The sequence below is a fragment of the Acanthochromis polyacanthus genome, chromosome 5 (assembly GCF_021347895.1).
Source record: "Acanthochromis polyacanthus isolate Apoly-LR-REF ecotype Palm Island chromosome 5, KAUST_Apoly_ChrSc, whole genome shotgun sequence".
Taxonomy (NCBI): domain Eukaryota; kingdom Metazoa; phylum Chordata; class Actinopteri; family Pomacentridae; genus Acanthochromis; species Acanthochromis polyacanthus.
In genome coordinates, this window is record NC_067117.1 from 24,349,589 (window position 1) to 24,491,084 (window position 141,496).

The 141,496-nt window shown below is 41.2% G+C and overlaps 1 protein-coding gene across 1 annotated transcript; it reads right to left on the minus strand.

Moving 5' to 3' along the window:
* Positions 1 to 6,813: 6,813 nt before the first annotated feature.
* On the minus strand, positions 6,814 to 73,311 carry sema3fb (sema domain, immunoglobulin domain (Ig), short basic domain, secreted, (semaphorin) 3Fb). The gene is given in 21 exon segments (XM_022188864.2): positions 6,814 to 9,599; positions 11,876 to 12,009; positions 12,238 to 12,305; positions 12,666 to 12,823; positions 13,855 to 13,896; positions 14,043 to 14,131; positions 15,205 to 15,427; positions 15,652 to 15,796; positions 15,902 to 15,971; positions 21,752 to 21,866; positions 22,981 to 23,120; positions 23,366 to 23,485; positions 27,100 to 27,193; positions 29,103 to 29,192; positions 30,496 to 30,615; positions 31,130 to 31,192; positions 31,557 to 31,610; positions 31,612 to 31,685; positions 31,688 to 31,717; positions 70,944 to 71,107; positions 72,872 to 73,311. Coding segments are annotated over 20 exon segments (2,394 nt in total). The 5' UTR covers positions 71,056 to 71,107; positions 72,872 to 73,311; the 3' UTR covers positions 6,814 to 9,146.
* Between the last annotated feature and the right edge of the window lie 68,185 nt (positions 73,312 to 141,496).

Here is a 141,496-nt window from a genome sequence, read left to right on the forward strand (position 1 = left end):
GGTCTGATCAGATTTGGATGGCTCACCTTCTGTTGGAGGTAGTTTTGAATTTTCAAAATGCAGATCAGCTTCTTGGTTTCAGGCCAGATTGTGATTCAGAGGCAGAGGTGGTTGGATCTGAGGTTCTTAGAGTGATGATCACACTGAATTATCTAAACTGCCACTTGTGCAAAAGTTCTTTAGAGCACCATTCAAGCCTAAAGAAAGTATTTTTTAAAATGTTTTCTGAGGCATAAATGGAGGTTCTTTGAAGAACCATTTGCAAAAATAATAAATAGAAAATGAGAATGCAATTACCAGTGCTGCACTCGTATAAGAGAACTCATCCAAGAAGAGAAGGTTGGAGAGTGAGGCCTACCAGTCAGAGACAACATGGGAAAAGAAACTTAAAACTGCAGGATTGTCTCAGCTCTGAGCTGGCAGCTACAGACAACATGTTCAAGCAAACAGAGGAGTATGATTCAATTTGAGTTTGGAGCCAGTTTTATAAAATGTGATGAGGTAAACTAGCTAAACAAGTTTTGCTTTCGATAATACGTTTCCACAATTTATTGAGCAACAGACTGGCCTGTTAGCCGATTGGAAGTTATTTGATTAAATTTACGTCACCCAAACCCTAATGAATTCTGACATACTTGTGAACATTCTAAGTATGATGATTCATATCCACACAGCCGTGTTTGGTGAGCATAATTCCATACAATATACAAACTACAGTCTGTGTGATACATGGAAAATTTGTACCAGTAGTGCGTAGTGGTACATATACAGGGTGTCCATAAAGTGTCTTTAAAATTTTGAGAATTTATTGCAAAGGCAGTTGATAAGATATCTTAACCAGATTTGTTTTATTTACGGGGGCGACCCCACAACCCTAATGAGGATAATGCAGCGTATAGATAATGGATGTATCTGGATCTACATCAAAATACTAAATGAATATCTTGTTTTGATTTTTTCTTGCTGTTATTATTTTACAACATAGAATCTCCATAGAGGTTTAACATTAATCAAGTGAAAGGACCTAAATATTAGTTCCACCACTGTGTCACTCTATGAAAGCAGGCAGTCTAAATACTTTAGGTGTATTTATAGGATTAGGGTTAGGGACAGAAATGAACAAAAATGTTGCATATCATTTTGGAAACTTCTAACAACTTCACTGTAATGACAAAATGCGAAAACTTGTGGGTCTCCTCCTCTGACTCTCCCCATGTTGTTGACTGTTCCCAGCCACTGATCAGATAAGTGGAAGAAACAGAGCTCTGTTTATGGGGCGAAATGAAAAGAGAGACAACAGACTTCTCAGAAGCCCAGACATCATCTAATGTGCTGAATGCTCTGTGAGGACTTTCCAAACCATCAGATATGTCGCCTCTTATGTCTCAGAACAAATAAATGCTGCAATGAAAAGGTGTCTGCAGACATGTTCTCATCAGCGCGTTTCGCATTATGTGTCACTGTGGCTGAACTGAACAGATGAAATTCTCTTTGTAGAATGACCCAGACTGCATTTGTGCATCAAGCATAAGAAACACAAAAATACGTGTTAGTAGATGCATATGTTGTTGGTTTTGGTCTTTTCTTGAGATTTGTTGAAAATAACAAGAATACACAAGCTTTCACTCCCTTCCTTCTTTAAACAGGCTGTAAGACAGAGAACCACAGCACAAATAGGCTGTATTGGCTGAACGAGATTGTGTTGGTTCGTTCCACTCACGTGGATCTACATGAACTCTGCTTTATAAGATATATCTATTGCTAATTAGTACCTAAAAAAGTTTCTACTCACCGTTTCCAGTCATTTTTTAATAATTATAATTAAAAATTATCAAATAGGTTTTTGGAACTATAGTTAAACAAACTAAAGACTATGTTGTTTGTCAATGCCTCATTCTGAAATGTACAATGTGTAATAAAATGTTAATGCATTGTAATAACTCACGCTTCATCTGGGGTTGCAGTACTTGTTTCCATCGGCCTTGACAAAAACTTTGTGTACTATGCGTAACAGGTCCTGTGGTACTGCACCTCCAGGGCCACACAGTCTTTTTCGTTATAAACACCAGAAGCCGAACATAATGGTACACTACAGTACCTCCTATATCGACCTTCAACACGCTGAAATATGATTTTTTGTTTTGCCGAGAAAACAGTGTTTTTCTTTTTTGATTCCATGTTATCCATGCTGCGAAATAGCCTCCAGAAGGACCTGTAAGCCCTCCCGGTCAGAACCCGGAAGTTAGCATTTTGACGTGCACAGGGTCTATTCCCTTTGTGCCGCGAGGGCCGGTGTTTAGTCATGGCACTGGGTTGATCATTATGCTGCTACCGCTGTTCGTGAGCAGCCTCCACTGGCAGCTTTTTTTTCTTTTTTCTTTTTTCCGTGCGAACAGGCAGAGGTGTTTGAAACATAAATATGAAGAACCCCTTGTGAGAGTGGGGGCGAAGCCTTAGTGTAAGGCCACACGGCAGTGTAAGGCTTCGCCCCCACCCTCACCGGGGACACCTCACTCGCCCGGACTCTGGACGGCGGGGGCCGTGGCGTGCCGGCCGGAGGATGTCGCCTCCGTGGGGGGCCGCGACCACCACACGCCATTGCCGTGCGGGCGTGGCCGGCCGGGCGGATCCGGCCACGCTGGTGCCCCAGCTGCCCGCAATCTGCCCGCTGACATGTCACGGGCTGCCGGCGAGAGGCTTCTGAGGAAGGCAACGGCGCTCGCAGTAGCCGACACTGTCAAGCAAGGTAAGCAACATGTGTCTACTGGGGGCACTGGCATAGCTGAATGGTTTAAGCAAGGGCGAACCATGTAATCTTTGTTTGTCTGAACAAAAGAACTCAAACCTGGTGTATTATTATTGTAGCGTTCCTCTAAGTGATGCTATGAGATGTTTCCCAACTTTTCATGGACTTTATTAACAGCTTAACACAAGCTACTGTAGGCCGTAGCCAACGCCAGCGACACAACAACAGGGTCTAACCTCAGCTCTCGTCCTGTTGTTTTTACGCCAAAAAACTCCTCCACACATGCAAGAATACAGCCAGAACATGTCTACAATAATGATAATCTCACTCCTTCTCAGACGGTGCCTTCACTGACCTTACGTAAACTCCGTAATTTCTCAACTGTCTTTAACTTAACTACAACACATTTCTAACATGAAATTCAGTCCGTTACACTACCCCCCCTCTTCAAAGTCCCTCGCCCCCGAGGGGGCAAACAAAGTCTCTCAGCCGTGGGGGAAGCCTGCGGGCCCTCCTGGGCCGCGGTGTCCTCGGCATTTGGGCAGAGGAGGCTGGCTCAGGAGCCGGGGCCAGAGAGGGGTATCGATAAGGGGAGGAGGGAGATGACCCAACCTGCTGTGTGGGGAGCGTGCCGTGTCCAAGTTGCTGCCGGGGCTCAAGGTGATATCCCCTGGTCTCCGTCTTCTGTCCCTCGGTGTTTGTGGAGTTGCACAGCCCCGGTATGGAGCCAGTCGGTCACGATGAAGAGCGACGTTCCTTCCATTTGGAGGCACCTGGATTCTATAGACCACCTGCCCCAGCCTCTCTAGTCACTACAGCCAAGATAAAGACACAACTCAGCTGCACCAAATCCACTAATCACTGCACACATTAGCACCATGTGCTAACTGTGGCTAAAGAACCACATTTACCAAGACAACTATCCAGTACAAAGTCCTAAAACACACCAAGAAACACATTAAAGAGGATTTTACTGCTGGAAGCTGCAAGCCAACGCCTAAAGAACAAACTAAAGCAACAGAGCCAAACCCAGTTCAGTGAAGAGAAGCAGAGGAAACGTTTGACTGCAAACATAAAGCAGGAAGACACTGAGCTGCTCAGGTGTTCCTGATAACACCAAGCAGCCACCTGGACAGCCAATAGGAATACAGCTTACTGGAAGTCCAGAGGGTTGGTTTAATGAAGTAAATTTAGCTTGAAGTTAAAGCACAAAGTTCACAAAGTTGAAAACCATCTTCTGATACCTGAAACCTCTGCGTTTTCACACAAAGAACACCTGAACATGTCAAACTGGTTTCATAGTAAAACTTTCGCTGTAAAAACATAGTATGGTGTGTTGCTCAAAGAACATTACAACTGGCTGTGTAGGGTCACTGAGGAGCGACAAAAACAGGACAAATGCTGGTTTCCAGGGGGTTAGGCAGCTATTTATTTGAAAGAGCAAGTTTACAACAACACAACATGTGAGCAGAAAAATCACAAAGTCTGTCTTTAGTTCACAATGATTTTGTTCATTTCAATGTTTTAAACTCTGTAATTATTGCCCGACCCCATTTTTACATCTTCACAACCCCATTGCTGCTATAAAGTTTTCTCCTTACATTACTGTTACATGAACTTCTCTGATCTGCTCCTCCTCTTTGATTTTTTCTACACACTTTTCTTTGCTGCTTTCCTCTTGACCTAGATTGTTGTGGGAGCATGTGAGTCACTCTTGAGCTGATCAGTGATCAGAGGTCAAACCTGCCATTGAAGGATTTTATGAGGCGCAGAGACTCTGATGGGTTCGCCTGACGCTATTCTGACCTGACAACAGCTGATTCCCCCTCAGGTGCTGCGAGACAGAGTTTGCCGTCATTAACTTAAATTGCATCTGAGTCATTTCAAGACAGAAATAATACTGCTTGCTAAGGGGTCCTATGAATATGGAGATTCGTGAAAAACTGTGTGCAGCAGACAACTACAGAATAACAACGGTGGCTAATAACACCGTCACGTAGGCAGAAAATGACTCAAAGAGAAACATGTCAAAATCTAAATAACACCATTCTCAGACACATCAGACACTGGTGAACAAAGACTTCCATCAGCATTATGTCTCATGATGTTGGGTCACTTCCTTCAAAAGCTCAGAATGAGTGAAAGTTCGATGTTTACGTTAAATGATTAGCTCACTGTATATGATGTTAATTGCCAGAGCAGTTCCCATGCAAGTTAGTTACAAAAGCTTAGGGCTGGGCGATAAATCAAATTAATTCGATTAATTCCCCTTTTTAAAACCTGACGATTTGAAAATTTGGCAAATCGTAAAATCGAGGCAAGCTTAAATATATAACAATACAGATTCTTCTTCTGCCTTTCACGACTTGTGCACTGGCGTTTGCTTCCGCCTCTCATCTCCTTCCGTCAAAAACACTCACACCCCCGTCATGGCAGACACAACAGCAGACCAAGAGTTGGTCGCGAGAAAAGGGCCTCATGTTACATCGATTATATGGTTCGGCTTTGACAAGACAGACACAGAGTAAACTACAGTCATGTGCAAGGTTTGCGAAAGTACTGTGAAAACGAAGAGTAGCAGCACAACTAACCTCCTTCAGCACCTCCGGCAGAGGCATCCTAAAGAATGGGAAAAGTGCTCGCAGCTACGGAAGTGCGGCATGGCTAGCACTAGCCATAGCAAACAGACTGCAAAGAAACAACAAAAATCGATTAAAATCTTAATCGTCAAAGATGACTAAAAAAATCGAGATTTTATTTTTTGGCCATATCGCCCAGCCCTCCAAAAGCTATATATCTATGCTGTCTTAAATGATTTTTCAGATGACAAATGGTGGAATTATGGGCATTCAAGTTTCTGATTACATCCCTAAATGATGTTCCATCTTTCTCCTATTATCTGGATTTTAATATCATCTTTTATAGTCAAAGGTCAAAGGAGTGTCTGTGTTCTGGTCAAACCATTTGATCATTGACCTTTACACACATCTGATTAGGGTGAGGATTCACTAAGGGATCAAAAATTTGTTACTAGGTGAAAAACTCAGACTTTTACAGCATCAGTTACATTTAAACTTGAGATTTTTAAACTTTTTCTGTGATCACAGAAGAACTCTATTTATATGCTGCGTTTTGTGAAAGTAAAATCAACCATGAGCTCTTAGGTTAGCATTTATTATCTACTTTTATCTGTTCATTTTATATACATTTATCTTTGTTGTTGGGGAACAGTTTCATGTTAGTTGAGTAACTTTCATGTAGCTCAGCATAATTATGGAAGACTTACCTAAAGGGCCAAAAAGGTTAAGGCGACCGGGTTTAAACTCGCAACCTATGTACAACAAATCAATAGGAAAAGAGTTTGTGTTCGTTATAAAAGCTGTTACATTTGTGCTTCTTCTTTTGTTGAGAGAGAAGTGAGGCTTCTTCCAAAATTGCAATGATGTACTTTCATTTACTTTTCTCTATGTTGTAACAATATTAAATCTATGGACAACACAGCAGTAGGACCCAGCATAAAATTTAATGTGTTCATTAATTAATTAATTTGTGATCATTAAGCCGTCTTTAATTATTTTTTAAGTGGTCACACTTATGCTTCTCTGACTGTAAAATCTAACATAAGCCTGTTGACTGCCATTGATTTTGTCTCATCGCGTGGTAGCCTATGAAGGAATGAAATAAATGAGATTTTGTTCACTGAGAAGAAGAGAACACGATAGTGTGTTTTGCAATTTTCAAGGCAGAATGTCTGCCTTTGTTGAGAAGTTAGCATTGATTAACAACCCTCTAAAGCACCTGCAGGGTTGTTGATTATCTATCACTGCTGAGCACTAAAAACTGTGAAGTAATGAACCTTTAAGTAGTGATCAAGCCCAACCATATTAACTGAAGGGGATTAGGAACGTGCATAATCCATACCTATTAGGCCCAGAGGTAAAGACACTCTGATATTAACAAAGAACAGATCTCCTCCAGCATCATTTCAATGGAGGTGTTTAACCTTTCTCTAGTTTTGTTGCAAAGTCAAATACAGTAAATGTATTTTATACAAATGTACATACATATCTCTTTAACAGGTACAACTTTATTCCAAGGATCCAGAAGGTTCTGGGCAGAACATGGAAAACATCCAGCATCAAGTGAATCACAATGAAGGGGGGGAGCATTCCATTCTTATAAAATATAGAGCTTTAATTTATTAGTCAGCAACAACAATGGAAAGGGAAGATAGAGTAATTTACACAAGTCATTACAATAACATCACCTCTGTGCATTTTGTTTTTTTCTTTTTTCATAAAGTCTGATGATGCAAAAGAAAAAAAAAACAAAACAAACAAAACACTCAAAAACTAAAGACACATATTTTAAAAAATACCAACAAATTGTACAACCTTTCTTTGAATTTTTTTTTTTCTTCAAATTTTGCTGTAGGACCCCAGTCTCATTTGGATGAGACAATCAGAAGCATTGACTGATTCTTTGAATGGAAACAAAGCCCACATTGAAGGAGTGGACACACCCCTGTATGAATTATGGAAGCACCTTCCAGGGAGGCGTCCATGCTGACTCTCATACAGCCTGAATACAAGCTAGACAAGCTGTAGGAAAAGCTCCTCAATGTCAAAATGATATGAAATAAATTTTCACCTTGTTACAATTTCCCCTCTATTAATTTTCTTGGTGGAGACCTGCTGAAATACCATTTTAATAGCATGAAGTACTAGAGGGTGAGAATTCCAATATTTTTAATAACCATCCTCTTTGTCTATTCAATTACAATGTGACTGGTTTTCCAAACGTAAAAGCTTGGTTATTTCACTTCATATCTAAAGTTAAAATCTATATTTGTCAATAAAAAGATTTGTCATGCTTTACACAGGGGATATTTGAATAACGGCATCTTTAAAGCATTTGTTTTCCCCGTTTCGTTGTACTGAGAAAGTCCCTCAGGCAGTACTGTACACCTACAGAGATGAAAAACAGAAGAAAAATAAAACAACCACGCACTATCTTATCAGAATTACAGTACAAATACAGGTTCATGCACACAATGAAAGCCAGCTTCCCAATAATCAATATTTTGGTTAGTGTCACAACACTGTTACAATGCTCTGTTGTGTAAGTGGGCAGTTTTTTTTTCCACACATGAATGTCAAAGAGGGAATAAGAAAAGATGTCTTCTGTGCTCAGGACTGCTAACTGCTAACAACTGCTGCCTGATCCGGGCACCTCTTTCATCGTAAACTTGTGTCTTCACAGAATACCTGCCCGAGTGTGCTTTGTCGTATTTGGCCCCAGCCAATGTCCCTTGAAAATTAAAGAATAATGCCCTTTGTGCAAAACATTGACCCTTATTGCACCTCAGTCTCAGTTCAAAGAATGTTTGCATTTGAAAAGAACCCACCTTTATATTTCCTAATGGATTTTATAGTAATTGACCTGATGCCTGCTTCATTCGTCTGTGTCTCACTTTTTAACTTGAGTTCATGGCCAGAAGAAGCTGCAGGCTGCTCACAATAGGGTACAACTGAAAACCTAGTCATTCTTCTGGTACGTACTTGTACATCTCTAGTGTACGAGTGCGTTTGTGTGTAGCAATGGTGCTGCTGGATTTTACAATCAGTCCTCCAATCAAGAAAGAAATAGAAAAAAAACAACAACAAAGGGCAAGCACCAGTTTTCTGTTAAGGGGCCCAATTACAACAGTGAGAATATTCGAACAGTCTTCTGTACGTCTGGGTTCCCATGGAGAAAGGACTGTTTCTCCATAATAACCGGGGCCTGGTGTCAATGGTCCCCTCGCAATATGAAGTCTCTGTCCGCATGCAGCCACCAGGAGGTTGCATTGCAGGTGTTCCTGGACTGTCCAAAAGTAAAAGCATCGAGTCAAAGCAAGCAAGAAACAACAGAGATCCCGTCACCTCTTATCAACAACTCATTTCCCCGTCACACAGAGCTTCTCGCGGCTCGCTCCCAACAGCTTACACACCTGATAACACATTCCAATCAGTTGCCAAAGTCATATGATGCTGACAGATGTGTTTTGTAATGACAGTAACAGCAACAATAAAATTAACATCAATAATAACAATATTTGCCCCAAAGGTACCTATACACAAAGAGCATGTTTTTTTTTCTGTAAGTACAAAGAAATCCACAGAATGATACTATATACAACCTACAATAAATACTGTGTATCATATATCTTACTGGTTGAGTGGATGTATGTGGGGGTTGTGTTTGTAAGCCTCTTTTTTTCTCAGTTCGCTTTTTTCCGGTTTGTGGATTTTTTTTTTCACGTTGCTACTCTCATCGAGTCTCTCCCAGTTTTGACAGGGGGGCGGGGGAGGGTTGGGTGGGTTGTGTTGAGGGTGTTTCAGACACAAACTCGAGCGCCTCATGTCTCTACTTCCTCCTGCTCCTCTTCCTCCTCCCCGTCCCCGTGATGCCGGCGGTTGCGAGGCTTCTTCTGCTCCTTGAGCTCCTTCAGGTCTTTGGCCTTGAGGGTCCCCAGCAGCGGGTCTCCAAACTGCCAGTAGTCTTGGCAGTACTGATTGATCAGGCTCATCTCCGGCTGGCTCAGGATGGTCAGCAGGTCCTTGTACTGGCCTGCGCTCGGGGTCCACTGGGTGCTGCTGGAGTGGAGAGAAGACGGCACCAAGCCTCCGCCGCCCTCCACCAACGCGTTGTTGACGGCCCGACTCGACAGCACCACCAGCTGCAGCTTCACCAGCGTGTGCTTGAAGTTCTTTTCTGTGGCCGTGCACTGATACATGCCAGAGTCTGAGGGCTGCAGAGACCGCAGGAGCAGACCTTGTTCTGTCTTCAAAATCCGACCATCAGAACGCATCTGCGGAGACAAAAAAAACAGCCTTTGGAACCAACTCAAAAGGATAATAATAATTCCTTTCTTTCTTTTTTTAGTTTCTGTAGGAATGCACTGAAATGGATTCATACTTGGAGATGTTTCTTTGGCATCAGGTTTCTCAGGGTTCAGAAAACAATTAAGCAAATGGAGAAACAAATAATTAAAATAAAAAAGGGAAACAATTCTATCAGGGGTAAAATGCACGTTTAAACCAACATTTAAATCCAACATCATATGGGTGCAGCTAGCTTTAAAGTCCAAACAGTTAACTAGGTAGGGTAAATATGTTGTGGTGTGACAAATTGTATGTTTATCTTATAAATGCTTGTTTTAATATCTATATGTTATGAAGCTGCCTTAAAAACAGTTGATCCTGGTTTGATTCCAGACCAATGCAGAGCGCATTCTTGAATTTTCCCAAAGGGACGAATAAATTGTCTATTGTATCTATATGTGTAGTGACTTTGGAAGTGCATGTAGCATACACTAAAATCACCACTAAAACCACCATGCTTTTGCTTGGTGGGAGTATAAATATGGGCATATTTAGCAATATTTTAACAATCTTAAGGGTAATTTACGCATAAACCACTTGTAAATCAAAGTCAAAATGAACGCAAACCAGGCAGGAATAGTCAGAACTACGCTGCAAGATACTGTAAAAACTTTTCAGGAAGCTGTGTATAAGAGCCTGAGGCGCAGATAAACTCAAAGATGATCTGAAGTGTCTCTAGTAAAAAATCATAAACTTTTAAACAAATATCTGAAAAGCTCTTTTGGCACATTTTGCACTTTGGAGAGACAACGTGGCTTCTTAGGGTCCCAGTACCAACACCTGCAGCTTCGAGGACTTAAGTGCATGTTCAGGTAGTTGACAAATAGGTCTCATATTGGACTAAAAATCCCAGCACACATTACACTTAACTCCCACTTGATGCACACTTTTCCTAACATCACTTCAAAGTGTTCGTCCCACAGTTCACCTTGGTCCAATGTCCCACACCAGCCTGGAAGTTGTTGGTAGTGGAACTGGTTTTAGTGTCGACAGTAACCAGCAGTCACGGAGAAGTTCATGACACATTACATCTATTAGCTTTAAGTATGAAATATATGCTTATATCAAAATTTTAAGAAATATATTTTTTTTGTAGACAAGAAAGAAACCACTGGTAGAAACCATGAAACAGAACAATGTTCCATCTGGATGAACAGTAGACTTTTGAATTTACCTCCAAATCTTCTTAAATGAATTGCTTCATGCATTTCTAAGCCCATCACTGTTAATGTAAGTGGTAGCGTAAATGTGCCATGTGCTACATTTTTATTAGTAACAGGATGTCCTTATTGGTCAAGTGTTCTTGATTTGAAAATACTTTACACACTTAGATGCCTGCTAGTACCTGCTAAATAAATGTGGATATTAAGACAGAGCCTTGGTTTACTGGATACTGCTAAATCTGATCATGAGGTAAAAATCTGAATTAACCTAAACCAACACGCAAGATCATTCAACAACAGGACAGCACCACCAAAATTTGAAAAAAGTTATTACAAGTAAACTTCACTAAGTGAACATGCAACCCAATATGTAATCAGCTATAAGTGATGTAATTCTATCATTTCATCTTTCCCTGGCTATCTACACTCAGAAATCTGATGAGGTGTTGACAGCTATTTTTTTTGGGTTCAGAATCAGAAGTGCCAGGCAGCAGCAAAGTCAGCTCTGCCCATGGGAGCAGAGACCATCCAACAGAATAGTCAATAAAAGAGAGGCAGCAACATTGAATAGCTTCACAATAAAAGTTTAACTAGTGCCTCAGGGTTATATATCCTAGCCGAGGACTTTTTCACAGCTCTCCTTTATGTGTCCTTCCCGTGGGCCCGAGGACAGTCGGAGGTCTGTGTGAGAAATCAGGCCTCATTCAATCAGAGCCTGAATCACTTAATCATGTTAACAGATAATCAAGAAGAAATTACACTGGAGCTATTTTTCAAATGTGTCATACTGCACAGAAAAAAAACTCAGTCTCCATGACAACAAAGTAACAAAATTAAATACTGTGCAGGGTATGTCCAAAAGAAATACTTCATGATCATTTGAAACGCTCATCTATCACTAATTTATGTCAGAAAATCCAAGCAAACTTAATACTTTAGGAAGTTTTTACATTTCACTGTAGATAATTATGCATTTGAGCTATAAATGAATGTCTTTATGTAGCCAGAAACTTTGAGAAAAACACTACTGGGCAGCTCACCTCTTTCCTGCGGTCACTGTTATCTCTTTGCAGATGCCATTTGATGACAGCATGTGGAGATCGGGCCTGACACTCCAAGAAGGTACTGCTTCCCTCCACCCCATACTGCACCATCTCCAGAGTGTTCTTATTGGCTGCAGGGCAGAGAACGAGAGATATTTCCATGGCAACCAAAACACTTGATACCCTGAGCTCCTGAGAACCAAAATCTCAGTTGTGGCAAATCAAAGTCCTTACGGCTTTCGTGGATTACCGCAAAACTGCCAGAGTACAGTCATTACAGCTGGTAAAAAATGAGCACCTTGAAGTGTTTGTAGCAGCAACAATGAATCATGTCAACTTTCTGAGTGTATTAATCTTACCGTTGGAGTTAAAGCCGCGGCACTGGCGGATGGGGTTCCCGTACTTGACGTCCTGCCTCCGGCTACGTCTAAAGGGGTCAGACCAGTATTGCCGAATAAGGAGAGAAAAAAATCATAAAGCAACCGCAAGCCATTCAAAGCCATTCAACAATACATAAAGCCATCGACAAACTCAATATAAATGGATTCAACCACAAACAAAGACATTGCTATGCTACTATCTCATTGCATTATGGGCTTTTAAAAGTATAGAATTTATTAGTGTCATAAACCACAGTTTACTAAAAAGACCACAATGAATCTAACCGATAAAGCTGCCATTCAGCCATCCAGGCAGTTTGATCCGAGCATCATTAAAACACACCAGCGAGGTCAGTCGGTTAGTTATGAAGTCAGCTCATGCTAACAATACTGCTGTTGGTGCTCACCTCTTCTGCGAGGCCGAGTAACGGGAGCAGGATTTGCCATCCCAGGCGCAGTAGGGATCTCTGGCCAGACAGCAGTCAGCGCAGGCTTCACCGTACACGTCGCACCGGTGAAGAGCCAACTGGGTCAGCCCGACCGCAGACGACACGTACAGCTGTTGCTGTTGAGAGAAAAGAGGACAGAAAGTGGTGATAAACACACTTTTAGACACTGATGCAGAATCTGAAGTAAAGAAAACAGTGCTTTTTCATTATCTGGGGGCAAATACTGGTCATTATTTGTCATTCTTATTTTTCAAAAATTAGAAACTTTTAACATTCAAATAAAAAAATATTGTTGTGTGATATTCAACAATCACGCTGAAATTGCTTAATTTCATTGTGTGGATCTGAAATTTCTTCAAACTGCATTGGAACAAAATCAGACACTAAAATTGAAGGTACAGCATTCAGACCTGAGCAACTGAGTATTAAAAATTTCTATCTGAATTTGTGAAAGACCCCAAAACTAAACAAATTTTTCAAAAAGACAAATTTGAAATTCTGAAACTGATTGTAAAACAAAATCAGACAGAAATTCTGATCATGTACATTTACATCTATGGTTTTCCAAGTTAGTTGTTCAGTGGTTCAATGTTAAGTATTCAGTACTGATAAAATTTCACATTTAAATAACCAGTAGCTTGCAAAAATCCATTTCTACAGCCATTATTTGCTTCCACACAAAGACTCCCCAAACCCAGATACATGTAATATACAAATACAAAACCTAGTCCTGCACTGGAACAGCAGCAGGCTCTGAATCATGTGGGACAATTCTGAGCTCATCTCTATCAGGTTGCCATCACAATTTTATGATCAGCTGTTTAAAATTCATCAAAATGGGAGGCTGTGTGTAATCCTAACTCTCTGTCTGCAGAATGATGTCATGACATGCAGAAGAAGCCAAGTATTTGAATCACTTTGAAAGACAACACTGAACTTTTAATGCCTTTCCCATATTTCTTTCTTCATTGTCTCCCAGACTTATGGCTTTTCTATGAATTATGAGAAAGGAAGCAACGGGGACGTACAGCTGTACAGATGTAGCTTGTGACCTTTCCAGATTATATCATTAATTTCTTTGAAGGAAGGCTTATTTTCTCTTTATGTGAGTCAAGGTTAAGAAAATCTGTTGCCCAGACACGCTTACCCTTTTGGAGGAGATCTTCATTGTTGTTATGGGAGTAGGGACCTTGATGGAGGAAATAATAATAGTGAGCACAGTGTGTTATCTTTACAGTTGATGAAACACTAGCAAAGCAGAAAAACAAGGAGGACAAGAAATGTATTATAGCGGGGGGAGGTGCAGGAAAGGCAGAGAGTGTAATCAAAGCTGACCTTGAAAACCTCCACCTCCTCCAGCACCAGCTCCTCGGTCTGCAGGTCATCTCTGGGCAGCACAATGACTTTCTGAACCGTCCCCTTGTCTGCGGACCACAAAACACACACCTATCAGCTACACACCTGCAACCTCACACCCCCTCCGCCTGTCAACAGCCCCTTGGATTCCCATTTTATTCTCTCAGCAGCCTCCAACGAGGGATAATCCTCATATCAACAGGCTGCACTGTACTCCTCATCACACGGTTCCCTTCAGGTTAACCTTTCCTCAATGACGTGAGGCTCTGTTCCACTCAGTGAGCTAGATACCGCCACCGTGACAAACCTTTCCTGTCATTCTCGTCTTGACCTATTCATTTGGATGCCGTACGACATTCTTTGGCGTTTCCCCGCTACGTGTGATTTCTGCAAAAAAAAGTTCCTGAGAGCGGGATACCTGAGATTTATTATGACTGCGGCTGAATGGCTGCCTCTGACAGCGACTGAAAGGACACACATTCCTCCACAGTGGCCGCCATTGCACACAAACCCATTTGTCTCCTCCTCGTAATGCACATATGAACAAAGAAGCCAGTTTAGAGGCGTCATATGCAACATGTGAGGGCAGCATACTGTGTGGTGGCGGCTGTCACGCAGGGGCCTTATTAAAGGTTCTAGACATGCAGACAAACAGATAATCTCTCTTACACCAGTGGGCAAGATTAGGGTGATGGATATGCTAGCTATACCCCTCCTTCCTCCTCCTCTGTTCTTCGTCTCTCCCCCCTGCTGCTGATCCACCCCTGCCCTCCAGGTACAGCTCTCCTGTTGTTTACTCCATGTGAACAGAGCGAGGTACCAACCCTTTGATTGGTTAAATTTCCACTCGAGCACAAAAGGCAAGAATGCTTTTCTCTTAATGATAAATGATTGCAGTGGAGACAAGCCCTCCACTTACGCAGGATTTATTTCCAGGGGGGGATTCTGCTCTTCATTATTCAACTTCCCACTGACACTGTCATTCAGCATTCTGGCTCTGATCAAAGGGTTCATGTGCACAAGTTAGTCAGTTAAAAATAACCCCTCACAACGCTACGATTTCAGATGCAGACAGAAAAAGAACTAAATTGGCGTCATTTAAATCAAATGAAATCAAATTTAAAGTTAACACACCACTCACCAGTTCCTAAGAAGAGCACTTCATAGTTGCCATCTGCAGCTGTCACCTGGTCCACTGTGATAGTGGTGAACTCATAGTCCACGTTAGTCCGAACCACCAGGGGGCGCTTGTGTATTGGGTACACCGCATTGTGCATGGCAGGGTGATTCCTCATAAAGTTAATCACTTCATCTGGATAGTCCTTAGTGGATTTCATGTTGGGAGTGAACGTTCCTCCGGGGCACTGGGAGAGAAACATTAACAGGCTTGGTACCAAAACCAAACAAAACTAAATGGACATAATCACATAAAAAAGGCCTGTCTTGCTGTAATATTTGGAGTTGGGTTATGCTGATGCCGGCATCTTGTTCAGGTGGTTTCTATTTGAGGTCTAAATCTGAGAGAAGTCGCTGTTATGCCAGCTTGCTGTGGGACTCATGTGTGGGGTCAGCGTGGGGTGAAGCTCACCGTGCCGGGCCGAGGGTAGGGGATCTTCCTTGTGTAGGCCACCCACTGGTAATTGGGACCCTCCTTGTGGGCGAAAGGTCCATTGAAAACCATGCGAATGTCGGCCATGGAGTACACACAAACTGCAGAGCCTTTGAACACAGAGCTGTGGAGCAAAAGTGAAAGAAAAAGGGAAAGAAAATAAAAGGTAAATCTATCCCACTAAGTAACAGAGATGGAGCAGATACAGTATCTGTTAAAGTGCACTAACCCAGAGACAGAGAAGACTCCATATATCACGGGATTTTTTATATCCTGTGTTGGCTGTATGTAAACATCCCCTGTGAGAGAAACAGAAAGAAGTCGGGTCAGTGTAAAGAAAAAATGGCAGAAAGAAACATCACGCTCCACCGCATAAGCACTCTTCTTCACTAATATTTACACAGGTTTCACTCAATCCAGCCACTCTGGGCCAGAAAGGCTGCACCTTCCTGGAAGAAGTGATGCAAAAAAAGATAAACTTCCATCTTTGTTGAAAGCACATGGCGCTTTCTGGATTTCATAATGAGCACAGCGAGATGTTGTGCTATGTTGGAGAAATCTTCAAAATATCTCTAAAATAAAGGTTGGGGTTCATGTGACAATTTCTGGGTGATTATTCAATGTTTATGTGAATTAGAGTAACTTCAGTTTGGCCACAATAGTTTGTAACAGAACTAAAGCTGTGTCCACATTACTCCATTCTTCACTCATTCACCACTCCTTATATAACAGACACTTAAGAGTTTACTCAAATGATTATGTGATACATTTGTAGACTCATACAACTGTAATAAAATGTGACACTGCATGTTAGCAGTGTTCATACTATGCTACCCTTTTTATTCTATAATGGTAGGTTTTTTTAAGTGAGTATAGTCAGAAAAGAAGACAAGTTTACTAAATACAGAAAAAAAAAACAAGTTGGCTCCTTATTTATGAGCTGCAACCTCAAAGTTATTAATAATAAATCACTTTATATGTGCAGAGCATAAATTGAAGTACGAACTCATCACCTAACCATCTTTAAATGAAGCAATCCAAGCACCAAATACCAACACTGAGAAAAAGTGGAGCTACAAAAGCAAATAGCCTGATTCTCTGCAGTCCAGACTAGGGAAAGATGCCTTTCAAACCACCTGAGATTCATCAGAAAATTCAAACATAATGCGCTGGGATTCTCCTCTTCCTGCATCCATAGTTCATGTCTTCTACTTCCAGGGAAAGGAAATATCTCTTCTCTCCCAATGGAGAACTGCATCACACACCTTTATGCCAATTCTGTAGGTCTTTAAATCACAAACATTAGTTGTCCTGTAGGGCTCTGACATCGGACGCTGCCTGATTTAGATTATCCTTTTGTTGATACGCAGTAAAGGTCCACAGCAACAAATAAAGAGGGGCTAAACACATGATGGGCGATAAGTCTTTCTGCTGTTCAGTACCTGACCTAAATACTAGTCCCAGGAGGCGTGCCTACAGTAGGACAAGGGCCTTCAGCATGTAACAGGGAATGTGTTCCCAACCTTGCTGTACAGGGAAATGACCTGGAGTAAAAATGCAAATGGTGAAAAAGTGGAAGACGAAGGTAGAAAAGCTAAAAATATGACTATTAGAGTCTGGAAAGTGTGAAAACAGAAGGTGAACTGAGTAGATGCTAGAAAAGATTAAGTATACCAAGATTTATGTGCTCACAGTCCCATATAGACCAGCATGAGAAATTAGCTGTCAGGCAGCCATGTAGATAGAATGATACATGGATGGGCTGAACATTGTCTTTGAATCTACACTGCTGGGTTCTGTCCACATTAGTGAGGCTATACAGTCAACCCTTTCTCTGGGGACTGACTGCATCCCTGAGCTTATTCCTGGAGAAAACGACGCAGCTCAAAGTTCGACCTTATTCTTGACTGGCTACCAGATTCACACCCATCAACACTCACGCACCACCAGCCATCTTCCACAGCTGCCAAAGCCAGAGCGGTGGAACGGTCACGGGTTAGCATGGCAGCGGCACGATAGCTTGCAATGAGTGTCACACAACACACGATCCTTGTCATGACATACAGCTGCTGTGCTTCAGAAATGGCTGATTTGCACACGAGAAAAACACAATGGCGTGCATAAGCAGACGAGATACCTCTATTGCCAAGATAGAGCGATCACAGCTCAACAGGTTAGAGTCAGTAAAAACGGGATCTCGGCTTCAGGATAGAAAATGTTACGTGATGTGCAATAAAAGCTATCCTGACAGGGCAGTGATGACTTCGCTGCGGGGGATCTTGCGTGTTAATAACAGCTAGGAAAGAATCCAGATTCCACAACCGTTTTTCCTATGTTTGTATGGCAATAAAATCTCGGCCACCATACATCCCATTTCCTCAAAAAAAGATTTCATTTTCTGCTTGATCAGCCTTTGGGTTTTGGATTAGTCTCTTACTATTGCCCCCTCTTACTCCGTTGAACTTTTCCTTATGTTCTCTGCCTTTTCAATCCCCCCTGGCTTTTGATCAGATCTGTGTATGAAAGCATCCATCATATAAAATATAGGAGCTACTTGAATGAGGAAGTATTTTAACAGTTTTAAATCACTGTGGGTCATTTAGGTACAAGTTGTCAGGTAGAGCCAATAATGTCACATATTCCAACTGTAAAAACTCTCCAGGTCTCAGGCGTGCTTTGTCAAAATGTTTTTCTATACAAGACTTCCACACAAGACAACAGCTGGTCTGGAGATTTCAACAAACCTCTCAGTAATGACTTTTATAGTCATTTTTAATAACTTCTACAGAATAGGGGAAAGTTCAAGAGTTTTTTCAGTCAAGTGTGGCTCTGAAAACATGTCCGGGCTTGAAACAATCCTCAGCTTTGCAGTGTAGAGCATTTCCAGTGCTTCTCAAATGTATGGCAAAGTACTAATGTATGTATGTACATTTTAGAAAATTTGCTATTGGATTTCTCGCCAAGAAAAAGATTGAAAGACTGCCACCATCTTCAAAAGTGTACAGTAATTATGAGGCTTCAGCCAGCAGTCAGTAAGCTTAGCTAAACACAGGATTCTCACATCTTTATGGCAAATAGAAAGTGAACTGAGCCGGGTAGCTATAATTGCTTAGTCTTCAACTGTGTAATGTAATCATAGACTGTGAATAAAAGATGCCTCCAGGTCTGAAAAGTGAAGTCATTAATTTGGTACCTTAGTGAGCAATTTTTGGAAAGAGTTTGTGTCTTCTGTGGCTAGTTTCCGTGGCTGTATTTTTTGCAATGGTCAGCAGGGGGTGCCTCCTCTGGCTGCAAAAAGAGGCAAGATTGTACAGACATCTAAAGAAAAAGGACCTTGCTTTTACCTGATTTGTTATCTGAGTAAACTTCTTGCTAATGCATTCATGAGCTCAAACATGAGTTTCAAGTGTCTTTTAAAACAGCATACCACTTAGAGGAAAAATAAACAATAAAACAGGGTATGTTTTAGGACGGCACCACACTAGTAGCACGCATACTGTCCTTATTCAGATCCACCCCTTGCTCAAAATGTCAGGTTTCAAAAAAGCACAATGGTGACCGCCAAATTACGAATCCAAAGCTTCAAATTGGTAGTCTACTGTCTGATGGGTGCCGTCATGGTATCTATGTCCATTTCTCATGTGCAGTCTGTTAGCGTAATGCATCTAAGGTGCCACCTTACTGTGTATATTTCGACTCCTAAAGAAGTCATTTGACATTTTGGGGAATATGAACATTGATTTTCTTGATTTTTATGAGAAAAATTCGTACCACCTTTGAAACTGTATAATAAATATGAAGCTGTCATTCTGCAGCTAGTTAGCTTAGTTTGGCATAAATACTGCAAAACACAAAAAGGCTTGTCTATATCTGTACAAATGTTGGCAAATGCCTCCCAGCACATTTAAAATTTACACATAATTTGATAATTACCAGGCAAAACCACAGCCATGTTTGCACATTGTTTTTGTTTGTTTTATTGGGTTTGACAGTGAGTTTTAGTAGGTACATTTTGTTATCTTTGGATAGTTGCCAGGCTAGCGGTTTTCTCCTTTGTATCAGTATTTAAGCTAACCAGCTGCTGGCTATAACTTTATATTTGATGGACAGACACAAGAGTGGTATCAAGTTTTTCATCCAACTCTCAGCAAGAGATTAGAGTATTTCCCAATTTACCTACATTCAGTGAGTGTGCAGTAGTTTAAGAGGCATTCGCCCTTGTGAAATCCTAAAATTTCCACTTCCCTGCGTAAAGACAAACTCTCCAGCAGGCGAGTTTTATAAACATTCAAACTAGACAGTAAATGTGAGGCCATTAGCATGAAACCCAATCATATCCAATTTACTGTCCCCTCCAGGAGTCCTTGGCAGGTATGGCTGCATGTGTAGTCTTTCCCTCTCTCTGGGCATGTCTACCCTGGCATGCCTGCCCTTGTTCATTCACCAACTTGTTCCGCTACACATTTATGGCCTTATTCAAGCAATATCCTATCATCATTGCCAAACACTGACTCTCCAACACAGAACCGTTCTGCACGCTGTGTCTGTGTCAACAGTGACCTAAGCAGTAAAGACAGAACCCTCGTTTGTAAAGGCAAAGCCAGCCCATTCCCGCTCCGAACCGCTCTCTTGTCGTTTGTGTGAAGTGGTTTTCAAGTGTATGTCACTTTTGCTGTTGTAGGAATTAAATAAATGTCCCCTACAAAAGCAAAGTAGTGCTTTTACAATTTAGGGCAGGTGGAGATAAAAGTAGGGAGAGATAAAAAAGACAAAAAATAATAATAATAAAATGATAGTGGCACTTTTCATTCTTGAGATTAGCTCAAGAGCAACAGTAGCCTCTCGCATCAGTCCCCTATCACTCTTTGGCTCTATTTTAAACCAGTGGAGACAGACCGACAGAGAAAGAGCTTCCCCCGGAGAGCCTAATAGTCTCACAGACACAGACATTCCTGCTTGGTGATCTGATCTGCTCCCCATTGGGCTGCCTCCTTCCACACACACAGAGAAAAAAAAACCTAGACACTTTTGTTTAAGACATCTTGAAATAAAATGACAACTATAGTGGTGGGATTATACATGTTATTCACATTACAGCATGGTGAATGGGCCATATGATGGGAGTGGGCTGCCATATGTGTTCAGGACTAAGCTTTGGTATGTGTGTGTGTGTCAGTGTGTTTACAATCTTGGCAGGTGATGCAGTAGAAACAAACCCTGCAGTCGACCGTTCTCCATTTAATATTTCAGATGTGATCATACATGACAGATACTTGAAAATGAATACATCTAAAATAAATCCAGACGTGTAATTTTTATTTGTTGTGCCATTCGACACACACTGTCAAAATGATTAACTACATGAAAAAGAGCTAACGTGTCAGTCAAAAAATGGGATGTAACAAAAGTTCTTGTCTGAGGATGTAATTTCTTTCGGAAACAGTGGTATTTTTATGTGAAAAACATAGATTTTACAACTCTGTGTCACTGATTGACACTATAATGTTTCATATATACACATTATAAACATAAGCTTTTACCTACGTTGTCTTCAACATTCTCAAAAAATATCATTTAGAGCTGAAACTATCAGTCAGAAAACTGATTAATTATTGGAGAATGCCTATTTTGATGATTGTTTCACTGTTTTACCAGCGAAAATACTAAAGATTGATGTGAGGGTTTGATGATTTTCTTTGTCACTGATGACAAAAAGTAAATGTCTTTGCTTTGTCAGATAAAACAGTCAATTTGAAGACGTCACCTGGTGTATTTTATTGAAATTTTATTGACAAAATGATAATATTTTCTAATCTGCAGATTAATCATTAATAAAAAAGAACTGTAAACTGCATCCCCTAAATGTGTAGGATGATATCTGGCAAAAAAAAAAAAGCAGTGATGCACCACCTACAGAAAAGGCATCACAGTGCTGGCATCATCTGTGATTGACACGAAAGTCTATACAGCATCACCCCACCCCCGCCAAGTAAGCTACACATCACCACGTCAACAGAAAACAGCGGAAGGAACCTCAGCATGATCTTAGTTCGCAGGTGTAAAAGGCCTTTGTACTCACGGAGCTCGTCGAAGTGCGTCTCCATGCCATCGGCGCCGGGCACCGAGCAGATGAGTCTGGCCTTCAGGAAGGTGCTCCACTTGTTGACCAGGCAGCAGTGACCCCCGTCATCGTTCTGTTTTGGACAGGGTGGGGGTGGGGGGTGGGTGGGGTGGGGGGACACGAAACAGTTTCTCCATGAATTGCATCCTCCCTTCTGAAAACAAACCCAGGTGGAGCCACCCACACAAACACTATACAGTACATGTTGGTTTGCAAAGCCAGGAAGCTACAAGGGGGGGTGGGGATGGGGTTGGTAAACACTGTTTCCTCCTCTTCCATCTGTGGTGGAGCGAGGCCAGAATCCATCCCAGTGAGGAAGAGCTGAGACCAGTATGTGCTTGAGAGAAGCGCTGAGAAATAATGTGTGTTCATTTATTATTTCTCCATGCAATCCCAGTTTGGTGAGTTAAAATGTTTTCATAATTCCCAGTGTAATTACATTAAGAGTGTATTCTTGGTGGTTTAAGGGCTGCAAAGAATGGCAGTAAGAGTACCCATATGTGTGGTAAGAAGTAAGAATGACAGGGAGGCCGAGGCAGAGCCCACTGAGAGGGGGATGAGTGTTTGTGTGCCAGGTCAGCGCCTGACCCCTTAAAAAATAAATACAACGGCGAACAGCTGAGGCGACGAGCACACGCACGCCACATTTTCTCACTTATGCCCATTCTCATATCCCCGCTGTTATGCTCGCACATGCACGCAAACCTGGAAGGGAAACGCTCAAAGTATAAACACGGCCGGCTCAGAAAGACGCACAGCAAGCTTTCTGGAGACATTTGTCATTATTTGTTGTTCTGGCTCAGCTCACTTTGTGTTTCTAGGGCATGCAGGCGCTTGTGCAAGAGGTCCAGTTTAACTCAGAAGACTTTAAAAACAAAAAAAAAGTTACTTTTTGCTACACCAAAAGTGTTTTAGGACTACCAGGCAGAAGAGACCAGGAGGTTGCGGGGTCAGAGGTCAGAGGGCAATCCCACAGACAGAAGGATGCATTGTAGACAGGAAGGTTAAAGACACATGTGGATTCCAGCACGTTAGCGTTAGCCAAATACTGGTCCTGAGCCCGTAAACATTCAAACACAGTGGGTGACTCGCCTCGGGAGACTCCAGCCTTTTCATATCAATGCTGCGGGTTTTCTTTTCATTATAATCACACCCCAAACCAAACACGCTGCTCAATGTTTACACACCAGGCAGATGCGTCCAATGCGGGACTGGGTCACAGGACTCTGGCCCATCTCTGAGGACTTCTCCCGGAAGAAGAAATACAGCTTGTCGTCATTTCTCTCCGCGCTGTCAGGGATGAGGTGGACATGGATGAAAGTGGGGTCTGTAGGGAGAAGAGATGTTTAGGTGATGGGAAAGCATCTGGCTGAAATTTTTCATAACCTTTAAGTGCTTTCTTGTCAGTTGCTAACTGATTCTAAACATATGCAAACCCTGGATTCTTTACATTTCACCCACATCATACATTAGTAACTCTGTTTGGACTGTATATTGAGAACCCATGCATGAAAGCTGTATAAGCTGGATGAAAGCCTTAAGTATCATTTATAGGCTAAATAGGGCTGTTACCGTTCAACCATCTGGAGTTGTACTGATCTGTTCGCATGGCAGTCTTTGTCCCCAAAGTACGGAAAATGGCAGAGTCTGTTCCCATAAAGTCAACATAGACCCCAGCATACAGTTCACCATCTGAGAAAGAGAGAAAACAGTTCAGTTTAGCAAAATTCCTTGACTCTGACATTATTCCAGCACCACCCTTGGCACAAAACACAGGCTTTTATTTCAAGAAGTATATTTATAACCATCTCAGGGTTCTTCGTTTCACAACATAGCAGCAAGTCATCAGCCGCACATTTGTCTTCATTTATTCAGAGGTAGTCAGAACAAGATTGCAACTTAAGGTGCCAGTAATTGACATTTGAATGGCTTGAAAACAAGGTAATACTGTAATTTACTGGGCCCTTATTTTCCTAACAGTAATTTACTGTCAATTTGAAATACAATAGCACTGTTTTATAATACTTTTATGTTGTTCTGTTGCACCTGCACATGCAGGTTTTTTTTTTTTTGAAAGGGTAGAGTAAAGAAATAAAGATATGATCACAAAAGGCTGCTGTAGTTCTCCCTTATTTCTCTCAGTGACAACAAAACTGATCAACAGCCTGAACCAACACTGCATTCAGTTTGTCTGCATGTGGTACTCAAAAGGCTAATTTATTTACTAAAACAGCTGTTGTGACTTTTTGCAAATATTATTTAAACAAGGGTTATCGGTGTGTTGTAGGTGGCTATTTTCAGCTGTTACAACATTTGGCGATCTAGTGGGAAAAGAAGGGCATGCATGTGGGATTTGGCCAAATTAACGACAGCGTTAATGTTCATCATAATGGAAAACATATCACTCAGAGCAACAATGTAGTCCACTAGTGTGTTTTGCATTTTCAGGCATATTTGGTGATAGGGATTCATTGGCTGTAGACTTGTGTCTTTTTGCAGGATTTCTGGACAGTAATGTAAACTGACTATTGCATAATGTTTGCAAATGTATGCTATCACGTTACATTATGAGCAAGTAGGTCAAGTGCAATTGGCGACCCAAATATAGTCAAAGTCATGGGCCTGGTGGTTGTTGAAAAGAACAATAGAGGATTAGGAAGACTCCAACATACAAGTGAAACCAGTCACTTATGATCAATCTGAAAGATGAGATCGATTAAAACATATAAAATGACATGCAAAATATGCTAAATTAGTATTTAAATATGTGCAACTAGCTAAGGACTGGGTGATTTTTGAATGTAAAAAGTTTTATCTACTTTTTTAATTTTTCTGATTCCCTCATTATTTTTATTTTATGACGTATAATTTCCTGGTTTCTTGAACAATATTGATAGAGTATCATCCTCTCATGCAACTCATTAGTGTAACACAACATGGACAAATAAGATACAGCTGACAAAGACCACGATGAAGAGCTCTATTGGTTGCAATGTGTTGGACAAAATGTACAGTGTGCCCTGGATTGTTTTTGTGTGAAAGTTGTACTTAACCCTCATGTTGTCCTTACCAAAAAATGTTGTTGCCTAGTCTGAAAAAAGTCCAAAAATTCAGAAAAAAATTCCCCAAATTTATTATAATTTGCAAAATCTTCAGGGAGAAAATTCCTGAAAAGTTTCCCTCAAAATTTTATTTTTTTTAAATAAAAAATCCCCAAATTTGACAGTGAAATTCACTGGATTTTGGTTGATTTTTTTCTGAATGTTCTTAAATATGTTTTTTTTAATTTGCTTTTTTCCACTAAAAAATGTTCAAAAATTTCCTAAAAAAATTGAAAATGCGGAAGTTTTCACTGTGAAAATAATTTTTTTTGTCCGTATTTTTAAAACTTTAAAACGGGTCAATTTGACCTGCAGGATGACAGGAGGGTTAAATTTTTGATACTAAGAGCATGTTTTATCCATGCAAAGAGATCTCTGACATCAAATATTGCTATTCTTATGTTTTAAGAGAAGACAACTACATAATTATGTGTATATGATAATAAACTAGACATGTTAAATATGCATGCCAACAAACTCGTAGCATATCCTTCTATAATAATATCCTTCTGTAATTTCGTTGTATACTAAAGTGTGCAATGACAATAAATTTCTCTGACTCTGACTGAAAATTTCTCTGACTCTATCACCAAATTTATTCCAGTCAGTTTTTTCTTTTAGTCAAATGATAAAGTATGTTTTTTTTCTATGTAGCTAGGAAGCGTAAATTTAAACAAGTATGGAGAATTACGTTTTCAGTAATAAATCAGTATTTAAATCAGTATTGTACGTTTTAATGCATCAAGACGTCAGAAGTCCAAATAAATTCTTCTCTGTGTCAGGAGCTGCAAAACCACTACCCATGTATAAAAACCATTAAATTGCTTTCTAATTATTTTTAAAAATCTCACATAAATCTGTATTGTCTATTGTTTCTGAACATTGATCTCACTTTCATGTAATTAATACCAAATTACGGTCTGTCCAAGAAACGTCTTGTGAAATCATTGAGTAGTGCAGACCACGTAAAATGTCAACAACAGCAATAAAATTCCTGAAACTGCCTTCTCACGTACTTCATAAAGACATAAAATATGAGCACATCCATGTGTGCAGACTGACAAATGTACACAACAGGCTTGTTAAACCACAGGAAGGCAAGGTGTTGGTCTTCCAGCTGCTGCATGGGCCCCACTGGAGAGCAGGTGTGACACTCAGAGCTCTCAGGAGATGGAATATGGTGGCAGCAGGAACAAGAAACATTGTTCTACCACCATTATAGTCAATGTCATGGTACCCAGAAACGCTACAGGGAGATTGATGATATATCATTAAAAAGTTCACGGATGAAAAGACGTCTAATGTGGTGGAGAGCCGAGCAGTCAGTGGTAAATCTATTGTTGTGGTACAGGGTTCTTAATCCTTATCAACACTAACAACAGTGTCCCTTGTACGATGCTAACTGGTGAAGGTGGGAGGTAAATCCATCTTGGATGACAGCACTGGTTCCATACTGGTCAGCTGGCACTGCGCTAATGTGGGAAAGCAGTGGCAGTGATTTACACCCGCTGTCTTGCCCCACAGAGAGAAGATCGCCTTTCACTGGTGGCAACTGTGTAGTCTGGATCTGGCTAAGTGACCTTGGGCAAAGGGACAGGGGACGCTGCTTTCATGAGAGCTACAACATAAGAGATCCAGAATGAACCATGTCACAAAATGACTATAACCTGATGACTACATACTGAATTAAGCAAAAAGCAAATAATCAGGTTATTGATATTTTGGTCCACTAATGTTCTTTGAGCCATCCTTCATGATTAAACATTGTTTTTCACATGTTTACCACGTTGTCATGTTTGTATGGTGATACAAGCACTAAAACATTTTCCAACATGTCGTAAGCCTTTGGATAAGAAGCCACTAATTCCCCAGAGGAGGATTCTCATATTAATAGGCCCTATTATTGTGCCCATCTCCCCCCAAACAAGGAGAAATTCCTTAGGTCATAATGATTAGGAACATTAGGCTAAGCTGCTCACTGTGGGAAACAAGCACAGAATGGAAAGGACTTGACCTGACCCTTGAGCACCACTGGCTGACAATAAATAATTTTAACAAAAATATGAATTGTGAGGAAAAAGAAGGCCATATAAAGAAAGAGGAAACAAAAGATGAAGAACCTATACGGTATGAGACCGCTGTAGAGCTGGACTGGACTGTACCTGGGTCAGTGCCCTTATGTGACCGAACCCACGCGGTACTTACTGATCAAAGCTGACACACTGTTGAGCTTCGGGTCGTAGGAGCACTTTCCCTTCCCAGATTCCACTTTCCCCGGCTCCAAATGGAAGATTTCTTCCTGAAATGGAAAAATAATATGGGAATGGCAATAAATTCAGCACTCTTCATCTTGTCACTGTGATTCCCTCGAGTAGGGAAAATGAGGCAGCGTATGTGCTGCTTCTGACTCCTGTGGGACCTGTAGGGCTGGATGGGGGATGAAGTATTATACTAATGAGTGTATGTTCATACAGAAAAATACATGCAGGGAAAGCGAGGAATTTCGAATCCATCTCCATGCCACTCTACTGCGGAAAACAATGTGTCGTGGGCTGCTTCTTTCGGCATAATAAGCTGCATGCCAAATATCTCTCAGCTTCTTGGTGCCTTTGGGTGGGCAGGTCGACTGCTGACACCTGTAATCCAGCACAGTGAAAACAAGCCTGGGATGGAGGCTGGATGACTGATGCTCACTACTCATGGTATCGTAGCACGCAAGCACTGAAAGGTGATTGGCAGGAATTTGCGTATGAGCGTGGGGAAAATGAAACAGTGGCATGTGATGACATGTCCTGTAGCTCCGCCTCACAGACCGGAGCATGCCCAATCCCCATTTTTCACTCTGAGCGAGGACAGAGATGGAGACATCTCTGTCACTGTCCATCAGCACTGAAGTAGGACAGAGATGGTGGCAATGTGCCAAAATCACTTCATTGTAACCTACACACAACCCTTTGCAATTCCCTACTCATCTTTGATTAAAATCACCACTTGTGCAAATAAGAAGGTGCTGGCAGCTCGCTCAACGCAATGCCAAACAGTGACGTGTAAAAAAAGGTCACAAATATTCATGTGTACCGGAGGGAAACTGTGCCCTGAATGTGTTTTCACAACCCTGCCATAAAATATGACCCTTCAGAGAAAATGCAACACACTGTATGTAGAAAAAAAAATCACACTAGAAAAAAAGTTGAAACATTTTCAAAGTGTCCCACTTCACCTAAAGCCCCAACATCCTTCAGAAGTCCCTCTCTGAGGTTTAAAGTGCTTGGAGAGCTCAAACAGTGAAGACATGTTCAAGTATGTGGCTCTTTTATTTCCTTTGCTGCATAGCTAGTTGGCTACAGATGGCTGGTGTTTGCTCTGGGCTAACAGAGCCTGCTGTGGGAGTGGGTCAGACGCTGACTAGTCCTGCCACCTCTGTGGGAGAGCCTGTACCACATTCCTACAGAAGGTGCAGGGCGGGCAATCCAAAAGCCAAGTGGTTATGGCACGTACCACATGGGCGCAAATGCTGTTAAGCAATGAGTCCCTGGTTAGATTCCTGACCAGTCGGGCTTTTCATGTCACTTTCCTGCTCTCTCTTCCAAATGTTCTGTCTAATAAAGCCAATGAAAATGTGCAAAAAAGAAATCTTTAAAGAAAAATGGTGGGGGCTCTGTGGGGTGAAGGACTGATGGGTGACACATGCTGCACTGCGTCAGATAAGCAACATGAAGGATCTGTATCTGCCCTTTGCAGGCACATCTAAATAAAAATGAGCATGCCATGCATTGAACAGCAGCAAAAGCCTGTTTAATTAAATTTGAGCCTACTGTGTTTTTTAAGCAGCCTGATAAGCCATTTTCACTTGATAACCCAGGTCACATGCAAAACGTGGCATTTAGCGCAGATGCAAAGCATCAAAAGGACAATGACGAAAAGAAAAAGATGCTCAGGCAATGAGGCTACGCAAAGAAAAGATGAATGAAACATGAGGGAAACAGAATGACACGAAATAAAATGCATTCCAAATTACACAAAATGTTAAGATTGTGCATGGGCTAAAAAAGATGCATGCCAAATGCTACAGAGATAAACAAACGATGACCGAGTTAAAGATGGTGTTAACGAAATGTGCTCAGACACAAAGACAAGGAGCATGCTGCTGGTGACCGCAAGCCCAGGCAGTATGCAGGGCTGCGGTGCAGACAGGGCCCACATCGCACCTTTAGTCCAAGTGTCTCGTGCACCGCGCTGGGTTCAGCTGCGCGGCTAGCCCTTCCTCTGGCCTGGGCCATCTGCAGATACATGGATGTCTAAAACAGGAAACAGCAATACAGTCTGGATGTTACGCCACTGATGAAGAAGGATCAAGGCCCTTCCTGACCCTGCTGCAGATTGCTTGAGCCTGCCCTGACTTCCAGACAGGATGAGAAACTCCTCAAACCAAAACTACTGCAAGTCAATAAAATGCAAGAGCATGAGGGAAATACATAGATGTACTGTATGTGTGCAAGACTGTGCAGGGAATGTGCGTAGCTATATTTGACCAGATGGTGGAAAGGCAACAATAATAGTTCTCTGTCCTGTGGTTGAGTCAATAAAGGCTGTCACAGTATGCTACATACATATCGCTAAAAGCTGCTGCCAAAGCAAAACATTTAGCTATTGCAGTTTACAAAACCTACAAGGCTCATATTTTCAGCACCAGGCATCCTAGGAATAGATCCTGCAGTAGTGTAATTAAACGACAGCAATCTGTCTGAATTAATAATGAGAAAAAATTACTTTTCGTGTGTTTTGTGTGCATGGCATGTGTCATTTCATGTTTTTGCAATCATGGTCAACTACCCCAGTGCGGCTGAGTAACGTGCTCACAGGGGGACGACTCGAAGCTGTCTGTTCAGTTTGACGGGGAAAATAACAGCCGTCTCATTAACGGACGAGAACTGGAACATTCCACTTGCACCCCATAATGGGAGCTCCCACTTCCAATTACCCAACGTCTCACATGGTAGAGGCTGGCGGGTGGCCTGGGTGGATGCATGACGGGGTGGATGGATAGGAGAGTGACTGGATGGAGGCCCTTTGTTAGTATAAAGGGTCACGTAGGAACCGTATGCAATAAGGGACTTGCAAGTTCTCTGTGATCTCGAGGGAGAGTCCAATGGGAAATTTACTTTTTATTTATTGCTTTTTATAAAAGTCCCCTGTTCATCATTAGTGAACAAGTGTGATATTTAAAGAAGAGTGAGGTGTTAAAGGGGAGTATGGCGAAGTAGTGATGCCTGGCTTGGTTTAGGAAATTCAAGAGGTCCCATTAAAGCCTGAGACTAAACAGAGTAGCTTTAACAGCTCACTGGGGACAACAGCTGTGTGTTGGTGAGGTTGGTGTGCTTTGCCATATGGGGACGCATGGTACCACAGGCAGACTTAACGATGCAAGAAAATTATCATACAGAAAGTGACACTCATGTAGGTGGATGGAGAGTAAGAACTTGGGTAAGAGAAAGAAAAAGGAGGCAAGCTGTGCCATTCATGATGCAGATGGAGAAAGCTGTTTATGTCTGCTATGGTCACCTTCTTAGCCTCAACAATCCTTCATTCTTTAATCCTAACCTGAGGTTTGCGTCCACGGTTGACAAAAGTACAGACTGGATTGTAAGCTCCTGTCCCACAGACGTACAACTGAGTGCGGTTCCATGGCTCGATCAGACGGATGAAGTTTGCACATTCCTCCTAGAAACACAAAGATTGGAGTAAATTAAGCTGCAATAAAAATGAATAAAATGAATAGCAATTCACAGTCTTATTTTACTGGTGCACCTTCTGCTGATTTACCGAATGCTGACCGAGTCTAATTTAAAAATATGCCAGCAATACTGTGCTCCTATATATATATTTGGGCAACATATCAACCTATCAGTCAGTGGCGTTGTGCTCCCCACCCAGGCCTGGCAGACAGGAGGATGGTGAGACTGACCGAGCTTCTGTGCTCCAATCCGCTCCTGTCTCCTTGGCTAGACAAGAGGGAACCAGTGTTTTACTGGGCCAAGACTGAACGACAGGTGAGTGCCATTTTAACAGGTTCCCCACATTAAAGCCAGTGGGAACAATGGAGGGAGTTGTATACTTTTAATGCAATGCATTTAAAGAACGATATATTTTCTTTTTTGGGCCATCAAGTTGATGGAAATCACCTCAGCTGAACGACCCCGCTGTGGTTATGAGCATTGTCAGCACGCGTACTTACATTGGCGTCTTTCCCACTCACAAGGCACTCCATCCTTCTTCGTTCGGATACTGGCCAGTGGATCTGCAAGGGGGGAACAGAGAACATTTTATAGCTACAATCCAGCCCGTTCTACATCACTGGCATTTATTGGATTTTTGGGCTAAAATTGCAGAAGGGATATCCACCCAGGCTAATATTAGTCCTGTCGGGATTGTCATAACCCAGTTACAGCGTTTTAATGAACCGACACCAGAAAAAGTACACTCCAACAAAAAACTAGAAGTGAACGAACCAAAATGGTTGCTGCTGGGGCTATAGAAGAGAGCATTTTGCTCTGGGGGGCCGCTGCTGTGAGCGCTGAGGTAAAGGCGCTTGCTTCATCCCAGTTTAACAGCCCATTTTCAGGGTTGGGGTGAGAGAAGGCGGAGCATGGGAAAGGTCTTACGATATGTGGGTCCTTGTTGATGTCATGCAGGTCCAGGGACAGGATGTGGTCCTTTGCTGCCAACGTACATGCGATCATGGTCCTCGTCCATACGAAGGATCCGGTAGTCAGATGTGTTGAGGAGGTAGCGAAGTGATGAGCGGTACCGGTAGACCTCAGCTCTGTGTGGAGACAGAAACGTGTCCATTAATGGCAGCTGCTCTCACATGTGCACATATTCACATGCACACATGCATGCACAACTGACACATTCCTCATGCCACTCCTGCATACCCGCGCGGACTTATCTGATGGTTTTCCACCAACACTGCCGTAACTTAACACCACACATTAGAGACAAGCGCTACTGAGTGTCTGTCACACTGTGTTGATGGCTTAATACCGCCTGAGTGGATCAAAAGATCGAGGAAGTCTCTCATCAGTGGCAGTCTGTGACTTCGAGTGGGAAGTCAGGAAATAGATACAGTAGTTTGACACTTGGATATGATGTTTACTAGAAATCCATACCACACACAGAGCACAGTAAGTTGCGTATACAGGATTTCGATGAGTTTAAGCTCTTCCATTCCTGCTTGGACGCCACTCTCTAAAGGTCAGAGGAGTGCACACCTTAGGTACCACAATGCAGTCAACACGCCCTCACATGTCGAGAGTAACCCAATCTCCCTACAGCCCTGTATTGGAGTGTTTGTTTGATATGTTCTTCTTGGTTCAGCAGCTACGTACAGGCGAGCAGAGAGGCCACTGCAAAGACAGCAAAGGCCCCCATGCCCCACCATAGACAAACACAACTCCCTCACAATCTATAGGGAGAAGCATTAGAGGGTGGCATTCACACATTGTTGGACAAAACACAGAAGTTTCACTCTAACAGCAGGAAATTCCCATTTCACTGTTCAGCTTTATTCTACAACCAACCAACCACAGAAAGCAGAGACGGAGAACCACACGTCTGAGGTTAACCCGAGTTTTTCTGTGTTGATTTAGTGGCCAAAATGTGGTGAAGGGAAACCAAAGGATAAACTGTCGAATACAGTTAGCTGTGTTTGACTGTTTACATGTGACATATCAGAACAGAGGTGTGCCGGTGTGTAATTAAAAGAGCGAAACATGAAATGAAGTCGACATGGAGTGTCAAACACTAGAGGCAACAGCTAAGACTTTTAAACATAGGGGTCATTTCCAGATTTGAACATGTTTTCGGGGCAGTATTTTCTGCTAAGGTCTGTATGCACAGTCATGTCCCGTGTGTCTGAAGTTGCGGAGAAACATTCCTGTGAAGCTGCTAGGTGTTTCTGAGGAAGAGGTCTGGACACACAAGCATGCAATGCCATCAACATGTCCACCATTGGGCCTTAAAATAAACACCATCTAGAGACCTTTTTAAACAGACTCCCTATGGAATCTGATATTACCAGTCTTTCCAGCCAGATCTAAATTTAACACGGGGTTACGTCAATAAGCAAAGATTAATAGCATTAGATTGGCTATATTTGTATAGTTTGATTTAATAACTGTGCCCACCAAAGGAATGTTTACAGGTCAGCAGAGTGATTGGCAGCTGTCAGAGTTCTGCGCAGAGGAGCTGCAACATGTGGTCGGACCCTGTGATTATTTGTGTTTGAGTCTTAAGTTGAATGACGAGTCCTCATACACTCTGAATGTGTGTCTGTGTGCAGATAAAGTGAAGCACACAGGATAAGAATGCATTGTACACATACACACATGCACAAATTCCGAAAGGCCAGTCGAAGCTCTTCCTGACGCAGGTTGTCAGCGACTCCTCAGTGTGTGTTTGTTGTCAGAGAGAAGCTGGATGGGACCATCTGTCAGCTGAGGAGGGAATGTGAACAGTGCAAAGCAACAACACGCCCTATAGAGAGCTGCACATTAGGAAACAAACACACATGTAATCTAATCTCACAGTCATCTGATAATACACAGATAGCAGCCTGGTCTAAATGTACTTCGCAGCGTGTCTGAACTCTATGTCACGGCTAAAACATGAATAATGAACTCTAATGGAATGTCTTTCCTCACACCTTATCCTCCACATCCACTTGTAATGTAGAGTGTCAGATGATGGTGTTGTCGATGAAATCTAACCCTGTGGCTTGTTCATTAAAACTGTACCAGAACTAGCTGTGGTTCTGCTGCTGTAGGATTCAGATACAGGGCTCATGCCAAAGCCTACATGCTGTTGAGCTTTTTTTGCTGTGAGAATAAAGCCGTTGGGACCTTTAAGGGGTAAGAAATCTGGGACAAAAAGTGTGAAGTCATTCCAGCTACCAGACATCATTCCTTATTCTGTCAGCCTTTCTCAGCTCAGTCCCAAAGTCAACCTTCGCCTCAGGCAGGGCCACATGGCATTGTGCTTGTTTGAAATGTTGATCGAGGACGTATAATGGCAGCAGACTGAGCTCGGCTGCAGCTCTGCTCTGGAGGTCAGACTGCCCAGCGGGTCCCTGGACTGACACCGGTGCCAAGCAAACACCCAGTCACAGAGAGACTGCAGTGCTCCAAGAATGACACAGTGGAGTGGCTCTTTTGATGGCCACATTGAAAACATACAGGGGAAATGGTGCAGCTGTGTTTCAGTGATTCCAGAGGGTGGCAGAAGCACGTTTGTGCTTTTTGAATAACTTTGAAGCTAAGTTTCAAAGCATAAATAAAGGTAAATCCAGTTTGTAAATGACCCCTGATCTACTGAACCGGTCAACAGGTACATTAAACAGCACACTAAATCCACTGTTTCCCAGACTCAACTACAAATTTGCAGCAGGAGATTACAATTTCAAACAGGAAAAACACGGAGAGATTGAACTTCTGTGCACTTTGTCAGCCACATTAGAGCATGAACAGCATTTTCCACACACGACTTATCCCTGAGATTTAAAGGCTGGAGCAGAGCACGAGTTGTGTGTCTATTAGAGCCAGATAAACTCTTAAAGTAGCCCATTACTGCGCGTATGGCTTAGGTTCACTCTGGGGGGTCTGCACACAGACACAGCGGGGGCTTTGTTTCAGGAACACCACCGCTTCCCCCCAGTGGAACGGCAATGGCTCTATTAGAGGTGAAAGTAAGCCGGTGAGGGAACCTGATCCTCACACTCATGTTGTTCCCTTTCCTCATTCACTTATGTTTTTACAGTTAGCACTCCTGCACCTGCACGCCAATAGGAAGAGGTTACTTTTAAAATGTGTCTCATTTCAGTGCTTTAGTGCAGCACTGCTCAGAAAGTTAAATGATCACACAAGAGTGAGTCCAGATCTCATAGTCTACTCATGAGTCCACTGTCCTCCCGTCTGCTGAACACAGACAATCCTCTCCTCTCCCCAGCATCTCGAGTGCTGTTGGCGACACAGCTTGCTGCCTGTTCCACAACTCAACACTCCACTCTGGCTGCAAGAAAGATCTTCAATGGTGTTTTGAGTATTGACCCGGATGAGGCCTTCAGAAAATGTAGTTTAATGGAAGCTTTAGAGACACCTGGTGATTGTTATGCAGAGCCACAGATCACACAAGTTGTGAGAGATGATACTGTATTAGGTAAAGAATCGACTGATCTGGTTTCTTCAGTGCCAATATCGATGAAGGAGGTTGATTATCCAAGCACTGGCTCAAAATACGGTTTGTTAAACTTGAATTTACAGTAACCTAAAATCCAACAAAATACTTTAGTGAAGTGCTTTGGTTTGTTTGTGTGGTGTGCAGCTAGATGGCTTGAAACCAGAATGATGACTACAGACAAAGAGAAGTGACGTAATCAGAATCAAATGTAGCACGTTTATATAAGAAACTAACTTTTCTGAAAAACTGACAAAAAAAGAGCAGTAACAATACGGTTCCTGAAATCTGACTAAAATGCTCTACTTACCTTAAAGTTTTTGTCGTACTTGTAGTTTACTTCCATTTCTACTTACACTTCAACTCTACTACAACAGCAAATGCACTCCTCTGTTTTTGTTTCTAAGAGCCCTGTAATGGTTAAATTTCTCCTTTGTGAGATTAATAAAGTTATCTTATCTTATCTTTACCCTACATTTATTTGGTAGCAAAATGTATGTGATGAGTTGAAATACAATGCCACTGTAATGACTGAACCAGTGGTTTTTGATCACCGTCTGACCCATTTTAATAAAGTCAGGTTTCATATGTCTAAGTTGAGTTGTTAGCAGTTTCACCAAATCTCCTAGATCATTAACCACTATTAAAGCTATTAAAGTTATCCAACGATTTGAAAAAATGAATAAAGATTAGAAAAAGAAAAAAAAGATCCGCGTAAGAAACTTTCTTTCTTCTTCTCTCCAACCCCATTAAATTATCCTCCATCATATTTATCTTGTGGGAGGCCTGATCCCTGGGGTTGGGAACCATTTGACTAAAGCGCCTGATACATAATAATATACTGCATTTACTTTTACTTAAGTGGGATTCAAAATGCAGCACGTGCAGTATATTTACTTTGTGGTATTGATGCTCTGACTTGAACAGAAGTACCTCAAATAAAGTCAACTTGAGCCAAGTCCAGCTTATTCAATGTCAAAGTCAGATTCACAGACCCACAACATGTTCATTGTTCGATATTTATAGATAGAAGCACAGGTCTTTTCGTGATCCTTTCCATACCTGTAGGTACATGTTTCCAGGGAATTCTCATGAGACTCTCTGCAGACTTTAACCTGTAAAAAGCACTTCGTCCTCACACACACCAGCACTACCTGCTTCACCAGTGCAACACGAGAAAGTGGTTTTCTGTTATTTCTTTGCCTGCATGGAACCACTGTTAATTAGAAACTATGGTGTTCGAATGACAAAAGAGGTGAGCAGAGAAGTGTGTCCCAGTAGCAGTGAAGCTGGGCCAGCACTAAAACAACACAGATGGCTGATTTTTTTTTCTGGCTATTACAATTTCTTTGCATTCATTAGTTTTCTTTCCTGAGATTAAACAGGGGTTGCTGTGACTGAGTACTTCATTCACTGAAGCAGACTGGACTGGTATATGCTCAGCCGCCCATCAAATTAATGCTGCACATGCATGTTCACAGATTGGTGCAAGAGTACGTTTGTAGTGGAGATGGTCAGCAGGCTGTGGTATGTGCAAGTGTTGGTCTGGAAAAATCCAACTAAAACCTAAACCATTATGAGTGGAAATGTATTTTCATAAGCTCGCCTGGTTAAATGAGGTATAGAAACATAGGGGAGAAACATGCCTCACTGTCAGACTGAGCCAGCCCTGCTCCTCCTGAGAGAATAGTTGGCTGCTGACGGTGATCTCCGGGGCTGCAGGCCTGCATGTTATAGCATATCTCTCCATCTTAAATTAATAGCCAGCGGGCTGAGTTTACTTTGGAAATATGTTTGGACAGGAAAAGTTCACTGGCATGGAGCGCACTCTTAAGATCCCATCTCCAGGAACAAGAAAGCGCGTTGGTCAGTGTTGTCTTCTATGAAATGATTTCCCACCACGCTGTCACACAAGGGAACGAGGAGGCTGGATTTTATGTATCATATTCAGCTGTTAATGCGTCCTACCCCGCGGTGCGCTGCTGTAACATTAGAACTTCCTCTCATTAAGGAACGATTACTGCATCCAGCATGGCTTAACAGTACACAGCCCATCCCACTCATAACTTTCCTGGCAAATTCACAAGAAGCATCGGGCAAGTGATTGGATCATGGAAAACTTCAGACCGTGTGCTTAAACAAAACACTGACAGAGCAAGAGAGGAGGTAAATACACATCCTGGCACTTGACAGCGTGGTGCACACTCGGTACATGACACTGATATGGGTGTTACACCCCGCTGCATATTTCTCTGGTTTCAAATTGGGTAAATTAAAAGTGCAGGCCACTGCCAGTATCAGTGCAGAGCATGTTGCTGCTTGAAAGCTTCAGTACTCCCTGTAGAGAAGTGCGGAAGGTAAGGAGAATGAAGGAGGTAATGGGAAGAGACAAAAGTTTGCGGTTTGCTAACAGGAAAGAAGCGATGAGCAACATGGATGAGAGTGTGTAGCAATGATCTACTCAGTTCACGCCTCTGTGCTTTTCAACGATGGAGCGTGTGGTTGATAATAGAAACTGTATCTGCTGCATCAACCTGAGCTTCTGTCCAAGGATCACTGCAAGACTTACAATAAACATTGTAACACAAACTATGATCTGTTTAACTGAAATAACTGGAAATTATGAAGTGTGATTCAGTGTTTTAAAGTGTAATAAAGTGACAGAAATACCCCGTTAGCTGCTGGCACATCACAAACAAGCTGCACTACCTGAGCAGTGTCCTGAGGCAGTTTCCAACCCGTCAGAAAGAGGTGCGTTAGTTCACACACGCCGGAGTGGCAGGAGTGATAATTAGGGTGTTTAAGAGGGGGGCGGGAGAGGTGGCGTGCTCTCACACATCAAAGGCAGCGCTTGTCAGGAATCCTGGCCAAATATTTTGAATGCTGTCAATGCAGGGGAGGAAAACTCCAGTTAAGACAGTCTCATTACTCCTCAGAAGGCAAGTTTCATTGCAACTGCAACAACGGAGCGGCACTAAATATTTATAAAATATTCAGGTACTTTTTTTGGGGGGAAACTGCATGGTTGCCTGGATGGAAACAGGTCAACTTTTAACAAGGTGCAGTAATGAGTTCAGATGCCACAGGCGACAGCGTCACAGTTTTAAGAGACTCACTCGTCATGACACAGTTCACATTAATTGAGTGTGTCTTAGTCACTGAAATATTCATAAGTGTCTCCTAACTGTGGACCTGTGGAAAAGGTACATTTATTCTCTTGGGCACAGTTGCTACGTTGCCAATAAACTGGAGATGAACCTAAGAATAATGACTTGAGACTGAGCACACAGACAGCTACTATCTCCTGTGTGATCTGGTAGGACGGTGTCTATCTGTCTTCATCCGCTCTAACACGACCTTCTAATGTTGCTTACGTGTAACAAACATGCTGATCCTTCTCAGCCAGACAATATTCTTATCTTTGGTCTAAGTGGAAATCACTGCAGAACATTACTACATAATTACAGCAAAATTACATTTATTTGCACAATCAACTCTAAGTTACCTGTTGGATGCAGGGATGCAAATTTTAACAATTTAACAATGGTCTTAACCAATATTTGGCCACATTATCAACCAATAGTTGCTTAACTATTCAGTGAATGTAGTGCAGTTGCCATTTTTTCCATGTGTTGATGAAGCCAGTTTTAGCAATGACCTCTTGATGTGTACCGCAAAATCAGCTTGTCCTCATTAACTACTCTTATCACCCTGCAGGAATTCTGTCCTGGTAAACTTGAGCTTATTTTCCATACAAGAATACTGGCTGCAAGTCATTAACCACCACAGAAGTCTCTGTCATGGTGGCTCATTGCTAGCTAAACCCCCAAAATGTTCTCAGTCACACAAACATTGAGAGCCCCTTTACCTATCAACAACAACCAATATTTACATGACACAAGTGAAATAACAATCACAAAATGACTCATTTAACAATTTCTGACTTAGTGGCTAGTCTCACTTGCCACTTCATCAGGTTGCTACAGTATTAAACACAGCAAACTGTAGCTCCCATCTCATTTATCAGTAAGAGGCTCGAGCATCTGGAGCAACACATTCTACTGCTAATGCACAATCTTCTGTCTTATCTGGTATTATATTTTTAATGCTTAAATTATTAACATCAATTAAATTATTAACATTGATTAACTTTATTAATCATTAAAGCCCCTAGTTGGGAGAAAATAATTTTCAACTTCCTACAAAGTATTCTGACAAAAAACACATGTAACGTCTTGTACACTACACCAGCTTTTTTGTGTGCATCTTTCACAATATTTGTGTCAGAAGAGTCCATCAAGATATTATTGAGTTTACACAGTAGTAGTGGGGTTGGCTCGTGTCCAGATGCCTCTATCTGAGAGCGGCTGTGCTCTCTCGCTTATCTCAATCTAGCACAACTTTCTCACAGCGATTTCCGGTATCTGCACGATAAGGAAGCACCAAATATAGGGGCAATCACTGAGCACACCAACATGGAGATTAAAGAACCTTCTTCTGCTTTTGGACAAGTGTATGCCCGCTGGAGGCCTGAACTGCCACCTGCACTCCTATCTTGTTAGCAGAGCCACTTCTAATCAACCACTTTCGGGGGCCCACAGATCCTTCTTTCACCCTCCTTCATCGGCTTCTTTCAACACAACTTGTCTTCATGTCAAACATTTACATGAGTTATTTAAGTTTGTGTAAGCTGCACGCTTCAAAGCCAGTAGACAAGTGACACAGTTGTTAAAGAATGCCTGTGTGATTACTGGAGAGTTGGTATGAGGTTAGCTGTGCTGCTAAATGAAAAGGAACGATAACAGCATGAGAACGCAGCAGCTGCTTGCCTTAGTCACTCTGTTGGGCGGAGGATAATAAAAGTGGTCACGGGCTCGGCCACTGTGTCACATCAGATAGGACGCATCATTCAGCAGATAACAAATAAGCTCGGGCACCGCATCCAGAGATATGATCTAACCCAGTGGTAATGCCAAAGATCCTGACCCACAGAGGAATGGTAATCTATTGTGATGTGCTCTGAGCTCCGCCACATCCTCTGTGTGCTTGTGTCTGCAGTTTGGTGGAGAGTCAGGCTCTGCAGCTTTTTGCTTTGAAAGAAAGCACAGACATAACAGCATGCCAGTACAAACACCTGCCCCAAATGCACAAAGCATCCACACTAGCAACTTTGGTAGCTGCGATCATACGTCAGACTTGGGGAAAATAACAAGGCATGACACCAAGAACAAGATTACAGTTGGTGCAAAACTCCTTCATAGGGCTGGACCCGAATATCCCGAATATCCGAATATTCGTTCGCTACGGCACTATCCGAATATTAATTTGGTATCCGAATATTCCCCCGAATATTGCCGCATTACTGTCTTCCCTCCGCCTTCGGCCCACATCGGTACTTATCGGCTCATCTCATCATGTGATCACATAAAATATACACATATGTCTATGTGATCACTCCCTCCTCCCCCCAAACGAAAATATTCGGAGCTCATCTCTTCCCTGCACCTTCGACCCACTTCGGCTCATCCCGCCGTGTTCTTCAACTCATTTCGGCTCCTCCATTCGTGTTTGTAAACACCAGCCGAATGGCCGGGTGGCTGCCGACTCTGACGTCACGTTTCACTTCGTTGCATAAACACAAGACAAAATGCCGAAGACCTCTGCTGTTTGGGAATTCTTCAGTTTAACTGAAGACAAAATGAAGGCAACAAAGGTCGGTTTACACTGGGTTCAATCTGTCATCAGGAAATGGTGGCCAGAACTGTCTAAAAATGAGCCCCGTCCACACGAAGATGAAACGCTGAACAGTTTCAAAAACGATCGCTGTAAAGACGTCTCAGAAAACGTATGCATCTTCATGAATGCACTCGATACGCATGGAAATGCTGTAAAACACATGCCAGACCTCTAGGGGCGCTGTTGCGATATGACAGAAACATGCACAAACAGAAGAAAAAAACTGTGGGCATGCGCACTTGCGGCAAAAGTTGTAAACAGAGCTTCATCAGCACATTTGCTACACTGTACGCCACCATTGTTGTTGTGCCCGCGTGTGGCGCATGCGTGTCAATGAAGATACGAAACTATGACGCAAGCATTTCTGAAAAGCAGCGGATCGCCCGTACACACGGAGCTGCGTAAACGGTGTTTCAAAATCTTTCCACTCTGGAACCCGTTTTCAAAAATGATCGTTTACAGACCCCCAAAACGCCGTCTTCGTGTGGATGATATGCAGATTTGGCAAGAAACTTATGCGTTTAGACCTTGTTTCGTCTTCGTGTGGATGGGGCTTAAAGAAAGGATCAGATTTTCGGGCCGTCTCTCCTGCACAAGGCCTCCGCCGCCACGCCGCGCCGCACCCCCCCCCCCCCGTCGGAAGTTACGGGGCGAACAAATATTTGGATATTCGTCTTTAATAGGGCCCGAATATTCGGAGGTCAGAAACCACTATTCGGGCCAGCCCTACACCAGCAACAATCACCTGTCTTTGATCAGAAATTCTGTAGGAAAACACATTTTCTAATCCCAGTATATGAAAGTTGAGTTTATTTAAGTTCTGGGGTATGTTCATTCAGATGGGTGACATGGAATACATGTTCACATTGCGACAACTTCCTCAAGGTATTTTTAGTGTTGCATCAACTTGTGCACACAAGCATGAGCAGTACAAAGAAAAAGAAGCTTTAAGAGTGAAGTTCAAATCTCCACACCCCCTGCCTAATCGCTGCAGCTTACAAAAATTGCCAAAAATGAGACGATGCTGTTTAACCACTGAAGCATGCTGAAGCAAACAATCCATAGACTGCATCACTGTCTGTGGTAGTCGAGCTGGCAGACGAAAGCTTTAAAAGTTTTCTGCTTTGTGATCTGGTTTATTTATTTTTTTTGTGAATATAAAGGATGTGATTGGTTAACCACGGCAGGAGACCATATTTGGACATGTTGCACTTCAACAGCACAAAATGAATCCTGAAAACATGAACAAAGAAATCCAACATTATATTAAATCATCATTTTAAAAAAATAAAAACTCTCATACAAGTCTGTGTGACTTTGATACGATTCTCTGCCAGGCTTTACCAACCATTAAACTTCAATAAAGAGAATCTACTTTGCCATTCATGGTATGCTGTTTGTGTCGTGTTGCTGTGAACTCCCTCACTAGGGAAAAGGTGTGACCCTCTCTTGTCTCAACACATGTTGAATGTGATCCGTCATAATGGATACGCACTAAAAGCTTGCCCATATCACACATCATTAACCAGCGCGTCTGTCCTCACAGTATCTAGAAGCTGACCACAATGCTTCATGTCAGTGTGACACCTTCCTTTTTACCACCGTCACCACCTCGTTACTACTGCACCTTGCGCCCTTCCACTCCCCCGGCCGACCTGGGGGGTTTACCCGCTCTATAATTAGGAGCCACTGTAGTGCCCCACCCCTCCTGCATCCACTCCCCCTCTTTGCTAATGGCACCAATTTGTATTCACTGTCACCTCTGATGAGCTCTCATGCGGAGAGATGGCCTTATCACAGGGCCTCTGGCTCCCATCACCTAAGCTCCTCTCCTGTTGCCTGCCAAGTCCAGCATGCTGATGGACAAGCGGTGAGGGTGAGGTGGGTGAGGGGGAGAAGGCTTGTGTCCGTTTTCATGTAAACTCCTGTAACAGCAGACAGATGTGCTCCGGTACAAGGGGCAATGAAGAAGATATGACCAAAACCTAAAAGTATATCACTCTGAGCATTTTCAAGTCAATAACATGCCCCGCTGGACCTGCGTTCTCTCTCCAAACAAATGAACATCCTTCTCTCAGTCTAGTAGAAACATATTAAAGCAGAGGTCCAGCTGAGGAGGATGTGAAATGTGGAGAACTAGTAGGGAAAGAGATCCTCCCTTGAGAGTCTTGATCTAATCACACACATCTGCAAAAACATGGCTCTGTTTTAACGGACATGTGTTTTATTAACAGTCTCCACCTGAACAGTGACACGTTTCACCCTGTTTTCATTGCACAAGTCAATTCCTGCAATGCTTTGGCAGCCTATTCATACTTACTGTTAATCTGCATGCTCATTCGCAAGAAACTACGCTAAAGTGTTAGTAGCCACTGTCTTCGTCTGGAACAGTTTGAGCTCTTCAGGTTGTTTTAAACGGCACAGACGGCGTTATCATGTCTGAACGACACTTGGATAAAACCTGCTTTGGCAAGTGCTGGTCAGCAGTGTTGCTGCAGCCTGAGCCAGGAGACATGAGGGGTCAGAGTTCACCGGGCAGCAGTGGCAGTGCTTTATGTTCTGGTTTAATCTGGGATTAGCTCAGGGTCAGGGTTATCTCTCCTCACCCTGAGTGGAATCAGGAAACAGGGATTGCCTGGGGTAAAGTGACAATACTGGATAGCCTGTCCAGCATCGCAATGAGCCTGCGTTCAACGGGGTTAAAGAAAAGAGCGAGAGTGTATGTTGATAATGGCTCACTGGGCTCAGGGTGGTAACCTCTCTGCCATCGCTCTAACATTTCCCAGCCCAGAGTTCCAGCTCAGCGGACATCCACATGAACTACGACTATGAATTACTACACCAAGAGAACCAATGAATCACTGGTACATGGTATCTGTCTCGCCACAGTTATGTGCATACCTTCTGGTTTCCTGAGCGCATTTAGCATGGTAAATTCATTTTCATGCTGATTTCATACAGAGGCCAGAGGAGCAGAAGACACATATTTATATTAGAACAACAAAGACAGAACACTGCAGAATTAGCGGAGGAACTTTGAGGATCAACAGCCAAAAAGACTCAACATTAAGCTCTGGTCAAAAGAGCCCTGTTACCTTTAGCCTCCCTTATCTTAACCTGGCATGTCTCAGCTTCATGTCAGATTATAACCCCTCACATACTGGACATACTCAGAGGCAGAGACACACTTTACCAGCTCTGGTTCTGCCATCTGAGTCCAAAGGGTGTGTGCACCTGGCCAGGAGACCAGAACAGCCTTAATGCTATGAAGATAGATCGCTCTCATTCTCACACTCCGCTCAGTACTGGAGAAACGCTCTGTAAGAAAAGAAAAAATTTGTACTGAAACCATTCTGCACTTCACCAACAGCAGGATGAGACACAGACACACTGATTGTTAACCCTCTGAACCCTGAATAGTTTCTTGATGGTTTTTGCTCCTGTCACTTTTTTACTCGCTGAGGGCTCAATTTTCACAGCAATAAAGTCCTACATCTCTATAGAAATAGCACAACCACGGCTAAAAGTAGAGAGAATTCAAACATGTTTTCTCTGCAGTAAAGCAAAGCTGCAATACTAGAAATGATAAAAAAGAGAGATAAAAGTTAAATTTCTTTGATTGCTTTTTTAAAACTTGTGTAACCTTTGGTTTTTACCAATACTAGGAAAAATGATGGATTTCACAACCGACATTTTTAATTTGCTTTAATCCTTATCTCCTGTCTGCTCTGTGTAAACATAGCTTGCAGTTTACCTGAAAAGCCTCTAAAGCCTCTAAATTTTTGTTGCATGACTGTTGGTTATAGATGAGTCACGAATCTCTTAATGGTTGGGTCGAGTAGGGCATAATTTTTAGTTTTTCAACTGAAAGTGTTCAGTGCCACAAATTAATGTTTGGCAGATTTTTAAACAAGACTTATAGAATAAAATGATTTGAAAAGATGTCACAATCTTGAGCCTGGATTTGGTCGAGTTTTCCAACTGAACAACATGCCACAGATGAGTAGTAGATGAGTAGAGCTTGTCAGAAAGATAAAAACCTGATTATTCTTTCTGCTTTTACATTTTTGTCCATGATAAATGGGGCAATTTTGGTGATTTTTCAAATATAACATGCCAGAGGGGTTTCGGTCTCATTGGATTAAAGGTTCAGTAACTTAACAAAAGCAAAAATGAGTCTTATGACACTAAATACTGTAAATTTAGCCTCTAAGTTCACTTATATTGAAACTGGGTGCAAGCTGTTGTCAAGTATCAGGAACAAAGTGATTTTTTAATCGCTGAAATACAGTGGATCTGTCATTTTTGTAAGAATCTGCTGAGGAGTCCCCATGAAAAATATTTACTTTTCATCAAGAATGACGCAGTATCTCATAAATATTCTTAAATGTTTATCTTTGTGATACTTCTGGTATGATAGACACCAACAGCCACATCAAAGGGGATCAAAAAGGCAGGTTTAAGATGCCATGGGCTGGCTTCCAGCTGAAAGATTCTGTTTTCTTTTATTAGTTAGTAACTTAATGTTGACTGTTTTCCACACTGTGTTCTGGTAAAGCGACTCTTTTTCCTCTGCAGTGCTGCAAGTAAGTATTTCCAAGTAGTTTCCATCGAATGAAGGGAAATACTTGAATATTTTATTTGCATCATCAAAGCAACAGGTCTTTTAAAATCATGACTTTATTGAAAAGGACTTTCTGGACAGCGTGAATCCACCACTGAGAAAACTATGTCAGGAAAACATCTCAGCACGACAATACATCTGTGCGTCTCTCAGGTGCATCCTGACAGGCCAGTGGATGATTTACAGTTGAACAGACACAGGATATGGCAACCTCATGGATCTGACACCAGTGGGCCACTATCATGCCCTACGGTTATGAATGCCTTATTTGTTAAGCCAGTGTGGGGTCACAGCGTGGGAGGCCAGTTGTTCCAGCCCCTTCCTGAGAATGACACGGAGGCATGACAGCTTGTGACAGCAGTCATTGTGGCTCTGCTCCAGGTCTCTTCCTCCCACCAGTCTCCCACTGTTCCCTCATCCTGGGTATGTGCACGCGGTACCACCTCAGCGCTCGTCTTCCTGTTTCTTGGGTGGGCAGGTTTAAGTGGGCAGGAAGATCTTTTACTGTTTATTTGCCGTGTGGAGCTTCTGTGGTCATCAGTCACACTTGACATGAGGCAGATGAAGTTGACAGAAGCGGGAGGCTGATGTTGCATCCCCCCTCTATCTCTCTATCTCCTCTATGAACGGAGGCAGACGATCAGCTGAGTTCCGATGCGCCCCTGATTCCCAGCCGTTGTGGACGGGAAGTGGGATTAGAGAACAAATCCCATTTTTCCACGCGTATGTCAGCAGCTTCATTGTGTTTTTGCCTCATCACTTGCTTTCTCCATTCAAAGGGAGCTCATCTGAAATTAAGGTGATTAGCCTTTTGTAAACAGCTTTGTGCTTTCGGCTGCCGCTGCACCTCTAACACATGCACCCATGGGAACCAAGGGCCATGAGGCTAACTCCTTCTGAACAGATCTAACACAGCTACTACAGGAAACCCAACTGGAAGCTACAAGACAGCAGAGGGCAAAAGCCACTGATTCTGTTGTGCTCTCTGATGTTGTAAGCCTGCTGTTCGTAAACCGTGGTCGTTTTAAAAGGCCTTCTAAGACTCTGCGATCTTATCCTCTTTCTGAGTCCGAACAAGATAATAGGTTCCCTTAAGAACTTAGGGATCAATCTGGTGGGATGGGTCGTCCCCAATTGACCAACTTATGGTTGACATTACTGTTCAGTGGATGTTAAAAAAAATCTCAAAATTTCAAAAAGGAAAGAAAAAATCTAAAGATGAGGAACATTAAATTATAATTACTTGCATGTTCTCCATAACACTATTTCTTGACTGTGTTTAGAAATGCAACAAAACCTATTTTATCTCCTCTATTTAGCTGATCAGTTTGAACAGTATGCTGGTGTTTTTGGGTTGATTGCTCCTAAGCGGTCTTCACCTAGATAGTTCCTGGAAGCTTTATCTCTGTTAAGACTATTATTTTGGCAGACCACGTTCTATGCCCATGTAAGGTGGTGTTAAGAAGATAGCAGCTCAGAGGGTGGGTGGTGGTTTGCAGGGTCAGCGAGTTTACCAAGCCGATTTAGCCATCCCAGTTTGTCACTGGTAATCTCCCGGCAGCAAACAGGGTGATAAAATCAGCCTGATAACGAGATGGTAGAGCGAGAGAGGCCGATAGAGTGGGTGAGAGAGAAATGTGTTTGTGTGCATGACTTCTTAGACCTCATCCCTCAGCCTCTCTCACACATAAGAACAGATAAAATGCATAGCATGCAGATATACACATGCGAGTGAAGCAGCTCGCACACAACAAGTGTGACCAGTGACGGTTGAGAGGCTGCAGCTCACAATGCAAACATGAGATGCAATAATTCTGAAAGAGCGTCCATTACTGCAGTTCCTCCACACGTGCAAAACCACCAAGTAGAAATGAGGTAACTCCAGATGGAAGGTACAGAATAGTCGAAAGCAAGAAGCGTGTGAAAGGTTCACATTGGTTCCTCTGAGGTGGAATATGGAGGTGTTTGCTTTGGCAGCGTTAAACCAAAACCTCAGCCCTCAGAGGGAAAAAAAAGGGCGACACGCAGCCAAAGCATCCTCGTTCTCTTCCTCCATCAGCCCCTCAGTCCGGTCTCTTTGTGCCCCATCATAAACACTTCATTTCTTTCCCGACTCAGGAAATATGCTTTCTAAATCAGGGGAGGCTTGTCCTGTTTTTCTCACATTCGCAGCCAAACAGAATTAATCTTAATAGGTGGGATGCTTAGAGACAAAACTCTGCTGGCATGTCACCCTGAGTAAGCAGCTCGTATGTCGTGATCTTGATGGGTTTTAAATTTTGCTCGCAGCCCAGCAAGACCTCATTTAGGGACTAGCTTTTATTTAAACATGTTAGAAGGAAATGTGGTTGTCAAAATCTATTAAGCGACTTCAGGTGCAAGCAGGTTAAATGGTTACATGTACGAACTTCAGCGGTGAAATTCAGATCCACAGGTTGTCCTGAACAAGCTAACTACATGGCTATACATCTTCCTTTCAGAAGTGAGTGTTTATTACAAGAATCAGTAGGCTGAGAAAAACTAATTCTAACTGAATTTAACTGCAAACAGTGCTGTTGAACTTCAGTTAACTGTAGCTGTAATTGCAGAATGAAAAAGTACCCAGCAGCTTTTTGTCTAGCCGGGTGCAGATATGCTAGTGGCGCAAAGATCGATTTCCCTTTCTCTCCTCTCAGCCGTGTTCTATCATAGTCCTGGAGCTGAAGTACTGCTGTGATTGAAAGTCCTTCTCTCAGCTCGACCTCCCTCTGGTACAGAAAAATCTGAAGAGACAAAACAAACCCTCTTTCCCACTCGTCACTCGATTGCCCTGCAGCTCGTCTGCACACTGAAATTGGCAAGGTGACCTTGATGAGGGAAATACCAACTGTCAATCATTGATTACCAGGACTTTTTACACATTCACTTAAGGGCTCACCTTTCAAGTTTGATCAATATCAGCCAAAATGTAGTCAGGGAGTAACACAGAGAGGTGGCTATTAGGGGAGCAGTGTGCCTCAGGAAAGATGGGCCATTTAAATTGGTAGCCCAGCAAGGACAGCATCGTCTCAGCAAGCAACACACCAAATTGCACCAACAGAAAAAACAAATGGGAGGTTCCAGCATCTGCTTCCAGCATGTATCTTTCTGTCATCTGCCAACACAAAAGCACATCAGTCCAGCACAGAAAACACTGAATGCATGTGTTTTACAGCAGTTAATTATGACAAAGGTTTTTCTTCATTATTAATGTAATTGCTGTGCCATGATGTCCTTTTTTGGCTCCAGTTATTGTTCATTTGCGGTTGGCACTTAAGTATTAAAGAAAAGCAAAGTCAAAGTCCAACTTGGTTTAGTGTAAAAGTTTACTGAACAAAAAAGGCTTTTAAGTACGTGAGTACTTCAAATTATTACAGAACAAAAGGCGCTTTGTACATCATGCAGCGTTTCGGTAACAGAACACAAAACACACAGGAAGTATTTGGCACAAAAGCATTAGATTTGTTTGCTTCTCTCATGCTCTCCATGCTCACATGTACTGTGTTTTTATACTGCTGAATTTCCAATAAGGTTGTTCTCATTTACATATTTTCCTCTTTCTGTTTCGGAAAAAGAAATAAATAGAGAAATATGGCATTTTAAGACTACCTGTTATTAACCTGTAGTCACTTCCAGGCTGCTCGTCTGCACCACTAAAAAAAAAAATAAGGCTGATTTTCGAACCATAATGTTGTCTGACAAATTCATCATTCACTGAAAATTCAGCTATAATTTCATAGAATTCATAGCTACAAAAATCATCAGTGAAAAATGACAATAAAAAATATCCACCATGTCCATGTTGCGCTTTGCTTAATAAACAGGCTGAACATTTTCACTTTGTGAAGGGGTTTGAAAGAAACTTGGGTTTCTTCTATATTTGCACTACTGACCTAAATTAACACCTCTTCTTTTTGTTAAACTATATTGTGATGATGAAAATTCCCTTAAATGAAATGGTTATATAGATTTTTGAAGGAAAATTGATCTTTCAGATTAATTGACCAATCGGTGAAATAGTTTCGAGATAAATCAACATTAGTGACAGCCCTAGCGTGGAATGATAATGTTGTTGATTACACAAGATTACTGCTCACTTGTTGCACCTCAGATTTTCTATTTACTCTAAACAGGAATGCCTAAAAGTTTCTAGATGGCAACCAAACTGCACTAAGTAAATTTTGCTAAAAAGAAGCCAGAAAGAGAAAACAAACTCAAGTAATCATGTGACCAGGTAAGCCAAACCTTTGCAGGTGTAAAGTTACTACTCAAACTGTCAATTTGTCACCAGCTGCAGTTCTGTAGTTGTGAAAAACCCTAATTTCCTAATGTAGGTGTTCATATTTTAAGTTTTAAGTTAAGATAAAGTGACGGCTTCAGAGCTCAGCAATGACTTCTTTCAATACGTCACTTCAGCTTAAATGTGTGATGACTACAAATACAGAAATTAGATTTAAGTTGTGGTAAATGGTAACAATCCTATAAAATCTTTTAACATTGTTCTCACCCAGGTGAAAGGCCAGTTTTCTTTTCAATCTAAGCTAAATCCTCTTCATGTGAAAAAACACAGGAGACAATGCAAGGAATGCAGATAATCCTTATGTGTTACTACTACACTCCACAGAAAAGCAGACTCCATTAATGGGAAATACAGGTAAACCATGGCAAGGCAATAAAACTACAGCCTCTCTCTGGAAAGCTGAAAAGTGTGAGGTGAAAAGGTTGGTGCCCTGTCTCATTATTCCTAGATAGCATGTTTGACGTGGAATCATCTGTAAATCTGGAGAAAATCCTGTTGGCTTTTTCCATCAGGACGGCCTCACTGTGGGTTGGTGGGAAGCGACCGAGGGATTGTTGGGCTGCGTTGCCGCTAAGCCACTACTGTAAGCATCTCGCTCGGGCTGCAAACGCTTTCCACTCCCCATAATGACTCATTGATCTGAGCTTCTCAATCCCTTCCCACCTTATCTCAGCTAATGGGGCGGCATCGTGGTCCGTCACAGGTTGCAATGTCTCCAAGAGACGGAGTGCACTTAGAGGTCAACATTGCTGCCCTCCAGAAGTGTGGCGCGACAACGAGGTGGAGAAAAGAAAAGCTTTATGCATCCTTCTGAACACTCACCCTCTGTATTTGACAAGTCCACACTCCCTCCAACAACCGTTCTGGTGTTTTTTTGTGGAGTGGTATGATATACTATCCCTATGTGACTTCCTTTTATCATTTCAATAACAAACTCGTACTTCACACATCCATAATTCTTCTGGGTGCATGATAGCCCGGCTTTGACCCCAAACATTTGAAGCTTACAAAGGGACTCCCCTACACAAACCCCTGAAAAGGCTTCGAACTCCACTGTGATTTATAACATTTGAGGCTGGCATGACAGCGGAACACAGCAGGGAGTAGGTGGGAGGGGAGCAGGAGGGTAAATGAAAGGTCTAAACGGAGCAAACAACTTTACTGTACTACAAAACACTCTGCCTGCTTTCCCTCTTGGCCAGTGCTACTGAGATTAGATTTTTTATCAGATAACCCCAACAACAAACACTATGGATTCTATGAAATGTGGTTAAATGTCATTTAAATCCCTGTCCATTTACTCGACTCTTTCATTTTCCCTCCGGTATTCCCTCAGGGTCGCTTGACTGAGAGGAAAAGTTGTACAACCCAAAATGCATTTCCTTTACGACCACTCTAAATCCTGTGGTGCATCTACTCCGAGGGGGCAAACTGCTCAACATTTAATCAAATTTCACAGCATCCATCCACAGGTCACAATATCAGTCCCATATGACCCGGGATCAGCAGTAGGGCACGAAGCTGAAGAGTCCGCTAAAGTCTACTAAAAGAAAACACACTGAAAACCGGATCCAATTCCAACCTAACTCCTCATCTGCCCCCCATGTCATCATCTTCCTTCCTCATTAATCCAGAGGAAACTTGTCTTTTTCGACTCGATCGTGCCTGAGGTGACATCCTCACATGACAGCAGACATACAGACACCTTGACAGCTATGGAAATATACGCAGCTTTGGCAAAAATCAAAACTCGGCCACCCTGAGCGATTTTAATGACCGGTCTGTCTTTCCCCACTTGGATTTAAAATCCGACACACCTGACAGCCTTGACATTTGACTGACAGGCAGGATATCCTACACTGTGACCCTGCAGCCCTCCTCTGGAGTAGTTCTGGCAGTAGGTAATGAGCTACAGGAGAGGCCGGAAGTATGGATTGCAAAGTGGCTAAAATACAGCTTTTGTTCAGTGAATTCCTAGATGGTAAAGACAAGAAACCAGAGGGGAGGAGGCACCTCGGGCCTAAAGGTTTGTTTTTTTCAGTGAGAAGATATTTGCTTTCTCTCTGCAAGTAGATTGGAGACGGCACAACTTTGAAAATAATCGGTTTATCTTCTGACACAAATAACAAAGAAGGGCTGGAAGAGTGAAATGACAAAATGTACAGGTGAAGGAAAGCATTTTGGGGACTGCATGTAACTGAGGTAATTGCAGTTAGCTCCAGTTTATCCCGGTTTGAGGCAATGTTCTACTTTGTCAGAGCTTGAGGGCTCCACTTCGGAGCAAAGACATTAGTACATGTTCAGACCAAAAATAGCAAAGTGTTAAAAAAAAATGCCTGACTTGGTGGTGGCTACAGGTATGAACAAGATTTCATATGATCCCGGATTTGGTTTGACTGATGGATCTTTGAGTTGAAAAGATTATCAGTGGTAGAACACAGCACACAGGTTTAGAAAAGTAAGAATCTTAGAACTCATGAAAGTTATCCCCAAAGATAGCATTCATTTTGTCTTCACTTGGTGAACATCCTGCCTTGGATGTTAATGACTACTTCATGAAGGTTTGGGGACCTTTGTCATCAAACATAAACCTGTGTTTAAGGTTGAGAAATTATCTCAGTCAAGCTATAAAAAAAGCAGTAGTAGGAATTAGAAAATAAACAAGTCTTGAAAAGTTGGACCACTACTTTAATGTGGCCCTTCCATCCACCCTGACCTCCTCCCTACATAAACTTATAGCTCTTTAGTTACAACCCGACCTGCTTTGCTCCAACATGACCATCAGAGGGCTTCATTTTATTTGAGGGACTGTTGTTCTTCTAGTGAGGACAGTGTTAACTAAATTCCTCTTTGGACAGAACTGCCTTGTTCTCACACTCTTCTGTGGCCCTGCAGCAACCAGCAATTAACCGCCAATTTAGTATGAAACCCATCACGGGTCGAGTCGTTCGTGTCCCAAAGGGGGACCATGCTAATAGATTACACATCGCCAAAGAGAACAAAACTCAGCTCCAATGTGGAAGCTGTTAATCTGGCATGTTGTCTTTGGCTCCGTGATGATGTAGAACAGATTTGTAGAGGGTCACGGTGATAGCATTAGCATAAATGCACATCATTTCCAATCAGAAGGCACTAATTTAGATGGTAAAGGCTGCAAACAGTTGATTTCCTTCTGTTTAAGTAACTTCATTTCATTATATGCTTATTAAAAATTACTTTGTCTGTGACAGTTTCCCAAAAATGTAATGTCACTTGTGGACAAATCCACTTTATATAGACTTGTACAGACTTTGTATTTGCTCCTTGATAAAAGTTTTGGTTGTTTACTGCTGTCACAGAGCGGATAAGAACACACAACTTCTGCTTTTTGTTTGGCTGTTTACTACTTTAGCTCCTTGGTCTGTCTGAACAATTTGATCAAAATACCTAATTGCAATTTTTCAGTCAGACATTGTGATTATTTTTTAAGCTAAACTTCAGTTCAGAGACACCAAAAGTGTAATTTTTACAAAAGGAGGCTGTCATTAATTAAGTCTTTCACAGTTTATTTTGCATAGTAAACTGCCACCTTTGCAATGTGCTGATTGTAATGGTTCAAATGCAATTTTGATTTGAAATTGATTAATAGATCAGCTCTGCTCCCCTGCAAGCCAAAGCTCACTTTCTCTCACTGTCGCTTCATCAACACTGCAGGCAACGAGCAGCTGTGAACAAGCCGGAGTCTCTCGTGATTCTCGTGGCCGCTGCCCCGCCTGCATGATGTTGCTGAAAAACATTTTAATTGACACAGCAATTAAGCCAGACAAGTCAAAACAGAGCTCCTCTGGAATCTCCGTGTGAGGAGAGAGCAATCTTCTTCCCCAGGCAAGTTTATCTTGAGAAAGTGGAGTATTCATCTGAGATGCATGGCCTGTCTCTCAGCCAGAGAGTTCACTGAAGAGAAAATATTTGGGAAAAATGTGTGATTAACTGCTGCATATATCACCACTGGGAATAGTGGGAGATTAATCAGTGTGCATCACCATTAGAGGGTCATGTTGTATTTTAGCCCACTGAAAACAAATTGCGTATGTCAGATAGCTGACAGACGCTTCTTTTTTTTTCTTTTTTTTTTTAACAAAACTGCAAACAGATTATTAGTTGCTTTTTTTCTTTACCTCACAAGAACACTTTCAATAAGATGCAAATTAGACAGCTCACAACTGGAAAAAAGTCTTCAAAACGTTGTTTTCCGTGAGTCAGTTCACTACTTTGTTTCTACCTGCAACAATAATTGAAGCTGATATGATCTCAAACAACTTTCATGTCCATGCAAGTTCAATATCAGACCCCATTAATGTTGGTAAATGTCTGACAGGTACAATATGATGAGCAGAATATATAAATCTGCATCGTTAGAGTTATGATGTTTAGTAAAGTGCATGCGATTTATAACTAATGTACTCAGACATGCAGTTTTGGAATGGTCCTTTAAACACATGATGCATATTACAGACTTCATTGTTTGCATAAACCACACTCGGTTTGGCAGCAATACCATGTGGGTGAGCTGCTATGTACTACAGAGCAGCTCTGGGAAAGCTTATCACTGTATCATGACGCAGACAATGAGTTAAAAAACAATTCTACATGTGCAAATTGTCACATCTTCATCTTATTATGTAGTCCCAAGACAACACATGCCATAGATTGTTTTTGCTGTTAGTTTTTCACAAGTGCTTCTCCTGACACAACAGAGAGATAAACCATAAATATCTGCTCACTCCACAGCCCAGTGAGGTTAACAATGATGTACTGCTGGCAAGGGCTCATTTTTTCAGATGATATTTATCACAATCAACCTCAAGGCCTTTTTATTTCCTAACAAGCCTGAGAGTGAACCAAGGCTGCAGATTCAAGATCCACTGAAATGGAGCATTTAACAGGAACGCTTCCCTTCAACACATTCATCACTTTCCAATCCTGATTTCTGATTAAATCTATTATGTACCACATTAAAGAGAGGAGGGATATACAAGCACACTGGCATGGTTTGACATTGTACATCTCTTGTTGAAATAGCATTTAATTAAAAGCATTTATTTTCTAGATTGCTCACAGCGCAGCTTGTGTGACAACCAAACCACAAAGAATGATAATGTCCACAGGGGCGTCAACAAACATTTAATATCACATGAGAGCATCTGTCACAACAAACTCAAAAATTATAAAGGAGAATTAAAAAGGAGAGGAAACTCTTTGACGTTTAAACTATCAGGTGAGCCGGTGATTGTCTGGGGTCATGACAGCTCTTTTCAGAGCCTGCTCAGACTTCCCCTCGGATTAACGCATGAAAGTGAATTTTCTTGACGTCTCAAGAGGCAGCCTTTGCCAAGCAGCTGGAGTTCGTTGCTAAGACGGAGACGTGGGGATGTGATGTGTTAAACCTGGGAGGATGAAGGAGCAGAGGGCGGCCCCGGCTGTGAAAAGAATCCTCGCTGCATCTATCAGCAGCTGTGGTGTTTACGCACTAAAACTATTTCAGAACTTGACATACACACGTGGACAAAATTGTTGGTACCCCTCAGTTAAAGAAGGAAAAACCCACAATTCTCACTGAAATCACTTGAAACTCACAAAAGTAACAATAAATAAAATTTATTGAAAATTAAATAATCAAAATCAGCCATCACTTTTGAATTGTTGATTAACATAATTATTTAAAAAAACAAACTAATGAAACAGGCCTGGACAAAAATGATGGTACCCATAACTTAATATTTTGTTGCACAACCTTTTGAGGCAATCACTGCAATTAAACGATTTCTGTATTTGTCAATGAGCGTTCTGCAGCTGTCAACAGGTATTTTGGCCCACTCCTCATGAGCAAACAGCTCCAGTTGTCTCAGGTTTGATGGGTGTCTTCTCCAAATGGCATGTTTCAGCTCCTTCCACATATGTTCAATGGGATTCAGATCTGGGCTCATAGAAGGCCACTTTAGAATAGTCCAACGCTTTTCTCTCAGCCATTCTTGGGTGTTTTTGGCTGTGTGTTTTGGATCGTTGTCCTGTTGGAAGACCCATGACCTGCGACTGAGACCAAGCTTTCTGACACTAGGCAGCACATTTCTCTCCAGAATGCCTTGATAGTCTTCAGATTTCATCGTACCTTGCACACTTTCAAGACACCCTGTGCCAGATGCAGCAAAGCAGCCCCAAAACATTACTGAGCCTCCTCCATGTTTCACCGTAGGGACAGTGTTCTTTTCTTCGTATGCTTGGTTTTTGAGTCTATGAACATAGAGTTGATGTGCCTTACCAAAAAGCTCCAGTTTGGTCTCATCTGTCCAAAGGACATTCTCCCAGAAGCTTTGTGGCTTGTCAACATGCATTTTTGCAAATTCCAGTCTGGCTTTTTTATGAGTTTTTTTCAGCAGTGGTGTCCTCCTTGGTCGTCTCCCATGAAGTCCACTTTGGCTCAAACAACGACGAATGGTGCGATCTGACACTGATGTACCTTGGCCTTGGAGTTCACCTTTAATTTCTTTGGAGGTTGCTCTGGGCTCTTTGGATACAATTCCAACGATCCGTCTCTTCAATTTGTCATCAATTTTCCTCTTGCGGCCACGTCCAGGGAGGTTGGCTACTGTCCCGTGGGTCTTGAACTTCTGAATAATATGAGCCACTGTTGTCACAGGAACTTCAAGCTGTTTAGAGATGGTCTTATAGCCTTTACCTTTAAGATGTTTGTCTATCATTTTTTTTCGGATGTCCTGGGACAATTCTCTCCTTCGCTTTCTGTTGTCCATGTTCAGTGTGGTACACACCTTTTCACCAAACAGCAGGGTGACTACTTGTCTCCCTTTAAATAGGCAGACTGACTGATTATGAGTTTGGAAACACCTGTGATGTCAATTAAATGACACACCTGAGTTAATCATGTCACTCTGGTCAAATAGTTTTCAATCTTTTATAGAGGTACCATCATTTTTGTCCAGGCCTGTTTCATTAGTTTGTTTTTTTAAATAATTATGTTAATCAACAATTCAAAAGTGATGGCTGTTTTTGATTATTTAATTTTCAATAAATTTTTATTTATTGTTACTTTTGTGAGTTTCAAGTGATTTCAGTGAGAATTGTGGGTTTTTCCTTCTTTAACTGAGGGGTACCAACAATTTTGTCCACGTGTGTAACTTGGTAGTTGGATTCTTTTCTTTCTGTCATGTTTTGAAAAGGTGAGAATAGCAAGTTGATATTATGCAACTTAACCTGGGTATAATTTGAAATTTTACACGGTTTTCTGCTCCCATGTTGATTTTACTGCACTCTTGCTATAGCTCCTGTCAAAAGTTACTCCCGCTCTTCCTTCAGCCCTGCAAACCGTATAATTACTTCTGGCTGTGTTTCGGCTCTCTGATTGTGTTGTGGAAGAACATACAATATATGTGTTGTTTCTAATGAGAGTCCATGTATGGAACCCTGGGTCAAAAGACCACATCCACCGTCACATAAAAAGCGACAAGTGTTTGAATTGAAAGCACCTGCTGCACCACTGCAAGTCCCAGCATTGCACAACAGTAAGTTTTAATTCTAATGCAACACATTCCCTATAAAAAAACATGTTGGAAAGTAATTGCTTTTCTTAGATTTACGCACAATTTCCACACACTCCAGCACTCCTGGTGAGTACTGAGGCACCTTGGAGTTGATCCTACAAACACAAACACACGGCTGAGCTTCACCATGAGCCTCGACACGGCTACTGAAGAGTTAATTCCACTGAGCGCTCAGTCCCCACAGTGTGCCATTAAAAGCGCAGCATCTCACCTAACCATCGTTTATCTCTGAGCCGCTAATTAGTTCCGATCAATTACCTTTGCTCAATGCGACTTCCACATTTAAGAAAACAGGAAGGGCTGCTTATTCATCACTGCTCTTTTTGCCAAACTTTCAAATATTCCCCTCGGGTTGGTTCCACTGGCTTTCTTTTTTTTGCAGCTGGGAGGCCTCCATTAAAAAGCCATCGCTCACCACGGGGTCCAGTGCGAGACGGAGGTGGGCACTGGGACCCCCTAGAACCCTTTTCTGTGGCTGAGCGCTGTGATGGAAAAAGGGGAGTTTAACTGACTTAATTACAGGCTTTAAAACAGCAAACACTCGTCACAGTTGAGCTGCGTTACAGAGCTCCGTCTGACAGAGTTATGAGCAGAAACACTTTCAAAGGTGGGTGACGATATCAGTCATTAGCAACTTGAGGTGGAGTTGGGAGTTTGTTAGAGCAGAAGTACAACCACAATGGTGACAAATGTATGGAGGGCTGCCTGATTGCACACCAGTGGATCCGAACTCCGGCTAAGTGACAGAATATGGACACGTCCAACAGTGTACCGTTACCGACGGGACTTTCTCTGTGTGCAACTTTACTTTCTAACCTGGAAAGCTCATCCAACAAACTTTTTCACTTCCTGCAACTCTATTCCTCACTGTGCACCCGGGCTGTCTGTCTTTTATTTCCACCCTGGAAGATGAAACATACACATGCCAGAACTTTGGAAGGTGGGAGAAGACGAGTGGGGGTAAAACCTGATCCACACTGTAGCCCATGAGAGAGACTTTGGACTGATTCAGAGCTCGGAGGGAAAGAAGTAGGAGTGAAATCCTAGCCCTCGCTTTGCCTTCCTCTCGCTGTCCCCTTTCTCTGTCTTACCCTCCCTCCGTCAGAGCGCTTCATCTTGGACTCTAGGCCCGTTTGTCTTCTCACAGAAAGAAAATGCAAAGTAGGCTGCACCGAAAACTCTGGGAAACGCCACAGGACGTCCCTAGGGGGGAAATTAAATACGGCCACTAAGATCCAGACAGTAAAGTGGCAATAAAGTATTCATTAACCCTCCATTGAAGAGCTAAGCGAGAAAACAAGCAACTGAGTTAAGAAGTCAAACAGGGACTTAGACACACAGTAACACCACCCCCTCTCATCTGAAGATTAACAAAACAATGAGAGACTCGGAGAGCTCAAGAACATGTACATCTCGCTCAGACAAGCAGGGAGATCAGAGAATCAAAGAAGGGGATGTGAGTGTCTGAGCAAAGTGAGCAACATTAGGGCATTACCAAATAGTTTCACAAACAATCCCCCTGATGCTCATAATCCTCCGTGCTTTCATATTGCAACACATGGCCCACTGTTGGTTTGGCAACACGCCAGGCTGGAATGGAGGATGTAAACAGTCCTTTTTGCTCCTCCTGACTTTTATTTCCCTCCATCCAGGATCTCATTTTTCACCTCCACTCTAAACCTCTGTCCTCTCTTTGCAGCTCCTCAGTGGTGCTCCTTGGACCTGGACTGAGGAATCTATAGGCAGCTCAGAGAAAGGCCTGCGGGATGCTGTCCACCGCATTCATTGACAAAAAAAGGCCTGATGCCAGTTTGACGCCCACCCCCAGGTCTCCCAGAATGTGAATGAACTTCTGTGAATAAGAGGCAAACCTACACAAACGCCCCTGCAGCTATAGGACCTTCACAGGGGGAAGAGTGTGTGGGCGACGCCAAACAACAACAACAACAAGGGGAATTGCATGCCAGGTTTCCCCCACTTTTTTTACTCCTTCACCAATCAAGAGGAGGCACCGCTGCAGGAGGGGGCCTGAAAGGACGACAAAAACCGCCTGTCGGGGGGTCACCGCTGGCCCCGACTCGGACTCAATGGGTGTGATCGAGAGTCCATCCCCACACACTGTAATTAACACCTACTCCACCAACACGCAAGAGGCAGCCAGAGAGAAATCTCCAAATCAGCATTTCAAAAACCACGCCACTACAAAGGCATCAAAGTGCATGCATTGTATTATGCCTGAGGACTCTTATGTGCTCAACTCTTCAGTGTGTCTTCCAAACAGCCTCATTTCCCCTTACCAAAGTGGAATAGTGTATGACCTCATCAGTGGCCAGATGAGGAGGTGGGAAGCAGGGAGCAAACATGCTGAAAGGTTTGGATGGGAGGTGAAATGCTGACTGCAATTTACTCCTTAGATGCTCGAGTGAACTCTGAAACAATGATCTGTGCAGCATGCAGTTTCTGCTCTCTAAACTACTTTCCCTCCGACTCTCAAACAAAACCACATGGCTGGATACCAAGCATTTGCTGAGCAAATTTACCAAATGAAAACTTGAACATAGATTCTTTGTGTTTTCCTGTGCAAAGAGGGTCAAATGCTGCTCCGTGTCTGCATTCGATCATAAAGGTGGGAACTTTATGGAAGTGTAACACAAAGCCAAATTATACCAAGCCTGGCTCCGATCAGTCTGATGTTTCAGCTTTTGATCTAATACGTAATCCAGTCCAATCAATGCAACTGACTGCACTGATTAACCACTGATTAACTGCAGGCACATCATACATAGAGCACAAGTTGCAGCTGAAGAGTGTTTTTAGGCATTGTTTCTATTCTTGAACACTACACATTCATGTTTTGAACACACTCAGCCTTTCCATTAGGGACCAAGGCCGCATGTCAGCAAATGACTTCACCATCACTGGAGAGACATAATGTTTGTGTAATCAGTATTTTTGCAAACTATATCAACATTAATTTCAATTCATTTTTATTTATATAGCACCAATTCACATCATAAGTTGTCTCATAGTACGTAACAAAGGTGAAGGCCTGACACATTTTAAATAGAAAACTCAACAATCCTTTTTTCCTTTTGGATTTCCTTTGAGCAAACACTTTGCAACAGTAGAAAGGAGCCAAAAAAAACTCCCCAAATCATAAACTGTTGCATTTATGTAGTGTTTATTCCAAAAGACTTTGTCACCATTTGTCACTCGTTCACACACAGAGACCAGCAAATTACCACACAAGGCAGTAGACGGACCATTGTCAACAATCTTGGGCCCCATTGGACCAAGACATTAGTTATATTTGAAACTTTAACATAGCAAATGTATAAAAATTGTTCAAATATTGATAAGATGTTAAATTCAAATACTTACTGTATTTTTGGAGCCTCAGTTTCATTGAGATATGTGATATGTCTGCTTCAGCAACTGACAAACTGATCGTCCTGCACAACTTTTCATTGACTTTATCTTTTCCTGTCTCATTTCGAGTTGACAGTTCATTGCACCGTCTGAGCCTTGGTCTATTTACTGTAGGACTTGTCAGTGGGCCCAAGTCTGAGAGGAAAATCGCATCTGAAACTCAATCCCCCACTGACAGAGGGTGACAGATTATGTTGAGGTTGTAGATCAGAGAGGTGCAGTGGCCTTGACCTTCCCAGTCAGGGTCATGCTCTCCCACTTGACCTTTCTAAGAAACTCCCATATACTTAACGTCTTCAGGGATGGATGAATGCAGCCTGGAGACAGGCTTTGAACAACCATCCATGTGCACTTGTATTGAAGGTGCCTCATCCATTGGAACAGGCCTGTTCAGTAGTGACACAGCTTTAATCTTGAATGCTTGTGGAAACGTCAAATTGAATAACAGTAGCTACAGGGCAGGAGAGTACATAAACTTTAATTCCAAAATCCAAAGATTTACATCCAACAATTGGTGACTAGAGTGTGGATCTAATGGTGTGAGCCTTTAGGTGGCCATGTAAGGAGAAAGTGTGATGCAACATGAATACGATCCAATCCAAAGACACAAAGACAAGCCTTTCCTGAGCAGGTAGTGTGAGCCAAAGTGTTGAGACTGGATATGATTCAGAAGTATGAAGGTGATACTTTTAAAACAGATGAGCCAACAACCACAGAAAGGGAGTGACTGTACTGTTCAGGCTGGAGAGAGGTAACTAATCGGGAGCCGGAAGGAAGGAACAAGAGCAAACAAGTGATGACTTGGCTTTTTGTAACAAAGAGCGAGCCAAGTGCCTTCCTGCACCTTAACGCAGAGCAGGGAGGGGCTGGTGTGGTGTGCAGGGCTGGAGCCACAGGCCTGGAGGTACAGGGCCAGAGAGGAAGAGGGAAGATACTTTCAAAAGCTGGCAGCATTGGGCTCTGAATGTGATACGAGCTGCTACTGACAACCAGTGGAAGGAGAGAGGTGAAACTGGAGAATTTGCAGAGGTTGAAGACAAGTCGGTTTACAGCATTCTCGATGAGTTGCAAAGGGTTACTTTGACAAGTTGGCTTCAAGGGATGTACTGTATAACTGATAGGAGATGACTAAAACTTGAATTTAGTCCACTTTTTCATGCACCAGAAAACAAGAGTGATTTCTTGTCTAACAATCTAAGACAGGACAATGTCTTAGGTCCCTCTGTCCAGATGACAACACAAAGAAGCGCTTCATAGCAGAGCCTCAGCTCAGAGACATTCACCTAGTTGGCAACAGAACTCATTTTCCCCTCACATATTCTTACCCCCACCTCTATAGACTGCTTCCCATCTTTTCCACTAATTCACCCTGTTTCCCTTGAGTAACACTTGTGTAAAAGAAAATACACGGCATCACATTCTAAAGCATAGACCCTTTTGTAAAACTTGGGTGCAGGTTTGAGTTGAATCCAAGAACCCGTCTAATCTGTCTGGACCATTATTCTACCTGACACCTTAATCTGCCACAAGAGAAACACTAGTGCTAAGAATACACAATGTTCAGACCCAGCGGCGGGGCAGAGACAAAGCTCGTCTGAATCCTCAACCTGTCCATCCAGTCTCTAATAATGCCCTGTTTTCACAGGTGAGAAAAGACTTGAAGTCCCTCAGGAAGTCATAATTATGCCACCTAGAAAAAAGACCAACCTTGAAGCTTGGCAAACGTATTAGATACCAACATCGTCACCAATATGTCAAACCTGAAAAGATAATTGTCTATTAACAATTTCCTGAACAAAGGGCAAGGGTTGTACCATAACAAAAGATGGAGAATGACGGGTTTCTCTGCATCACTGAGAAGTTTCATAAAGTTTAATCACACCTGACAGAGCTCCCACGATGTGACTGACATGGTCTCCAGCTACCATACTGAGAGAAAAAGCTTCTCCTGGCAGCTTTTGTGATTACAGAAAATACCCAAGCGCCGTCTTAGTGCGTGGAATCGTTTAGCACTCTAACATCTTGGTCCATATTCTGTATAAGCATAAAAGACAGCGTTGCATCAGCTCTGCTCTGTTTGTGATTTGTAATGCTCCAACTCTGTGTTTCTGCCCACTTCATGTAAAGCCGGATATAGTACAATAGTAGCTCCATAAATAAAAACATATGTGGAAAAGATGCTATGCTAAGAGAGAGTGATTCACAGTATCTGGACTATTTGGCTGGTATTTTCCAGTCTGGTGAGGAGGGGGTTTCAGGGTGTGGGGCAACAGATGCAACAACACGGCCATGAAAGACAAGACGGACAGACAACACTGGGTCCTCAGTCTTTGAGAGACAATCTCAGTTTCACTGGCGATCTGCAGGCAGAGTCCGTAACCCGACTCAGGAAGCTGTTCCACAGGTGAAACCCTTACCAAAGAGGGGACTCCACACTCTTAACACAACATATCCTTCTTTCCGCAGATGCTAAAAGAGAGCGACGCTGCCATGCAAGAAATTCCAAACAGCCTGGTCCCTGTGCATTTACTCTCTGTTCCCATGCCAAGGAAGAGAAATGGGTAGTAGAGGGAAGACAGAACTGTACGAAACATCCCAAGATGAGTTAGACGTGAGCTGAGCTGCACTGTTTAGTTTGATTAATCATTCAGGCGCTCATGAGAAAATGAACCTGCAGCTATTTTGATAGCAAAGGTACCACTTATCTCCTGGTTGCAGCTTTTGCCTTGTCCTATGTGACAGAGAAATGAATATCTCTGGCCTAAAGGGTGGTCAAAACAAGCAATTTGAAGATACCACTTTGGGTACCTAGAAATTGTGAAAGGCCTTTTAACAATTAAATGATGAACTGATTAACTGAGAAAATAATGCCAGATTAATGATGAAACAGTTGTAGCTGCAGCCCTTGTTAGACTATATTTAGACTGTCACCTCCTCTGTAATCCCCCAGAGAAGAGTAAGACCTTGTTATCTGCTAACACTTCTGCACACACACAAAAAATACCCAGCAAACCCCTGGCCATATGTCGGGGAAAAATAATCCAAGCACTGATACGACTTCCTCTTTTATCAAACTTTAGGACCACCCAAGCAGCAAGCTACGATAGACTTTACAACCTTGCAGCCATATGGCATGAAAATCAAGTAGAGCAAGGTGCCAAGTGGCTATATTCTGTAACGCTGAAATACAATGACTCAATTCATGGATCGTCATAAAGGAAGGCTTGTGTGCATTTAACAGCCATGGCAAGGAGAGAATAAAACAGATATTCCAGGAGCTGCAGCATCAGTGCCTGGTAGAGCTGCAGACAGAGCTAATGGTTGGCTGCTGCAGCTATGAGATGACACCATGACCGCGATTTTTTATTTGCAGAGGGAAATTGGCACCATTAGAGATGGGACATGAGATTACTGCTGGATTCAGGGGGCCATGTGCTGAAAGGTGCCAACATACTCATCTTTTTTCAGGGAATATCACACGTCTGTCCCACACATATACCTGACAGCAGAGGGGTGAGAATGGCAGCGGTACTTCTGTAATGCTGCTGTTTATAGCCGGCAGATTAAAATACAGTTTCGTTTATTTGCAAAACTTTATTGAGATGAATTTGTGCAACATTTAATGCAGTCATGAAGCACATACATAACATTGTTGCGGATAAAGCTTGCTGGAATGTATAAAATCCACTGCACTGAACCTCACTGGTGCCTTAAAGGCATTCCAATCAAAACGATGTACTAACTGGTCTGGAAATAAAATGTAATCATGGTCCTTTCAGTCATCCGTCAAATAGTGGGCAGAGTTACGGTGTCAACGACTCAGGAACAGACAGATAATCGATTTCTGATTCCTGACCTGTCAGTCTGGAGCTATCGGACATATACAGTGCTCAGTGATTATCTCTGATTAGATAATCTTTCATGCTTAAAGTTGGATGAGGACTGTGACCGGACGGCAATCATGTTTGATTTCATGCGCAATTGCTGCAAAAATTGAACAGAATTCAATGAAGTGCAAAGACATCGCGACATGCTCAGAGATTAACTTTGACAACGAGATAAATGCATTTCAAGGTGGGCTGCACCCTATCCTGATGTGGATTTTTTTTGCAGACATCTGCACTTATTGTTTTTCAGCACAGATATGAAGCAATATGAAAACTCTGTAAGAAAGGGTTTGGCATTTTACAGTAATCTAATACACAAGTAAAGCCATATGTAGCATGCACCAATCCTAAAATCTTCTATAGTGATGAGTGGATTTAAATGCAACACAGTCTGTCTCCATACAGTTTGGAGTGCTGCTCTTACAAACAACAAATGCACAAATCAACACAAACTAGAGGTAAAAGGGAAGGTTCTTACATCATATTCACAAGAGAGGAGGATTAACACTGTTTCTAAAAGAGTAGACCTCCTTTTTGCTCTAATATGAACACTCTTCACTAAGCAATTTAATCGAATTTAAAATGTTTTACGCCACTAAGAATAGCTTCAGGCCAACCAGGACCTTACAATTAAGTGACGGTCTTGACAGATTGATCAAAGCAGAGTGCAAGTTGCTCCGGACCAAGCTGCGTTTGCACTTAAACCACCATCACCACCCCACCGATTGCGTTCAGTGGTTAACCACGGCGCTACAAATGGCTTCTGTGTGCCTGCTGAGGGAGCAGAGAATTTTACACTACATATAACTGGGCTTTGCTGCTGTGGAGACAAGCTGAGGTCTGGGACATGGCCAAAGTAATAGTGGTTCTCAGTGCTTTGTCAGTCATTACTTTGCTGCTGTGGGGATATACGGCTCTCACAAACAGTAATTAGAGATCACAGCCAAACATCAGCAGCAGTGCCAGACTACTGGGGCAGCGGTTTCGTGGCTTCTACATGTGGTCGGACAATAACTGCAACATTACAGTTAGAGTGAAGGTCTGCCAGTGTGTTTGAGGTAAATTAGTCCTGCAACATGAAACGGAAACAGGAGGCTGAGCAGGGAGTTCATCTGTGATGACCACGTTGAGCAAATAAGTGACGGTGCATTGAATTCACAGGAAAAGTTTGTGGTGTAAAACTAACTAAAGAAAACCACAATTAGGTCGCTCAAACAGGCAATTATTTTTAATGTTCATGCTGTTATATCTAATCACGTCAACAGTGATAAGAGCATAATAGAATTATAACCACAATACCTCCTTCAAAGAAGAAAGTGACCACTTGAACACATTCCGTTAACAACAGCAGTAACAGTTTAAACATTTACTAGTCTAAGTGACAAGGTGGCAGTAAAAGGGCAAACTCAGAGCTGAACTGATAGCAACCTGCTGATTTATCAAAACAAGACTCCTAAGCTGCTTTTTTAAATCATATTTTCAGATTTAATCCTCATTCGTTATTTTTCCAGGGAATTAAAAGCCAAATAACACGCTTCAGAAACACACTTACCGCACAATAAGGGCCGACACATACCAGAATGAATGGCATTCAACCCCAAAGGGGAGTTTCTAACCCTCTATGCCGCCGCCCACCCACACAAACACACACATGCGCTCACACCCAATATAGCCTAAAGACTTTTCTGAGGAGTAAAAATAGTATCCTGCTGTTAGCCTTTCACAGGAGGGCGTGCAGATGAGAAATATTTGGAATAATGACGAGCCAGAGCAGTTTTCTTTTACCGCCACCTGCACTGGCGGCACTGAGCGAGTGTATTGTTGCAAACCTGACCCACATTCTGGTGACATCCCAGTGGATTTGGCCTTACGGGTACTTGGAGGGAGGAGGGAGGGAGCGTGCTGTAATCCCAATGATGTTATGGCATTTAAAGGACTTTTCCTTTGTAGAAGAGACCATAATTCCATTGCTGCAGTTGTCAGAGCAGCCGTTCTAAATTTCATTAACACCAAACGAGGGAAAGGTAAGAGGTGTGCTGTGTTAATTCTCACATGCTCTCTGTGGTGTTAGACATGGCTCCACCCTCAGCAGCACGTTACGTCTGTGTGGCTGCTCAGAGTGAAAACTTACAATCATGGAGATTCCTGACCCTGCTGCCTGTTCATCTGCTGAGGAAAACTCCACATGGTAGGTTTTTATTTACCAGTTACACACATGTAAACAGCTGCATAGAGTGCACAAGCGATGGTCAGTGATTATTTTACGTGAATGAAGTCACGGCAGCCCAGATGAGGCAGAGGTTCACGGGAGGTATAGGGCTAGAAATAGCAGAGCCTTAAGTATGGATTTAGATTTGGATCTGCTTAATGCATGAAATGAAACATGTCATAGTGGGAATGTGGGCCAACAGCAGTAATGTTACACTCTTTACAAAACATGGCACTCCAAAAAATTCCCAGGAGTCTTTTGTCCATTTAGAGAATGTTGTTTTCTGTACCTCACAGTGTGATACAGGGATGAGAATCTAAATCAGTTGACCCTTTAATGGATTCATGCTACAGCAGCACTTGAATGAGTTAGGAGCCTCATAGGGAGGCGAAGCAGCACTCTCGCAATCCTTTGACATGTTAGTTCAGCATTTCACTTCAGTGACAGCAGCTTTGCAAAATGGGACAATCTGGTGGTGACTACATTTGACCAGAATTAAATCAGGAATGACAAGATAAGAAAGATGCCAGAACGTGATTGGTTTGACAGCTAGGTTTCCAGTTAAATTTACAGAAAGTTTGAACCAAGTTTTCAGAAATTTTGACAAAACATGAGAAAACATTAAAGCTAAATGTATGTTCAAGTTCACCCAGTGCAGATTAAGTCTCTTGCTGGCAGGTAAATCTGTCCACATTTCACAGTATGCTGGAGTTTTAAATCTGGTCTTTGTAACAACATTTCCACCAAAGCTAAAGAGAAGAGCAACTGTAGCAACGGAGAAGGAGAAGACTCCAGCAACTAAGAGTATCATGGAGCCTGTGATGGAAGAACTAAAGTTTTTGATGCTGCAAGCATAAGTATGTGTAGACAGTGTTTGTCTAATTACTCTAACTGCTAGAAGAGGGAGACTAAAGTTCCATTCGGCAGGTAAATGTGAAAAACGATTTTGATGAATTACATTGCGGTAAACAGCTGATGGTGCTAGTTCTCACGTGTCATTAGACCGCTGACTGAAGATGAAAACAAAGTAATCACAATAACGCCAGTGGAAAAAAAGTGCAGAAAACATAATGAAAATCTGACCTGTATGTTTAAGTATATATCTGAGGAAACAACACTGATGTGACGTTTTGTCTGTTGCAGTGTTTCATCTCTTCATTGGAAGCTTCAGTGGACAATGGAGCGTAGGTGTCAGGCTTCACAGCTAATTCAGTCAGTTTGTTTTCATTGCACTTTGTCCCATTTAGTAACTTTTCCTTTTCAGTCAAGTGTAGACACTTTATGCAGAGAAATTGCTGCATGCTTTTCTATTTTTTTCTACTCCAATTTCTGTTTCCACCTCAAATCCAAATCGCAGTTTGAAACAATGCAATGCAACAGTGTAAGATATATGAGTTTTGGCTATTAATTAATGAGACTAATGCTGAAATTCACCTTCATTTAATTAAAGTATATTTAAAATGTCTTGGGTTAATGTTTCCCCATTAATCAATATATATTACATGTTTCAGGCATGCATACTGTAGTCCAGCTAACAGAAAATCAGACTTGTTATTCAATAGCCACACTACATACATTTTGCAGCACATCTGGCTCACAGTTTAAACTTTCCTGCTTTGGATGCACAATCACATTATAAATCTATTACACAGTAAATGTTGTCAAAAATATAATCACAAATTAAATCACAATTGTAAAATCACAGTTTGAATATTTTCCTCTGTTCTTTAAAAAGCGAAGCATTTTATTTTGAAATGTTGCCATTTGTTCAAAACAGGAATAATTTCACAATCGAATGTCTCGCTTTAGAATCAAGTGTATAAACTTCTCAGCACCTCCAGGGAAACTATCTGATATGAGTCTCTCTTGTCTGAGCCAGCACTAAAATGTCAAGTGATTATATTTGGTGGATTTGCTTTGCTTCCTCTCCTCATTGTTTGAAACACTCAGTGTGCTCATCTGATACTGATTACAACCACTTGCTGTTTAAACTAAGGCGGGCTTCTTTTGCTTTGCTCACTCTGCCCTTTCTCCTCAGCTTACAAGCTCAAAAGACGTGATAAGCCTGAACAAAGTCTACGCCTAAGGTTTATCCGTCAGACTTTACAAACACTAATCTTTTTGAAATGTGCATAAGCAGATACATTGCTCAACTTCCTGTGTCCTCTGAGTGATTTGAGACTGCTTTTCCTCCATATCACATAATGTGTTTTCCCCTCATAAAAGCGCTGCACACTTCATGGAGCAAAAGTAAAGCAATTAGGTCCCATGATTTACTCTACCTGCTTTAATAGGGGAGTGAGGGCCTCCCAGATGGAGGTCATGGTTCTTAACCTCGCTCCTCAGCTACCAAGTTAATCAGTTTGGAACATGTGTTCAGTTTAACACCCAGAGAGACGTGCCGGTTTATAGCTGCTATTTAAGTTTTTCTGCGCAGTATGACTCGCTGGCATAATGATCAATAATTATAAACTAGGACCTCATAATTAACCTTCCTGCAGTTGCGCATTAAAAAGCTGCACATCGTCCACACTTGTCTTCACACTGTGTTCCATTAAAGCTGCTGCTTGCTCAGAGGCAAACCGCCGTCCCAAACAGCTCAAGCAAAAACTTAACACATCATGATGCATCAGGGGAAGTGCAGTCGGCTTGCCAAGGTAAGGACTACATGGGCCTCTCAAAAAGCAATTAAGGCAGAGAGAGTCATAATATTGAATGGAGAGGGGGGTGCATTCCTTTGAGAGAGGCAGCAGCAGTAGACTGTGAAATTCATATTGACTAGAGAGGCAAACACACACAGGTAAGCAGCAGAGCTGAGCTTTTTTCCCTGTCAGCCAAAGAACGCTGGCTGTAGTTCGCTGCTTTCAGATATATTTCGAGGTGAGTTCAGCCATCCAAAGATGCGCCTATACACAAGCTTCTCTGCTCGTAGAAAAAAGCCTTTAGAGTGAAGAAAGAAAACACACACAATTTACACAGCTCTCCAAAAACAACACGGCCCTTTGACTAAAATGATATCTGGAGAATGAAAAAAATTGCTGAGCTCTGAATGTGTGCTCACTGATGTGTTAAATCCCACTTGATTAAAGCAGGAAAACGCCTTCAACAATGAACCGTGCCAGTCCACTTAATTAAGTCAACTTGTCCTACCAGGGAGCACTGGGAAACGGAAAGCAAAGCAAACAGGGGCGCTGCTGCTGCTCGCTCCCTCGGCTTTTCTCTGGATGCTAATCAAAGACTTGATCTCCGAGCAGGACAGGCCCCGGGGACCGTTGCTCTGCTTGGCTGATCCTGGCAATTTGCTCTTGATAATACCCTCTCTCTCCCTCTGCACCCCGGAGAACCCGGCAACCCATCTTACCTAATCTGCACGGCCGCTGAAACACACAAACGCAGACCCCTAAAGTACACGTCAGCCTCACCAGGGGAATAATCACATAATGGCGATAGAGTTATTACACGCTGCTTATTATCCCATCTCTTTTTTGTGGCTCCAATTTAGGGATTCTATAATACAGATGATTGAAGATAAAGATGCTGCCTTTCATTCACTAAAACAATAATCACGTGTATTGTCTCAGAATGAACAAGGCATACACAATCCTCAACATGTGCATCGTGCTCAGTCACTGTTTGTGTTTTTAATTGTTTGTGCAATATAGGCTAGTGGAAGCATCTGGTGGTTATTACACGGCCTGGAGGTCCGAGAAAGGCGGGGAAGGAGGGGGCTGCATGATTTGTTTGCGGTCTGCTCGGTACGGCTCAAGTGATGCTCTAAGTTCTTCCTCTGCAAAACCCTTCAGCACTTATCAAAGCCACAATCGCTCCAATTCCACAACTGTCATGCCATCAGTCATTCACTGAGCAAACACATGGCAGAGTTTAAGAAACCGACACTGAATCAAGACAGCTGGAAATATAAGGGAAGCAGCAGCAAATCAAGAATGAGAGGCACGAAAAGGAAGAGGAGATTGGAAGAGGAGGAGGAGGAGGAGGAGGAGGAGGAGGTCTAGGTTCCTACCTTTGAAGGAGATGAAGACTCGGGGAGCGGCCAGTGGGTCGTTGCTCACTTGGTTCCCGAAAGCCAAGCTGGACAGTGCCAGGAGGACCGTGCACAGACCGTCCAGCTGCATGGTGCACCAACCTCCAATAGCACCCAAAGAGTGGTTTTAAATTTTAAAAAATCTGTAGAGACAAAAAACAAATGTGTCTCAGAATCTGCCACAATAAGTCCTGTTTATTAATTTATGCGACTTGTCAAATCAGTGGCTCCCAGGGGCCCCATCCATGTGAGGTTTAGGCGATAAAGCACTGAGGTGAAGAGATTACGCCCAGATTTCTGGGAGCTTTATAACACCAACAAGTCCTGATGGAGAGGAGCCAAGTTTTTTATTTTTTTTGAGATGTGCACACATTTCCATTTGGTAAAAATTATGTTTGTGTTTCAGAGCGCAACAAACTGATGGCAAGATCACGCCGACTCTACTGAGGGAAGCTTTTCTCCTGACAACACATTCCTGCTTCATGACACCACACGTGTGCACCGCTGCTCTGTAATTATGGGTGCACCTAATACCAGGTTCTACCTCGTCTCTCTTGCTTGGTAGAGGAAAAAAAGACAAGCTTGTGATTGGGTGCAATTAAAACTACAATTCTTACTTGTTGCTTAAAGACTTGCTGAAGGGGTTACAAACGATGACAGCCTCAGGCACTCACTGGGGCAGCTCAGCCAGCCTCCCTGACAATGCAGCGGTGCCCATCAATTAAGTCTGGGGTTAATGAATGATAAACATCAGGGAGCAACCGGTGATTCACACACGGATCATCAGAAAGAGTAGTCTAACAGGGCGCCTCTTGCAGATTGAAACTTTTTTCCAACTCTGTGTTCCCATAAAGCATCCTTTCCTCACTGGCTGGACCTTCACAGTCTGTAAAGTCCCCAAACTCTGCACTTTTTGGACTCCATCTCAGACGCACCATCAGAGACCTCAGAGTCCACAGACGGGTCGGCTGGAGCGGATTTATGAGCATAAAGCAGCTGTTTAAACCTCAGCTGTTTACTCACAATTTGTTAACCATCCAGCTGTTTATTCTGAGACAGAGACCAAGTCCTTCACACAAGCACATGAAATCAAACAAGGCACTGCTCACAAAAGACACTGGGGATTGTGAAACACTCACAGCCGACTCATGTTATTCCCACAAAGCCACGTAAACTGGAGATACTCTGAGAAAATCTGAACGTGTTAAGCTCAAGTTTACACAAGGAACATTTATGGAAACATATGAGTCCACCACATTAGTATAAGTCACATCTGCTGACGCTTTAAGTGTTTTTAAATGCAGGTTAGTAAGTGGCACATGCTGGACCAGTGTGATGGAGTTATTATAACTCACAGATAAATTCAAGCAAACTGTGCATTTTCATTTTATTTTATTTTTTACATTTCACCTCAATTAAGAAACATCTGTGTGCTATAAACATAGATAATAATAATATACAGGATAAACTTCACATATTTAGACATTTACCACGCTGTTTTTCAGCAGCAAAGATTTTTGAAAAATGGAAGCAAAAGATCTGAATGTTGCTGAAACATGCTCTAGACTGAAATCTGTGCGTAACAGACTGGCAGCCTTGGCTACACATGGAAGACAGAACTGTAAACAGTCTGGTGTGGTATTAGAGCGCACGGTAAACTGAACAGCTATTAGATAAACACTAATAATGATTCATGTGGGAATTCAGGTTGTGATAAATCCGAAATTTAAACAATGCATTGATATTTACATATTGAAAGGTGTGTGACAGGGATTAAAGCAGTCAGGGGCGCATGGTGCCAATAATAAATCATATTTTTAAAAGAGCGCGCAGCTGCAAACAGGTAAGATTTTATGTAAGACTCATAATACAGCAGGTTAATTTGGGAATAGAACGGTGAGGCTTACCTTACAGCTTTCCGAATATAAGTTCAGATCCAACACTGCAAGTCATTGAACAAACCAATTCCAACAGATCGATCACTCTCCCTCCAAGTTGAAATCAATAAGAAGAATAGAAAATCCCGACGCGGCTGGTGGACAGTCCCTGCTAAGGGGCGGATCAGGGGAGACTGTACCTGTGCGCACTGCGTGGCCCAGGAGTTGGCAATAAGAAAATTACACCAAAAAGAAAAAAAAAGGAAGAAAAATGTTACTCTAATTCAGTCTTGTGCGGCACCGAGAGGCGAGTGGATTCCGTGTTCGCTCGATTACATTCAACATCTCGTGGGAATAAATTTTTAAAAAAGGAATTGGAAACAAAAAGTCCCCGCCGTGTCCAGGAGGTCCGGGCGCGCAGCGTGTGCTCCGCTGGAAAGTTGGGAGCTCCTGACTGGAGGGAGGCAGGGCGCTAGCAGGTGGATGCAGAGGCCCATTTGCCTTAAACACACCCACAGGGCGGGCAGCGACGAGCCGAGCCGCCCATCAGCCAGCCGGGGGGAGCCGAGATTTACTGCCGTATTATAACACAGAAGACTGGCAGGGAGCGAAGAGAGCGCAGGTTGTCTGCATCTGATGCCCCACATTTATCTTTCTGCTCGTTTAATCCTATTAATTAGTAGACAGAGCTCGAAAAGTGAAGCAAGTTTGAAAAGGACAACATTATAGGTACATATGTGAGGGTTTCATCAATGGTTTATAAATGACTGTCCCACTGTAGAGTGTTGAGGCACAATACTGGTTGCCAGGTTTTTAAAAATCCCATTGTCTGCTGTTCATTTTTTCTCTTTGCCAATAATGGGTTTCACACTTTTAATAGCCAACAATTCATTAAAGGAGGGCTTTTAATAATAAAAATATTGCATTTCCCTTTAGGTTTTAAACTGTAATAGCCAACAAGTCATTAATTAAATTATAACTTCGATAATCAAGCCTAAATGTACAATTTTGGATATTTTATGTGAAATATACAACTAAATATAGGCCATCAGTAGCACTTTTGTATACATAAATGATTTTTAAAAATGCCCTCTCCCACAGGATTTTTTTTACAACCTGGAAACCAAAAGCTGTTGCACTGTTATTGCAACTTGTCTTTTTTCTTAGCACATTTTAAAGTTCTATTATGGGATGCAGGTGTATAGAACAAGCTGAACATAACCTCTGTGACTACTGAGTGAAGTGCCTTAAACCTGCATTCTTTCTAACAGCCAGCAGGGGGCGACTCCTCTGGTAGCAAAAAGAAGTCAAGGTATTTCAAAGAGGATGAGGAAATGATCCTGCTTCTCAACTGAACGGTAATCTCTGTAAACATTTTCCTACAAAGCTTACAGTGTCAGTTAGTAGTTTCGTGCCTTCTCCAATATATATGTTCATTTTGTGAATGACAGTTGGATTTAGAAGGAAATAGAAGATAAATCAGCCTAGTTGGATCCATTGCTTGCTCATGTCAACAGAGATAGATGGCAGTCAAACAGTCAAACACTAACCTTGAAACTTCAAAATTATAGTCGCCAAACCAATGGGTGATGTCACATTCACTACACTCATCTTTTACATAACATTTATTGACATACAAGCCTATATTAACTGATTTTTGGGTCCACTTAGAAGATGTAAAAACAGCTATGTTCACATGCACAAAATATTCTGCTTTCTGTCTTCATTTTTAAAAAAACCACAACATTCCTGCCTGACCATTTACATGGCTAATGAAAATGAACAATCTACTAATATTTCCATTAACATGCAACCATTTCTAATCAGTTTTATTCAGATCTTCGTGGTAATAGTAGACTTGTTTGACTGTGCAAATACACCCTTCATCTATTATTCCTTCAACCACATTCTAAAATGACCAGCACTGCAATATGTGCTCATAACCAAAAACCTGTTGATATTCAAGTCTTCTATTATGTTTAAAATTCCAAAATAAATTGACCATTAAAAGCGTTTATGCTTCTGAACAAAAATGTGGACTTTCTATAGGCCTGCATTTCTACCCCAGCCTTGCACACTGTCAGCTATTTTGTTTGTGGTAGTTGGTGTGTGAATTATTGATGCCCTGTTCTGCAATTAGCAGGAAAAACCCTTATTGACATATATATTCTGAATGCGCAAAATGCCCCTCATGTCCTAATCCCATTATGCTAAACTGATAAAAAGTTATACTTTTGAATATCCTATTTAAATATGGTGCTTATCTGAAATTCTGAATATTGTAATATTCTGAATAGTAGTAGAATATCGGTGTGGATGTAAACATAGTCACTGACATATTATCTGTGGCCTTGCCGGCAAAAAGTTGCTCATTTACACTTCAAAGGGATGTGGCAACACTTGATTCATTTGGATCTTTATCTGTGGCTGTTAAACTACACAAACAGGCAATCAAAGGTGTGCTATACTTATTTGCTAATTAAAAAACGGATACACAAATGGTCTGAAAAACTGGTTGGACTTGTTACTTGTTGTTGTTGATCAAATCTGGCAAGATTTAAAGCCGACCGTTAAATGAAACCAACAAGCTGAAATAAGGTGAGAAATCTCTGTTGATTTGTCATCACAATACAAAACACAGTCATTTTGTACACTAGGTTATAAAGTCTAAACTTTAATGGTGTCATAAAGAGTGGTCATTAAAAGATAGTAGCCTATATGGGCGATTAGCAAGTAGTGAAAAGCTAATAATTATCAGGACATTAACAACTCATGCTTTCATGCAAACAAGTAGCAGAGAGGGACAATCTGTTGCTGTATGAATGTATGCATTTAGCAGCTCCTTTTCCTTCTACAACTGCTATGGTACAACCAACAGTCTTTCATAGAGGACTTGTTTGCTTGCTTTAAATCAGTCGCTTCCATCTTCTATCTCTGTGACAACCAGCGAGCCACCATCTGCCACCCACATATGAGGTGTGGAGGGAAAATCTTCAACAGGAATTGGCTTAAATGGTGGGTACATGTGTCCATTTTCTCTCAACAAGTGAGCAGCTTTAAAATAAATCCTCTTTATACCATTTAGCATGCAGAAAAATTCATTTTTTTTACCCACTTCAGTTGTACTTTAAGAGATAAAAACAACTTCTATTAACTTCACCATTCACAGGGCAAAAGTTTCATGCACATAAGTTTATGACAGCATTAAAGTGGCTTCTTTCTATTGAATATTTGACCTGCCAAGTCAATTTTAGTGACTTAGCGCACAGACAATGCAAAGACTGTTGGGCACAACTTATCAGAAATTAAAACTCTTATCTTAGTTATGTACCCATTGATTTGAAAAAAAGGGTGAGAAATGTAATTCATTTGATGGTACACGGAAAATGGCTTTAAAATACTTAATTTGCTCCTCTATTCAAACACTGATTGGACGCTTCAAAGTCACTGAGTTACCGCCTGTGAAGATTTTCTAAAGCTCATTGAGAAAATTAAACATTTTCTCATTTTTAATCATATTCCATTCAGTGTCCTTTCACACCTGCATTATCTGCCTTTCATTCAATCTGGAGCTTTTAATGGCGATTCACCATTAAGCCTGTCGGGGAGTAAGAGGGAAAGTTTGTAAGGTGTTCAGCTGTCGGCTCAATGGGGTCAAAAGAAGCTGTCCCGCTCCACTTTTCTTTCATACGAAGCCATGACGGTGGCTCTGTAGCCTTCACTCTGCAGTCTGACTCAACATAAAGGTTCTTTTTTAAAGTGACTTGGCAGAGGTCAAATAGAAATATATCAGTCTGATGAGTCCAACAAGACTTCTTCCTCCTCAGGACGACTTATCTATTCAGTATCGACACGGCAGATTTTCTGAGAAGCAGCTTCTCCAGTGATACATTCCTCACCAGCTCCACTTCTCTGAAAGGAACAAAACAATCCGCTGTCAGCCCTGACTGCATTTTGTGTGCATATGCTTTTCTGCTTGATGGGAATCCAAGGTGAGTAGTGTGCATTACAGAGGAGGACTTCTCACTCCTAAGTGGGCCTGAACTGTTATATTTGTGATATAAATCTTGCCACTGCATGATTCCAAGCTGCTGTTGACATCTATCTAAGTGGTGTATGAAGTTGTTTTAATGTTCTGCAGAGGAACCTGCATTCCAGCTTTCTGTGGCTCTGCCTGCAGGGCATGAATGGATGCCAGGTGTTATATCAGCATTTGTGATTCTTACACAGTTCAAGGGATCATCCGCAACGCAATCTGAGTTTCAGTGTGTGCGGAGAGATGTGACACACTGCATGCTGTTGAGCTTTGTGGTTTTATGCTGCACTGAACCGCAAAAGATTTCAGGTTCTATCTGAGGTAAAAATGTAGTGATAAGATTTTTTTTTTTTGTAGCTTTTGCTATGCATTGACCAGTTTTGCAACTCTGTGATAGTCCTTCGTTCTCACTTTTCTTCAGACTGAAATATGTAACAAACCAGTTTTGAGAAAATTCAAGTAAAAAGTAATGACATTTCTCTAATAAACACATTACTAGATCTTAATAGATCTAGAGGCAGATCTTAATCAGTAAAAGGTGCATGAAGACATTTCCAAAATCTCCAAAACTGATTGCCTGGCAGCAGTCGAAGCCTTAACTTAAGTGAACATAGCAGTACAACAATGTAAAACTACTGAATTTCAAGAAAAGCTCTTGCATTCAAATTCAATCACTTACGTGAAAGTGTGAAAGCATGTACAGATGACTTACTTACAAGTAAAAGGACTCATTATGCTGACAAGATGCATCAACATGTGCATATATTGCATAAAGGAGCCTTTTTAGATTGCTAATTTTAGCTTCTTTTGATACATTTGCCCAATTTACAAAAGTACATAATGTTTTATATGTAGTGGACTAAAAATACAATATTTATTTCTGAAATGCAATACAGTCAGTTCTCTTTAAGTATATAATGGTATAAAATGGAAATGACATTAGTTTAGCCATAGTCTTCAGCTGGACACTGGCGTACTGAATGTAGGCAAAGCTACATTAATGAAATACATATGCACTGAATAGATTAAATAATTGAAGACAGGATTAAAACTCAACAAAGCTTTATCAAACACTACTTTGTTTTTTTTTCATGACAACAGTTTTATAGGACTTCATATTATCTCTTGACAATTTTTCTTTTAAATGTCCTTTTGCAAAAAGCATTCATACTAATTACATTTGGTTCCATGTTTTATTGCAATACACATTTCATAATTGATTTTGAATTCATAACTACACTTTTTTCTGATAATGTCAAATGTAAAATGTTAAGCTTGCGGTGCCAGGTTGAGCTGGCGACCCATAAACAGGGGCTGTAGTTTCCGATACATTTTATAAAGTTAATTAATGTAAATATTCATACTAATATGTCTTTGACCACTTTAGGCTTCCATACCTGGACACTGACTTTCCTTTTTTGAATCCTTTGTGGCTCCTGCATCTGAAGACACACACACACTCACAAAAAAGTGCGTATCAACCCTCCATCAAACAGCAAACAAGGTGAACCTTTAAATTTTCAAAGACATTTATTTTTACTAGGAATAGTGACTGTGTTCAAACTGCTTCTTTACAACATTATAGCTTGGTAAAAAGTAAAGCTTTTCTGACAACCTCAGGTGCTGCTTCCAGCATAGACACGGAGAATTTAAATCACAATGCGCTCTTTGTTTCATTGTGGCCACTACTGCCTCACTGCCAGGCCTAACACTGATTCCTGAAAGTATTACGGTCTGCAGCTAACACACACTCTCACACACAAACACACCCACATGATGGTGCACGTACACATGCACAAAGTCCTCAAACAAAGCTTAAACTGCCTTGTTTCTGCAACAACTAGATTTAGTAATATTTCAAATTCAGCAGGCAGGTGCTCACCTTGTGCTGTGACCAGATAGGAGAAAAGCTTTGCTCCCAGCACTTTCTCTAGATGATGTCCTCAAAGTTATTAGCATTTAAATGAGAAAAGAAAAGTATCACATCTTGATCACAGTGAAAACTCTTAACAGTAAAGTTGTTCAACAACTCAAGAGTGTTTAGGAGAAACTTTTCTCATCTCCTGAGGTGAGCGGCTGAGTGTTAGCGAGTCTGTTAAACAAGCAAATTAGGTAGGAAAGAAGGGTTGAAGGGGATTTCAGGCTCTCGGATCACACTGAATGAAAGTATGTGACTCCTCGGAGCAAAGATTACAATTCAGTGTTTGGACCACCTTCCTTTTCCCCTACCTGTGGTTGGTGCCTTTGAGCAACAGTTTCCTCTGTTGTTTTTGGCGGCACACGGAGCTCCATACACTTCCCAGACTCCGCAGGCCTAACGATACTTTACTGCCAGTCTCGGCCCTCCTGCCCCAGGGAACCACAACCCACAGCGGCCAGAATGAAGGAAATGGCTTTGATTTCCTTCCACTTTTCACACATCAAATGGGCGAAGGGAATGAGGACCGTGCGCTGGTCCTGACCGAGCTGCCACACTGTGTATGTGCACATGCATTTCTGTCACCTAAACGTGTGTGTATTGGACACAATATAATGTGTGTGCTGGGGAACAGGTGAGTTCATTTTTACCCACAACTGCTCTACATCAGTGTTGACATTATGCGAAAGGTAAATACTGTGTAATTGAATAAAATTACAAACCGAGACATCGGCCCGGGGAGAAATAGTCGACCCACTTTGAGATTCTCAATACGCCTCTGTTCTCCAGGACCGGCTGTCTGGGGTCTTTTTTTGGCTGTCACTGTGAAGTTGAGTGGCATAATTTGAACAAATAATCCATCTACCAAAGTCTGAATGGTGATTTCATTCAGTGGAGGACTGTGTCTGATTATATATAAAAAAGAAACACTACCAAGTCCTTTAGGTGGGTCATATATGATTCATGCTTCATATGCGTCATACTTCCTCTTCACACCAACTTTCTGGGAGGTACTGAAATTGGACAGAGTTGATGTTGTGCTGCTGTGACCCATGGGAGAGGTAAAAACTGGATTACCGGTACATCATCGGATCACTGAAGTATTTAGATACGCATGTTGCAATAATCATTTTTTGCACGTAGAATGATTATGTATGTGAATCTGCAAAAGTAGTTGCCTGGGAGGTCCTGCTACCATCCCATGACAGTTTAGCCACAGAAGTCACAGAGAGGGGAAGAGTAGCTCCTACCTACAGAATAATGCTGATAGATTTTAGGAGGTTAGGGATTGTCAAGCTATCATTTTATTCATTGTTCAAAATACAATTACTGAATTATAAGTACGCCAGAATACACAGTGTCAGATGGCAAACATCCCCCATGTGGATTTATAACTGCACAAGCCATAAAATCTCAAAAAAGAGCCTATAATAAATCAGCCCAATTAAGAAATGTCCAAATCATAAATTTACGAAGGAAAAATAATATATCTAACCGTCTAGATACACATATGTAAAATTCTAATCAGACAAAACAGCTTTGACAAATCGGAAATATTAGAAAACAAATATAAAAGAAAAATACCACACTAGATTGGGCTGATTAATAAAACCAAAAATCATTTTTATATCATCATCTGTGACATCTGTAATTCTTGGTAGCTTTTTTGCATGATTCACTCATGATTTCTTCCACTGCAGCAAAACAAACCTTCAGAAACTCTTTCAGGTTACACTGAACACTCTGGTTCACTACAAACTGACTGAGAACAGCTTAGGCTAGCCTAGCTACATTAATGCTACAAGCAACCCACAATGCATCATCTTCTGCTGACAACTCTAGCACTCTCTCCAGATAAGAAGAATATCTGACGTCGAGAACATTTAATAAGACAACCACTGCTGTTTCAGTCCTATTTCTAGAAAAAATGTGCTTCTCATTTCCAGGCCAATACGGTAACACATTACCAGCTATACAGTTTGACACTTGGAGAAATCTGCTTATTCACTTTCTCTCCAAGAGTTTGATGATAAGCTTGATACCGCTCACATGTTTGTATGATAAATATGGAACTAGAGCCAGCAGTCAGTTAGCTTAGCTTAGGGGGAATCAGAAATCCTGGCTCTGTCCAAAGGTAACAAAATCCCCCTACCAACGTCTCTAAAGCTCACTAATTAACATGTTATGCGTTGTTTATTTAATCCACACACGAATCTCAATTTGTCATTTTACAGCAGTTACTGTAAGTGTTGAACTGTTTCCTGACAGAGAGTCTCAGTTACTTGACAAGTGCTTCCAGCCAAGAAATAGCCTCCTAAATAACCCCTGTGAAACCACAACATGTCATTTTAAACTTTGGGTTGTGTATGTATTAAACAAACAAGATAGAAAATGGTAATTACTGGGCTTAAGGGATGCTGGGAGGCTGATATTGTTTCCTTTGGACAGGCTTGCTCCTCCCACTGGCTTCAAGACTTGTTCTAAGCTAAGCTGCTGATTCCAACTTTGATTTACCATGCAGATGTAAATAAATGAATGAATAATGGGCATAAATACTTCGTTTATATACTGTATCTGTAGCTTTAGGTTGCATCTTAAATCGCTTCTTTTAGTTGATCCATAATCCAGATTCAGGTCAGGGTCAGGTTATTCGGTATTTCTGCTGTCTCATATTTTGCTACTGATATTAAAAAGCAGGTCATGTTAATGGAGCTAATCACTTTCATGGGATTGCTGGATTATTAGAACTTATTGGGAACCAGTCCATGAATGATATGTGGTGTAAACATTGCCTTTAAATGTGAAATTGTGTATTTGGGAGACATACTGTTTGAAAACTGGAATGGGAATGGCAAGACATTATTTGGTATTTTATTGTCAGCAAGTGAAAAAAAACATAGAGCAAATAGTTAAAAATGGAACCACCCATCATTGAGGAACTGAGTGATATTGTACATGAGGTTTACATTATGGAAAGGTTTACTAGATACAACCAGCTCTCTTCATCTAGTTGTCTTTTTATTCTGTTTTATTGAATGTTTTGAAGATTACAAAGAATAAACTCCCCTGTTCTGTTCTGTTCTGTTGACGTAAAAAATGAAAATATTGGAAAAGCAGCAATCTTTGATGTCATAAATGCGACACACTTTGGAATTGTAATAATTTGCTTTTTTGATTTAAATAAAGAGAAATTTTCAAAAGAAAGCAGCTCACCTAACACCCACATTGTTCTTACAGCTACTATAGCTATTAAACCCTACCAGCCATCCATTACACAACCATCTCACTAAGTATTACCAGTTTTTCTGCCTCTTTCAGCCTGCATGGCCCTCTTCAGGTTGACAGTAATGCTCACAGAAAGGCAGTAACTTAACGTCAGAAGCTCTGTAAAGTTAAAAGGTCTGCCTGAAATGAGACCAGAGGCTGTTGGTTCCCAGCATGGATGATAACGGTGGGAGAACATGAGAACACAGAGAGGTGGAGACCAGTGATATGAAGAGCAATCTGCTCTCTCTCCCACCGTCTTGCAATCTATTATGCTGTGACTTGGCACATGGATGCTTCCTGAGGATGTCATGGGACTCCCGGTGGGTAAAAGTGCAACACTTCCTGTGAGCTCTCATTAACTTCCTGCTTCTCGATGGGACACAGAGGTCACGGCCCCGGCTACTGAACTCATAGTCAGGTTCCACTAATCTGCCTGAGCGTATGTCATGTTTGCACTGTGGGTTAAAAATAACTTTGTAAACCTGCTCAGCCTTTGCTGCATGTCATGATTTGATTGCAGACATCATTAGCGAAGACAGATGAGTTCACATGAATGTCAACATTGTTTGTTAGCATGGTGAAAGAAACACAGTCAGACAGTGTACTGCTTAAATGGACCAGTCCCATGCTAAAATGCCCGATTAAACATGCATAATTACAGTGTCTGAAAGGAGACTGAAGAATGACCCGGACCTGAATGCAGCAAGTATTTCAACTCTGTTTTTCCTGAGGATTTCAGCTCTACAAGGAATACATCCATTAGTATTCTCCTAGAGGAATCTCAGCAAAGGCAAAACTGTGACACTGAAGGTAACAAACACCAGCAGAATAAAGCCACCCAGTGAAACTACAAACGCGGTGACACTTTTGTTGTCTTGCACTGATACTTTCTGCGTCTACATTTCCATGCCAACCATGTAAACTAGGCTGGTTGAAGTGTTGGGAGTTGCCACTGCCAGAGCTGGAAGGTTATCTTGAATTCTCTATGGGAACTAATCCTGCAAATTCTCAATACTGTCCTGCACAGTTACTGTTTCTGCAGGGACAGGATACTCATTTCCTCTCCCACACCCTCACCCATCCCACCCATGAAGTCAAAACTCGCCTGGCATCGCAGATCAATTCATTTGACTTGAACCGAGTAGGCCAAATTAATACAAATGCAGCTTAAAATCATCTTAACATATTTTTCTTTCATCTCCATTTCACAAAATATTTAGCTGGCTTGTAAAAAAAAATTCCTCACCTACAGTACTTGAACTTCAGTGCACCCAGTGCAGTGATAAATGTTTCTCACCAGGTAAACAGCTTGCTCACTTTCTCTTAACCCTCTGTTGGAAGGAGGGCTGTAGGGAGCCTGGTGAGGCATGTGGAGGACAAACATCATGCTGGCAAAAGAAAAAAAATGATTGAAAATCTGAAGCTGCTTAATTGTAGCTTTTAAACAAACAGCAAATCTTGTGCTTGCACTAGGGAAAATTTGTCTCTAGCCACTGTAGCTAAAGTGCTAGAATTTTGTTTAGCCACATTTAGCCACACTTTTTCAGTATCTGTACTGCGGCGCGCGAAATTTTGAAAAAATGGAGTCCTTTTCCTGCATTCTGGTGCATTTTGAGGCCAAAAATTATGTTCAATATTGCCTCAGTTTATTTCAACATTTTAGTTAAAAAAAGTACATCTGATATTTTTATTTAAAAAATTCTGTATATTTCTATTTAAAATGATTTTTCAACTCTTCGATCGCCCTCTTCTTGTCCTCCTTGTTGTACGCCTTCCCGGGGTTAGTCCCAATCCTTTTTTCTGTTTGGCTGAGACGAGACACGTGACAGTGTGCATCTATTAATGATCGGAAGCATTCGGGTTGTTCCGGTTATACTCGGTAGCGCTCTTCAGTAAAGGAGACGCGGTTTGTTATTTTCTTTGATTATCGCTCGGCAAATTACGAAAAAGGTGGAAATTAACCCTTTTTTCACATTTATTAGGCAAAATTAGCTTCGCCACCGTGGCTAAACATGCTAAAAATGGCTTCGCATCCTGAGGAAGGCTTCGCCTATGGCAAAGTGGCGAATGGCTAGCGCAAGCACAGAAATCTCCTAAAGGAACAAAAAGATGCGCTGCAATGTGCTGTTTTCTGAACAAATCATTGCCTTGCTTATCTCCCAGTACACTCATACATATAAGGAAGAGGCTTGTCTTTCCTGTTTCAACCAGCCAATCAGGACACATCTTTAACCCAATCATATTTGAGATCCCACCTGCTCGGTGAACCTATAAAGAGCTGCTTTGAAGACACACCCCTCTTTCATCTCCAGGACAAGATGGCTTCCACATGGACTTCTACAAGCTTAAGGTCTTTTTAATAGGCTATTTGCTATAATCAGATGAGCAAACTTCATTTTAGAAAATACAGTTTTGGACACTGGACAAAATAAAGTAAACAGAAATACAAAATGATGGGTTGTTCATGCCTATCTCTCTATACAAAAGATCATGTGGTCAGGCAGGGAGTTTGGACTTAGCAACACCTTTTTCACCCAGAGCAGCTTCTGGACTTTTTTTTTTTTGCTTCTGTCACATTTTTAACTCACTGTTGGCTAATTTTCACTGCGAAATAAAGTCCCGCACTAGAAAGAGCACAACAAGGACTAGCAGTACAGAGAAAAAAAATATTGTTTCAATTATTTGATTATTATATGGAAATGAAAAATTGCCAAAATCAACATGTCTAGCATTTTAATGTGCTCACAGCTCAACACTGGGGAAAAATGGAGGGCTACAGGCCATAGATGCTTTACTACTTACGTGTTTAGTTTGTTTCCCTACTTGCCTTTTCTGCTCTGTATAAACACAGTTGGTAGTTCAGCAGAAAAAGTCCTTGAATTCTTGTTGCATGATTGTCAGTTGCTGCTGAGTCACTCCTGCATTTGTAGTTGTGTCGAGGACTACAGAATTTTTTTTTATTTTACAGAATCTCGTTAGTATAATAGTTTATATCCTTAAATAGGATGTGTAGAATGAAGTGATTTTGATGAAATATCATCATTTTAAGCTTCGATTTGATTCATTTTGCTGATGGAGCGGCACATTTCATGTGATTGTTTGTGAAAACCTGCAGAGAGCTGGTCATCCTTTCAGATCTGCAGGCATGTTTTGAGTTACAGAGAGTTCATTTGTCTGTTTCCAACTAATGAAGACCCTGCATCCAGCTGGAGGAAAGGTCAGGCACAGATTGGTAGGATGGATGTTTTTCTAGCATCTGAGTCATACAGAGTGGCTCCACAAAAAAGTTTAACTTATATCTCAGTGTAGCAAAATGAGTTTAACTAGACTGAGCTGCAGAAAAACCAATACACCTGAAACTACTTTTACTATTTTGATGATTCGAGACCAAACCAACCCCATTTCTATATGAATTTCTTAGCATGAATTAATTTATTTGTTAATTTAGCTTTAACATGAGGGACATAGTCTGCTGTTGACAGGCTGCATCTGGTTGGAGATAAAATGACGCAAATAAGTTTTACTCTTCCGAAAAGATGTTGAGTCTGTGCAAACGCAGAGGAAGGATGCTGAGACACCCTCCGAGTTTCCCTCCTCCCTGCTGATATCTGTCTCTTTCCTCTCTACCAGTTCACAGGATACCACTGCCATGGATACAGCTTTAATATCCAAGGGTGTGCCCTCCACACATTAGTGGGTAATACTTTCATGCACACCACCCAGCAATAATGGAAATTCGGCTCTTATTACAAAGGGGATAACCTGTTTTGGCATGGCATCCCAAAACCAATTGTTCTCCTCCGTGCCAAATCCACATGTGCTGACTCATGTTATCTCTCTGTTGCCGTGCTACTGTGGCTGAGATACAGTAGGTTTGAGCCTCAGGAAACAACAAAAACACACATATCGACACTTCAGTATCGGCCATAAATATCTCAGCAGGCTTCCAATAAGGACTGACAGGAGCGGATGTACGCAGCCACACTCGAAATTATCTGGAAACCATCTGCAGCTGTGGCGTTCGGGGACACTTTGATGTCCTTCATCTTGATCACAATAACCCCTCATTGCCTAAAGTGTATAAGAAAGCTTAGATAGCTGCCCGCACGGTAACACAGGAGACTCAGTAACATAATGTTTTAAGTACTGTTAAAAATGCTGCTCTCTATGTGAGGTGCTTGTGTTGTGTGCCATAGTGCTGGAGGGGCTGTGGGCCCTGCATGTCTGGGCTGCTCAGCTCCTCACTTTGTAGACTACACAGCGCCAGCAGCACTGAGGGCCAAAGCCTGGATTGAATTAATTTCTTTGAGAACTCAGCAACACTGTCAACATCGCTAAATGGCACACGTGCCTTAAAAGGTTAAAGTTTGGATTTAGCCTTAATCAGTGAAACAGACTTTTGCAAACTTAACACAAACATGGGACTATTTTTTTTTATACATTAATCCTCCACTGTGTTTGGGTGTGAGCTACACCCAGTGGGACTGTATGATGTCATGGGAGTGGCTGCTGGGCTGAACACTGTGTACCCCTGGATGCCTTCAGTAATGCTTCCTCAACTTTTCTGTGAACATGTAGTGATGTGGCAGCTGTCAAAGAGTTAAGAGGCGCTCAGACCGAATTTAAAGTAAATCAAGGAGTTGCAGACAGTCCAGTTTAAGTCACAGGTCTACAAGTTAAAAGATCACTATAACGATAAAACGATTTCATAGTAAAACCAAAATATACAGCAGAGGTGTGTCATCGTGGTGGTGACCAAATTAAACGCTGCAGCAGAACGAAACAACAGTGGAGCTGGAACAGGTCTGCAAGCTGTAAATAAGAGCTCTCCCATTTAGACTTGGAAGTGTGAATAATATTCATTATATCAATAAGATATATCTGTCAGAATACACATTTACATAGAAATACAATCCATAATGATTAGTTAAGTGAAATAAATCTAAAGGGAACCTCCACAGATGTTACTCTTTAAAGTCTATTTCTCAAAGCTGCGAACAAGCTTGAGGAGGACCTGCATGAAATATGAGATATTTTCTTAAAGGATAGTGAAACTACTGGTTGGGACTGAAGACCACACGAGTGGGGAAAAAAGAATAAAACTCTGAGTGTGTGGCTCCTCATTTCTGCTTGTTTTAGCCACTGATTAGCAGCCGAATCTCCAGCTGAACCGTTGGTTGATGAATTGCATTGTGGGTAACGGAGCTGCCAGACTTGCTAAATCAAGGGAGTATGGTTTAAACAACCTGAAGGGGTTTTTGGACAAGAATTTTACATTTTATAGACTTACCACTGTGACAATCATTTTCATTTAACAGAAGAAAGACGCTATCCATATAATCTATTAGGAGTGTGCACTTATGCCTACTTTTATCTTCCAAAAGTCAGATTTTTGTACTGCTAAACATGCGTTCTCAATTATGTTTTGAGCTAAACATCATCAGCTGGTTATTTAAGCATGTGTCAAATCACAAATATGTTTCAAATCAACATATTTTTTGTGATTAATTTTATTGTTTGCATTTTTCGTCACCCTGCCAACCAAGACAATGGAGGAAAAGCTTCAAATGCATTGTGAAAACGGCATATTTTAACCTGAATTGTGCTAATTATAAACTTAACCATGTAGTTTTGGTGCTGCCCAAACCAAACATGGATTGGAATCAGAACTCAGTTTGACAAGAACTCTGAACTCCGTGGTCCATTAAATTCAATTTTATTTATATAGCACCAGTTACAGTCAAATTATCTCAAGACACTTTACAGAACCCATATGAGTGATCCCCAGATCAAGCTCCAAGGAGACAGTGGCAAGAAAAACACCCTTTTTAACAGGGAAAAAGTCCTGTCACTAAGTTATTGGCTTATTGAGTTTTACTAATATTTCCTAGTATGTCACAATCTTACCTTTCAGTGAGAAAAAATGTTTCTTTTAAAACGTGAATGCCGTTTTGTTATATAGGGCCGTAATTCTTGACAGACAGGTTGGTTTAATGTCTCACTTCCATTCATAATAGAGTTAGTTTTGCATTCTCTCGAAATTGTACTTGTGTGTCACGATAGTCTGATTTTTTTTTTTTAATTTTCCTTTGCCCCTTTATGATTCAGAATTCTTTTCAAGATAAACCACAGCTGCTGCGGTTTATCTACTTTTATTTATCACCCTTTCAATAATTCTCTTTTTGTCTGTGGCAGCAGTCTGATAAATTCAACCACAACTGAAAAGACATTAAAATTAAGGCGAGACATTAAAAGTGCTTCACCAGCAGTTAAGACAAAAAATGCAGGTAAGAAAACCAGTTGATCAATTCCAAACTGTCAAAGCTTCTGTATGATATATAACTGTTGTAATGCGCTCCTGTAAATTACATCTGTTTAAAAACCAATTAGTCAGAAGCTTTTTATCTTCAGTTTCCACTTCAGTACATTCACCATTAATAACTACTTAATGATTTGGATAACTGATGACTCTGTAAAGATAGGCTGTTGTTTTTTTAAATTCATTTTAGATTTTTCAAGTCCCCACAAGCAAAATTCAATTCACATCTATTGTATTGGGGTGATGGTAGAAATCTCAGAGATGAAAACTGAAAATGAGTGAACCAGCAAAGTACAACCAGACTTTTCCCATCAGAAATCGTTCTTTTCCACCAGTAACAATAACAAAGAGCGACTGGAAGTTTGTTCAGATGTGAGCGTAGGATCCACCGGACAGCTGTAGAAGACATCATGCTCAGATGTCATCTCATGCTCATACGTTACAGATGTTTTTACGCAGCGCTCCAGGTGACAAAGTCATTAGGTTTTATGCACTTCTAATTATTGATAGTGTTGAGAGCAGCAGCGGATCGCACTCTACCGAGATGATATATGAGCAGGTTACGTGAAGGCCTGTGCTAAAAAGGCCCCCCCATACTCTCCTAAATACCATCTGTCATGTCCTTTAATAGTTTTCAATTTAGCATTAGCCGAGCAATCCTGTCAGTAACCCGCTGTTGGAAATGATGCTGGCTTTCCTTCCTTTCAAACGCGAGCAGGAGACTTCATCAAACAGTCCTCTGCATGAACTTTTTGAACCACAAACTGTTTTGGTTGCTCGGCCTGGCTGGATTTCTGTCCTTCCCTGAAAGCCTTTGTGCTCTCCTTATACGACCTATTGGCAGTGTCACCTCCAGAGGATTTTCCAGCACAGATCTGCTCCCTGGCATCGAACATTAGCACGAAACTCACTTTTGGCACGTTAGCATGACTCACACTTGAAACAAAAAGCAGCCTTTCACCCACGGTTAGAAAATAGTGAGCAACTTCAAAGCTGCCTCTGTGGTTTTGCATTAAAAAAATAAAAACATATTTGTGCAACAGCCTCAGGAGTTTCGATCTAATTATGCTATGCAGTGTGAAGGGAGGACAATATATGCATGTCACCCAGTCGCACTGGTGCCAGGTCATTAAAACAGGCCTCAAAAACACTATTTATTTCCAAAGGGTGGATCTGCTGCTGTTGGTTCTCTCCAGGCGTTATTGATGACAGGGTAAGCAAGCTTCATAAATGCTTAGGAAGAAGCAAAACAAAGGGGAAAAAATAAATCCACTGTGTAAAGAGGCTGTTCTGATTCCATATTTAAGTCATTATGTGATGGATGAGCAGCTCACAATGGCACAGACTGGAGCCAGTGGCTGAGCATGCCGGCCTGGTTCTCATTGAAGGAAGGCGATCAGCGTTTGCGTGTCTCGGGGGTGTGACTTTAAGAGATCAGTCCCAGCTTGGACAGCAATGTACAGAAGTTTGAGATATATGACTTAAAGAAGGCACTATTGTTATGGCTCCAATCTAACAGCCTGCCATTTGGCTTAAATGTTTGTACCACTAGATGGTCTTTATTGGAAGTACTACAGAGGGAAATGACCCAACATGTTAGCAAATATCTCCAGGGCACACAGACTATTTTCCTCTTGAATAAGAAAGGGATGAAAGGATCTTTTGTTGGCCTCTAAGGTAGCCAGCCGTGGAGTGACTTCTTCACTTCTCGCTGGAAGCTTCTCGTGAGAAATACCTGCAGGGATGCATTGAAATTTATGGTGTCAATAGCGACCCTCAATGGTGAGCGACTGGAGGATCGTTTACCTAAACAGGTGAGAAAAGGTGTGTAGGGGAAAATGTAAGAAAAGGGAGGGCCGAGGAGGAAAAACACCACCTGCGACTAAAACCTACAGATAGACTGTGAGGGAATGCGGCGTGGAGCAGGTGATCAGATAATCCCCGTATCCCAGCAGGCAGCCCGACAGCACACTCAAGTATTAGCAGGCAGCTCTCTGATGGAGGTCTGGATTGTGACAAGCAGATCAGCGATGCGAGAGCAGCGATAGGCCGAGAGGGGATTAAACACAATGTGTTACGACAAAAGAGGTGGAAGAGATGGATGCTGCATGGTATGAGGGCAACATGTTTCTGTTTTGTTTTTGGGTTTTTTTGCCACATGCAAATCGCTGTTGTTGGTTTAAAATCAGAAATACTTTGTTGATCTTTGAGGAGGAAGCACTTATGTTACAGTTGCTCCCATTCAAAGTCAGAGAAATTAAAGCGATTAAAAAAATCTAAGATAAACATAAATGGAAAAATGCCCAAAAAATATAAACATACAATTATAAAATTCAAGCACAAAATATATTTAAAAAAAAGACAACAAATGCAGATATATTTAAATATCAATTTAAGTGTACTGTATAATTCATCTGCAAGGTTTGTATGACGGTAAAATGGCTTCATGAAACAGGTGCACTTTTTATCTAGAGGAAAAACAATAATAATGCAAAACTGAAAGTCAAGCTAGCAGGTCTTAGAGGCTGTGAAAGATAGTGCTAATTCTAGCATGCTAATATGCTAAAATTAGCATTTGACAATGCTAACAAGGTGATTTAGTAGGAAATGTTTACGGCATTCATCCTCTCAGTTTAGCATGTTAGCATACTAACAACTGCTAATTGGCACTGAACCCAAAGGACAACTGGAACTGCTTAGAATTTAATAGATTTTTTGTTTATAAGTCAAATTAAAGAATTAACCTGATCAATGTGTTTCATGAAAAGTCTCTGCTACTTTAAAAATGGACATTACCTGAAGTAGAATTAATACTGTAGTTCAGTCTCATGAGTTAGGAAAATTTGAAACTACCTTCTTTTAGTGAAATTAACTTGACAAGTGTAAACTTAGGATTTTATGTTGAATGAACAATAGTCAAACTGAAGCAATTGCACAGACCACAATCGACAACCTGATCAACTCTATGCGGCCTTTTATTGTGGGCAGTCTAAGGCACACCTGTGCACTAATCATGGTGTCTAATCAGCATCTTGATATGGCACACCTGTGAGGTGGGATGGATTATCTCAGCAAAAGAGAAGTGCTCACTATCACAGATTTAGACAGATTGGTGAACAATATTTGAGAGAAATGGTGATATTGTGTACGTGGAAAAACTTTTAGATCTTTGAGTTCATCTCATAAAAAATGGGAGCAAAAACAAAAGTGTTGCGTTTATATTTTTGTTGAGTGTAAATCCTAAAGTAGTCTATAAATAAAGTCAGTCAATTTATATTCAGTAAACTAGAAAAGATGAGTTGATTTAAATAAATACCATCATGATATTTTATGGTGTACCAGAGAAAGTACTTTTACAACACGCTACTCACTTACATTGTCAAATTTTATGTCATTTCTCCAGTCTGTTTAGTTTTGTTAGTGTTGCATTGCCATTTTGTGTGTTTCAAATGGAATCTGTCAAGAGAATACCGATGAAATTAGCCTTAAACTAGCTCTATAAACAACAGATTTTTTAGTATTGTACATTTTTTAACAAAAAAATAAATCAGTAAAATTCCAAACGATATAAATTATATGTTTACTTGTAGGCCATGATGCTCTTATCATAGTTATGTTTTTTAGACACTTAACAAGCTGAGTTCAGTGTAAACTTGCTCTTTTGAGTCAAAAGACTTCAGTTCAGTACAATTCATATTTACAGGTTCAGAAGCAACTTTAAATTGAATTACTTTTTAAAAAATGTAAAATTATCTTTTAAGTTGATAATTACTTGATTCAACCAAATATCTCTCAAAAATGCTGCTTATTTATAGAAATTTAAAAGTATTTGTGGCAAATTGCATAAAATGTAGGCATAAAGTTGGATTTAGTAAGTGATCAGCTGGCCTGCGTATGTCAAAAATCAAACTGAAAACATTTCAAACATGCACATTATGAGCTGAATGATCATTTAAACAGGTCTGTTACATGTGAAACATTTATTGCTGTCAGTCAGCGAAGAATTGCTTTCGCTTTACAGAAACAAACCCATCCATCCATTTTCAGCCTGAGCAAACAAACACTTTGAAACATCCTCAGAGGTTGTAGTGAGCGAGCTGCTCAGTGAACTCTGACCCAGCCTGCCTCACAGAAGCTTGTTCCGTCTCTCTCTTTGTTTCGTTTGCTCTCTTTCTTATGCACATTTATGCAAACAACACACACTCACAACCCCAGAGCCCCTCCACTGCATACAAACATGCATATACACTCTGGTACCTGCAACCCGCCCTTTGGGGTTTCCCGCTGTGGGTATTTACATCACAAGCTGCAGGACAGGGGTGATCCATTGACAGGGAAATGTATCTGTCACTAGGAAATAGTGTATTATTTACAGCAACACACAGAGAACACTTAAATTAAATAGTCTTTCCAGGAGCGAATGCTAACTGAGGCATAAGGGACTTTTTTTTTTTTTTATCTTTACCTGTACAGATGCTGGTGACTTCCTCCTGCCAATTTGTGCCAAAATTGCTTTCTTTGTTGTTGTTGTTTCTTTTCTTCCTGTAGTTGTTTGGTGGGTTTCATTTGAAAGGCCAGACAGTTATGTTCAACCTATGAGTGGATGTTCTTCTTATCAGTTTCTGACTCTGACCTTTAGCTTGGGCACAGAACTAGGGAAGCTGTCATGTAGTGTTCTGTTTGAGTGGCCTTACAACACGGCCTGAATCCAAATTTCCTGCAGTCACAGAGGATAAATCCATGAAGACTGTTAGCAAAGAGCTGGTGAAATCTGGAGTTCTTAAAGCCAGCAGCAATCCTTTCTGTGGATTTCCAGTCTTCCCACGCTGCAGACTTCACTGTATCGACGGAGCAAATGACCAAACCAAAGACAAACATATGATGTTACATGATGATGTCACGGTCTGACACGCGTTTAGCACAAATTCTCATTATAAGACACTAATTTTCTATTTATAGTCTTTAGGGATGGCTTTGTTTTTTTGACTGATGTATTTTGTCATGTATTTTGCACAGATGTTCATGATCTCCAGATGGTACAGCTCACTGACCGTGCTGATTGTCAGACTTTATATCCAGTCTCCTCAGCATGTCAAGGGTTTGACATGACCAGTAAGATATACAAAAAGCATCTAAAAGATAGACTGGCACATATTTGGTGCTGAAATGTATTGTTCCCAGACAATGGACTCTAATGTTTTTGTAGCCATGTATTCATAACATATTTTTACGCCCACTGTGACGTATTATATCAGAAAAAATTCTTGGTTATGGCCACATTTGAGAAATCTTCCATTTTGCAATAAGTTTTTATTCTTTTTCAAAGTGTTTTTTTTACTTTGTTTCCGCAAATAAAAAATAATACAAGCAGTTTTTCAAATAAGCTCTGACACAGTGAACATCTAACTCACATGACCAGCTTATTCCACTTTCTTCATTGTTATTTCCTGAAGGAAGCAAGAAACATGAAGGTATAGTTTGTATTTTCATTTTTAAGGCTTGTTGGCACTTGGTAAACAAGTTAGGTCCAATGGCCTTACTACCATATCACATAGTTTGCCAGAAGAACATTTAGAAGGTCCCCAAACATGGTATATCAAATGCAGTATGCCTGAAACACCAGCATGTTCAATGACATTTGAAGTATTTGCAAGCCTGTCTGCCTTTCTGACCCAAAATCCAACACAAAAGATCTGCCACACACAGCTGCGACTGATATTATGACAAAGTATGATATTTGAATTGTTTGCATACTGCATGCAATGGCACATACTTTGTAATGGCAAATAAGATACTTACTGAAATGAAAACGAAAAACTGTGCAATTTACAATGCAGGTTGGTTTAGTTTCTGACTTCTTCTTGTCTGTTTATTAGAACCACGTGTGATGCAGCGTTACAATGCCACCTTCCGAAGACATAATTTATTCACCTCCAAGCAGTTAATGAACACGGGCCTACTTCACATTTTGATGTTATTATTTTCTATTTCAACAATTCAAAGGTTTTCTTCAAATTTACTTGATAATTTGATAGAAACACAGCTTGTTACCCTTTTGCAGCACCACAAGGTTGACCAATGTGTGTGAAACTTGTGTATTAATCATGACAATAATTCTAAACTTTATCTATATGGCGCTTCTCAAAGACAAAGTTAGGAAAGTACTTTCCAATTAAAAGATATAATAATATATACAGAATACAAAATATATCCCCTTTCACAAGTCGTGTCCTTTTCCACAGTGTAAGATGACCCATTGCATCCCCACAGTGTTTGGAATAGCATCCCGATCTTCCAAGCAGGATATCTTAATTTTCCTAACTGGAATTCTGAATGGATGGCTGTTTTTTCCTTTGAGAATGAAAAGAAAGACAGACCTAACTGACTGTACAGGCAGCCAAAAAAGGCACTGCAACTATATATAATTGAAATAATCACAATTAGCATCAGTTAAGAAATTTCAAGATGGCATATTAAGCTTATCTGCCCCTGAAATCTCTGAGCAGAAAGTCTCACAGCCCAGAGGCCAAGGAATTAAACGACCAGAAATCTTCACTGACAAAACCAGAGGATCTCGAGGTAGCGAATCGCAGATATAGCTAAGAGTGACACTTGTTCATGATTGAAACAACACAAAAAAGTAAGGAAAATTGCCACATCTGACACTTTTGAAAATGACTAAGCCCCCAAAAATGATTTATATCAAGTTAGGTGGGTTGTAGATGCCACTGTTTGGTCCAGACTGACATGGAGATGGAAGGGGAGGAAAATGCATAAGCCAGACTGAAATTCTCCAGCCTTGCACTCTTACTCCCAGGAGAGCAACCAAGCAAAAGGAATATCTGATAAAAACAGAGAGGAGAAACAGGCAGAGAAACTTTTGGTTCTGAATTATTGAGGTATCCTGAGCTTGTAGTGTGCATACTGTAAGATTATGCACACAGCCCTCATGAATGAAAGCGTATGTGAGCATGTGTAGTAACACATGGAGTCTGAGTTAACAATATGTCTGATTAAGTCAAATCCAATTCCCTCACAACCCAGTTATACCTTCAATTTTTCACCACATTCGAAGCCGTACGTGCTGCTCATTCATGACCAGATGAAGGTAATAACAGTCGGTTTGATGGTGACCTCCATCCTGCAATAGTTCACCAGGCAAGAGGAGTCAAAGCTTTCATTTCTGATGCTTTGAGTTGGATTTCTGAGCTGGCGTGGCCTTCACACAGTGCCATGTGGAGAGTAATAGAAACTGAGTATGTGGTATCCATGGTGACCACCCCATAGTTAAAGGGAGGGATTTTCTGCCAGCATTGTGTGTCTAGACCGTGCAAGTCTGGCGTGTCTCGCTTTCATGTGCTACATCAGAGCCATGCTAATGCTACTTTCAGCAGCGTTAGCAGCACTCAGCTCGTCCTCCCTTTAATTGTGATGTGCCCATAGCAACCGATGATTGTGAATAACACAGTTGGCTTTTTATTTGTTTGGCGACAGCGATGCCAAAATCAGCAGGCCACTAAATCTGCACCCTTTTTTTACTTTTTTAAAACTGTGATTTTCAGAGCCAAATTTAGAAATCGGAAGTGAATAATTTAAAACTGTTTATCTGACAACCAGTGTGAGTCTAAGGTCTTATTTTAAAATATTTATGTTTGTGAGTGAGAAGCTGCAGTGTGTGATTTTTAAGTAATGCGTTCATTTTGAACGACTTCTCCATTCTGCAGCAATTCAAGGAATTTTGGCCCCTTCTGCTGTTACAACAACATGAATTAAATATAAATTATTAATGACAAACTAAAACATGTGTTAATCCAATGAAGATAGAGTGAAAAAAAATCCACCTTTAAAAGAGAAATCAAACTTTCACTCGTAACAAGAAGCCGCTCCCATAAATAAGTGTTGCCTCTGTGTTGGCATGAAGGGCGATCACAGAGGCTTTATGGGTATTTATAAATGTCCTCATGAAGATGCTTGATTTGACCTGCTCAGTAAATCACATGTAGGCGTAAAGTTCTTTACCTAACTGAGGAAAGGTTGTGCTTTTGAGTCTTCAGCTGGCCAGAGATCATGAACACTTTATAGCCTCCTAATAACAATAATAATTTACAGCCTGTGTCTTGTAGAGCTGATTTGTCTCCTCGTAAACCACTGTCATCTCCTGACCGTGAGCCGACACGTCCAAGAGCACATCAGAGTGTTTGTCGCTGAGATAAAGAGATTTCACTTTATTTGTGGGTGCACTATAAGGTGCTTAAAGATGTGTTTGTGCAACAGCTATATTTTTTTACAGTGAAGAGTAAAGTACAAAAAAGAAACAATTGCTACAACAAAGTACACATAAAACACTTCTGTACTGAACTTCCATCCATGCCACCACATACAAAGTCACCTTAGATATTTTACAAATTCATTGGTTTGAGCCAGCATCTAAATTTGAGGTAAGCACAAAAATGTATTGTTTCATTAAAGTATATAAATATATTTTGCACCTATGGCTTTTTAACTGATTCAATACAAGCTACCCTATTTTTTGTCTATTATTTTAATTATTCTCCATCCATCCATCCTCTATACACCGCTTTATCCTCATTAGGGTCGCAGGGGGTGCTGGAGTCTATCCCAGCTGACTCGGGCGAAGGCAGGGGACACCCTGGACAGGTCACCAGTCTGTCGCAGGCCTACATATACAGACGAACAATCACACTCACATTCACACCTACGGGCAATTTAGAGTAACCAATTAACCTCAGCATGTTTTTGGACTGTGGGAGGAAGGGGGAGTGCCTGCAGAAAACCCACGCATGCACAGGGAGAACATGCAAACTCCATGCAGAAAGATCCCAGGCCCACCCCGGGATTCGAACCAGGGATCTTCTTGCGGCAAGGCGAAAGTGCTATCCACTACACCACTGAGCAGCCCTCTTTAATTATTCTAATTATAGTTATTATTATTCTAATTATTATTCTAATTATTCTAATTATTATATTGTTGTTGTTATTATTATTATTGTCTAATTGATTTTTTGAACTTTAGTTATTTTATTGTTCATTTTATTCTCTTTTACCTTTTATTTATTTGCTTTTTTACCTTATATTCTTTTGTTCTTTTACTTACTTGGGTGTGGCATTTTGTTATTTTATCTGGTGTTGTATTAATTCATTTTAAAATTCTTCTTCTTCTTCTTCTTCTTCTTCTTCTGGGAATTAATATAGATTTTTTCCTTTTTGTCTCCCAGGGCAGCATTGGGTCATAGAGTTTAAAACAACATCATCTTGGCAACGACACTCGCACAATAAAACACGATCTGTTCGGTTCCGGTTGCTTAATGTTTCAGTCCAAATGAACACGACTGTAATGGTTCCAGGAAAACTGACAGAAGACAACTGCTCCTTATCACATGAAACAAACTGTAAGTTACGACTCCCTCCGTGGGGGATGAGGCGGCAGGTTAAAGGGCCATGTCCAAGTCTGAGCAGCACGTAGCACCTGTTCATGCCTGCAGGCTGAGCTGCTCATCTCTTGTCAACTCAAGCCGTTGCTGTGTTAGCAGTGTGTTGTCACCTATTTAGCTTCCCAGGGGTGAAACGTTTTTTTTCCCCCTTCAAATTAAATCAATATTCACTGTAGTAAGCGCCCTTGTGCTGAAAGAAATAAGAGCAGAATGTTGCTTGAAATTACTAAACTAATTACTGCACGATTTCATAACATCTCCAAGCTAACTGCAAAATAGTTTCCTCAGAGTTGGATTTAGACACATTTTCTTCAGTTGAGGCATAATTACACCATCGTTTGTGCTCTTTCAGTCTAATTAAACAACCGGTGTAAACTTGAACCTGGTAATAAATGTCACTACATGACATTACAACATCCTATAGGAGTCACCAATTTCTCATTGCATGATTTGGAAGCTGTTTCCAGCATATATGTCAAAGAACATAGTCGGATCCAAGACACAGCATGGGAGTAGAATTTTTATTTCACGGCCATTAAAACCGTTAGTTGAAGCTGGGAGTAATTTAGTGAAGTATCATCTTTGAACATGAATCACCTGAGAACTGAAAAGACACTGCAGACCTGTTTCTAAACCCGCTGCTCTATTGCAATGTTGATGTAAAGCTGCGGAGGGGACTGGAGGTGGGGGAAGGTCTCTGGAGGCTCGCAGAAGCATTTCCCACCTGTTCCCCAGAGCCACAGATCCTGGCATTTGATAGCAGCTCAATCAACATGGCGTTGCTGGTATTTGGCAGCGTTATCAAGTGACAGATAATCACCTCATTGTCCTGCAGCCGTGTCCTGCCACAGCTCAATACCAGAGCTGCACTGGAAGCAGCCAACCGGCGGTGACCCATAATGAAATACTGTATTCCAGCATCCCTCTGCTAATCCAGCCAGGTATCTCATTAGCTGTGTGGTATTTGGAGCAGGTGGGCAGCCTTGGTGCAGATGCTGAATGACATCTCCTTTTATCTCAGGCTCTTTCTTCTATGGCTCTCAGAGTCACACACACACACACGGAAAAAAAGAATCATTGGTGACAAACGTCCAACAATGTAGTTTAGTAGAAGCTTTCTTTTACAATCACTATTTGTGTAAGCATGAGAGGTACGCAGAGTGTTTTCATCATGTAGCATTTTGACTGAGAAACTCTGTACATGCATCAGAAAACATTGATCTTACAGTGATTTATTGCTGTGCTAAAATGCTTCTTGTCAGGGTCGTGACCCATCGCGTACATTCGCACACAGGCTGACATGCTTTCCCACACACTGACCTCGCGGTTGGCACACATGTTCCATGTTACAGTGTTTTATCATAATGTCTTTGAGCCTGAAGACAGCTGTGGACCAGCAGCAGCTCTGTCACGCTCAGTGGGACGCTGACATGGACAACTGACAAGTACGGCCCCACAATCACACTGGTTTAAGTGTTCATACTTCAGAAGAACACATGAACTTGTCCAATTTAATAATGAAAATGGCGTAAAATTTGTTATTTTCAAGCACGATTGAAACATTTTGAATTTATTGTTTGTATAGGATATATACTGGTCTACATATACAGTGCCTTGCGAAAGTATTCGGCCCCCTTGAACTTTTCAACCTTTCGCCACATTTCAGGCTTAAAACATAAAGATATAAAATTTTAATTTTTTGTCAAGAATCAACAACAATTGGGACACAATCGTGAAGTGGAATGAAATTTATTGGATATTTTATACTTTTTTAACAAATAAAAAACTGAAAAGTGGGGTGTGCAATATTATTCGGCCCCTTTACTTTCAGTGCAGCAAACTCACTCCAGAAGTTCAGTGAGGATCTCTGAATGATCCAATGTTGTCCTAAATGACTGATAATGATAAATAGAATCCACCTGTGTGTAATCAAGTCTCCGTATAAATGCACCTGCTCTGTGATAGTCTCAGGGTTCTGTTTAAAGTGCAGAGAGCATCATGAAGACCAAGGAACACACCAGGCAGGTCCGAGATACTGTTGTGGAGAAGTTTAAAGCCGGATTTGGATACAGAAAGATTTCCCAAGCTTTAAACATCTCAAGGAGCACTGTACAAGCAATCATATTGAAATGGAAGGAGTATCAGACCACTGCAAATCTACCAAGACCCGGCCGTCCCTCTAAACTTTCACCTCCAACAAGGAGAAGACTGATCAGAGATGCAGCCAAGAGGCCCATGATCACTCTGGATGAACTGCAGAGATCTACAGCTGAGGTGGGAGAGTCTGTCCATAGGACAACAATCAGTCGTACACTGCACAAATCTGGCCTTTACAGAAGAGTGGCAAGAAGAAAGCCATTTCTCAAAGATATCCATAAAAAGTCTCGTTTGAAGTTCGCCCCAAGCCACCTGGGAGACACACCAAACATGTGGAAGAAGGTGCTCTGGTCAGATGAAACCAAAATCCAACTTTTTGGCCACAATGCAAAACGATATGTTTGGTGTAAAAACAACACAGCTCATCACCCTGAACACACCATCCCCACTGTCAAACATGGTGGTGGCAGCCTCATGGTTTGGGCCTGCTTTTCTTCAGCAGGGACAGGGAAGATGGTTAAAATTGATGGGAAGATGAATGGAGCCAAATACAGGACCATTCTGGAAGAAAACCTGTTGGAGTCCGCAAAAGACCTGAGACTGGAACGGAGATTTATCTAACAACAGGACAATGATCCAAAACATAAAGCCAAATCTACAATGGAATGGTTCACAAATAAACGTATCCAGGTGTTAGAATGGCCAAGTCAAAGTCCAGACCTGAATCCAATCGAGAATCTGTGGGCAGAGCTGAAGACTGCTGTTCACAAACGCTCTCCATCCAACCTCACTGAGCTCGAGCTGTTTTGCAAGGAAGAATGGGCAAGAATTTCAGTCTCTTGATGTGCAAAACTGATAGAGACATACCCCAAACAACTTGCAGCTGTAATTGCAGCAAAAGGTGGCGCTACAAAGTATTAATGCAAGGGGGCCGAATAATATTGCACGCCCCACTTTTCAGGTTTTTATTTGTTAAAAAAGTTTAAAATATCCAATAAATTTCGTTCCACTTCACGATTGTGTCCCACTTGTTGTTGATTCCTGACAAAAAATCAGAATTTTATATCTTTATGTTTGAAGCCTGAAATGTGGCGAAAGGTTGAAAAGTTCAAGGGGGCCGAATACTTTCACAAGGCACTGTATATATTAAATCTTCTTGGATATTTATACATGATTTTTGGATAAAATATCTTTGAACAATATCTGACTACATAATAAAAAATATTGGACACATAAATCAGCATTCATTATATTAAATGTCTTTCATTAAACTACATATGAATTAGACCCTGGACACATCATCAGTGATGTTTCCTGAGATCATCTGGAGTTTTGGGTCTTTTTGGGTCAGTCACCCGAACAGCTTAGTTGGAGTATTTGTCTGTGAAACCTCTGAATCTCACTTCAGTGGGCTCACACCTCACTTACCACCCGTTGCTTTTGCATTCTTACATTAGCTCTGTGTGCCAGATTCACATTTATTTGCGCTATCAGATTTTGGTTCTTAGTGTAGTATATGCTATGGAGTTCCACAGCATCAGAAATACAAGGTAGATTGTTTTTTCTTCTGTTGAAGGCTGAAAGTTTTAAAATCTTTCTTTTAAATGTGCTTCCTGCTCTTAGTATTTTACTGTCATCTTCCCTCCTCTTCCTCGGGTCGGATTCCTTAATGCAGTCCTCCCAGTAAACAGTGACCTCCATTAATCAGAATCACTTTTACTGTCATTTTAAAATGCTTAATGAAATTGCAAATGACTTATCTGCTTGTGTATAAATAACAGGCTGTTGTATGTAAAAACAAAGGAACTGTATAAAAATTGCATGAATGAATGAATCTAAATAAAATGTATCTGATTTAATTAATTACTACTAATAATACTAATTCTGTTGTTTATACTCATGGATGTCTGTTTTATTCTATTTTGTATCATAAATCAAGAATCCTATTTAAAAAAATAGAGCTACACGTTACCTCTGATCTATTGTGGCTTTAAACTTCTTTTGAATTGGAAAAAACATGCAGTTACTTATAGTTTTGACCAGCAAAGATCATCAGCTAAAGCTTTAACATGTATTTGGTGATGCTAGTCAAGAATAAAAAGCAGCAGACATGTGTGAGAGAAAGATTTTTAAGATATAAAAGTCTTCAAAATCCACAACAGAAGAATAAATTTGCCTGGTTTCTGGTATGAAACCCTGCTTCAGAGAAGACGAGAATAAGAACTAAACTTTGATGTGCAACAGTAAAATGTGAAATTGGTCACAAATAAAATTTTAATATTTTGTAACACCGGTGAGTTTTGGGCTTGGTCCAGCTTAATCAAAGACAGAATTCTCCATCTGCTCTCTGAAACAGATTGTGCTGGTGTGGAACAATGTTCATTTTAATCAGCCTCACAAAGTCAGCAGACCAGGTCTGTAGACAATCTACTACAAAAGCAGATTGAGTCAGCGTATGAGAGCAGCTCTGCAAGGTTACACTGTGAGGTTTGTTTTAATAGAGGCACTCTAAGTCATGAGTGAGTCACACTGGCAGCTTGACACTTGAGGGGATCCTGACTTGTTTCACGGGAGAGAGGATTTCTCACAAACACCAAACGTCTTGTAAGTCGTATTGTTTTCCAACATGCTTTGAGCTGCTTCCAGTATTAACAGTAACCTTTGGAGGACGGTCAGGTTGTAGCAGGTAGTAATCTGAGGCCAGTCCAGGTACTTCTCTCTGACCTCTGTGGCCTTTTCTCTTAAAGGCGCTCTGTAATTACTTTGACCTGTCGAGGCTGACTGCCTCTACCCTTCACACTTCAAAAGAGAGCATCAAAAACACGTCCACTCAAAACATGAATACAGCTGTTACGATATCATCTGAGGTGAACACTTCCAAGAGGTCAAATTCCTACTTTCTACTGGACTTTGTGCTTTTTCTGTCTGTTCAGTATTTAATTTTGTTGGTCATTATTCATGCCTCAGGTTAAAGGGACAGTATTCAGAGGAGGACGCCTGATGAAAAGACTGATTCGTGTAAAAAATCTTAAATCTTTTGGAAAACAGAACACTCACTCCTGAACTGAAATGATCACAAACATGGAGAAACCAGAGTTTATTAACCTGCAGCTTATTCCCGAGACCTTTCACGCTCTAAACCATAGTAGCGGCTGCAGAATATACACCTTGGCAGAGTAAAACTATACATCAGCCTCAGAAGCAGGTCTCAACATGCTGCATTAAATTCAATTCTTCTATTACCTATTAAAACTGCCAGACTTTTAACAGTGTGCAGCAGTGTTCCTATTTTATTTTGCATATGCACAGCTGCATGGAAGCAACACACATTTTAAATGTGTTTTACATTTATTACCTCATTTCTAATGCAGTGTAGCTCATTATGCACATTTGTTCTAGTATATTATAATAAGTATTTGAACAAGCCTCAGTGGTTAAACCAGGCGTAAACTAACCGTGACGTCACCCGTTGGTTTCAACGCCGAGAAAATGAAGCCTGGATTTTGCTACTTCCTGCTCGCCGTTTTGGATTTTTTGGAGCCAGTGACGTAAAAAGCATCATCAAACAGACTGGACTGGAGAGCAACTAGGGGCAGGATTGGCTGAGGACTCTCTTATCCCGCCCACATTTTACCGCAGAGGCTTCTGTTGCTGTCTATCAAGTATAGCCACGCCCCCTGGCTCTGCCAACTTTAACGATTTATTTAAAATTCAGTATTGATTTATTTTAACATCGGCCACCTGATTTCTCATTTTGACCATGAAAACTAACGGGGAAAAATCCTGAGCTGTAGAACATCAGTCTATCAAATTTTATTTTTTCCAAAAATGAATTGGGGTCTATGGAGAAAAAGCTTTTTGGAGCCAACCCAAGCGGATGGCGTGATATTGCAAGTTTTTGACACTTCCGGGTTGGCTTCAATTCTGGAGCCAGATGCTACGTCCACTATATATACAGTCTATGGGTTAAAGCTGTTAACCTGTGTGCATGTTTTAAAAATAATGGATAATTTACATACTAAAAGAAAGCTTTGTGCAAAACAAGTCTCTTTTTCATCAGCCTGAATGTGTATGTATCTGTCCTTAAAGATAATATCTGATTCAATTACTACAATTCTGTTGTTTATGTGACTGTTATGACTCAATTTAAAGCCTAAAATGCAGGTAATTACCAAGCTGACATTAAATTATGAAGACCTCAAACTGGCCTTCTGTTGTTGGTAACTTTCATGATCTTTGAGTTCTTAATTACTGTATTTAATCCATTTTTACACTGGTTATGTCTGTTATTTATTTTGCTGTATCCATTAATTGTATTTACACTCATTAGTGGCCTCTCTAAGTAGTAGTTTACGTTGTCTGTGGTGGAGTTGTTCCCACACTGGATTCAGATTGTGCTCATACGCACAAGGGATTCACAGGAAACGATGCGTGCAAGTTTCTGGACGTAATTCCAAAGACAAGTATAGCGCATGCAATTTGCAACGTACATATTGTTTGGCTCTCCTGACTGTTTGTTTTAGTCGTAATTATATATATGGGGGGTCTGTTGAAGTGCAATGTTAACTCCTCTGAGTTCAGTATTTCAGACAGAGTAGCTGCTTGAAGCGTGTTCTCAGTGCAGAAGACTGAAATTTGAAGAATTATTGTATATCCTTAAGACCCATTTAACAAGTCAAATTAATCTTGTGTTGTTACTTCAAATCTTATTGAATCAAATGAAAAAGCAATTAGGAGAAATTCTTGACTTGTTTCTCATCCAAACCACTTTTTATTGTTGACAGAACATAAAAGATAAGATAAACTTTGTTATGCTGAGGGAAATTTGTCTTAGACACATAAAATATATGACATTTATCTCCACAGTAAAATATATCTGACAATGCATAAATACGTCACTAAAGCACACACAGCACCGCTAACATATACAGACTGCTATCTACTGAGAATCTGCACAATGCCGGCATTGTGACATTTTAACTTTTTCATTTTTTAAATATAATTTAATACCATCATTATGATTCATAAACAACTGGTTTCGACAGGCTTTTTACTCAGTGAAGAAGCTCAGAACTGCTGACTGTGCAGGACTTGGTGGGAGCTGACAAGAAGATGAAACCACCCTCTTCCTCCTTTCCATTTTTCCAGTCTTCATCAGCTTGTTGATTATCCGCACAAGCCCAAACCTTGTCTACTTCCACTTATGACAGCCCATTACCGCCAGGCTTAGCGTGAGTCTTGCTTAAAGCAGAGAGGGTTTGAAGTTAATTAATTCAAAGGAGCAAACTGACATCATCTAAATTTGCTCCATTGAATCTCCTCGTTCACCCATATTCCTGTGTGCAATTAGAAACTACACTTCTCCCACAAGGGAAGTCGCACAGGATGCTGTGGTGACTGGCTACAGTCCCTGTGCAGTAATACTTCACATCCTCTGCTGAAATAATGCAGGCACAGCAGGTTGTGTTTGGTTGGTAAAGTATTTAACGCCCAATCAAAGGCAGTATCTCAGTACTGGAATGCTATGCTTCCCTCTGTGGCTGTAAGTCAGTGTCTCCTGTTAAAATACCAGGTGTCACTCTGTAAGAAGCACTGTGCTGACCTTTCTTGTAATTTGTAGCGACCTTACTTTGAACTCAGCTTGAAAGCATCATCAAATACAGATGTGCACGCTTTGCTGGTGGACAAAAATTACTACACTATCAACAATGGCACCAAAATGAATTAATAAACAGGAATAAGGTCGGAGTTCTTGTCAAGTTAAAGGTCAGTGACTGGAGAGGAGATGAATCGGATCAAACAAGAGCGTTGAAGGGAAGCGCCTTGTTTTCAGTGGGTGGCAACTTTACACCACCGTTGACGCACGGTGAGTCCTGCAGGAAGAGCTCACTGTTTCCCCCGTCACCCTCCTAATAATTGTAATACAGCAACCTTGACCTCTGCCCACCCACATTAGTGAGTCATTTTAAAAGGAGAAGCGTGTAGAGGACTTCATCTCACTGGGAGTGGTACTTAACATAGCAAAGAAAATAGGATATTGTCAAGGTCATTGTTTTGAAAAACCTTGTGTGACGTGTTTTATTGGGTAAATGTGAAAGGATACAGTTTGATAACGTAGATTTGTGAAAATTTAGATTTTTCAAGTCTCTTGAAGAGAAACAAATAATGTCTGTGTAGCCTGATAAATCTGATAGTTGTCCAGAAACTCACTGAAACACAGCAGTGACACACACTGTAGTGTCACCTTCTTTCATTACAGTGAACACAGAAACATTTTTTAAAATTTTCAGTCCCACGTACGCTCTTCCGCTGCTGTAACACAACATAAAAATAATCTTTGACTTACATATGTAAGTAGTTTTTTGGCTATGTTTGCTAAAACCTGCGATGTGTAGCTGTTTTGGGAAATTACTGAGCCTTTTAAACATATGGCAGCGTCTATTTGTGGTGCATTTTTATGGATTTATGACAATGGACTTAGAGTTGGGTGACATGAAGGTGTAGGGAAGGTGGTAAATATTGAGTGATGGATTAGCACATTAGTTTGGAGTACTGTTAGCCGCATCCATTGATGAAATATTTAACTACTAATACGCCAAGCTTGATCAATTTAAGTTTCATTATCAAATATATTGTTATTTTACGTTTTTACAGCTTCGCATAAAAGAAATAATACAAAGCCCAGCGTTTTGTAGAAAGAGAAATTGATACAAAGTGAATTTACGTACAACTCTACACTGCCTTTTAATTCTAATGAGTATCATCTTTGCTTTGGTTCAGTCTTACAAGCAAAGCAAAAAAATAAAAAATCCTGCAGAACCCCGCAACTAGCTGGTGAAAATGAGGAAAAAATCAGTAATCAATTACATAGCCTGTCATAGGTGCTGGAGAAAAATAAAACTGAGCTAGAAGTACAGTTAAAATGGGACTTTTAATTTACTCAGAGGCACTTCAAATGCAAAAGGACCAATGTTGCTGATCAATACGATAACATTTGCTTGTGATTTCTCAACATGCTGCACTGTAAAATGTAAAAAATAATGAAATGGGAGAAATTACTGTTTAAACAGCAGTTTTAGAAAGTGTAAACTGTTGCAACAAGTAACTCAAACTAAATAATTGAAACATCACACATACATCAAAATTAGGAGTAAATGAGTTGACGTGAGCCATTACTCTTTCCTGAAATAAATGCTTTTACAGGAGAAATATGATACCCTAATCCCCATATCCCAATTACCCTTTCCCTCTAAATCTTTACTGATAGAGATGCATTTATTATTCTACTTCCCCCTAAGGAATTAGAAACAGATGTAGGGAAACATTATCGTTGGCTTAACAATGCAGCGTGATGAGGAAAATAAGGGATGAATGGCAAGATAAGGAGTCGCAGAAACCTATAAATGGACACTTTGCATTCACAGTCACTGATGAATGAAATAAACGAAGGAGGAGAGGCAACACTGTGCGATCTGCAGCAGAGGTCCAACGGTTCCACGCCAGCAGAGGCTCAATGGGGCTTTTTAAAGAGGTGAACTCTGAGAAAGAGCCAGGTCAGGATGAGGGGACGGGTGGAAAAACAGCCCTGACGGTGAAGGCCTGACCCAGCATTTAGATGAGTCTGCCTCTAGATTCTACTTTCATTAAGTAGTGAACATGAATTCCTCACGGTGTGACTGGAAAGACGAGCCAAAGCTGTTCTCTGATGCTTTATGTTCACAGAAAAGACGGTCACATTCTCTTAGGTTCATCATATTACAGTGTGGTGGATATCTGTCTTTTAGACGCTGACCTTTGGCTGCAGCCTGTTCGGTTAAACTCAGTGGATGTAGAGCAGAGCAGAGCTGATTTTAGTGTAAGCTGGTGGCAGCTGAATGCACTGTGACAGGCCTCGGTCCTGTTCTCTCGTCCTTCTGGAGGCTTGTCAGACACGAGGGTCTGGTTAATGCACCCTCACCCAATCACCGCAATACACACAGAAAACACACAAAGACCTTTTCATTCTCTCCGTGGAAATCATTTACCGTCTTTGTGGAGCTAAGCAAATCTCCAAGTCTCCTATACAACCGTAGGAATATTTGCCAAGGATTACATGTGAGCTGTTCTACTAAATAATGCATGTTTCAATCATGGATGAAGTAATGATATTCACAGAACAAGCTTGAGCTGAGAGTTTGTCCACAATCACGTGAAGTTGGTACCTTATTGGATTCTCGCTCAAATTTCAACAAAAGTTTAAAGGATTAGTTATGTTTATCTCACCTTGGGCCTGATTTTTCTTGGTTTGTCCATCATTTCTTTATTTTGAAATAATAATGGAGGAATTCTAAACTGGCACGAGGTTGCATAAATCTACAGTTTCCATTGGATCTGATAGCTGCAACTGCAACATTAACTCAGAATGCACCCAACAGGTTCAAACAGACTCCCACACAGTCTAATGACTTTCATCAGAGAAATAGTTTGGTGCAAAGACAGAAGTCATCTTAAATACGGAGTGGCTCTTACTGCGCCACCAATGAACAAACTGCACATACCCTTTGGAGGTATGACACATCAAAAGAGCAAAAAAGAGACAAGAAAAAAGATCATTTTCATACTATATCAAACATAAACCTGAAAAGAAATACTTCAAGTCTTCTACATTTACAATATGGGCCCAGACTTGCAAATATTCTGTAAATGAACCTGCAAATTGAAAAAATGTACACAATACTACTGGATAACACAAATCTCACAATGTATCAACTCAGAATGCACCAAAACAGCAGCAAAAAGGAATTAGTGGATGTCCAGTTCAATGAGCAAAGGAGTAGAGCTGTGGAGTGTTTGCTATCTTAGCCTATATAATTTTACATTTTGGATGTTGATTTTGCAGAGGAGAGGACTGCTACTTGACAAGGATATGAAGAGGGCAGTAAAAAAATGCATTTTTTCTCCATGGTGAGTTTAACCAATTAGCATGAAGTTCCACCCAGCAGTTTGTCAGGGCCTCAGTAACTACTTTTTTTTTTCTTTTCCCAAAAGCAGCTCTGAAAGAAGCTCTACAAAGACAATCCCTGCTGTCGGAATATGCTCAAAGGTTTGGGCCACCCTACAACAGCTCTCAAGTTCCTGCAGTGGAAAACAGTCCACCTTAAAGTATTTCAGAATATACAGTAGCTAAAGCATTTGGCATCAGCACAGTGCTACTATAACACTGAGATTATGGTCAAGATCCCTTAATTTTGTAATTAAAGCTTATTTAAGTAACCCTGTAACCTCTGTATTACTGATGAATGATGAGAAATCCAACAGGCTTTAAAGTCAGTGAATGCTCCCAGTCTGTCCAGATAAGCCTCCATGACTCAGGTAAGGCTGCCAAACTCTAAACTGGGAGTAAAAGACGTCGCCTATCACAGCTGTCATCTCACCATTCTTATCAGTCAGGCGTGCTCTGAAGGCAAAACAACTCAAGGCTGAATCCGAGGCACGCTAGTCTATTTATGATGCTCGGCATGCAAAGTTCACTTACCTCCTCTAGTTCATATTTAAACCGACTCTGGCATCAGACCTGAGTATTTTTATTTAACAATGTAGCACTAAAGTATCAGTTGATGCTGACAAATAGGTAATTCTGTTAAAGTTTGGAAAGATTACTGATAGCCGACTGAGGTTTGATGTGCAGACTCGCTGACTCCGTCATTCCGACATGTGTTAAAGGCTCCAGAGAAACACTGACTATATTTATTGTTGCTTTTTATTGCTTGTGATTTCTTTATGATGACTGTTCAAAATCAAGTCAGTGTGTGTGGCCTCGAGAGGGACAGAAAGTTCTCACCAAGATCCTTAAATGAGATGAAAAATAAAAAAAAAAGAGTAGAAGGCTGACTGGCTAGATCACCAGAAGAAAAGACATCAGTGTACAGTCACGCTTCATCGTTACAGCCGGTTTAATTCATGAATTCATTATCATTGAGACAGCAGGAGACAATAATTGCAACATCTGCACTGTAACATTATGCGTATGTTATGCAAAAGCAATACCTTGATACAGCTGTTTTGTATCGTTGGCTTCCAGATATCCACATATTTCTAACCAGAAAACACGAGACATTGTGTACAATGAACAAACCTGGACTGTTTTCTAAATTTTTACTTTAGAAATATTAATCGCTAACAGTGGGGGAGACATGCAATCTGGTATCTTGAACTTTTTTTCACCTAACACTGAATGAATCTGGCTTCATTCTGAATTTTATTAAAACCAGTTGGTGTTCTTGTGATGCAGGAACTCCTAATAGGCTCATGACCTAGAACACTGATTTCTGCAGTGTTTGAAAAGGTCAGCAGACCCTACAGGTTTTATTACTGGGAGCACAACCATATTACCAGAACTGTAACTTAAATCAGGTTAACCATGTCTAATTCTCTCCATAATTGGCTCAAACTGTCATTAGACCATTATGAAGACTTTTTAGCTGAAAGGTGACTGTGAACTATACAGTTTGGGAAAGTTTGTGGTTGTGGCCAATTATATGTGGTTACAGGTCGAGTAGGCAACTAAAATACCACATTAAAGCTAGTGACAGATCAGTGTTAGAGCCAATAAAAAATGCAAAGGTAATGTTGCTATGCATGTCAAACTTTCTATTCTTTTACATGAGTAGTTTACAGTTTATACTGATAATGAAGGCAGATTTACCAGTGGAAATTGTAAATATACTGCACTTCCATTATAGCCTAGCCGCGGTAGACAACCCATGGCAACGAATTTAATTCTCTGCCAGGGTGGGTCTAGTTACCCTCCATAAGGCTGGAGGTTGGATGCTCCTAAAACTGGCCGGACGAATCACCATGAAGTGTAGAGTCAGAAGGCGGGCGTAACTAAGTGACGACAGAGGCGCGACGATTCTGACAGAAACAACCGGCGCACAATAAACAGTTATCTTTCGACTCAGCTTTGGCCACAGCCCTTAAAGATTTGAAGCTAAAATTCAACTTGAAAGATAAACAAAGTGTTTCATTGAGAAGAAAGACGTATTTGGACTTATGCCGACGGGATATGGCAAATCCTTAATACACCAGTTGGCTCTGCGGCTCCGCTGGTTGGGAAGCTAATGGGACTTAGCCACAATCCGCCGGTGCTCTTGGAACCACGTCAGCCTATTTGTTGCGTTGATTGGTTGTATACCTACCCAATTGCTGCAGAGGGATTTGATAGACAACCTTTTAGCCCGCCTCCCTCCCTGTCGAGCGTGCCTAGACCCTTGTACCTTCAGAAACATGGGTGTAGCGTGGCTAGACCCTTGTACCTTCAGACTCCAACAGGTTTTCTTCCAGAATGGTCCTGTATTTGGCTCCATTCATCTTCCCATCAATTTTAACCATCTTCCCTGTCCCTGCCGAAGAAAAGCAGGCCCAAACCATGATGCTGCCACCACCATGTTTGACAGTGGGGATGGTGTGTTCAGGGTGATGAGCTGTGTTGCTTTTACGCCAAACATCGTTTTGCATTGTGGCCAAAAAGTTGGATTTTGGTTTCATCTGACCAGAGCACCTTCTTCCACATGTTTGGTGTGTCTCCCAGGTGGCTTGTGGCAAACTTCAAACCAGACTTTTTATGGATATCTTTGAGAAATGGCTTTCTTCTTGCCACTCTTCCGTAAAGGTCAGATTTGTGCAGTGTACGACTGATTGTTGTCCTATGGACAGACTCTCCCACCTCAGCTGTAGATCTCTGCAGTTCATCCAGAGTGATCATGGGCCTCTTGGCTGCATCTCTGATCAGTCTTCTCCTTGTTGGAGGTGAAAGTTTAGTGGGACGGCCGGGTCTTGGTAGATTTGCAGTGGTCTGATACTCCTTCCATTTCAATATGATTGCTTGTACAGTGCTCCTTGAGATGTTTAAAGCTTGGGAAATCTTTTTGTATCCAAATCCGGCTTTAAACTTCTCCACAACAGTATCTCGGACCTGCCTGGTGTGTTCCTTGGTCTTCATGATGCTCTCTGCACTTTAAACAGAACCCTGAGACTATCACAGAGCAGGTGCATTTATACGGAGACTTGATTACACACAGGTGGATTCTATTTATCATCATCAGTCATTTAGGACAACATTGGATCATTCAGAGATCCTCACTGAACTTCTGGAGTGAGTTTGCTGCACTGAAAGTAAAGGGGCCGAATAATATTGCACACCCCACTTTTCAGTTTTTTATTTGTTAAAAAAGTTTAAAATATCCAATAAATTTCATTCCACTTCACGATTGTGTCCCAATTGTTGTTGATTCTTGACAAAAAATTAAAATTTTATATCTTTTTGTTTGAAGCCTGAAATGTGGCGAAAGGTTGAAAAGTTCAAGGGGGCCGAATACTTTCGCAAGGCACTGTATATACTCACTATGTGTTACACATTATATTCACTTGAAGAATGTAATGAACAAGATTTTTTCCAAGATTTAGCTAAAAAATAGAGGAGGAGAAAGGGGTCCATGATAAGTTTTCACCTCGTAGTACTCACCGCACAGGGTGTAAATGAATAATGCCATTAGATATTAATCCTGACATATAAATTTACCTGTAATAGATGCAATTCTCTCACATGCCCGACTGCAAAGCATTTAACTTGTGTTGCATTTACTGCCACTGCTTCCCTGCTTCAGGAGACTGAAAACAGACTTTACCAAGAGCAGTCCCTCCTGGCAGTTGAGCATCACCAAATGTGAATGTTTGTACAAAGTCTGGTTAAAGCAAATAAGCAATCTACTGTATGTCTAAGGTCTGCACAATTTCAAAACACTGAGCTTGCGTGTGTGAATGAACAAAATACATCTCCATCCGAGCGTGTCTCCCGTGTGGCCGCCTGCTGTTTACACCCATCATGCCCTGTTAATTACCTGCATGTCTGCGGGGCCTTCGGGTTTTGTCCCACATGATAACTAACATTAAACAACCATATTTCATAAATTGATCTTATCACCTAATCGCCTTAATTGCCTGTATTGCTTTGAGGATTACCGGCCTTGTTCACAGCGAGCCTAATCTCTGGACTTCAAAACAAAAGACAGACATGTAAAACAATGCCTGATATAAAAGAGGGGAGGCTTCACCCCTGCTGTGGGTCGAGGCTTCTTCACGCAAGTTCTCCGCACGGAATACCAAGTGGCTGCTGGGAAAACCTTTGTTTTGCCATGACGGGGAATAGGGGTATTTGACTTAGATCTCTGTGATTGCTTGTAGGCTGTGGCTACACACCATTTACTGCACTTCTCAATTGCTTTCTTCAGTGGAAAGCATGCACCACTCTTGTTAGTGCTTTCTTTTTTATTAAAAATCCGTATTTTGTGTATATTCTCCTGTGAGTAACTGTGCTTATGTACTGGAGCTGAACCCAGTGTGTTAGACTCTGATGCACGCACACAGGGGACCAGGCCTTATCATTATTATGAGAATGTTGAGGTTCTCTCAGAAGTAGATGTAATCTCATATGTCTTTTGTTTGGATGATTTTACACTTTTATCACCTGCACATGGAGCCTGTCTGACCCAAGCACTCACACACAGGTTTCGGGAGTGCGGTAACCTCACAACCTCTCGGTTATCCGCCTCAGAAGCTAACAGTGTGTCAGTCAGATGGGTCATCTGACCACAAGGGTTTTTGCCACATAGTACATCATCTTTACAGCTTACTTTTTGTTTTGTTTCTGCACATCTGCCTTCCATCAGATAAGTGTTTGCTCATGATTTTTCACAGACTTTCACAGTATCAGGTCTCCACGCAAAATCTGCAAATGGCTCGTAGCTTAACAGATTATCAGGTGAAAATAGAATTCATATGGGGTCGTGATAGAAAACGTGCAGTTCACTGCAAACTGCTGATGAGGTATTGCTTCTAAGCAAGAAAAAAATCTGGAAAATGGCACTCTAGAATACTTCCAGGGCAGCATGTAAAGCTGAGAGGAAGTAAGATATCTGTTTCTTGTTTGCTGTTAATAGATACACATACACGTGTCAAGCTTATTGTTGTGGGACAGAAGCAACGTGATCATCTAGAGTTACACTCATGATCTCATTTACAACATAGCAAGCAAAGGCGACAACCTCGACAGGTCGCCAGTCTGTTGGAGGGCTTATTTGTTTGTAACATTAACAATATTTTCTTTAAAATATAGTTACAATAAATAATCCAGATGGACAAATCGTATGTAACGTCATCCATAGGTTTTCTGAAGTGCGGCTTTGAAACTCCATCCATCCATCCATCCATCCATCCATCCATCCATCCATCCATCCATCCATCCATCCATCCATCGTCTTCCACTGATCAGTGGCCGGGTTGTGAAATCAGCAGACGAAACAGGTCATTCCAGATGTCCCTCCTACCAGCAACGTTTTCCAGCTCTTCCTGGGTCTACCCCGGGGTCTCCTCCCAGGTGGACATGTTCAGTAAAACTCCAAAGGAAGTCTCCCCGGAAGCACTTGAATCAGATGGTCAAATCACCTCAACTGGCTCCTTTCGGCGCGAAGGAGCAGCGGCTCTACTCTGAGCTCCCTCCTGATGTTTGAGCTTCTCACCCAATTTCTACGACTGAGCCCAGCCATCCTGCAGAGGAAGCTTATTTCAGCCACTTGTATCTGCGAGCTTGTTCTTTCAGTCACTACAGTCACTTTCAGTCGCTCATGACCATAGGTGAGGGTTGGAATGTAGATGGACTGTTAAATTCTCTTCACCGCAACAGTTTGATACAACGCCCGCAGACGGATTGGTGTAGTGCAGGTTGTAGAGAGGGTGCGCTCGAGTGGCTTACCCAGCTGTCCAGGAATGATATTAATAGTATTAGTTAGTATTTGGTGGGCACGTTATACCTATTTCGAGGCCACAAATTAGTATTTCGAGTGTACATTGTACCTACTTAGTGGGAACGAAGTAGCATTTAATGAGCACGTTATAGCTATATCGTGGCCACAATTTATTTATGTTTTTTACCATATCATGAGAGGGGCTCCGTAGATACTATACCAGTTTTGTAAGTTTATTGTATGCCACAATCTCTCCAACAAGTGCTGAGACAAGACATTTCACACACACCCCAAACTGTTATCAGAGTATGTGTCTGAGAAAATGCCAGGGGAATAACATCTGAATATCTATGAAAAATTAGGTCTGTGACAGTTTAGTCTGAACCAAACTATTGCACCAAATAAAACTGACATTTTACTAGCCATGTCAATAATATGTCTGGAAAGGATTTTTTTCCCCCTAATTTATTTGTTTTCCTGACTTCAATAGATCCATTTTTACTGTTTCATTGTTAATACCACGTCTCACATTTCAAATTCATAGTCACTGTTTACATAACTTCAAAGGCAGATAGTAATTCTGCTCTCACGTCATTATTTGACCAACACTAAATACTAAATTATGTGTTATTCAAGAGCAACACATTGCATACTATCTAGACCTGATTTTCTTAAACTAGGTCATCCAAGTTTCATTCTAGTCATCAACTCTCACATAAAAAAATCCATTTAGGGGTACCATGTGTGGAAACATCATCGTGTCTGAGACTTGCAACAGGCGGCGGTGATAACATGGTCCTGATAAATCCACCACTGATTGAAAACAGTGAACCCTACACCTCTGGTTGTTGTCTGGAAATGGAGAGCCGGGGAGCTTGTTTGGCTGACCTTTCCCATCATTAATCAAGCAGGCCAGGAATGACTATGCGTTTGCCTGACATGCCGCCCCAAACAACACCATGCTACAGTTAAGCCTTCAAATACTACACAGATAATTTCTAATCAATGTTAGCATACTAATAAGATAAAAAGGGGAAGCCAAAAGGTCACTCCTGTCCAAGTTCTGGGTGATGGCTGCCTAACACATTTTCTGTTATCACTTATGATTCATGCTGTGTGATGGAAAATTTGCATACTTTTTCTCTTCACTTTTCTCTTTAATGATGAGTTGCTTTGTTTTTTAAATCAGTTATGTCATCCTACATCAATGTTAGCTATGTTAACAGCTTTCATATTGAATATACAGTTAAAGGTCAGCTACCAGCCTCTAAAATAGGACACAGAGATCATTTGGAAATTGTATTACATCTCTATGATCAGCGAGTTTGGTGAGCCAGACTATCAGTCTTATACGTGTTGATTTTGTGGTCGCATGTACGTGATCTGGTTGCATTTGTTGCAACTGGTCCAGAAAGTTCACAGAACAGCAGGGTTCACCAGCAGCTCTGCTTTCTTTTGGAGTATTTTCAAACTGCCATACTTGGAAGGTAACTGATGAACCCTCCCCAACTTCATGCAGAGCTTTGCATCTGCCCTTGGGCCATCATTGACAGGGTGCCCACCATCCAGTGTAACACGAGAGGTGGCGACTTGGCCGCAGTAGAAAAGCCTGAGTGGTGGGCTATAAGAGGCTTCAAACGTCATCTAACGGGGGACTTCATGCAGGGAACGACAGACAAGCGAGCGAGGAGACGCCACGAAGATCAGGGCGGCCCTTTCTGAAGGAGGAGCGGCCGGCTGCCGGCAAGGAGATTGGGTTTCCCTACAACTTGTTGCCTGGTGCTAAATAAACGCTGGCATGTTGTGTGGAGACACCCTACACCCTGGCTGAAAGGGTTGCTCACCCAGAGTTGTTCACAGCACCCAATTTCTAACTCTCCCTGTGCCCTCTTAACCCCTTCATTCCCTTTCCTCTTTGCGATCTATCACTCCTCTCCTGCCCACTGCTGCTCCTGTCATGTCTGACCTGCCAACAATCGCTTTGCTAACTGGTGCAGCTCGGTTGCTTGTTACAAAGGATGCAGTTCAGTAATGCAGAGTTCTCAGATTTGTTGAAAAAACACGTGAACCGTTAAAATCCAATCTCTTAGAGAATTTACTGCAAATTTTCTGCCTGCTGTGCATGAGTAAACTACTGACCCTCCTCCCTTCAGAGCTGCTCTGCTTCAAGACTCAAGGCCAGCTCCAGACAACACAGAGAGACGAGCCTCACACTCTCCTGATTCAGTGCACCAAGGATATTTTTCTTATGCTTTACCAAAACCATTTCACAGAGAAAAGGTCTGCCCAGTCCTACAGACCTCACTAACTGGCTTCCATAGCACAAAGGGAATTTATCATTAAAGAAGCAATCAATATCTTTCACCCCCTGCACAGCAAAGCAAAGCAAAGCTCCGATAGCGAAGCACGGTGCTGTGCTCTGAGAGGGGAATGTGGGGTACCAGAGGAGCTAATTAGAGAGTGAGTGCTGGCTATCTTGTTAGCCCACATCCAGCGGTGGGAATGGTGCTAATGAGACGCGCTGTACCAACATAGACAGGCTGTTATTGCAACATGGAAGATCACTGCACTTCCTAATCTCGTATGCTTGTATAATCATTCAAATAATACATAATTAATGTTTTCATTCCCTTCTGGAGCTTCATGTTGGCAAGCAAAGGAATCTCTGCCAGCTACATGGACACAACATGCAAGATCATGTCTGACACCATGTCGGCACTTCAGAAATGCTCTGAACATTCTTCAGGCATGTAGAACACCCTTCTCAAAAACTACATACATGTAAGCCCATGTTTGCATACACAAATGCTTTCAAGACAGATTTTACAAGGACTAAAAAGTGTATTTTTCATATTTTATACTTAAATTTGCGTGATATTGTGCTTGCCAACAGCAGGTAATGGGAGATGAGACACAGTAAGCATTCAATACTAAACTTCCACAAGTTGGAAACCCTGCCTTTGACTGACTTCTTGAAAGGTACCTCTTTTGCTGATTAATCTAGTAATTACCAATTAGCTGTGGTAATGGCTTGCATCCAGGCAGAGTGCGGTGCAGCCTGCCTGTTTTATCTTCATTAGAAAGAAGGAGGCTAAGAGCAGCGAGGCACATTTTTACCCCTCTCTCCTGGGATATCACTTGGCAGCAGGTCAAGCTTCCTATCAGACTAAAAGTAATTCTGTCGTTTTTCCTTTTTCCTTTTCTTGTTCTTCGAGCACATGCTTCTTGCAAACTCTCTCAGGAGAAGTTAAATAAAGATTTTCCCCTTAACTTCCCAAAGGTTTTCCTTATATTCATTTAGCAGAAAGTTGTAAACACAATATTAGCTGTTCAAATCAGCCTAATCAGCTGTAAGATTTATACTATGAAGTGTCTATCGGTATATTTCAGCCACTCAAATGTCAGCAGGGAACTTTGTAATGTGAAATCATTGCAGGGGGGGCACTATGAAAGCACTTATCTGATGGTTATTACTACTTCCATTTAAGCCCCTCTGGCTATGGGCTGCGGTTCAGAGCATATTACTGCCAGTTTGGAAACCAAGCCTAATGGCCGCCTCCCATAGTTTGGGTTTTAACTTCCTCCAAGCCTTTTTTGTGAAATTGGAATGTGCTGTATAACTGCAGCGCCTTTTCAACACAGCCTCTCAGATTGAAAACACGGAGCTAATTCCGAGGCCAATAACTGCAGCTCTGTCAGCGTCGCCGTCGAATGTGCACCTCCCTCGGTTTCGTAGGCTCCTCGGCAGGGTAAATATTTACAAATGTGCACTCAGTAACATCTGCTGTGGTTTGGGCTCAGGCTTGACAGAGGAACATGGGGGAGATGAAGCTCGCCGTGAACTCATGGGAACGTACGCGGTTTCAGGTTCCATCCGCTCATCGCGAGGCTTCAAATGCCACAAACAACTGGTCCCAGATGTACGCCATGATGCAACGCATCCAAATTTGAAAGCTCAGAAACCAGTTTTATTTGTTGTTATATATCGTCCTCCTGCTCCTTATTCTGAGTTTTTATCTCAATTCTCAGACTTTTTATCTGAATTAGTGCTCAGTTCAGACAAAGTTATTATTGTGGGTGACTTTAACATTCATGTTGACGTAGACAGCGACAGCCTTACAACAGCTTTTAATTCATTATTAGACTCAATTGGGTTTTCTCAACATGTAAATAAACCAACTCATAGTTTTAATCACACTCTTGACCTTGTCCTGACTTATGGCTTAGAAATTGAAGAGTTAACAGTATTTCCCCAGAACCCTCTTCTTTCTGACCATTTTATGATAACATTTCAATTTAAAGTAAAGGATTGTTTAGCAGCTGAGAACAAATATCATTACAGTAGGTGTTTGTCTGACAATTCAGTATCTAAATTTAAGGAAATAATACCCTCACTGTTTACTTCAGCAACATTTACTGATAAATCAGAAGGCAAATATTATTATTTTACCCCCACAGAAGTGGATTATTATGTTAATAATGCTTCAGCCTCACTGCGTACAACTCTTGATAGTGTTGCACCTGTAAAAAAGAAAGTTATATCTCAGAGAAGACTTGCTCCTTGGTATAATTCCCAGCTGCGGACTTTAAAGCAGGCATCCCGAAAGCTGGAAAGAAAGTGGTATTCCACTAATTCAGAGGTAGTGTATGTGGCTTGGAAAAATAGTCTAGTAATCTATAAAAAAGCTCTTCATAATGCCAGGACAACTTATTATTCATCTTTAATAGATGAGAACAAGAACAACCCTAGGTTTCTCTTTAGCACTGTAGCCAGGCTGACAAAGAGTCAGAGCTCTGTTGAACCTTGTATTCCTTTAGTTTTAACCAGTAACGACTTCATGAGCTTCTTTACGCATAAAATAGTTCTGATTAGAGATAAAATTAATCTGGCCCTTCCTACAAATGTCACAGATGCTTTTGAATTGGCTGTTAGACCTGATGAATCTTTAGAATTCTTCACTCCTATATGTCTCTCTGAACTAATTTCAACAGTTTCTACATCCAAACCATCAACATGTCTTTTAGATCCTATCCCAACTAGACTCTTCAAGGAGATTTTACCTTTAATTAATTCTTCAATGTTAGATCTGATTAATCTCTCTCTAGTAACAGGCTATGTACCACAGGCTTTTAAGGTTGCTGTCATCAAACCTTTGCTTAAAAAGCCCACTTTAGATCCAGATGTGTTAGCTAACTATAGACCGATATCCAACCTACCATTTCTCTCTAAAATTCTGGAAAGAACAGTTGCAAATCAATTGTGTGAACACCTACAGAGGAATAATTTGTTTGAAATGTTTCAGTCAGGCTTCAGAGTGCATCATAGCACAGAAACAGCTCTAGTGAAAGTTACTAATGACCTTCTCATAGCATCAGATAATGGACTAGTCTCTATACTTGTTTTGTTAGATCTTAGTGCAGCGTTTGACACAATCGACCACAACATTTTATTACAGCGTCTAGAATATTCAATTGGCATTAAAGGGACAGCACTGGATTGGTTTAAATCCTACTTATCAGATAGGTTCCAGTTTGTGCATGTCAACAATAACTCTTCTGAGCAGACTAAAGTTAATCACGGAGTTCCTCAGGGTTCTGTCTTAGGACCGATACTTTTCACATTATACATGCTTCCTTTAGGCAATATTATTAGGAAGCATTGTATTAACTTCCATTGTTATGCAGATGACACACAATTGTATTTATCTATGAAGCCAGATGAAACTGATCAGTTAGCTAGACTGCAAGATTGTCTTAAGGACATTAAAACCTGGATGACTTTTAACTTCCTACTGCTAAATTCAGACAAAACTGAAGTCATTGTATTTGGCCCCAAACATCTTAGAAACTCGCTTTCAAAGCAAATAGTTACTCTGGATGGCATCACATTGGCCTCCAGTACTACTGTGAGGAATCTTGGAGTTATTTTTGACCAGAACATGTCCTTTAACTCACACATAAAGCAAGTCTGTAGGACTTCCTTTTTTCACCTGCGTAATATTGTAAAAATCAGGAACATTCTGTCTCAGAGTGATGCAGAAAAATTAGTTCATGCTTTTGTTACTTCCAGGCTTGACTATTGCAATTCCTTATTATCGGGTTGTCCAAATAGCTCTCTCAAACATCTACAGTTGATCCAAAACGCTGCTGCGAGAGTACTGACAGGAGTTAGCAAAAGAGATCATATTTCCCCTATACTTGCTTCTCTTCACTGGCTTCCTGTTAAATCCAGAATAGAATTTAAAATCCTTCTTCTGACATATAAAGCTCTTAATAACCAATCTCCATCATATCTTAAAGATCTGATAGTACCTTATTATCCTAGTAGAACTCTTCGCTCTCAAACTGCAGGCTTACTTGTTGTTCCTAGAATTTCTAAAAGTAGAATGGGAGGCAGAGCCTTCAGTTATCAGGCGCCTCTCCTGTGGAACCTGCTCCCAGTTTGGGTTCGGGAGGCAGACACCCTCTCTATTTTTAAGACCAGGCTTAAAGCGTTCCTTTTTGACAAATCTTATAGTTGGGGCTGACTGGGTGACCCACAGAGGTTCGGCTTGTGTCTTCATTGTACAGCTGACCCCCTCTTGGTCGTCCCTTCGTTCTGCCTCTAGTCATGCTGCTATAGGCCTAGGCTGCTGGGGGACTTTTCTTGACGCACTGAGCCCTTCTCTATCTACCTTTACATTTAATATGTATACCGTTATTGCAGTACATTCACTCTGTTTCCCCCTGTGCTATTTCTCCGAGTGTCCCTGGTCCCAGAGCTGGATGCTTCAGATCTGCGGTCGATGTTCCACCAGCTGGTCCAGTCTCCACCATGTCCACTGTGGGATGCTGCTACTGACCTTCCACCAGCCCTCTGCTTCCAATTCCCTTTTTCCACGAGTCAACTCTGCATCGCCTTCAATATACTGTTATGCTAACTTACATACTGTTTGAATTTTACTGCTAGCTATATATGGAGTATGTTTAATGTCAGAGCCGTACATCATAAGAGTAAACTATGAGTCAGTTTTCAATGTTAGCTTATACTTTGTCTGTGTCACATATCCTGTCATGCATGTATTCAAATGTGTGTTGTGTTTTCCTTGCTTTCTCACCCCTCCTTCTTCTCCCATCCCTCCCCCTTGCCCTCTTCTGTCCTTCTCAACCCGCCCGGCCAGCAGGCAGATGGGTCCCCCCTATTTAGAGCCGGGTTCTGCTCGAGGTTTCTTCCCTGTTAAAAGGGTGTTTTTCCTTGCCACTGTCGCCTTTGGGCTTGCTCTGGGGGTCAGGCATATGGGTTCTGTAAAGCGTCTTGAGACGATTTGACTGTAATTGACGCTATATAAATAAAATTGAATTGAATTGAATAGATGAATTAAAAGCTCAGGGGATATGTTTGATTGTTTAGCATAAAGAATAGATAAGCGGCAGTTGGCAGGATTATCACAGTGTAATATAGATCAGCAAATGGGACTTTGTGAAACATCTGTGGAAACAAAGGCATCTCTCTATGTGTGGCAACTTCATAAAAAAATGAGCAACACAAAGTCTGAAAAACATCATATTAGAAAAAAAGAAAGAAGAGAATTCTAAGAGAACAATTCAACATAAAAAAAAAAAAAAAAAAAAAACATCAACCCGCTTGGCTAAATAACAAAGAGTATGCCACACAATAAATATTACCCAAGATGTTGAACTGTGAAAGTAACGGCCCTCTTGGAAAATGTAAATGTGTTTTCATAACTGAAGCGAGAGGATTGCGTGGCTACTTAGGCAGAATTTATGATCAAAATATATAACTCCAGTATATCTAAACATCTGCTTTCTAATGCAAATTGTTGTGGCACTGGTAGTGATTAAAGCAGGTGTAAAAACATGCAAATCCTGCAACAAATGTCTCCTAACATCAGTCTTCAACCTGTCTTCAGTCTGCACATTTAGCAGACTCTATCAGTGGACACATACACACACTTGACAGGGCGAACACAAACAGTCCAGCAAACCCCCGACAGGTGCATGAACACACCCCACCAAAGGCTTTTTCATGCTCTACTCTGGGAATCTCACTGTATGTGCTGCCATGAGCACAAGGAAGTCAGTCAGATGTTAGCCATTGATGGAGTATCGGACATATGGGACATAAGGAAGAAGAGACACCTGCTAGGACACAAGCTAAGCCAGTAAAAATTCTCGCTTCCTCCAATAAATCATTCCTTAAAAACAGTGCACAGCTTAAGTGTTATGCACATTGACGAAACCCTAGAGCCATGGCTGACCCAGGGATCTCATACCCCAATGATTCTCGACAACATTTGTGGGTAAATATTAGGAATGGATTTACACATCAAGGTTCTGCAAATCTTAAATCACATTCATACATTCCTAACAAACTTAAATATGCAAAATAGTAACAGATGCCTATACAAATAGAATAAATGTGGTTGGAGTTGCATTTTGCTGTTTCAGTGCAGGCTTCTCTAACTTGTTTTTGGACTCCAATGTAAAACAGATTGTTTTGATATGTACACGACTGAGTGTCTTTGGATCTTTCTTTTCCTTTCCATTTATGTAAAACCTTCCATAACATGACATGAAGCATGACATTCTGAGTCACTGCAACAGGAAGAAGACGAAGAGTAGGGATTAAGAGAGTAAGCAGAAAAATGGCTCTTTTGGGGTGCTGGGTGGGGTAGGATGGGGTGGTGGTGGCGAGCCTACAGCTCTAAAACATCCCAGATGTGATTGATAAACAGAGTGTACTTCTTTCTTTTTTTCTTTCTTTCACTTACAGAAAGCTCTACTTTGATATAATGTTTATAGTCTGTATGAATCAATATGTGTTCATCTGAGAACGTTATTGTTGTTGCAATAATGAGTGTTGGTCTGGTCTCTCTGTTGGTTAATCCACCACTTTGATTCAGACTTAAACATGAAATTGGCAAGAACTGAATGGACTGGCACATATTTCTAAATGTGTCCATTCATGATCCCAAGAGGATGGATCCCAGTGGCTTTGATGATCCCTGAGTTTTCTGCTAGAGTTGCAATAAGTTTGACCTCTGCTATTTATTATACTGTCTTAATGACTACTGGATTGATTGCGATTACTTTGGCTATCCCCTTAATTTTCCTTCACTGCCAATTCCAGGTCAAAATTTGGAGTCTACATCTACATGCCGGATTAACCCAAATTTTGACAGGATTAACTATGTCTGATACTTTGGTTATAACATTACAATCAACTTGACCTGTATATTATGTTTGTTTTACTATAATTAACATTTGTCAACTTGCTAACATTCTAGCAAGCATGATAAACATTGTCTACAAACTATTATAATGCAACACTACCATTGTGTCCGGGAACAATGAAACAGAATAATAAGGTTTTATCAATAAACAGGAAAATGTGCCAATCATTGGGTGAACATTCATATGGGCATCAATACTGAAGTACCTTTCTAATCACTGATTAAACCTCTGTGTATAAAAATTACATATTTACATCTTTTTTTCCAGAAAAAAAAATCCCTTCTTCCCTTAAAAAGTCACTTTTGTGATCTGAAGATCATAATATGTAAAAGTTCTTAATTGAACCTTTATCAAATGGAGTGATGGTGAAGTTCTGTTGAAATATTACTTCATATAGATAAAGTCTGTAGGTAATCCAAGAAGTTTCTCATTGATTTACACTTGTCCTACCTTTCTTTGAATCATCAGTTTTTATAAGTATTCTGTATTTTCCAATGTGGGAAGGAGCAGACTGTAAAAGCTGTAAATTCATTGCAGTCGTAATCTGCAGAATTGAACATTGTTTTCCTCTGTCCAAATTTACACAAAAAAAGAGCAAGAACAGACCCCTTGCTAATGATACCTAATGACTCCTTCAGTGAAAATGTGGATGTGACATTAATACACATGCCTCAGTTCTGGTCACAGCTGATTCATTCACCAAGACCAGATGATTCAGCGTTGGACTGCAGCAAATTAAACTGAGGCTCTAAGATGTGGATTTGCCAAGTCGATGCATTGCTCACATTACAAACACACATTCATCCTGACTGAATACATCCAATACAGTAGAGAGATGAGCAACAAAAGCTTCCGATCAAGAGATCCGACACGCACATAAATTACATCTCTGCTTATGTTACCACCACCATGAAGAGTAGGGTTATTTGAGTTTGTGGTCGTGAGCAATATGTGGATGTGGGCACATTTTTTATGTGTCTACAGTGATTATAAAGGTTGTGTTCTCTGGTGCTCCCGCCTTCACCTCCTTTGGACAATACACTGTAAAATCCTCCACATAACCTTCTGGTTGAGCTTCTTTCCCACGCCAGGGTGAGCCGGGGCCCCTGGCACCAAGGGCTTATAAAACGAAGCCCAGGTTGGACCCCTCCAACAGCGTGACAGACAGGGCATCAAACTGCTCCTACCACTTCCCCTGCACACCCCCAGCATAAATAATGCCTGTGTAAGTGAGCTGTGTTGCCCCCACAGCTGCCGTGGCCATGTTTTTTTATGAGTCGTGGTATGACATTGTGCCCCGTGTGAGCTGTAATGAGCCCTCCTACCACTGCCGGCTTGTTGGATCAGGTAAGGGTGGGAATACTTTGTCTTTATTGGGTATGCTGCTTAGTGTCGAGTTACTCTGCCATTAAAGTGAAAGATGGCAATGAAGGTGTGGATGGTGCAGGCTGTCGACAACTGCGCTGGCTCTCTGCTGATCGAACTTTAATTTAAATGCGAGAGGGAAAATTGTTTCGATGTACAAGGCAGGATGACTACTGGATTGTCAGATGATAACAAATTTAGCAAAAGCAGAAAAGAGTAGATCATTGGAAAAGTGACAGATGGACATTTTACCTCTTCTTTACCCCATTATCTGACATACTGAGCAGATCGGAATGCTATTTAAGACATGTAAGCGATCATAATATTATTTCTCTGATCTGAGGGGTCGATTAGTGGGGTTAGCGAGGTATGCTGAGCCAAAAAGTCCCACTCTTCAGTCTCATGATGGTGGTTCTCTTTCAACCTGGCTAGATCTCCATGTTTACGTACATCTGCTGTGGCACTAACCTAAGCAGGTTTAAATTGACTGGAAAAACGGACTCCCTTCAAACAAAGCATTTCCTGTTGATTATTTAGAAGCAACACAGATTATCAGCTGAGGGAAAATGTTTCGTCTACACCTTGAGCTGTATATTAGTAAAACCACTGAATGAAGCATTTACAACAAATTAAATGGCAACAAATTAAAATGATATTGTGCATTATGGGACAGTCTCAGACCTAAATGTACTTCAGTACAACATCATGTTTAAATATATTAAGTCTGAAGTTCAATAACTTTATTGTGCAGTTGTCAGTTAGAAATAATCAGCTGCATTGATCAGTAAAACAAATATGTGAACATACATTTCGACTAAGGTTCCTGTCGTGCATCATTTGCAGTAGCAGCTTTTTACCGTCATACATATTTATATTCCTCATTATGCTCCATTAAAACAACCTGTTGACTAAACCAGCTGTACACAATTGTTTCATTTTGTGCAGAAGAGTCACATGATGTGTTAAACGCCCGCTTTGTGTGAACGCACACCACGTTTGAAAGAGAAAACCTGAGTTAAAGAAAATTGATAACCGCCTTCATGATCCCCTTTAACTCTGACTGGGGTTTTGCTTTTTTGTCAAGCCAGCTTACACAAAGAAAACCCAGCTATGTCAAATTTGCTTCATAGTACATAGTAAGATCATAGATTTCCGCAGATCCAAACCCCCTCTTCAGCCAGTGAACACTTGTGGCGTGGACATCGAGGTGGTGACATCATATAAATATTTAGCTGTCCACCTTGATAATAAGTTGGACTGGTCTACCAACGTAGACTTCATCTACAAAAAGGGCCAGAGCCGACTTTATTGCCTCAGAGGACTTCGATCACTAGACATCTGCAGTAAGATACTGCAGATGTTTTATCAGTCTGTGGTAGCAAGTGTCCTGTTTTATGCTGCAGTCTGTTGGGGAGGCAGTATAAAACAGAAGGATGCAAGGTGTCTGAACAAACTGATTAAAAAAGCTGGCTCTGTGGTTGGAATCAGATTGAACACACTGGAGGATGAGGTGGAGAGACGGGCACTGATCAAGACGGAGGCCATTCTGACCAACATGGATCATCCACTTCACATCTGCCTCAATGAACAACGAAACATCAGTGGACGGCTCCTATCCCTGCGCTGCAAGACCGAAAGATTTAGGAAATCTTTCTTGCCATCAGCAGTCAGGCTATTCAATTCAAATTAAACAGATAAGAACCCTGACAACTGAATTTCCCTTCGGGGATGAATAAAGTAATTCTGATTCTGATTCTGATTCTGATAGTACTCTGGTGTCCCTGCCATCTCTAGTATTTTATGTCTGGCGTTAATTTAGCACCATCCTAACTTGTCAGTGTTGGTGGAGGTCAGACTATTTTGGTTCAAAGTTTAATTTAGTTGACCTTTGGCTGGAAAAAGGTGTAAAATCAAGTCCGTATGTGGCTAATGCAGCAGTCCAGGAGCACTACAGTGCACTTTCCACTGTTGTATAATGTCCATTTTTCCAGTAAATCAATCAGTGAAGAAGCAGAACCGAAAAGATTCAGTTGTTTTGGTTGATTTTGTGTGAAAGGCTGGGTGCACCATGTACAGATCACCAGTCTATTACAGGGCTAATGCACACAGACAGCCAATAATGCACTCTCACACTACCATCTACAGCCAACTAAGAAACATCAATGAACCTACCATGCACCAACAACTGGACATGGATCACCAACTTCTAGCCTCAGTAGTGCTTCTTCTCAATTAGCATGTCTATGGACATCTATGGATGTTGACTCTACCTGGGACTTAGGTTGGAACAACTAACACTTAATTTATTATACGGTGCATCTAATATAAAATCTATAGGGATTTTGGCTATCTTTTGTGCTTATATTACTGCACCATGACACTTGAGTTAGCACGTAGCTTTAGCATCAGTCTTTGTAGCATGTGCGTCGTGTGTAGGCAGCAAACTGAGATGTCCTATAGACTGTCCCTGACCACTGAATGCAAGCAGTGATGTATTTGTTTTGCATCTGTTTGAGTTGGTTTATGCACAAAAACAACTTGGTCAGGTTCAGGAAAGAGAGAGTTTGGATTGCAATAGAGGTAGGCTGTCACTGTTCAAAAAATAAACAAGAAGTTGAAATTATGGAGTTAAAAGAAGTTTTGACTATCAGTTTAAAATGGGAAACAAACAGCGGTCTTCCAAGTTAAAGTCCAATGTTTTATTGACCCCTTCATTGACCCAAAGCTCTTCTCTTCCAAAAAGGGCCTACTGGGCTCTAGAACTATATTTTCTCACTCCCTCCTTTGTTCTAGTCAAAATTATTGTGGCCAAGAGAGGCCTCTGTCACAATAACATTTAACTGTGGGTCATAATAAACTGTTTAAAGGTGACTTGTGCTGTTGTTTTTCTAAAATAACAATGAAACAATAACTGTGCAAAATGTGCACAGAAAAATAAGGTGTTGGGTTGTAGTGAGAATGACTCAAACTCTTTTTAAATATACATCATACAGTATGGCCATATAGTATTGCTTATATAGCTGTGCATGACTATATGGTATACATTAACCACATCCCTCCTTAATACATGACAGGCTTTAAAGCATGAAAAATGAGGCAGCACGATATATAAACCAGTGAGCTGCCTGACAGGTATAATCTATAAAAGTCATTGTTAGCAGACACCAAGGGGAAATGTATGTCTTCAGTGACGAAGGAAGGAAAATGTTTGAACAGACTTGTTAGCCAACGCACCGGACGACTCGAGGCTCAACGTGGAGGCTCCGCTCTCCCTCGTTTTCATTAAAGTCACACAAGTAGAGTGAATGCCCTCCAACTTGTGGTGTAGCATTACAGTGAACCCCATGAAACCACGCTGGCTGCGCATTAACCAATGTCATATGTTTGCTGAGCGATGGGCTGTTCTGTCCCGAAACGTCTTAAAACCCCTTCATGACGAGAAGACAGTGGGAGAACTTTTAAACAGTGATTTGATGAGGCACAGGGAGACAAGGTCATGTGAGAAGTTATTGTATGTCTTTGACAATCTGAGTTGAGCCCACAGTAATAGGTGCCCTATAGGGTGAAAGTCTAACCTCTCCAGCTTCTTGAGTGTTAACACAAGTAAGCATCTCTAGACACACAGTTCATCACTTTTATGAGGGTCAAGTGGCCATGGCTGTGCAGAGGAGTCACAGGAGGAAGTGGCTAATGACTCCATGTTTACTCAGGGACACACACAGCAATACTATTGGCTGCACTCATACCCTCTTTGCCCCACCCAAACCCTGTGGCATCGAACAGGAACCATTTATAGCATATTTATTTAACCTGACTCACTATGCTGGTCATGCAGTGTGGTGATAACTGCTATTCCATCACAGTCAAGACCCTCGATAATTCATTTTATAGTCTTTGGTCAGCATTCTACCTCTAAACAATAACTGATCATCTGTCGAACCCTTCGTCTAAATGTAGCCTGTCAAGAAAAAAAAAAGTTTTTTCTAACCTTTCCAAAATCAAAAAATACATGAACAAAATAAGGAATGATGTTGGAAGAACGTTGTAGAAGCGCTCTTTTATTTATTTCATTATTAGTTTATCTAGGAGCTGCAACTATCTGATTTGAGAATGTTAACAATTCTGAGACCCCAGCTAAACTTGTTACCCAAGGAACATGACATTTGATTAACCTAGCTTTCAGAAGGAAAAAAGTGTGTTCCTCGAGTTTGTTTACCGTACAGTTATTACATAGGTTAGCATAGGGCACACTGATATTCACCACAGCTACTGCTATAGGAAAATGCACCCTTGGTGATTTCAGCCAACTCAAACAATGATTACTTGGAGAGCACAGAAAGAACTACAGCTATCATGAAAGGCTACAAATGCTGTGCTATTTAATATCTTAGTCACTGTGACTACTGGGAAAGTGAATATTTTCTAAAATCTCAGATCTGACTTGGTGCTAAAAGGGAAAAAAGTGCCATCAAAAGACAGAAAACACAGACAGAATTCAAAGTTGACTGTAATATTATGTATTAAACACATACATTGCATGGATACAGTTTTATGTTGAGCAGATATAATATTTTAAGCCTCACACATCCAACACTACAATGAGACAGACTGGTCAAATTATACTGATGTGAGCAGTAAATAAACATTTTTTGCCTGTGCAGTAGTATAAAGTTTCCTTAAAGAACTGATGTTGTGTGTGTCTTTCTGGGTTTTTATTTATGGGTGTTTATTGATTCTGACAGCTGGAATCTCTAGCATTGATGAATAAGTGTGAAGCAGAAGCTCAAGAAGACTGACAGCTGTCAACTTGAGTTGTAAGATATGATGTGAACGCTCACAAAGTTGTAAACAAAGAAATCTTTCCATTTACTACCTGTATTCACTCAAGATGAGTGAGGAAAAGGGGGTTTGGGAAAGGGTAAACCACTAAAGCTGTTTTAGCTAATATAACAAGTGAGCCACTGTGAAAAAGACTGCTGTATTTTGATTATTACAACTGTACAAATGTTAGTGGATATTAGTTGTACTGATTTTACTTTGACTCTCCATATCTTTGCCATGTCTAACTATTTAGCTTTACCAGAGACATTAAAAGGACTTGTCATTATAAAAATCCTGAATGGAAATCTATGGAAAACTTTTGTAACATTAAAGATGGCAACAATACTGTGGCTATATTTCCCGGTCTGCTACACGGAGGAATTAAGTGACAAGGATGATACCTTTTTGCAGCTTGTAGTGTTAGCCATCATATTATGCAGAAATTAAATGGTTTTTGACTTGAAATGAAACAGGTGATTCTCATTCAGTTTGTGTTAATTAGTTAGCAAGGCACAGCTGATCAAATCGACCAGCCACACTTATAATCTTAGAAGCCCACTTTTGTCCACTCCTATCTGAAACCAGGGAGCCATTGTTTCTTTAATTACCATAAGTTCAGAGAAGTAAATCTGCCTCTGTTGTATTAACCTGCATTATGCTCTGTGCTAGATTAGAAAGGCCAGTTTAAATGTCACGATGTGTGCACATGTGCCACAGGAGGTGCTTTTGTCTACGACCTGCAAACCCAAACAACTTAAATGGTTGATGAATTGAAAAGGTTGTGAGGTCTGTTTTGTGTCACGCAGGTGTTATTTTTGTCATGTGTCAAATCAAGAGAGGAAATGTTTATTTTGATAGACAGCAGGCTCGTTCCCAGCATCCAATTCATCTGAAAGCGCCCCAGTATGCATTTTTAAATGAGCAACTGTTAAGTATTTCAAACATGCAGAGGGGGCCCCTTTGACGGACGTATAAGTTGTAGTCAGGTTCTCTGAGGTCACTCTGAGTGACAGTGTAAAAGGGTGGAGGTCAGTGGGGACCGGCTACCTTTGGCTCGTTCATTTCCTCTGGGGTGAAGCGCGAGTTCCCTCCTGCCTCCTCGTCTCAGACCGAGAGACCGCTGATGAGACCCAGAGAGAGGTCAAGCCACAGCGCAGACATAGAAACCTCTGTAGAAGAATTCTGCACATACCAAACTCAGTGCACCCACAACAGGACCAATGCACTCGGTCCCCTCTCTGCTGTGACACACCAGTGAGGAAGCAATAATGGAAACAAGAAAGTGATACAGTACACAATGTGTGGGCAGGTAGTGTTTTTCTTTCCAGGCTTAACCTACAAAACGACAATGTGCGTGTCGGAGCGTAAAGATTATGCCAGGAAGTGTTCTGAAGCAGGAAGACTTAAGGATCTCCTGCAACATAAATGGTGCAAATCTGACAGAATGCTGCTCTCCCTCACTTTGTTTCTGGAAGACTTAAGGATTTCCTTCCATGTTGTCCCCTGAACAGCATCAGTTCCAGGTCAAACAACTAGAATGCCCTGACCGTGGGCGCCAAACTGGTCCACTGGACTGTTGCTTCCAGTAATGAGAGATTTGATGTGATTTTTATTATTGTCAGCAATGGTTCATTTGGCCCTTCACCACATAGTGACCTTTTTTTTGTGTCTTGCAAGCTGTGTTGAGGGAGCACAAGGAGAACAAAACAGTGGAGAGTGAGTGAAGATGAATAAAGTTGTTTGTTCTGTGAATGCCGGGTCATACAGTGCATGTCTTTGTGTGTAATGTGAAGGGCTGTGGAGAGGTCAGAACACTGACAGACACACAGGTGTGGCTGCTGTTGATGAGCAGTGCCGCCAGGTCTGAAAGTGAGATAATATTTGACCTCCACAGGGCTAACAGAGAGGAGGAAGCGACGGACAGACAAATTCTGCAGTTTGTGAAGTGTACTTCTGAGTGCATGCAGGCAAATTATAGAGTAAATATTCTACAATATCATATGTACTTGTGAAACATTTGTTTTTCACAGTTTTACAGCCTGCAGTAACAACTTTGAAGGAACACTTGAGTCAAATATATAAAGCATGAGTACATACAAAAGCCATGCAAAAATTATTTTCATAAGTGATAATTGTAAAAGAATAATGTTCATAGCCCTATAAGGTGAAGTCAATTCCAGCCATTTTCAGTACAAAAAAATCGCTAATATCTTATTTGTAAATAAAAATATGATGAGAAATACAGGGAATATTGGACGCGCATTGCGAGGTGTATTTCCTTGAAAACGACCTATTAGTGGATTATATACCGACTTCAAGACATGTTTTGGACAAAATATTTTACTGGCTTGTTTCGTCCAAGGTTGGATTATGGCCGTTTTTTGTGGAATATTTTCCTCTGTGTGTAATAATGAACCCGCAAATGTGAGTCGCGCTGTGTACGTTAAAGCCGTGTATAGAGAACGGATGGATGGATATTTGTTGTTTGTCGGACAAATGTGTTTATATTACCCGCTGTGGTAATCACATCTGAAAGTGGTTTATACCGGCGGATTCATGAGAATCTAAGCTTTCCATCGGTGTATAGTGTTTGTATAATTGCGTTTGCAGTTTCAGACATTTAAGGAAATGCTTATGCAGATCTCAAAGTGTTCCGCGGGCAGAACACTGAAGCGCAACGGGTTAATTATTGAATCTATCTTTATGACATTTAAGAATGACTTAGATATCATAAATGTCCCTGCTGATGATCTTTGTATGATTAATTAGGGGCACAAGTGCTCTACGTAACATGATACAGACAGTCGTTGACTGTTGTTGGAGGACACAACCTGCAGAACTGCATATTTTGGCCTTTTTTCTCCACAAATGATGGGATAATAGATGGAGCAGGCACATGCCATGAGTGCAAATGGACATTTAAAGGTGTTTATTTCTCAATTTTTACATTTATACAGGAGTGGGAGTGGAAATGAAGTCAAATTACAATGATTCCAATCATTGAGATTTTTCAGAGAGACCCAGGCTACACATAGAGACAGGTGACAAATTAAAGGAAAAACCACCATTAAATGCTCTAATAAAGTGTGGGTTCAATATGATTCACATCATATTCATCAAACCATTCTATGACCCCTCGTGCACTGAGGATGGGAGCGTTGTCATCCTGGAAAAGACCTCTTTCTCTGTGAAGGTTCATCACAGCATAAAGCTGGCCACTCAGGTCAACACTGATTTGCAGTGAACCTTTGCTCTTATGGACCAAATGGACCCAAACCCTGACAGCAAAGTGCCTCTCACAGTGCTGAAGAGTCACCAGATCCCTTTACTGTAGGGTCAAGTGTCATATGGCAGTTGGGACTGATTATATGGTTTTATTGCTATGTAATTTCAGAGTTTTATTGGGACTGGTTTTATTGGTTTATTGTTATTTTAGAGATTTATTCTTGCATGTTTTGTGTGTTCTAATTGTGTTTCGAGATTTAGTGCATGTTTTTAGATGTCCCACTGCCAATGAACGCACCTGATGAGCAAATAGGCTGCACCTGTGAGGTTCTCCCTTCTCCCTCACAGGAGCCAATCGACAGTGGAGAAAGAGGCTCTGGACTGGAAGGAGAGGGGCAACAAAAGAGCCTGTGGAGGACGACAGGAAGGCACGGCAGTTGGAAAGGAGTGACAAGAGAGGAGACAGCATGAGGCCGGGAACCGGGGCAGAGGGAAACGCCGAGGTGAAGCAGGAAAAGACCCAGAAAGTTACGACGCGTCACGCTCGCAGCGGCAGGGCTAATAGCTCTGCCTGGTGTGTGAGTATCCCTTTGGGCTGTTAGTAACGTTCTGGTGTGTGTACATTCCCGTGAGAGGGTTGATGGTGTTGGACGTCCATACTGGCAGTGGTTTTGTGTCTTCCAGGTGGCCTTCAAGCAGAAGAGTCCAGTCCCGGAAGAAGACTGCTGGACACTGTAGCCACTGAACCTCATGCACCTTACCCTGGTCTCCCTGAACCTTAAGTACTCATTTTAAACAGAGACTTCTCGTTTTAATGGACAGTGACCCTGCCGGCTTTTAACCTGGTTACTCTGATTTTAAAGAAACCGCTCCCTATCAATAAACTCATTCACTCTAATCGTTGTTATCAGCCTCGATTTCAGCCACAACAGGCAGCTCTAAAATCCCACATTAAGTTACCTGCACAGCACTAGACAGCAGACAGACTGATGGTAAAAAAAAAAAAAAGGAGAATGTCGCAAAAACAAAAGCTAAAGAGTTGGTGAAAAGCAAAACTGAGCTTCAACAGGTGGCCATAATAATAACCATTAAAATGTTTTTTGGAACGTGAAACATAGCTGTGTGCAGCGAATACAACCAACTTTATGATGTGATAATACCAGTATTGATTTAAAAACTTGATTCGCTACCTCTAAGTGGCCCAAAAAGTCTAATTTCAGTAGAAAACAGTACCAAACCATCTTAGACAAGGAGTAATTCTCTGTTCTCAGTCATTGTAGTTCAAATGAATGTTGGTTGTTCACATCAGATGAGGTATATCAACAGTTCCAACTCATTTAACTTACTTTGCTAAAATTTCTATTCTATTTAATTTGTTTTTTTCTGCTTTCCATTGTTAATACACTGCAGAGGCTGGTTGACTAGACTCCACAAAATTCTTCCTGCTACAGCATCAGTAATAATATTAGTAAAAAAAATAACTGTTAAAAAGAAAAGTTAAAATTTCAAAAGAATCAAATTGATAAGGCTTAGTACAGTTTCAGTTCTGTGAACAGCAACTTTTTCACTTCATGTGTGTACAACATTGATGCTGATGAAAGTCTCATTCAGAAAAGCTCAAAATGTCTCTGAGATATCTGGAGGAGAAGCCTCATCAATTTTTTTTGTGCCATCCATCCATCTATCCATCCATCCAGCAGGTATGTTAAAAACTTTGATCTGTTTCTCTGAGGGAGAACTTCTGACGATCTGACGGGAGACCTTCTCCTGCCATCCAGCTTCCAGCAAGTTAAAACAGCCACAGCTGAGGGCAACCCTTTACAATCCTTTCGTTGTGCAGGACCTTCAACCTGTCAAGACCTACTTTGTTTTCAGTGTCCACACCATGTCTTCTGCTGCCACATTCCCACAGCTCTGCACAAAAAACCCAGCCTTCTGTGGTCAGAGCTTCAGTGGAAAAACAAAACCCCCTCGCCAGCTTCACATGAGAACGATGTGAGATCCTCATGTGATATTGATGAAAGGCTCCGCCCAGACGGGTTATAGATTTTCTCAGCCTCCTTTGAAGAATATCCGAATCTCTTGTTTTTGTTCAGAGATTTATCAGGAATAGAGATGAAAACCAGGTTCTTTGGGGATTTCACTTGAGATCAGAGACATGTGCACTCCTTTCTCTGAAACCAAGATGCAGCCACGTGGTGAGGATGTCTCTGAGTCTTGCTTGGGTAAGCAAAAACTGCATGAAATGATCAAACAGAGCTGCAAACTCTGACTCGAGAGAGGGCTGTCCAGTTGTCCAAATGCAAAAGTCTGACTGTGAGGAAAAGAGTTTTAGCTTTTTATGCTCTTATCCTAAAAATAAAGGCCAGCCAAGTTTTCTGTGCCTCAAGCATCCTTCATCTTGTGCTAAAAGCAGTGTTAGATCTTCCGTGGGGGCACGGGGAACATTCCCCCCCCCCCCCCCCACCCCACGTGATCTGATTGGCCACAACGTGTGCCCCCCCAAAAATTTTCGTTGGAAATTTACATTACTGACACTCCTATTTCTGACGCTCCTGAACGCAACATCGTTGTCCAAATGCATCTGAATGCTAGCCTAGCCGCGCTAGACCCAGGTCTGAAGCATAGACTGTATATATAGTGGACGTAGCATCTGGTTCCAGAATTGAAGCCAACCCGAAAGTGTCAAAAACTTGCAATATCACACCGTCCGCTTGGGTTGGCTCCAAAAAGCTTTTTCTCCATAGACCCCAATTCATTTTTGGAAAAAATAAAATTTGATAGACTGATGTTCTACAGCTCAGGATTTTTTTCCCGTTAGTTTTCATGGTCAAAATGAGAAATCAGGTGGCCGATCTTAAAATAAATCAATACTGAATTTTAAATAAATCGTTAAAGTTGGCGGAGCCAGGGGGCGTGGCTATACTTGATAGACAGCAACAGAAGCCTCTGCAGTAAAATGTGGGTGCGATAAGAGAGTCCTCAGCCAATCCTGCCCCAAGTTGCTCTCCGGTCCAGCCTGTTTGATGACGCTTTTTATGTCACTGGCTCCAAAAAATCCAAAACAGCGACCAGGAAGTAGCAAAATCTGGGCTTCATTTTCTCAGCGTTGAAACCAACGGGTGACGTCACGGTTAGTTTACGCCTGATCTGAAGACGCAAGGGTCTAGAAACTCTCAACAGAGAGGGACGCGGGCTAAAAGGTTGTCTTTCAAATCACTCTGCAGCAACTGGGTAGGTATACAACCAATCAGCGCAACGAATAGGCTGACGTAGTTCCTAGAGCGCCGGAAATCAGAGGATGCGGGAGTTCGGTGAAGCCTTATTTATACAGTCAATGGGTGAAGTCAAGTTGAATTTTAGCTTCAAATCTTTAAGGGCTGTGACCAAAGCCGAGTGGAAAGATAACTGTTTATTGTGCGCAGCCATCTTCTTTTCTATCCTTGTTTCTATGGTTGTTTCCGGTTGTTTCTGTCAGAATCGTCGCGCCTCTGTCATCACTTAGTTACGCCCGCCTTCTGACTCTACACTTCATGTTGATTCGTCGGCTAGTTTTAGGAGCATCCAACCTTGAGGCTTACCAAGGTTAACTAGACCGACCCTGGCAGAGAATTAAATTCGTTGCCGTGGGTTGTCTAGCACGGCTAGGCTACCTGAATGCACCAATGACGTTAGTTTGATCTTTTCATTGTATTTTGGATTTGAAGAAGCTTTGAAGACGTTTCCTGATGCAGGAGGAGAAGACGAGCAGCTTTGGACCTTTGCAGTAAGAAAACTGTGGCCGTTTCTCAGTTCGTAACTGCCCGTACCTGGTTCTCACGTACTCGTGAAACGTCATCATCGAGACTGCATCGGACCAGAGGAGTGAGTATAGATATGAATCAGTAGATATATATCTGTGGCTGCAGCTCACAGTGGACAGGAGGACTTTATTATAGCACGTCAGACACAGTCACACAGAGAAACATTAGACCTCACACTGAAACGGAGCTACAGCTCTGTGTCTTGGACAGAATTGATTTTAAAAGCTAATAATCCGTGACAGAGCAGACCTCACTGGCACTCCCGCTAGGTCGGCTAACTTCCGGTTATTCCAGGGATGATGTTGTCGGTATTGCAGCCAGAATATGGATTAATTTTTTGTTTGGGCTTGACAAAGACGAGAACAAAAATATTCAGAGCAGGTGGAGCAGCTAGCTAATGCTTATTACAGTTGGTTTACATTTTCAAAGTTGTTTACATTTTTGATATGTGATTTTTCCATAAAACAAATCACGTTTTTTATTTTGTAAGACAGACCTGGAAACGTTGCTTATCCGTAATTCCGCTAACTTGACTGAACGTGGCATCTACAATATGATGTATAAATGCAGATGGGCTTCATATATTTTACTTTGCAGACATTTTTATTGATGTCCAGTATATTTTATAGACATAAATATATTTTATAGAAATATTAGTAATGGATTTCTGTTTCCTCATAAGAATTGAGTTAATGCCATTAAATGTTCATCAGTGATTCATCTTTAGTGTGAAACTTTTCCTTTGCAACTATATATTTTTTTAAAAGTAGGTCATTTTAAGGTAAGACATTAAAGGAGGGTTTTCTTTGGTAAATGAATTTAAGGTTTAATTGACTGACATCTTTCAATCAATGTTGTCCATCCATCCATTCTCTATACACCGCTTTATCCTCACTAGGGTCGTGGGGGGTGCTGGAGCCTATAGTCAATGTTGTGCTTCTTTCAATTTGAAATATCTTGATTTAATTAATACAGCTCAGTCAGTTCCATTTTATATTATTAAGAATTCTTATTCAGTTTAACACTAGATGACATATCTGTTCATTGAGTATTTCAGAGCCAGTTTTTTTTCTTTTCAGTTATCTGTATTTATAGTGTTATCATTAAAATAGAATTGCAATGAAACAGCAGCAGCATAAGAAATGACCAAATACACAAAGGAAGTGCAGCTATTTTAATATAACAAAAATGATCTATCAGTTAGAACATGGTGAAAGTGCACCAAATGTTAAGTTAAGTTAGCAAAACTACGGATAAGCAACGTTTTCTTTTACTTCCAGAAAAAGCCTCAGAATTAGTTGCTAAAAGTACAGAATATTATTTCTTATTTTAGGTGTGATAATTGTCAGTAAACATTCTAAGAAGTGGAAATTAACAGGGTTGTATATAGTGCTGTTCTTGCACAATATTTGTCACTTAATTGCCCTCAGGATACTGTCGTTGAGCTTACTAGTTTTACATAACAGCTGTTGTAATTAACATAAACAAGGAAACAAGTCCATCATAATTTGAATGTTAACAGTCCAAAATGAAAAGGTTATATACAGCTTTCCTGTTGGATTAAAGAGCTAAAAAAAAACAAACATGAAAAATACTTTTTAAAAGCGAGAGGCCGGTAGCAGCTTTCATTTTTTCTTTTTCTTGCCCCCCCAAAATATCAGTTTTACCCCTCTGTCCACCCCCCCACCCCTTAAAATTAATCTGGATCCACCCCTGGCTAAAAGGAATCTTCTTTGTTTCCTTCTAATCACTCTGTCTGGCAAGATTTATCCAGAAGTATATTTTGTCACCCTCAATCCACAAACCCTCATAGTGACAGAGGGCTTCTTGTGGCAGACCGCAGGTAAATATCCTTGAGCGTATCCTATATTTTTCCAGTTCAGAGGTTTTGGCTCCTGAATCATCTTATTTTGGCCGTTTCCCCATAAAAATGTGAGGAGCTTGGATGCTGATGATGATTGGTCCCTATGAAACCACTAACCTCTAAAATAGCCAACATAAAACCTTACTGACACACAAAAAATGGAAGTCCAGGTTCTAGAAGTAAAGATTCCACTCATTTTTCCCACGGAAAATATTAGGTGTCTCACAGTTGGATCATTCAGTATTAAAACCCTCCCGGTTACACAGCAACTAAGTCATGAAATATCAGATTCTGTAATAAAAAAAAAATCAAAATATGAGATGGTGGACAAGAAACTGTAAGTTTAAAAATTAACTACAATTTCCAAGACACAGTACTCAAGAAACATCCAATCACTAACCATCTGTCAAGTCGGCTTTTTCCTATGCCTTTTAAATTCTCTTTCAGCTTCAGTTGAGTGCAATAATTATGATGCAAAGTTTGATTAACAACTGCAGGGACAACAGCTGCCAATGGTCATTCATGTTGTAGTATTTAAATTTGTTGGAAGAGCCAAAATGATGGACCGAATATGATTTTGCATAAAATTAACATAGAACTATTAAAACTGATGGTTATAGGCATATGAGTTCTGTAAAGCGTCTTCAGACAATTTGACCTGTAATTAAGATAAGATAAGATAAGATAAGATAAGATAATCCTTTATTGATCCCCAGAGCGGAAATTCAAGTATTGCAGCAGCACAGGGCAAATACAAGGATACAAGGGTAGTAGCATGCATTGGGTTCAAGATATAAATAAATATAAATTAAATAAATTAAAACTACATAAATAAAACTGAATTGAATTAAGCACAGGAGATTCCTATGATCCTGGATTTTGTGACATTAAGGATATTGTCTAAAGAAGAAACTGAAATGGGAACTTTAAATCTGAAATGGGTGTCATACCTTTTGGTCTTTTTTAGCTTCTGAGGAAATAAAGTCTGCCTCTTTAGCAGCTAGATCCTCAAATTCGCTGAACAGCTGGCCACAAATTGTTGCTTGGTGCTGAACAGGTAGAGTTCAGTGGTGAAAACGAACCAAAACAGTTCAGCAGTCGCAGATGACCAGCTTAACAAAAAGCTTAAACTCACGATAAGGCTCCATAAATTCAAGGGGATGCAGATTTGACCGATCTTTTCTTTATAAAAACATTAATTATAGCTGCTCCTCTTAAACGCTGTGTCTTGGCATTAATATTACACATGAGGGATGAGTGCCTCCCTAAAGGCAGTGTGCTTTGTGTTTCATCCACGTGCCCGACTGCATCCATCCCAGGAGCCACATCTGGAAGCCACATGTGTTCAAAACCCAGGGTGGACCGGAGCCAGGACCCAAAACAGCTACGGGGGACATTTTATGCAAAGCTGGCCATGCTGGATTAACCTGGCTGCCTGTCGATCTTTTTTAATTACCAGGACTGCCTATTGATGTGAGTTCCTTCTCCATATTTGCCTCATCATAATGAAGTCATTCTGGCGGAACAAAGAGGTGGAGAATTTAGTTGGTAGCAGGGGGTACATTACATTACCTCTGCCATGACTTGATTGAGCTGTGCTTCAATAAATCAGGCTCTAATTGCAGCCACAGTATGCAGCCAATTTCCGAACAGCCAACACATTTGGAGAAATCCAAACACCTTGTTTTGCAAAGGACGAATAATGCATTTAATACAAGCTTTCCAAATGGGTTTAGCGATTACAATTTGTACTGGGAACAGAGAAGAACATAACTGTTCTGCTGGAAAGCCCCGTTATCTCAGCTTGTTCCTGCTTGTTTCAATAATACATCACAAATTGTTTACATTTCCATTCATTTTCCAAATCATAAAGTATAGTTTCAAACCGCGTAATGTGTTTTTACCCTTCAAAGCAGTCGGGGTTTTTTAAAGTTTTTTTATTTGATTACATCAAGAAAATCAATTTGCGGAGGTGTGCAACTTGTTCAAACCAGGTAAATCATTATAGTAAATCTATTTTGTTTGACTCATGGGGCATATATATGCTGTGGAAGTGCTCTGGAATCCGATGTATAGGAGAGAAAAACTGTAATCCAACCTCAGGAGACATACTGCAGTAATGAATGTAGTAAAAAGGGTCATGTGAATTTGACAGCGTTTTGGATTAAAACTGTGCAATTCATCAGTAAATTGATGCTACACTGTTTTTATGCTCGAATTAATGGGGAATAGGTCAAAGTGAAGCAATGAGTTTACTACGCTGTGGTTTTTAGAGCAACAAGCAGACAAATGGGCTGATAAAGTTCAGCATAGACATCTAGATTTTAAATACCGCCTTCATTACAGCAGTGGCGCCTCACTAGTAACCCTTTATCCATCATTTGGCATCCAAATAAAGACTATAGTCTAAAAAATTTAATCTTTTCTACTAAATACATATGGGGATATCAGATGTCGGATGTCTTTTAGGTTCT